The sequence below is a fragment of the Diceros bicornis genome, chromosome 27, assembly GCF_020826845.1.
Source record: "Diceros bicornis minor isolate mBicDic1 chromosome 27, mDicBic1.mat.cur, whole genome shotgun sequence".
Taxonomy (NCBI): Eukaryota; Metazoa; Chordata; class Mammalia; order Perissodactyla; family Rhinocerotidae; genus Diceros; species Diceros bicornis.
Window position 1 is genome coordinate 23,298,595 of NC_080766.1, and position 144,179 is coordinate 23,442,773.

The following is a 144,179-nucleotide window of genomic DNA, read 5'->3' on the forward strand; positions in this document are numbered from 1 at the left end:
ACACAGCTGGATTGAAAAAGAAATGAGATGAAACAAAGGTGTTGGCACACTCAGATAAATGTTTTTTGGTGAAGAAGATGATAAAAATAAAATGTGATTATATGAAATTTGTGAAAAGATATTCATTTCAGACGGTTACAAATAGTTCTAAAATATCTGCTTTCCACAGTGCGTATGTGCTTTCAGTGTCCAATAAAGCTAAAATTCAAATCTTTCTAATAATTTTCCTCATCCATATCACATAAAATACGAATCACATAAAATATTTTATACAAATATTTTTCGTATAATTCTTAAATAATTCCAACACCTTCTTAAGGAATTCAGGATAAATTTGAAGCCACCACTCTACTCTCTTTGCTATTTCCTGTGTCTGTGTGTCAGGGGGAAAGTTCTAGTCTGACTAAAGCTTACTGGATAGTAGCAGAAATATGTTATATAATAAAGTGGGGATGGGAATCCCAAGGCATTGACATCTAGGTAGAAATAGCTTGACAGTGAAAGTGTGGAATGGTCAGGAATGGATAGTGATGAAAGCAGTGTTACAGGAAGACTAGAGTTGGGCATTAGTGGACTGTATAAGGCAAATAATGAATGCTCTGTTTCATGCTGTTTCCCTTTTAGTTTATTTTAGAGTATACCTGTCTATACTCTTGTTTTGATTGGTTATATGCAAATTACCAAACCCTACTTTGTCAGTATTGGATGTGATAGGTGGAATGTTGGTCCTACTAGTTTAATCATCTATTTAGATTTTTACTGATAGGAAAATTATGCAACAGTATAGTTTATTGTAGATGTGGTAGCTCACCCTGGGATTAGTGGTAGCCAGAACTGGGATTTAAGAGTCATTAACCATATATTCACACAGTCCCTGGACCGGGAGGGAATCAAGAAAGGAAACAAAAAAACAAAATTGAGGGGCCAGCCTGGTGGTGTAGTAATTTAGTGTGCATGCTCCACTTTGGCATCCCTGGGTTTGCAGGTTTGGATCCCGGGTGCGGACCTACACACCACTTATCAAACCATGCTGTGGTGCCGTCCCATATAAAGTAAAGGAAGATGGGCACAGATGTTAGCCCAGAGCCAATCTTCCTCAGCAAAAAGAGGAGGATTGGGAACAGATGTTAGCTCAGGGCTAATCTTCTACACACACAGAAACAAACAAACAAACAAAAAATGGAAAAAACAGAATCCACAGAATGGGAGTTTATTGTACTACTAATTGTGCTGTTCTTTCCAGTTGGTGTATACTTAAATGTTTCCATCATATAAGGTAATTTACAAAAGAATATGTGAAGACTCTTATCTGAAAAAAAATGAGATAAGGGATGACAAAATATTATTCAAGTGCTTTGTCTCTAATTTTAATTATATAGCCTTGTTTCAAAGAAAGAAACAAAATTAGCCAAGAAGTCAGAGTTGAAGACTGAAGAAGTTTATGTTCTCTCCTGCACTAAACGTAGAGAGAAATGAACAGAAAGCCAAGGACTGAGCCTTATTTTAGGCCTCAACATGTGTTTCTCTTACTCTATGCAAGTTTCCAAAGCCCATATTCTTTTTCACTTTTCACTAAGTCAGTCTAAAGTGGGCATTATTGTGAGGGCTTTCTGCATCTCTGAAGTAATGCATTGGCTATAAATAGAACCAGAACATTAAAGAAGTATACGGAAGAACAGACAGAAGAGCTCTGATGTTGCGCTTTCAGTTTCTGTAACAACTACAGCTGATCAAACTCCTAATATTACACAGGACAGGAAGAGAAGTAGGTCTTGGATCTGACGCATTTATGAGTCTTCAACATTTAGCATTCCATATTACACATCTTAACGACAAAAAACACATGGAAAAACACCTCTCCTTAGCAAATCTATAATCTAGTTTGGAAGAACAAGCATATATGATTCTGAAAATATGACATATACACAAAAATATGTAACTTACACTAAGGGCTTAAGAATTATAGGAGTTCAGGGGAGAGATATTTAATTGTGTATTGAAACAATTGAGGGAGGCTCTACAGAAAAAGGAGAATTAAATGGGCCTTAAAGAATAGAGTTTATAAGAAGAGATTACGATAGAGATGAGCTAAGAAAGCATCGAAAACAAAGTTTCAGAGTTCAGCATAAGCTTGTGATTTGATCAAGGTGTCAAATACTCGCCTCCTGAAATTCTGAGAGAGAAAAATAAGCCATATTCTACATTCACATGTTTCTCTGTCATTGCCCTTATATCTGACTTCTCCTCTCCTTCTCGTGGATTCCAGTTGGCTTCTCATTCAGTTTTAGCATTTCAGCTTAACGTGGGTCCAGGTGTCCAGAATCACTAGTATATTGTTTCTAAGTTTGCAAACAATCTCTATTTAATGTTTCCAAAGTGTTAAGATGGCAGCTCACTGCTGGCTGGGTCTGTTGTGAATTTCCACAGATGAAATTTCCACAGGCTCTCTCTCAGCTATTTGAATATTACATAGTTAAGTCAGAGGTTTCATGGAATATTTCTGGAATGTAAAAGTGGTTTGTAAATATAAGTTTCTTGCTTTTTTTCCTGTATACTAGGGCAGGAGGGATAAATGGTATCATTTTGAGGGCCAATTCTGATACATTTGTGATGGCTTTCTGTAACAGTTGTGTTGAAAACCATGAGTGCCAGTCTCTGAGAATGATCAGCAGTCTCCAAGTCCAGGGGGGAGGAGACTCAAATAGTATCAAAGTAGATCTGAACACTATTTTTAAAGATATGCAATTTTATTGCTTTCGAGTGGATACTATCACTGTAGATAGGCAAAGTGTGGCCTCGTAGGGACCTTCTTCAATAGCTAGATGAGCTATGTGCATTTATCAGCTCAGCAAGGCTGGTCTTTGCATAAATGGTCACTAGATTGTGTAGAAGTGGGTGTTTGTCTGTTTTCTGGAGTACTTAAGCACTCTCTTGGGAACCTTGTTCGAACAATCACTACACAGATATTTCTTCTGTACAGAGTGGAAAGGTCCATGCTAGCCCAGCTCTGACTTGAATTATGGCACATTCTCAGTGAATGAAGTCAGAACTAATGGGGTTTATTGTATGTCAGTTATTTACAGAATTTTGTGTCCTTTTGATTTGTTGAGCAGTTGTCTCTGTGCTCGGTGTTTGTTTTCTGTGTGAACGACTGTGTTGGTGTCACCTGCTTTGGAATGAAAACTACAAGGGTCGCAGACATCATCATTTTAACTTCATTGACTGCCACGGGAGGCAACTGAGCAACAGACAACCATGTGGTTCTAGAGTAAAGCTAGAAGACGTGGAACTCTGCTCTACTCTTTATCACTTTGGGCAACTCTTTTAATCTCTAAACCTCAGTGTTTTCATCTGCAAAATAGAAAAGGAGTTAATACAGATGATTAAGCAAGATCAGATATACATGGGGCTTTTTCTTTTTTGAAAAAAATCATAATGCCTGGCATATAGTAAATATTAGCTACATTTGTAGTAGTAGCATTGGAGCAACCCATTATAATAGCTCACATAATATACACTTGATAAGTATTACATGGTTATTATGAAATAATAGTAAAATAGCCATTCTCACCTGGGGTTGACTTTGCCTGCCAGGGAACATTTGTCAATGTGGAGAAATTTTGGTTGAACTAACCGGAGAGGAGGTGTTACTGGAATCTACCAGGGATGTCGCTAAACATCCTACAATGTACAGGATGACCCCCGACAACAAAGAATTATCCTGCCCTAAATGTCAACAGTGTCAAGGCTGAGACACTCTGTAGTAAGAGAGTAAGATTGCTTACAGGAGGCACTATAAGAATCTTGAAATATGCAAATGTATCTAAAACTAAGGTGTTTCATTTTTCTTGATTAATATTAAAGGCTAACAGATTATTACTTCCTCTATACGACTATTTCTTGCTAGTAGGTGCTATCTGAGGCAACATCAGTTTCCTAATAACAAAACCAACTAGAAATACAAGGAAAGAGTCTATTTTAAAGGACTCTCCTATATCAATAATTAAAGCTTATCCAGAAAGTAGCCAGCCCAGGTAGTCTAGTGGTTAAGACCTGGTGCTCTCACTGCTGTGGCCCAGGTTCATTTCCCCATCAGGGACCCACACCACCCATTTGTCCGTTGTCATACCGTGGCAGCTGTGTGTTGCTGTGATGCTGAAAGCCATGCCACTGGTATTTCAAATACCAGCAGGGTCACCCATGGTGGACAGGTTTCAGTGGAGCTTCTAGACTAAGACAGACTAGGAAGAAGCACCTGGCTATCCATTTCTGAAAAAACTGGCCATGAAAACCCTGTGAATACAATAGCCAAGACTTGGAAGCAACCTAAGTGCCCATCAAGGGACGAATGGATAAAGAAGATGTGGTATATATACACAATGGAATACTACTCAGCCATAAGAAACGATGAAATCCAGCCATTTGTGACAACATGGATGGACATTGAGGGTATTATGCAAAGTGAAATAAGTCAGAGGGAGAAGGTCAAATACCGTATGATTTCCTTCATTAAGTAGTAGACAATAACAACAACAAACACACACATAGAGACAGAGATTGGATTGGTGGTTACCAGAGGGGAAGGGGGGAGGGAGGAGGGTGAAAGGGATAATTCGGCACATGTGTGTGGTGATGGGTTGTAATTAGTATTTGAGTGGTGAACATGATGTAATCTATGCAGAAATAGAAGCATAATGATGTACACCTGAAATTTATACAATGTTACAAACCAATGTTACTGCAATAAACAAAAATTAAAAAAAACAAAATAGCAGCAGAGCATTGTCTGATACAGCAACGGAAAGCGAGAGGATGGCGCAAAAAGACAGGGCAGGGTTCCGCTCTGCTGTACACGGGGTCACTAGGAGTCGGAATCCACTCCACAACACTAACAACAAAAGTCCGGAATGTGGTTACTGTCTGCACATAGTGAGATGATCACAAGTAAGAAATGCTATCGACTTTAAAATGTAAGCAACGGAGGCAGGGTATAAGCTAGATTAGCTATAAATGTTCTTAACTGGAAGCAGCCAGTTGGCTTGGTCTTCAACAGGTCTCTGATTAGGGCACACTGGGATAGAGGCGGCAGAAATAGTGAACACATCCTATCAACATAGCTCTTTCCATTTGGTTTGATATTAAACCTCCAAAAAATTGCCAACAGATTATATATTGGAGAAAGCAGTGGAGGATATGACTGTATGTATTTAGATAATATTTGGCTGATCAGATAGGATAAAAATAATCTGTATTTGGTGATTTCCAAGTTTGAGAAGTGTTATTTGAGGCTCCAGGACAAGCCTCGTCTTGTCTTGTTTTGTTTTAATTCAGTACTTGCTTAGAGTCCTCTTCCTGGAAATAATGGTGTGCTCCCTCTCAGATGGCATAGCAAAGCAAGGAGGAGCTGGACATGTGTCTGTTATGGAATCTTTCTAGGCGGTTGTGATAGGACCTGCCTTTCATTGAGTATCACTGCAGAGTATCAAATTGTGGAATTCTGGGCCCAATAAAAACATCAGTCAGTTTTTCATTTATTTCTAAATCCTCAAATAGCTAAGTCAGGATGTTGCACTAAAAAAATGCGTTCATCTCTTCTTTTTGAGATTTATTAAAATGACAGCAAAGGAATAAGTAAAATAGAACAAGTAAGTCACTATATGGCACAAGGAATATCACATGAAAGATTTTAAACAAATCAATGGAACTAAGAGAGGATAGAAGAACGTTGACTGAAAATGAAGATGTAAGAGAAAATGAAGCCATAGCTTGAATACGCACAGAGATGGGAGGTCTGTCCAGAGGAGGGAGACAATCCTGCCAACAAAATCCTGAGGAAGCTCTGGATGAAGTGGAAGCTAATGCCCTGTACGGCAGTAGTGAGAAGTGAGGCCAAAATCATAGGAATTAACGGAAAAAATGTGAATAGAGTATTTATCTTCTTCTACTTTATTTCCTACTTTAACTTTCCAGAAAAAAAGAATAAAGGTCCCTCAGCAAATTGGCTGATTCTCTATCCACTCATGTAACCTGCCACCAAAAGAGTATGAACGCACAGACCTTCTATAACCTGACTTTAAAATGTAGGTTGGCAAGCAAAAACATGAATATTTTAGAATGTAAAAGAGAAAAACTGGAAAGAAAAAAGAGGACTTTTCCTTTAGTGTTATTAGGAGGAATTGAGGGACAAAATAGGAAACTAGGAACTAGAAAACTAGGAAACAAAAACTGCTTCTATCCTTGGAAAGACTGAAGGAGATATCGCATCCACGAAACAAGCAAAGACCATTTTGAATTCACTAAAATTGACAATAACAATAGGGTTGGAAGAGAAAGTCAAGAAAAATCCTGAGATTCAGAAACAGAAAAAAGAAATGAGGGATAGACAATAAAAGAGCAGAGACATAAGTTGAAGAGAGTGGAGCAAAACCTCTCAAGATCTCTGAAAAAATAACTATTTATCTAACTTTCCATATTCTTCCAAACAATCAATTCAGCGTGAGGAGAGAAAAAATTAATAGGTGAGGACTGAACGTTTTATGAAGAAAGTGGAAATAATGAATACAGGAAAACAAGGACCCACCAGGAAGGTAGAGAAGAAAGTTCCTGAGAAAAGTTTGCTCAGGAGAGGAAGTGTTTTGTGGTAAATTGAGGTATTGATGGAACAGATATATGGCTGAGCACTCTGAAAATCTTGAGGATACGTTAAAGGCACATGTCGGATATTAAAAGCAGAGATATAACTTTAAAGTGGTGTCATCGGGGCCAGCCTGGTGGCATGGTGGTTAAGTTCCCATGCTCCACTTTGGCGGCCTGGGGTTCATGGGTTCGGATCTTGGGTGCAGATCTACACTGCTCATCAAGCCATGTTACGGTGGCAATGCACAGGCAAAGTAGAGGAAGATCGGCACAGGTGTTAGCTCAGGGCCATCTTCTTCACCAAAAAAAAAAAAAAAAGTGATGTCATCAACATTTTCCATGAGTGGCTCAGGAGCTGTGACATTGGACCCAAAGTGTAACAAGCAAAATCCTTGCTCACCCTCTGTTTAACTCTGAAGACTATTCATAATCATAGGAAAAGTGAGTGTTTTCTGTTGGTGTGCATTTTTTAGAATCACATGGATGCATTCTAGTAAACATAACTTTAGTTTTAGTTCAGAATATGAACCTTACCAAACTTGATGGGATAGAAATGAGAGCACAGCCAGCTGAGTGTGAGGGCCTTAATTGGGGGAACGTTGCAGGGGAGACGGACAGAAACACTAATGTCTTCTTTTTAGAAAATAAGAGTTCGAGAGGTACTACCTGTGCTAGAGCGGACAAGATTGGGGCTATAATCTCGAGGGATGTCAATGGGGCAATCGAGTATAGTGACATAAACACAGGAAAGTTTTCTGTGCAGATGAGCAGTTGAAGTGCAGGGAGTTAGGGAAGTGGAAAAGACCTGAAATCTCTTGAGAACTTTTTTTTTGGGTCCAATCTTTTAGAAAGTTTTCCTGGTTAAGATGCCGAGCACTGATGTGCATAAAACAGCAATCACATTTTTACAGAAAAATAACCAAGGTTTGAGGAGATTAAGTATCCTGCCAAGTTTATACAGCTCTAAAGAGATAAGACTTGGGCGTGAATGCATTTCTCCTGCCTCCGAAGCCCGTGATCAGTCCACGGTACCATACTCTTCTCCCCAGAGGCCACTTTAGTAAAAACTCCTGGGACACCAATCAAGACCTTCTGATTCCAAACCTGGTTTACTTGCCGCTTCACAGTTCGAGCTCTGAATCAAGTGCTGTTGTGGTAGATGAGTAAAAGAAGAAAAGAATGATCAAGATTAAAAAAAGAAACTCCCTTCTTGTTATCAAGACTCCGGAGTGTAGCCTGAAAAACTATCATTGCTTTCACAACTATAGGAAATCACAAAAGCCAAAGTTAACTACAGTAAAACCTTGACTTATATAATGAATTTCCCAAGCTTCAGGATAACATAGATATCAGATTGGTCCAGAGAAAGAAACAAGAGACAATATTTCCTTTTATAAATGTTTGTGGCATTCACCTGAATTTGTGGGATAAAAATTATATCTTTGTGTTCAAACAAAAATTGGATGAAAACAAAATACATTTTATATTAACTCCTATAACCTCGTATATTTTCTGTTATTTGTCAAAATATATTGAAATGAATTTTTTAATAATTTCCAGTCTTACTATCTTTAAATTATCTTTTAAATGTAAATTTTTTTAAATCACTGCTTATTATTTCCATATTACATAATATTAAGAAAAATTTTAAAAATAGAATTGCTTACCCTGTGATACCTGGTATTGCATAAGTTATGACTAAACTCTACATGGGAACTCTCTGTTAACATTTAAATATCAGAATTTCTATTTTATTTCAACAATGAAAATTATTGCATCCATATTTTTTAAAGTAAGTACCATTCAAAGGAGTTCATGTGTTGTTTTGACTGTGGCTGTTGTGCTTCAAGTACTTTTAAATCTTTATAAATCAGTTCCAGAATGCAGTTTGCCTTGTTAATAGTGCTCGTCAGTATGTTACCTGCAGGTAATAGATATGCGATTTTGCAGAACTTCCTTCTAGAATATCTATATTCAGATAAGAATTGATGGGGATAAAGTGCCAAGATATAGTCAATTTTATCATACTAAATCACTACAAAATAATATCTATAATGGCCATTTTAATTTTGTGATCTACTTTGCCTTTGAATATATAATAAAAATCAGGAGAAAAAAGTGAAAGTTTAATGTTTAATCTACAAAACTTCACCTTTATGTATACTTTTAAATATTAAGAGAAGTAGATTTTATACTAAAATAAAGTCACATGGAAATTTTTGGTATTGTATGAATTAAACTGAATTTGGAGTGGACACAATTTATTATTACATTAATTTATTATTATTACACAGAATATGTTTATTATTATTACATATTATTATTACATGTTATCTAATTCTGAGCCTCAATTAGAATAGGAAGTATTAAAAAAGAAAATACTATTGTAGGAAAATCAAAATGCCGTTGAGGAGATTTGAAATAACATCTCAGGTTTAGCTAATAGGCTCCGAGAACTATGGAAATAGTTCCTTGATCAATATTTTTGGAATGAATGGAGTGATTTTGTGGCGAAAGTGTTGTTAGTGAATCAAGAATTCTGTTTGAGACATTTGAGTTTAAAATACCTATTAGATCATCACATGGCAATGTCTATGTATTTCAGACAAGACGTTAAGGAGGAAGTTGAGAATCAGCTTGCCCCTGCATCTCAATGTGGAGGTAGGAAGAAACTGTAACCATGGCAGTGGAGGGCATTTAAAGACAAATACATTCCAGGGGACATATGTTTATTATTTTTAGTTTGAAACATAATACATATTGGACATTAAAGGTCCAATAATTGCATTTGAATCTACAATTATTGCAATAAAAATTTCAATTAAAATGCCTTATAGGTATATAAAACATGTCTAATCTCACTTATAGAGAAATGCAAATTAAAATAGTAAGACACTAGATTATACATAATAGATTGACAAAATAACAAAGTTTGAAACCTACAGTTGGTGAGGGTGTATTATTTCATGGTTTCCTGTGCCAGTAGCCCAGGCATGACGTAGCTGAATCCTCTGCTCAGGGTCTCAAGAGGCTACGATCAAGGCATCAATAAGGCTCAATTCCTTTCTGGAGCTTGGGCTCCTATGCCAAGCTCATATGATTATTGGTAGAATTCATCCTTTGCTCTGTATGAGTACGGTCCTCATTTTCTTGCTGGTATCAGCTGGAAGCTGCTCTTAGCTCACACGGATGCCCATGGTTTCCTTTTAGGGGGGCCACCTTCCGCCCCTCTCACAGACCCTTAACATCATGACAGTTTACTTCTTCAAGGCTACCAGACTCTCTGGCTCTACTCTGCTAAGATGAGGTCTTATACAACACAACGTAGTCATAAGAGAGACTACCTCATCATTTTTGTCCTATTCTATTGGTAGAATCAAGTCAGAGGTTCCACCACACTCAAGGTGGGGGGATATTTCAAGGGCATAACACATAGGGGGTCACTTTGTGTATGTCCACCACAACGCGTTACTCTATATTTCCTTGTTTCAACATTTCACTAGCCTTGCTTTTAAAATAACCAAACAAGGGGATGGGGTTAACAAAGTCCAATTTATTCATGTTAGGTTCAGTCTTGATTTGACCAAGCTAATCACAGTAAACAAATTAAATATATTCGGGTCATTTGAACATGTCATTGTGGAAACACACACGGGAAATTCAATTTATTGTAAAATACTAAATTTAGAGCGTGGTCAAAAGTGTGAACCATCTTAATCAGACAATATTAACTTTACAGAATCCTCCCTAAAGTGGAAAAAAAGTCTCCTGAATTGTTCAGAAAATACTTGAATGTGTAATAAATGTCCTTCAAAAAAAGAAATTTTGAGGTATTTTTAGAAGTAAATTTAAAATAGACAAGATTCAATCAATCTAACTTGAGGCTAAAGGGAGATTTTGGTTAAAATAATACAGGATATTCATATCCATTCTATATTTATATTTCCCTGAGCTAAAAATCAATTCAGCGAAAATAATCATGTTTATTTATATATGAAGAAGGATATGACATAGAGACAAATATAATTCCTAACCTCATGTTTCACTTTTTCAAAGAGTAAGCATAAAATATACAAATAGAGCATAAATTTGAAAGTTAATATTTAATAAGTATAAAAATGTTTAAAGCAGATATTCTGCCTTAAGAACTTTTTGTGTAAAATATAAAACCTAGACTATTGAGATCCAGCTGAAAATGCGATAAAGTAAGGATAGCTTAAGCTATACTCAAAAAAAAAATGAAGTTTTGATGAATCAATTTTAGTGCCTATAATTCCTCTCATCACAATTTTATTTGGCAGCTTTAGCAAAAACAACGTGACTTTGGAATCGTCTTTACACAGCTACCGTTGTTTTTAAATGGAAAAATTCTGACAGTACATACTTGTGGAGCTTACTTTTATATTTTTATTTGTTTTATTTAGATTATACAGCTTAAAGTCAGCAATTTGACATGTCAATTATTCCAATTTGTGATTTTTCCCCTGAATTTTATTTCAATATGGAAACATGTAAACTTTTTAATCAGTATATTTATCATTTTCACGCTAAGGATGCATTTAGAAATATCAAGTAATTTTGCCTTACAATGTGTGTGTGTGTTTTCCCCTGAAAATTCTGCAGTTAAGCTAGTTAATTTTTTTGCCTTTTTAAGTAAGTTAACAGGAAAATTTTAATAGAAAATGTGAAGAATGACCTTATTGAGGGGAGCACTCAATGGTATAGATAGCTGGAAATAGTTGCTTCTATGATTTTATGTTGTTCATTATAGAAAATGGTTTTTTGAGGACAAATTGTTTGAATACAAATGAATAAGTACTTATATTTAAGATAAACTACAATAAGAATTTAGTCACGAAGAAATGAAACAGATGCTACATTCACATTATACTGTACAAATATTCCATACATATGTATACTAAGACTGAATTTTGATTTTCTTTCAGAGCATGTAAAAACAATTCACAAATGTATGAACCAGGATTCAACGCAATATGAAGGGATATTGCTTCTTAGTTTAATTGAGATGTTGTATGTGGAAACGCCCAACTTAGTACACTTATAGTCAAGTTTCAGTAACAGTTGCAATGCATAACGGCTGATGAAAAGTGTGTCAACGACGACACTGAGCATCCTGCAGGGACACAAAATGTATTTGGTGAAAGTTTTAGTTAGGTTCCAGGCACCTACATGAAAATACTTGAAGAAACAGAAGTTCAACACGCAAATGACCATTGTTCAGGAAGTTGAGGCAAAAATTGTACGAATGATTCTGGAAGAAACTATTTGCACAGGAATTTACAGGGAATTTAAAAGGTACAATTCCAAAAAGCATCTCTTGTATATTCTATATGGTTTCAGCTTCATTTAGGAAGACATTTGGTCAACCCAAATGTCTCTGTTTGTCCAATCTTGAGGGCTTTCCAGGACAGGACTTAGAGTACTCAAACCAGGAAAATCCATGGCCAAGACAGGACTTGCTGGTCACCCTAGCCACGGTGACTCTTACCATTTATAGAAACTCTCTGGGGATTTTTGCAAGAAAAGAAACATATGCCCAAGCTCCTACCAACAGCTTCTATTTGAATTGATCTGGGATGGGACTCCGGTATTGTTTTGTTTGTTTGTGTATTACTTTTCTGTTGCTACCATAACAGATGACCACAAACTTAGTGGTTTAAAACAATACAAATCTATTATCACACAGTTCTGTAGGTCAGAAGTGCCGGCACAGCGTGACTTGGCTGGTCCCTCTGGTTAGAGTCTCACAAGGCTGAAAGCAAGGTATCAGCAGGTACATCTTCATATTTAGAGGCTTTGGGGACAAATTCCTTGCTCATTCAATTTGTTGGCAGAGTTCAGTTCCTTGCAGAGTTTGGACTGAGGTCCTTGTGTCGTGCTGGCTGTAAACTGTGAACTATCCCCAAAACCTAGAGTCCACCCGCATTCCCTGGCTCATGACCCACTTACTCCATCTTTAAAGCTCACAACACTGGATTGAGTCCTTCTCATGCATCAGATCTCTCTGACTTGCCCTCTGCCTCATCTCTCCTGCCTCTTCCTCTATATCAATGTGAGTCATCTCCTTCCTCTTCTAATCAGAAGGCCCGTGTGATTACATTGGACCCACCTGGATAATCCAAGGCCATCTTCCTATTTTAAGGTGAGCTAATTAGTAACCTTACTTTCACCTGTAACATCCCTTCACACCAATACCTAGATTTGTGTTTGATTGAATAACCCAGGGATGAGAATTTTGAGGATATCTTTAGAATTCTGGCTACTACATTTTTTAGGCTCTCTGAGTAATTCTAATGTGCAGTCAGGGTTGAGAAACATTTGTATTAATGCATCTCACCTACCCTCCTGCCTGATCCCAAATACTTCCATCCTTTTCCAAGAGCCAAGTATACCCGATATGGAGAGAAATAAAAACTCTCTCTGGGACTTCTGGTTTCAGCTCTGACATATAAAGAGCTTCGAAGTTGTATTACATTCCTATTGCTGCTGTAACAAGTTTCCACAAACCACAAATGTAGTGGCTTACAACAACACAAATTTATTGTCTTACATTTCTGGAAGTCAGAAGCCCAAAATCAGTCTCACTGAGCTAAAGGCAAGGTGCATGAATTATCTATTTGGTCCAGAAATTTTTACCTAGGAAAATAAAGCCGTAACCCAATAAAAATTTTTACTTTTATTCAGGAAATTCTTACAAGCCATTTGTTTTCCAGGCAAAGAGTTAGCTCATTTGGGCAAACAAGTCTCCCCTCAGACAATAGATTGCTAACTGTTGCTAAACACCTTGCATATTAAACAACAGTTTACTTATCAAGACTCTCATATTTCTGTGTCCATTAGTTTTGAATTATTATGTCACAATCTTTGTCCAAACCCAATTAATTTTCCTTTTTGAAAGATCTGAAATAATCTGCTTTGTCTCAGACTCCAACATCCTATAAATATCCTCCTCTGACCATTTCCTTCTGAGACATTGCCAAGACTCTCTTATTGCAATGGGACAAGTAAACTTATCTTTACTTGATTAACAGATTATTCTGTTGCTCTATTGATGGTGTCAGCAGTCAACACTTATTTTATAGCTTGACAGCTTTCACCTATTTTATACGTTGTAAAAGTATGAATGTTCAATTTCACTATTTAACGAAGAAATGGAGTCTCAGAGAAGACGAGTGATTTGTGCCATAGCACACAGATAAAAGATGGAGAGCCAGGTTGTGATCCATGGATTGACTCAAAGTTCTTGAATGTCTTCAATCTCAATCCTCCACTATTTATTTCTAAATATAGATGAGCTTTTTTAAAAACCCACCCACTTCTATGAGATAGAATAATTCATCTTTATCTCTCATTTTCACCATTCTCTGAGCATCAGTCCTGCATTTTCAACCATATGCAGGACTTTTCCACGTGAATGTATTTCCATCTGACACCATTTAACTGACACCATTTAAACTAAAGTCATCTACACCAAAAATGCAATTCTCTGGACTTCCTTATTGTAAAGAAATTTGACAGTGGTTTAAAAAATCTTAAGCATACGTTTCTCATCTCCCTATTAACATTGTAAATGTCCCGAGGAAAAGGATCTCATATGATACTTCTAAATATTGTCCTTCTCTCTGCTACGCACTGGCAGTGTATGAGGCATTTAGTAAAAGGCAGAGCAAGGGAGGGCATCTAAATTGAATGGTGAAAAATGATTGAGCTATAAGTCATTTTAATTACTGCATTAAATTAGGTTCAGTGTGACATTTAAAATTACAATTCAATTTGATTCAATGGTCATGAGCTAGCATCACGAGGAGTGCTCAGAAAAAAACCCAGGGGTACATATAAAGGATAATTATTATACCCTGACCCCTAGGCAAGCTGCTTTTAGGCTGCTGGTACCATGAAATGAGTCCTTGAAGGGGATATGTGGGAAGAACGGAAAAAAGGAGAGAGAAAGGTAGAAACTTCTTTTTATTCTTTTTGCTTTCTCTCAACTGAAATACTCTAAAGAAGAGAGGCATTTTAATTTTCAAGGAGATTTGGAGAGGAAGTACCTTTTAAAGAGGGAAGAGAAAGTTGAGTGATAGAAAAGGCTGGGAAAATTGAGACCAGCGGTACAATCACAAGAAGAAGCCTCTGAAAGGAAGCCCTGGATAAGTTGCTAAGTTTTCTTTTCTAGAATCACCTCAGTTGACTCCCATGCAGATGATCTGAGCAAAGACAGTCCTCCATTACTCTGAGCTTGCAAATCCCACTCAGAGAATGAGCAGCAACAATACAACAAAAATCACGTACGAGAAAGTGCAACGTTATCAAACATCAGGGCTCTTAATCTAAGTCCTAGCATTAGTGGTGAAGGGGAATCAAGGAATCAAATGTAAAGATTTTGTCCCTGTGATAGCATCGTAGATAAGCTTGAGACATCATATATCAGGTCAGGGATAAGTCATAACGATGCAGCGTTCATTTTCATTCAACTTTACTCAACTAAATCTCAGTCAATGTTATGTGCTAGACACTCTACCAATATTGTGGGTACGCAAAGGGAGTAACTGCATAACCTATGTCCTCAGGGAGGTGCATTTGTAGATATAAGCTCCCAGTGCTATGTGGGAATGCTTCATTTCCCTGTTCTGTTTGCTGTTCCATGCTCTTGGATAATTTCATATTTTGCGCCATCTTCTCAAACTTCCCAAAGCTCCTCTACCTACTTACTCACAGAAAGTGATCCTGCTCCCTATTTCACTGAGAGAGTTGAATAGACTGAAGAGAACTTCCACATGCTCTGGCTACCGAGTTCACCCACCTGCTTGCAGGGTGAGTACACCAGGTTTGAATACCGCCTGTTCACTGAGCCCGCCCCAAATACTTAACACTAATGCTGAACTTTCCTCTGAACTCCAGACTAATCTGTCTGGAAGCCTTGCTGCCATACCCACTAGAATGTCTAAGAGGCATCTAAATATTAGTGTGTCCAACACAACCGTCTACTCTCCCTCTTTTTTAAAAAAGGAGAGGTGGCAATTTTATTCTTCCAACTTCTTACCTTACAAATTTGGCATCCATCCTCTTTTTATCTCATGTCACATATCTTATCCATCAGCAAATCCTATCTAATCTACCTTTGAAATGTATCCAGAACCATCTCACATCTTACTCTCCATCAATATAACCTAGGCCTATAACACCATCGCCTCACGTGGATTAGTGCAGTAGATTCTAACTGGTCTCTCTAGCAGGTTCTCTCTGTGTCACTGCATTCCTGTGGTAACACTAAAGAGTCCAAGATTTCTAAATTCAAACGGGCTTCTCGATTGTGAGGAAAGTGGATTAGTCAATGCAGGAAGTTAGAATGTATTTTATTTAGGAGTTGGCTAGACTGATTTATACATCTTGTGTATTTAGACCTGAAATTCCTGAGCCCCGTTAGTATTCTTGCTCTAGGTCTCATGATACCAGATGCAAGCCTTCCTCTCTCCTCTGACGCTTTCCCTTACCCACTGTGCTCTGTGTTGCTGGCCTCTCTGCTTTTCCTCAAACATGCCAAACTTGTTCCTACCCCAGGATCTTTGCACTTGCTTTACCCTCTGCCTTGAATTAACTTGCATACCTACTATATTGACGTCTCTTCCAAGCTTGATTTTCACCTTGTTAAAAAGGCTTTCTCTCACACCCATATCAGATAGTTAACAATGCACATTTCCTCTCTATTCCTGTATTCTCTTTTCTCCTATGCTATTTAATTTTTGTTCTCTACAAAACCTTCACCAGCTAACTTTTATAGATTTGGCTGTGTTTATTATGTGTCTCATCCCACTTAAATGTGAGCTCTATCCAAGCAGGGAGTTGATCTCACTGATAATATTTAGCACCTGGAATCAGTGTCTGCCATGGAGAGGAGCCTCGATAGGTATCTGTTGAATAAACAAAGACTATTTCAAAGTTGTGCATTTCCTCTATGCCTAGAATTTCTGTTTTTTCCTTAATATAAATCTGCCCTATCAACCAACAGACCACCAAATATGGCCAATTTTTCTTGAGTTAAATAGATGGCCAGCAAAGGTTTAGGAGCAGTAAACGAAGTGAAATTTTATGGTAGGATAAGGCTCTCTGATGTTTTTAATTGAAGGCCTTCAGTTAGATACTGGGTGAGTTTTAATCTCAGAGCCATGTGCAAATAAAAAACACACACATACATCCAGAACATTAGAAATTCATCTTAATCTCCTGAATCTCAAATTCATTTACCTGACTTTTAAGTATGAGTGACTTATTTTTGCCACAACAGATATTTCATTTAAATAGCCCACAATCCTGGGACTCTTTCCGCTCAAGTGTGTGAACATAAGCACATTGTAAAGAACCCTAAAGGACAGTCCTACCAGTGCCTGTGCTAATGTGGCACTCATTCTCTCCCCTTCTCTTCTCCTTTGTACAGAATTTTTAATTTTTAAACATATTTAATGCATACTCTAGGTATTAATTTTTAGCCATTTTAAATGTGAAATATTATCTTTTGGTTTATATCACTAGTGGAATAAATTAATCTATTTTAAAGTACGATTTACAAGTGCAAATCACTTCTCAAAAGCCATCATGTATTATGGGACAGTATTTTGCGGTATTAACCAGTATTGTGTTTCATACATTTATTTTTCCTTTTTCCCCAATCCCCATTCATTCAACAGCATTGTTAGTTTCCTTGAAAATCTCAAATGGAGGATTTATGCTCATATATGCTATGAGTTTGGAAATTAAGCTTCCATGGTATAGTGTGGAACAAATGCCTCTATAATATTATAATAGTGTTGACATTTGTAGTTTTGCAAATTGGATTAACTTTTGGCATTTCTATCATTAGAGGAAGCCACTTTATTCTTAGAAATGTTGCAGAGTAAGATTAATTTTAATTTTCCCAATGACTACTTGATATTCATTCCTTAGTGATGTGAATAGTGAACATATTTTCCAAGGTCCAGCGGGGTTGTAACATTATTGACATACAGACAGATTTTAAGACACTTATCTTGTTCAATTTACGTTGACAGTTTCTTCAAATAGCAGGATATATATCTTTTCAAGATTCCTGATTTTCCTTCCTATTCTCATCTTTAATAAGGACTAAATCAGGTAATCTAGACTGTGACTTAATTCCACCCCTAAATTAGAGATCAATTTTGGCCATCTATCTAATCTCGCAGAATACTGAATTCCTCCCAATTAGGTTTAATAAACTCTTCCTTTTTGTGTGTAAGTGTATGTGTGTGCCTCCAAGCTCAATATGACATTTAATATAATTTTTAGATTAAAAGAGACCTTTTGGTAAAATCATTTTGTCATAATAAATAATTTTTTGCTCTCAACTACCATGAGGAATGCCAGTTAAGCTTATTTGTAAATGGTAAATGTACAGTCTTATGTCACTTAGCGAGGAAATATGTTCTGAGAAATGTGTCATTAGGCAATTGTGTCATTGTCTGAACATCAGAGTGTTCTTACACAAACCTAGATGGCATACCCTACTATACACCTGGGCTATATGTTACTAATCTTATGGGACCACTGTCATATATGTGGTCCGTCATTGACTGAAACATTGTTATACGGCGCGTGACATATGTGTTTATGTACCTATAGTATCTATACTATCTATAGGCGAGTATCTCGAGCATGAGTGTCACATATGAAAATATGGCAAGACCACCCTCTGTTAGAAGATCACAGGCTTTGAGGTTTCTTTCCCCTGCAGGTTGGACAGTTGGCATGAAATCATTCTTATTATCTGGCCCAGCCTCTGAGAATCAACAAACACTTATTCATAAAACGTCTGGTTGCCATTAGTCTTGCAGTTGGAGGACAGGCTGGAGTGATGCTAATTGACCATATGAGAATTGGACTTCTGAACCTAGTTGCCAAGGTGTCACTTAATTAACTAGCTATTCTGTCGACGTTATTCAAAATCCGCATGCATATCACAACTCGAATGCTGCCTCACCCACCGTGGGCCTTCAGCAGGAACAAGTCCTCAAAATATATCTGGCTATTTTTATAATGTGTGCTATACAAACAAATGTAAAATTATAAATATCTCTAGATAAATACTTTAAGTAAATAGCCCAAGTACGTTTTCAAAGGATAACTTATATGGTGAGAGCCCCAGAAGAAGCCTAATTTGCAGAACTTCTGTGATTTCAGACATGTAGTCTTGGTCCATTAAAATCATTGATTTCTTTGAGAGGCTGACAAAGCTCACGGGAAACATGTAACTGGACTTGTTGAGACTGGCTGTCAACACTTAAGGCCTAGAATTCCAGGAAGACATGGACAACAAGGACCTTCTCTTAACTCTCTGTTCAGTGTATTGAATTTGGAAGGAATCCCCCTCCTCTTTCCACCCACAAACCTGGAAGAAAGCATTGGGGTGAACTGGGATAGAGGCTGCTTATGAACACTGATGAAGGATTTTGAGTGCAACACTGAGGAATATTACTTAAATGATCTTTCGATCCAGCCTACCAAGATAACTGTTAACAAGTTCCTAAGGGGGAGAATATGTAATGAACTGAACAACGGTGAATGAAATAAAATAATTGCAATGTTTGCAGGTAATGTAAAAAATAGCAGGAATAAACATCTTTTATTTTGTTTTTTACGTACTTTATTTTTGGTAAATAACTGTTATATTCATTACTTATTTTTATAGAAATATTGCCATAATTCTAGTTTCTCCTTCACATTAACTATCATAGAAGATAAGTAAATGAAAAAGCCTTTCTAGCAACAAATGTGAATTTGAGACTATAATGCATTTTAATGTAATGCTCTTTTTTAACATTTTGATTATAGGGCAGGGCTTTAGTGTTGATTATGCATAATTATACATATACGTAGTTACACACATATAGAAGTATTACATATAACAGACATTTAATAAACTATACAGAAAACGGAATTACAAGCAAATGAACGTTATTGAAATGCATTATTAATAAAACTGATAAAGAATCCCTGGGCCACTAACAATCTTAGGTAAAATTAATTAAAATAAGTTAGTAATGAAGTAACTAGTAACTAGATCACGACAGGTGGTCTAGTTAGTTGGTGCTATAATTTGCTTTTGCTTGTTAAAACCCTGCTATAGATATTTTGGTCAAAGATATTTTTTGTAAAAGATCTTATATAGCATAAGTTTAATCATATTTCTTTTTTTAATTTATGGATTAATTTAATAGTTATTTGAAAAATTGTTAGTTTGTGTCTTTATAACTATCAGCAACTTAACTTCTCCTCTAAGTGTGCTTACTGATATGAATGTAAGTAACCTTTATAGGATCACACAATATTTTTTAAAGTGAAAATTATGACTGGGAGAGGCTGGCCCGGTGGCATAGTGGTTAAGTGCACGGGCTCCACTTCCGTGGCCCAGGGTTCACAGGTTCGGATCCTGGGCATGGACATATGCACCACATATCAAGGCATGCTGTGGCAGGTGTCCCACATAAAATAGAGGAAGATGGGCACAAATGTTAGCCCAGAGCCAATCTTCCTCAGCAAAAAGAGGAAGATTGACAATGGATGTTAGCTCAGGGCTAGTCTTCCTTACCAAAAAAGATAAATAAATTATGATTTGGAGCTTAACAACTAAATCTTGTCAGCTTTCACTGTATCTATTGGTAGTAGCAGTAATTCTTGTCTTCCTTTTTCTTTGTTTTTACTTTAATTAACAATAGATTACTTTTGCCATGCTATGATAGCCGTAAGATCAGTTCAGGTTTTGCCTGGCTTCTCTTATTGCACTGGTATATAGTTGTCTTTACTGAATGCACCGGTGCAAATATTTTGTCCCTGACAAGGTAGCTGATCTAAAAAGTGCTGCTTGTGGTGAGCTCTGCAGACCATGTTTAGTGGAGTGGTTTAGGAGATCTATCAATTTTGGAGGATTTTGCCTTGATAGATTACCAGTATCTATTTTTCTTTTCATAATGAAATAGTCAATAATAGCTCTATTCAAAACTTTGAATTGCTCATGTAAATGTATCTTGATTAAAGAAGAACAGATAGGTTATCATCAGCCATTCAGTTAGGGTTAAGAGCAGCTATTAGGTGTTCCAATTATTTAATGAAGTATAACAAACTACCTAGAACTTAATGGCTTATATAACCTATATCCAGAATTAGGACCAAACACAGAGGGAAAGGGTTGTTTCTAGCCATTCTAGAATAGTCCAATGACTGGGAAAAATTGAATATCTGGAGGCTTCTTTACTCATGTGTCTAATGCCTGAGTGGAATGATTCAAAGGCTGAGATCAGCAAGGAATATAACCAAATACCTATAGATGTTTGTCTTTGAGGCTTGACCTTCTCCCAGCATGAAATTTGTATTATGAGAGAATGTGTTTCTCAAGAGACTTTGTCCAGAGAGCAAGTGATACAAGGTAACCAGGTAGTGGATGCATGACTTGTTATAAACTAGCCACAAAAGCATTATAGCATCACTTCTTTCATACATTGGGAGAGGCTGACACAAGCCCAGGTAGATTTTAACATACGGCTACTTGATAGAATAAGTAGTATTTGATGGCACAAAGATACTACTCTTGATGGCATGAATATCAAATAATTTGGAGCCAGCTTTTAAAACTGCCATCTTGGTCTGGTGAACGTAGTGAGAGTAGGGGAACGCAGCCAGAGGTAGCTCCTGACATAGACCAGAGAAGAGTCTGGAGTAGTCTCCAAGCCAGCATATTTAATATAGATAGCCCATACCTAGAATACAAGTCATATCCTAGGGCTGAGATGTGATAAAAAGGATGTATAAGAGAGAGATAATGAAGTTATAGGTAAATTCTCCATTTTTGGCTTTATTTGGATCCACATAGCATATTGGAAATAATACTAGAATTATTTATTTTACTATTTATAATAGCATCATGTGATACTTTTTTACTCCAATACATAAGTTTTTCTAGCAATTTATTTAATAATTTATTTTTATTCTGAAGCTTCTCAGGCAAATGCTAAGTGAATATAGAATTGAAGTACATATCTACATATTTAATGTGAGAAACAAGGTAAATGAATAAATAAATGAATGATGGGTCTTTAACTTCAATTATTTAATACTTTGAGAAAATTTTTTATTCTGAATAATTTAGGAAAATTTTTAGTTCCTTATTCACTTAGAATAATTCAAAATCATCATCATGAAATCATTCAAAATCAATCCTTATAGAAATAATATCAATGTAGTACTCCCTTATATACCTTGGATAAAGTAAAAATCTACAACATAGATATTACATGGTTATCATTTTAGAAAAAACAGATTCAAATATGCTGATTAGTCAGCTTTTAAGTGGACTAGGCTAATGTGCTGGTAAATGTCACTTACAAATAGGTAGGAAATAAAAGTTCTGGACAATAAAAATCGAAGTTGATTTTTGTACCTAATAATATTAAACACTTTTACCATTAAACTTAAAATTTACAAGTGATAACTTTACTGCATATGAATCCTTATTTTCAATTGCAGGAATTTCAGGAACATTTAGAAGATGATATACCTCACTGATTGCTCATCAGAGAAATTGATTATACTCAATTATTTTCTATAAATGCATGATTCAAGTTCAGGAGCATGAAATTAGGAGATTGGCCTCCTATACTGAACCCTTCTTTGAGATTACTTATACAATATAAAGAAAATTTGAGTAACTTTCTGTTTGTTTTTTTGTGACTTTGTGGATTAATTGTGGGTTATATGATTTAAGTAGTAAAATGGTTATTCTCTTCTAGAATATTAATATGTCTTAATCCTCTGGATTATTATGATGATTCATTCATTCATTCATTAAAAATTTTCTTAATCATCTATTAGGTGCTTGGAATACATCACTGAACAAAATAAAAATTTCTTTCCTTGTGGAACAACAAACACAAAATAATTAATTACATGATATGTTTCTATGAGGTAAGTGTTACGAGATAAAAAAAGGAAAAAATAGATCAAGTAAAAAGGAATTTAGAGCCCTAGGGATTTGTATCATGGTTTATAACTGTAAATAGGTTGATCAGGATCAGTATAGGCCTCATTAGGAAGACGACATTTGAGCAACAACTTGAAGGAAGAGCTACACTAATCCTTGCAGGTATTTTCAAGATCATAAAGGAGAAGTGTGACTTCTCTGAGAACATCTCAGATGTCAGTAAAGCTGGAATGGACTGAGCAGGGGGAAATACGTCGGGAGAGAGAGGACGGTACAGTGTGCATATTATGTAGGGACTTGTGGACTACTGTGAGGACTTTGATTTTACTCTCAGTGAAATATGGAGCCATTCCTAGACTTTGACATGATCTCACAGGATGCCTCTGACTACTGGGTTGACTGCAGGTTTATAAGAGTGGAATTAGGGAAACCAATTAGGAGACCACTGTGGAAATCCAAACAGGAAATGACAGTGTCTGGGAGCAGTGTGTTATAATGGAGGTGTTGAGCAGTGGTCATTTTCTGTACATATTCGCAAAGCAAATGCAACAGAATTTCCTGGATATGGGATTGGATATGGGATGTGTTAAAAAAAAATGAAAGAGGAGAGTGACGTCAGCATCATGGCGGAGTGAGCTTTCCCGTGAATTCTTCCCCCACAAAATACAACAAAAGTAACAGCCACAGACAAACAACGGAATCCCAGACAGTCAAAAGCTGGAGCGGAGGGATCCACACTGCCGCACATCTGAGAGCGGAACGTGCTGGGCCCCCGGAGGAAGTGGGGAGAGGTAAGGAGAACTCCGCTCCCTCCCCATCAGATCAGCGATCCGGTCCGCGCGGCTCCCAGAGAGGGGGGAGGGGCGGCCCTCGGCGGGAAACTGCAGCTCTTCGGGCGCTCTCAGCCAGTGGGAAACTCCCGCACAGAGGGCTCAGAGGAGCCACAGGGCTACCATCAACATCTGAGCAACCCAGAGAGCGGATAAAGAGGGGCAAACGAGAAGCCTCCCACGTCAGGGACCCAGAGGGCAAAAGAGAGAGCTCCCCCCTCCCCACAACCCGGAGTCTGCAGCTCGACCAGATCTAGCGGTCCGAGGCAGACCTGAATAAATTGGACTGGACCCGTGGATCGCAGTGGGGAAAAGAAACAAAACAAAACCGCGGATCGCAGCAGAAAAACTGGGGCAGAGCGCAGGGGGCTTAGACTACACAGCCCTTCACCACCACACAGTGGCGGCAGGTGGAAAGTGCAACCAGAGACTTCCAGGATGAGGAAAACCAAAACCAACACAGGAACCACAATGCAAAAATATATGAAATCACCAGACCAGAAACAAAATGACAAGCAACCAGAAATCAACCCCGAAGACACAGAAATCCATAAACTAAATGACAGAGATTTCAAAATAGCTATCATAAAAACACTCAACGAAATACGAGACAACACAGACAAACAATTCAATGAGATTAGGAGTTTCTTCACAAAAGAGATTGAAATCATAAAGAAAAACCTATCAGGGCTGATGGAGATGAAGAACACAATGGAGGAGATAAAGGAGAATCTGGAATCTTTAAAGAACAGAGCTGACAATATGGAGGAAAGAATTAGTACTTTAGAGGATAGGAATACAGATATACTCCAGATGGAAGAAGAGAGAGAACTAAGACTAAAAAGAAATGAAGAAAGACTCCGAGAAATATCGGACTCTATTAGAAAATGTAACATAAGAATTATAGGTATTCCTGAGGGAGAGGAGAGGGAAAGAGGAACAGAGAGCCTATTCAAGGAAATAATAGCTGAAAATTTCCCAAATCTGGGGAAGGAGCAGGAAATACCAGTAAGCGAAGCCAACAGGACCCCTATATATATTAACAGACAAAGGCCTTCACCACGACACCTAGTGGTAAGGCTAGCCAGGGTCAACGACAAAGAAACAATATTAAGGGCAGCTAGACAAAAACAAAAAATAACGTACAAAGGAACTCCCATCAGGCTCTCAGCGGATTTCTCAACAGAAACTTTTCAGGCTAGAAGAGACTGGAATGATATATTCAAAATACTAAAAGACAAAAACTTTCAGCCAAGAATACTCTATCCAGCAAAAATATCCTTCAAATATGATGGAGAAATAGTAACTCTCCCAGATAAACAAAAGCTAAGGGAGTTCATGGCCACGAGACCGCCACTACAAGAAATACTCAAGAAGGCCCTCAGGCCTGAAAACAAGAAGAGAAAGGGAACACAAAGCTTGGAGTAAGGAGAAAAGTAGGCAGACAAAATCAGAGAAATAGTAGATCTTTACCGGAATAGGTTAGCAACCACTTAAATACTAAACTCAAAGATCAAAGGAAGAAATTCACCAAAAATAAATTTAACCTCATCACTGTAAACACACAGCCACAACACAAGATAGAATAAGGTATAACAAGAGCAACTTAGAAGGGGAAGAGGAAAGTGACTGAATTGACTTAGTATAAGGAAATAGGAGGCTATCAGATAATGGACTATCTCATACAGAAGATTTTTTGCCCAAACCTCAAGGTAACCACTAAACAAATAATCAAATTAAAACCACATATGATAAACAAAGAGAAAACTAGAAGAATCATAAGACAGAACAACCAAACTGAATTGGCAGTCCAAAACAAATGGGACAAGAAACAAAGGAAATGCAAAAGAACCAGAAAATAAGTGACAAATCAGCAACATTCAACCCTCATATTTCAATAATTACCCTAAATGTAAATGGATTGAACTCTCCAATCAAAAGATACAGAGTGGCAGGATGGATTAAAAAGCAAGACCCAACAATATGCTGCCTTCAGGAAACACATCTTAGCACTAAAGACAAGCACAGGCTCAGAGTGAAAGGATGGAAGACAATACTCCAAGCTAATGGCAAACAAAAGAAAGCAGGTGTTGCCATACTCATATCAGACAAAGTAGACTTCAAGATAAAACAGGTTAAGAAAGACAAAGAAGGGAAATATATAATGATAAAAGGGACACTCCATCAAGAAGACATATCACTTATAAATATATATGCACCCAACATAGGAGCACCAATGTACATAAAACAACTATTAACAAACCTAAAAGGAGAAATCAACAACAACACAATAATAGTAGGGGATCTTAACACCCCACTTACAGCAATGGATAGATCATCCAGACAAAAAGTTAATAAAGAAATATTAGACTTAAATGAAAAACTGGACGAGATGGACCTAGTAGACATATACAGAGCACTCCACCCAAAAACAGCTGACTACACATTCTTCTCAAGCGCGCATGGAACATTCTCTAGGATAGACCATATGTTGGGAAACAAAGCAAGCCTCAATAAATTTAAGAGGATTGAAATCATAACAAGCATCTTTTCAGACCATAAGGCTATGAAACTGGAAATGAACCAGGGAAAAAAAACTGGGAAAGTGACAAAAATGTGGAGATTAAACAACATGCTACTGAACAACCAATGGATCATTGATGAAATTAAAGGAGAAATCAAAAACTATCTGGAAACAAACGAAAATGATAACATGCCATATCAAACCATATGGGACGCAGCAAAAGCGGTCCTGAGAGGGAAACTCATAGCGATACAAGCCCACCTTAACAAACAAGAAAAAGCCCTAATAGGCAACCTTAAATTACACCTAACAGAACTAGAAAAAGAAGAACAAACAAAGCCCAAAGCCAGCAGAAGGAGAGAAATAATAAAAATCAGAGCAGAAATAAATGATATTGAGACCAAAAAAACAGTAGAAAGGATTAATGAAACAAAGAGTTGGTTCTTCGAGAAGATAAACAAAATAGACAAACCCTTAGCCAGGCTAACTAAGAAAAAAAGAGAAAAGGCTCAAGTAAATAAAATTAGAAATGAAAGAGGAGAAATTACAACGGATACCATGGAAATACAGAGGATTATAAGAGAATACTATGAGAAATTATATGCCAACAAATTGGACAATCTAGAAGAAATGGATAAATTCTTAGACTTATACAACCTCCCAAAATTGAACCAAGAAGAAATGGAGAATCTGAATAGACCAATCACAAGTAAAGAGATTGAAATAGTAATCAAAAACCTCCCAAAAAATAAAAGTCCAGGACCAGATGGCTTCTCCAGTGAATTTTACCAAACATTCAAAGAAGATTTAATACCCATCCTCCTCAAACTATTCCAAAAAATAGAGGAAGATGGAACACTTCCTGAATCATTCTACGAGGCCAACATCACCCTGATACCGAAACCAGACAAAGACAATACAAAGAAAGAAAATTACAGGCCAATATCGCTGATGAACATTGATGCAAAAATCCTCAACAAAATATTGGCAAACCGAATACAACAATATATTAAAAAGATCATACACCATGATCAAGTGGGATTTATACAAGAGACGCAGGGATGGTTCAACATCCGCAAATCAATCAACGTGATACATCACATCAACAAAACAAAGAATAAAAACCACATGATCGTCTCAATAGACGCAGAGAAGGCATTTGACAAGATACAACATCCATTTATGATAAAAACTCTCAATAAAATGGGAATAGAAGGAAAGTACCTCAACATAATAAAGGCCATATATGACAAACCCACAGCTAACATCATACTCAACGGGGAAAGACTGAAAGCCATTCCTCTGAGAACAGGAACGAGGCAGGGCTGCCCACTCTCACCACTCCTGTTCAACATAGTACTGGAGGTTTTGGCCAGAGCAATTAGGCAAGAAAAAGGAATAAAAGGAATCCAAATAGGTAACGAAGAAGTGAAACTCTCACTATTTGCAGATGACATGATTGTATATATAGAAAACCCTAAAGAATCTGTTGGAAAACTGTTAGAAACAATCAACAACTACAGCAAAGTTGCAGGGTACAAAATCAATCTACAAAAATCAGTTGCATTTCTATATGCTAATAATGAACTAACAGAAAGAGAGCTCAAAAAGATAATACCATTTACAATTGCATCAAAAAGAATAAAATACCTAGGAATAAATCTTACCAAGGAGGTGAAGGACCTATACAATGAGAACTACAAGACACTATTGAGGGAAATCCACGATGACATAAAGAAATGGAAAGATATCCCATGCACGTGGATTGGAAGAATAAACATAGTTAAAATGTCTATATTACCTAAAGCAATCTACAGATTCAATGCAATCCCAATCAGAATCCCAATGACATTCTTCACAGAAATAGAAAAAAGAATACTAAAATTTATATGGGGCAACAAAAGACCCCGAATAGCTAAAGAAATCCTAAAGAAAAAGAACAAAGCAGGAGGCATCACAATTCCTGACTTCAAAACATACTACAAAGCAATAGTAATCAAAACAGCATGGTACTGGTACAAAAACAGACACACAGATCAATGGAACAGAATTGAAAGCCCAGAAATAAAACCACACATATACGGACAGCTAATTTTCGACAAAGGTGCTAAGGACATGCAATGGAGAAAGGAAAGTCTCTTCAATAAATGGTGTTGGGAAAACTGGACATCCACATGCAAAAGAATGAAAGTGGACCATGTGCTATCGCCATACACAAAAATTAACTCAAAATGGATCAAAGACCTGAAGGTGAGACCTGAAACTATAAAACTCATAGAAGAAAATATAGGCAACACACTATTTGACATTGGGTTTAAAGGAATCTTTTCGGATGACATGCCTACCCAGACTAGGGAAACTAAAGAAAAAATAAACAAGTGGGACTTTATCAGACTAAAGAGCTTTTATAAGACAAATGAAATCAGAATCAAGATGAACAAACAACCAACCAGCTGGGAGAGAATATTTGCAAAACATACATCTGACAAGGGGTTGATCTCCATAATATATAAAGAACTCACACAATTGAACAACAAAAAAACAAACAACCCGATCAAAAAATGGGCAGAGGAAATGAACAGACACTTCTCCAAGGAAGATATACAGATGGCCAATAGGCACATGAAAAGATGCTCAACATCACTAATCATCAGGGAAATGCAAATCAAAACAACACTAAGATACCACCTCACGCCCGTTAGAATGGCTATAATCACCAAGACAAAAAACAACAAATGTTGGAGAGGATGTGGAGAAACAGGAACCCTCATACACAGCTGGTGGGAATGCAAATTGGTGCAGCCTCTATGGAAAACGGTATGGAGATTCCTCAAAGAATTAAAAATAGAGATGCCCTATGATCCAGCCATCCCACTACTGGGAATCTATCCAACGCACCTGAAATCAACAATCCAAAGAGGCTTATGCACCCCTATGTTCATTGCAGCATTATTCACCATAGCCAAGAAGTGGAAGCAACCTAAGTGTCCCTCGACTGACGATTGGATTAAGAAAATGTGGTATATATATACAATGGAATACTACTCAGCCATAAAAAAAGACAAAATCGTCCCATTTGCAACAACATGGATGGGCCTGGAGCGTATTATGTTAAGTGAAATAAGCCAGAAAGAGAAAGACAAACACTGTATGATCTCACTCATATGTGGAATATAAACCAACACATGGACAGAGAAAACTGGACTGTGGTTACCCGGGAAGTGGGGGTGGGGGGTGGGCACAAGGGGTGAAGGGAGTCATATATGGGGTGAAGGACAAACAAAAATGTACAACCCAAAATCTCACAATGTTAGAAACCATTAAAATATCAATAAAAATGTAAAAAAAAAAAAAAAAAAAAAAAAAAAAAAAAAATGAAAGAGGAGAGTCAAAAAGAAGCCAATGTTTTGCCTAAATAATTGCAGGAGTGGTCTTGCCATCAGTTGGAAATATAGAAGACTGCTGGTGGAGGGGGGGCAGGCTTGGGAGAGAAGATCAGGAATTCCATTTCGATTAATTATGAAAGTCGCTACTTATTTGAAGGCTTCTATTCATTTAAACAAGAAACTCTTTTTGTTTTGTTTTGCTTTTAAACAAATCTTCTTAAATAGTCATAGGATCAATTCAGTTTATACCAGAGTATTGTACTGAGCACAGAACTAGAGGGAAAACCAACCCCTGATTCCTCTCCTTCATCTGCTACAAAATAACTGTGTGACTTTAGCCCATTAAAACTTGATATTTCCCAGATTTTCTTTTGTTCAATGGGGAAATAATTCTCTACTGTCCCTGCTTTATTACATGATTATTATGAGGATTAAATGATACATTTGAACATTAATTAAATACCATGAAACCCAAACATATGTCAAATGTGATATTCATTATGTTAAATATGTAATTTCTTCTATTTTAAACAAACTCACATATTGAATCTCAACCCAGGCAGAGTTGGAGGTTTGGTGGTTGTCTTCCCTTTTCTCCGGTTATAAAGCAAGCAAAACAACAACAACAAAAAAAGATAGATAAGTCTTAGGTAGGTTGAAATTAAAAATAAAAAAGGCTACAATATTCTGCATTGCTTCTCATCAAGAGATGGAGTCTATTTCTTCACCATTTGAATCTCAGCTTGGCTCTGTGACTTGCTTTGGCTAGCGGAAGCACAGGTAGAGTAACCCAAGGCTTGAAAAGGGCTTGCCCTTTGGAACTTGCCCACTCTTCTCCCTGGAACCCTTTTGTCATTTTGTGAACAAGCTCAGGCTAGCATTTTAGATCACAAGAGGTCACATGGAGAGAGAGCCTGAGTGTCCCAGTCCCAGCTGATGCCCCAACATGAGAGTGAGGCCATCCTAGGCCAGCCAGCCCAGACTAAACAAACCACATGGCCAAACAACAGAATCAAGGGGAATCAAATGGTATTTTGAGCCACTAATTTTTGAGGGGGGCACATTGTAACGTAGCAAAAGTTAACTGATATAAATTCCAACCAGGTTGATTTACTTAACAACATTGATAACATAATCTGAATGATTATTAAATCTCCATTTAATTGGAAAAAACAAGCTTTGAAACCAGCAAGACCTGGCTTTGCATCTGGACCCTGACACATTCTGCTTATGTGATCCTCAGTCTCTTAACTTAAATTTGCTGCGCCTTGGTTTGGCCATAAGAAAAAATGTGAACACCACCTTGCCCGATTTTGGAGATGATTAAACTTGATGAATCAAGTATACTCAGCACATAGTAGATGACACTACATCTCATAATTTAGGCTTAATGTATTTCATTTATATTTTTCCTTAAATTTATATTATTCTCATCTTTAATGTTTTGGCGTCAAAACTTTTGAGCTTGTAATTGACCTTCTCAACTATCATTATTCTGTCTTTGAGGATTTTACCAATATTTTATGAAATTCAAATCAGCATTACAATTCTTTGAAAACTTGATATTCTTACTACCCTCCCTTTATGTTTACTCATAATTGACCTTTTTTTCTTGACAGCATTTTGGGGACATTGAGTGACATTTAAGGCACTTATGACAGCATCTGTAAAAGATTTACAGCACTTAACCTGTCAGAGATTCGTCCTTAAAATTAAAGAGGAGCAGAATATCTTTAGACCTCAGCTCTCATGCTTAGTTACATTCAAAATATCTTGTAAAATTAGTTTCAATGTCGGCATACTAATGCCTGTGTCAGCTTTTTTAAAAAAGTGGCAATGATATATAGCCACCCAACTTTGACTGGAGACTATAAAATAGATGGAGTGGTCAGGTTTAGTCCTAAGTAACCTTTTATCCAATGACAGTAATTACTTATTTGAACCTTTAATTCATTTAAATTTGCTTGAACTTTCAAGTGACTACCCACATATTTTCCGTTTTGACGGATAAAATTAAATGACTAATATGTAGAACAATCTACCTAATGCTGGGGTGTGATTGACAGTTAAAAAATCATAAAGCACCTTTTACTTTTCCAACTTTGAAAAGCTAAATCTTTAATAGGATCAATTTATATTTGTCACTTTATTGAACTATTTTTATAGAAACATCCTCTAAAATGAAACTTCAGGATCCATGAATGAAATTCTAAGAGGTTCTGGAAAACATAGACATTTCCTGTATTTGTGCAGTTTGCTTGTGAGAAGTCTGAAATTTTCATCACATATTCAAGTTTGTTGGTGACCTCAGTAAAGTTACAGTCACTACTTTAAATGACACTTAAAACATTGTGAAATGACAAAGTGACCATACCAAAAAGATATTGCAAGTGTATTGCTCCAATGAAAGAATCTAGTAGGAATATTCTTATTTTTTTCCTAAAAAAATACCATTCTCCAACTCACGTGTATGTCTTAACATTGCGTTTATTGACATGAAATCATTTGGAATGGTTTGCTTTAAGTGGGCTGCTGAACAAAACTTGTGATAAGTTTTAAGTTTTGCACCTGTACTTGTGTCATTTCTGCTTAAGGGGATAGTAAGTCACCACTTCATTCGGCTCACTGTGGAACATTTGGGAATATCTGCTTTGTCCTTTAATATCTTCTTTCAAAGTATGGTGGAGCAGCCACGTTACCCCCCATAGTCAATACTCAGAAAGTCAGTATAATGGCACTGTCTTTGAGAGCTTTTCATCAGTTGCTAAGGGAGTGACTATAATTTGTGAATCTTCCTTACGGTCCCTGTGAACTACTTGAACATATTTCCCACCCACCTTCTCTGCCATGAATGTGCTAAAATCTAGCTCTATATATCCTGGAAATCTCTCATTAACATCACTCCAATGATATTACTGCTACATTCTTTCTAAGGTTATCAATTCATATTCCTGTAACTTGGAACCAGTGGTCATCCAGATACAGAATGGAGAACTCATCGCAGATTTCTTAAAAAAATAAATTAAACCAGATATGATGAAGTCTGCAACTAACCTGCTACTCCTATTTTGTAGTCATTACTGGCAACCATTTTTCCCTAATTCTAATTCTAGGTGATTCTCAGATGTTATCGGTCAGAATAACTGGAGCAACTTATAGATGACAATTGTGGGAATCCACCTCGAGTTTCTCCTTCAGTAGATCTTGGGTGCAGTCCAGTGATTTGCATGTTTAATAAACTCCCCCCTAATTATTCTGCTTCTGTCTTTCCAAAGACCTCACTTTGAGAAAAACTATTTGAGAGTTTAAGTTGGGTCCCTCAAATGAAAGATTATCTCTTTCCCTTATCCTTCATGTGAATTGCAATCAGCAGGTATCCAATATACATAACAGATGGATACAACAACTACAATAGTGAAGAGTCATGAAAGTATGAAACTGGAGACATCATAGCATGTTTGTTTCCTCACCAAGCATCAATTAGACATAAAAATCAAGCATCTATTATATATGTGTTTGTGAGTGTGTGTTTGATATAACAATCTGAAAGTCAACATGCTCCTTGCTTAAAAGCATAGATTTTTTAATAAGATAGTCTTAGATTCTAATATAAATTCTACCACTTTCTAATCGTATAACTTTGGGTGATATAAATAAAGATGTTTTCTGCAAAGTTTATGTTGCAAAAGTTGCCAGCGTGGGGACTAAATCACCCATTTTATTGATAAACCCAATCATCAGAATGTATTTATTCCCAATTTATTTACTCTTAGGACATGTGCTTCTGAGAACTGAGAACTGTTCATTCATTTTTGCCTCACCACCCTTCCCCACCAACTCAATTTCTTGCAGAAAAGTCTAGTTTCTCATGACCAACCTGAACGTGTGTAATATAAAAACTGTCTACTCACACCCAGAAAGTAGATATAGTTTTACTTTCAGAAGAATCTTTCTGCTGGCAGTAATTAAAGCTTTCTTTTTATCCTCATATGTTTCCTTTCATCTTATTCTAGAATACTTGATAGAAACTTACTAAACCTCTTAAAAGCTTAATTTTCCTTTGTTTAGAAGTGTGGGAAATAACAAAACTGAGAACTAATACTGCCTGCAGACATATAGCATGACTGTTAGGACTAAGAATTAAAGCTGCCTACATTTTTACTATTTGTTCCAGGAAATTCTTTCCCTGGAAGAAAAATATGTAAATCAGTGAATAATTTCATCGTTTACTCCTGGAACTTCCCAGAAATCAATTTATCTGAAGACTAACCTGCTCAAGTAACCCCCTTCTCAGGACCGTAGTTTGTTCCTCTGAGCCAAAAGTCCCCATTTCAGGACAATAACTTGTTCAAAGAAGAAAACTCTCAATTCTGGAACAACTCTTTATTTATTTACCCTCATTTTCAAGATTCTCACTATGTTCATGGATCTTAAAAAAGTTATTTCATGAAATTTGCTTATTCCAATCAGCTCCCTACATTGAAAGGCCCACCTTAAACTCCCCACACCCAGACATTGAAAACCTACTGGTTTTTGCTCCTTGGCTGCACCACTATCACTTTATCAAATTGATATCTTGCAGCAGTAGACAATGAATTCAACTTTTCCTGATCAACTCTGATGATCTTTTGGAGATCTACAGCCAACAGTCCTAGAAGTCCCAGCAAGATAGAATTGGGATCCTTTTACCACTGCTGTTCATACTTCCATTTCAGAAATGAAAACTCGCTCCTCTGAGGTCTCTTCACATTCCGCTCAGAAGACTATCTAAACATAATGTTGACTTAAGATTTTCATTGAGTTGAGTTCTAATTTCCTTTCATCCATTTCTCAAATTCTAAGCCTATTTTTTCTGCTAGCAATGAGAGACCCTGTCTATTAATCCTTTGATTATTTAATAAGATTTGCACATTTTTATCCTTGGTAGAAATATGTCCTAATACTGATGACACTACTATTTGTCTCTATTTGTCCTTTTCCTTGACAGAACTATACCTCTGTCAGATTGATACTTTCCCTTAAAGCAACAGGTAATAAACTCAACTTTGATTGGTCAACAGGCTGTTCTGATGGTCTTTTGGGGAGTCGAAAATCTATATTGTCTATGTCATGGACTTACTATAAATGTTAAAAAAAAATAAAAACCCTCAAACCTTTGTAAGTCAAATAATAAGCATTCTTAAATTCAATTTTTCCCTGGTCGTGATCCAGTCTTTCACCAGGCTATAGTGTTCTCCTTTTCATTGTCTAAGATTTCTTCTTTTGGTCTCATTTTTACTAATGCAAACTATTTCTTAGCCAAATATTATTCACAATAGTCCACAACTGAACAGTAATTTCTTTGTATCGGTGTTGAAACAGTAATTAAAGAGAGTTTATGGAAATCTTCTGAAGTTTCCAAATCTCGCTTCATAAACTATATTTTCCTTCTACTACAATATACAAGTAATTTTTTTTAATTTCGTGTTTTGGCTCTTAGGTTATTAATTTCTAATTGCACAATCTACACAAATAGTTGAAGTTCAGATCTTCTCCCTAATGAATGCTGTGTTAATGCCTTGACAAATGTAATTGCTTTACCTTTTCGTCAATACCTTTCACGGCTTTCAACACGACGACTTCTTTTTAAGTTATTTTTTGGCTAAGCGTAAGAAAGATCATCTGTATGTTGACTAAAGCCTAATTTTGTGAGGCAGACTTCAAGAGAGCCCCCAATGACCCCTGTTCCTGATATTCACAGCCTTGAGTAATAGCCTCGCCTAAGTTACTTGCTTCTAACCAAAAGAACACAGAGAAATTGATATGTCACTTCCCAGATTAACTTACAAAAGATTGTGATTTCTGTACTGCTCGCACACTCTTCTAATTACCTTCTCAACTTGCATGCTTTGGTGAAGCAAAGTGCCATGTGAGAGAGGGCCACAAGGCTGTGAACTTCAAGCAGCCTCAGGCCAACAGCCAGCAAAGAATTGAGGCCCTCAATCTAATATCATGCAAGGAACCGAAGGCTGCAACAACCACTGGGTGAGCTTGAAAATGGTTTCTTCCTGAATTGAGAATTCCAGTGAGACCACACACCCTGCACCTTGATTACAGCCCCCAGAGAGACTGTGAAACAGAGGGCCCAGCTATGCCATACCTGGATTGTCGACCCACAGAAACTGTACTATAATAAATATGTGTTGTGTTAACTGCAAAATCTTGGAGTAATGTGTTATTCAGCCATCAATAACTAGTACACATATTCTAATAACATATCAATTAGAATTTCTTTCTTTCTTTTTTTTTTTTGGTGAGGAAGATTGTCCCTAAGCTAACATCTGTTGCCAATCTTCCTCTTTTTGCTTGAAGAAGATTGTCCATGAGCTAACATCTGTGCCAATCTTCCTCTATTTTGTATGTGGGATGCCGCCACAGCATGGCTTGATGAGTGGTATAGATCTGTGCCTGGGATCTGAACCTGCGAACCTCAGGCCGCCAAAGCAGAGCATGCACACTTAACCACTATGCCACCAGGCCGGCCCCAAGAACTTCTTTCTTTTGTGGTTTCTTCTTGATACCCCTCAACTTATGCTTCTCTGTGTGCAAGATGGTATGAAAAATAGGTTTGCTATGTCACGGAGGTTGTATGATTTAACCATTTAGAGCAGATAATAATCAATTTTGTTTGTAGCAGATATAATTCATACTGATTGAAAAGAACAGAGGTTTTTGTTTTGATGGTCTGTGGAGCTGCTTGAGAGGATTGGAGAGCCAGGCTTGAAACAAAGCTCCCTTAAATACAGAGCAAGCTATTAAGGACACCACTCCAGCTCCTGCTGTGCCCAGTAAGCTCTAGAGGAAGTTTCCATAGCCACAGAAACTGATACAGGAGAAGACTCAACCTTAGAGTCACTACCACTTCTGAAAGTGGACATGTGCTGCTTTTTTCCAAGTGGTCCCTGATGAGCAAACTGTCGGGGGAAGAGGGCTAATCTCCCTCTGCCCTTTCCCTTAAGGTTCTTCTGGCTGGCCAAATAATCAACAAGACAAGTTAGCAGGAGAAAATAATACCAAGTTTAATAACATGTATACATGGGAGAAAGCAGGGACACTGCGTTTCTCAACACAATAGCAGAAATTCTCGTCTTAACTATCATTTTCAGCCAATGACAAAGGAGGATTTTGGGGGTGGGGGAGTCAATTACAGGAGATTACCACTAAAGCACAGTAAACAAGAGTAAGGTTTATTATACAGCCCCAAGGCCTTATCTTCCACATTGATAAGTTACTAGAAATGAGCTCACCCCCCCTCTCTTCTCCAAACAGAGAGGGAGATACCTTTACAAATGGAGATTTCCCTTATAAATGTAAATGATTGTCTGGCAACTCCTGCAGGGCCATCCAAAGAATGTGGCCAGAGAGACAGGACTCCGGATAAGATGGGCTTGTTGGTGCCTTTTCTATTGTAACCTCTATCCTAAATTATCTTTTATAGCAGTCATGATAATAACCCCTTCCTAAAACAGATTTTTTTTGGTTTTAAATTCTTTAGGCAGTTTGGGAGGGGAAATTCAAATATTTTTCCTGAGCTCTCTGAGTCCTTATTGTCTTCAGCTCGAAATAATCCGCATACCAGAGTGGTGCTTCCTGGGGCAGCTTGCCCTGAGCACCATCAGTTCCCTCCTCTGAAACTTCCCTAGAAGTTTCACATATTAAAAGCTGAGCTGGTGACTGTGGAGAGAGAAATCGTGTTAGTACCCGAGTGATAAGAAGTCTGCAAAGAGAGAAAAGAACATAGATTAGAATGAGGATGAACAAGCAGAAAAGAACAAATCGGAGCACATTTCCCCACACTCCATTAAACCAGTCCCCCAATCCTGGAAACAAGTCAGTCCAATAAAATGTGTGAGCTTCGTTTATCTGATGAAAAATGTCAATCTTCTCTTTTAATAGATTTAAGTTAGATATTACTTGACCTGTTTGATTCACATAAAAACAACATTTTTCTCCAATGATTGCGCATGCTCCTCCTTGCTGGGCAGTGAGTACGTTCAGAGCACGCCGATTTTGGAGCACCACAGATGCTAGGCTGTTAATCTCTGACTGGAGTATGTTTAAGGTTTGCATGGTGGTGTTGAACTCTTGTTCCATTACCATAGAGAGATTTAATATTGCTTTCTCTAACTCATAATCTCCAAAGCCGGGGAATAGGACTCTCAAGGCTGAAAAGAACTTGGAGTTGTGATACACAAGTGGATTTTCCACGATTTCTCGACTGGCACGTTTATGTGGCACAATCTTATGAACAAACGAACCCAAGTTTGTAATTTGGCTAGCATTTAAGGTGGAGTGTTTGGTGACAGAAGGAGCCAGGTATCCAAGTCCGCATCGTCCTGACCAATTAGGTGGGAATCCTTTATACACTTTGTTGCCGCATAAAATGAAAAGACCAGTGTAGTTTAAAGACAAGGTTAGAATTGAGTCTGTAGTTCCCAGGATCTGGACTATTTCATGATCTGTGCCACTTGCACTGTTACTACCTAAACATCTCCATTTTCCATGAACTCCAGTCAGTCTGCGAGAACAGAACAGATTGCGGAATAGCTGGTACAGGAGGCCTGCAGTCTGATTCTGACAGCTTTATAGCTGTCAGATGAGCTGGACCAGGTGAGTCCAGATTTTTGATCCACCCATATATAGTCTGTGGCATTGGGCAGCTTAACCATGCGGATAGCTGCTATACCCCAAGTTGCACACGGGTGGCTCGTAGGCCATCCAGAGCACTTGGTGATTTGGCAAATGTTTGTGCCAGAGGGAGTAGTGATAGAGTCACTTACAATTCCCTTGAGAGTTCTGAAGATGCCACCTGCGGAATCAAACCACAGAGTTTGACGGCAATATTGTCTCGGTATATCACCCAGGAAAGGTCCAGTGCCATGTTTACTTTCAATGCAGAGGGAAAAACTTTCACTGATTGTTTGTGCTTGGGCAAGGGACAGTCCTTGACCTTCTAAGTAATCTTTCTGGGGCCCAAGTGACTCACCAGGAGAAGAAGCAGAGTGAAGTTTCCCTTCTTGCGGATACCATACTCTGTTACTCGTCCATGTTCCGTACTTAGTCCACCAGGTGTTCATATCAGCAGGAACAAAGACTAGTTCAGGTTCTTTTGCACTATCTAGCTGTTGACATAACCAACAGTCAGATTGATTAGTTAGCGTGGCTAGGGCTTGGTAAACTGGCATAAGGGGGTGTTTGGTCTGTGCCCGACCTGTTGAAAAGGAGAGGGTTAGTAAAAGCAAGACACGGATGGGAAAAGAGCCCTTAGCGGAGACTTAGAGAGGGGAAGAGGGACAGATAGAGACTAGCACTCTCCAGTCAGCTTTCTATTAAATGATTAAAAAAAAATATATATATATATATATATCCACTAATAGTTTGTGTGTGTGAGTGTGTATATATATAGGGAGTTTTGAAGCAAGGGGGAGGAAATGGGTCAAAGTAGGTTTTCTTGATCCGTGATCTTGGGAAAAGCTGTCTACTTCGTGATGTCGGCTGCTTCTGGGGCCTGGGTTTTGGCCCTCGAAATCCTTAGTTTAAGGTCTCCTGTGGGGATTATCTCCCAGTTGTCTTGAGAGCGATGTTCTGGGTCTATTTTGGTGTGGCTCGCATGGATCCAGGAAGATTTTTCCTTTATTTTGATGGCAGTGCAGGTCGTCAGTAAAACTTCATAAGGTCCTTCCCAGCGAGGTGACAGTGCGTGTTTTCTTCTAAAGACCTTGATGTACACCCGGTCTCCTGGTCGAAAGGGATGGCAAGGCTTGTCAGAAGGTGGTGGCCATGCCTCTTCTACCTGTTGATGATATGCTTCAAGTATACTAGTTAATTTTTGTATATAACAAGTCATAGCATCAAATTGTTCACTTAAGTTCCCATAATATTCATTTAATCCAGGAATTGAAGGTTTAGAGACGCCAGTAGGCATCGGACGTCCAAAAACTATTTCAAAAGGAGTCAGTCCATGCCTTCTATTTGGAGTATTTTGAATCTTCATAAGGGCCAAGGGCAGAGCTTCTGGCCATTTAAGTCCAGTTTCTTGACAGATTTTTCCTAGAGTTCTTTTTATATCTAGATTTTTACGTTCCACTTGCCCTGATGACTGAGGGTGATATGGGGTATGAAATTTTAATGAATACCCCAGAGTTTTTGCAAGCAAGTGGTTTATCTCTGCTGTAAAATGAGTTCTTTGGTCTGATTCAATCCATAAAGGAATGTCAAAGCGAGGAATAACTTCAGTTATTAATTTCTTTACCACTGTTGTGGCATCTGCATGTCTGGTCGGATAGCATTCAGTCCATCCACTAAACATGCAGACAATAACCAAACAGTGAGAGTAACCTAAAGCTGAAGGGAAGTCTATAAAATCCATTTGGAGTGCCGCAAAAGGCAACGTGGGCCTGGGAGGACTTCCTGGATCACACTGATTTCTCCCAGAGACTTGGTAAGATTTGCAAGTTGTGCACTGGGAGGTGATTTGGTCAGAAATTTTATGGATGCCAGGGCAAAACCAATTGTCTTTCAGTTCCTTAACTATCCCCCGTTTGCACATATGTCCCATTTGGTGGGAGATAAGTGCAAGCCAAAAAGTCAAAAGAAAAGGAGCTATTGGAAGTCCATTTGGTCCAATGTATAATCCATCTGATAATTGTTTGGCACCCTTTTGTATCTAATTGTCTTTTTCAGATTGTGGGGCATTTGCCTGATAGTTAATAACATCAGTCAGGGATAAAGGCAGGTTTAAGAACTGGGTGGAAAACGGATAAGGGGGTCCATAGTGAGCTGCATATTTAGCAGCTCTGTCAGCCCTGTCATTCTCTAAAGATATGACATCAGTCTCTTTAGTATGGGCTGAACAATGAACAATGGCAATTTTTGAAGGAAGGTGAATAGCTTGTAATAAGGCTGCAATTAAGTGTCTATTAGCAATAGGAGTTCCTGCAGAAGTTAAGAATCCACAGGATTTCCAAATTGTGCCAACAGCATGGCAGACTCTAAAAGCATATTTGTGTAAACGAAAGAAAAACAAGGTTAATGGTTAGAGCAAATTGTAAACCAGTTTTTGAGTTCAGAGGACTGCCAGTGAAGAAGAATTTTAGATGTCAGCGTCAAAGTATCTTTTGCAGTTTAAAATGTCTCTGATGGTGTCGTCAGGTCATCTCTTAAGTTTATATCAAGTTCATCAGCTTCAGTTTGTAAGGCTTCAGGAAAAAGGGCAGGTTCAGTTCTCAGTGATTTCAAATGAAAATGATGGAAAAAATCAAAAACGTTAGTTTGGACATCTGTAGCCAGATATTTTAGGAGACTAGAAGAAATCAGGATCCAGTCCAGTCAACAGATATAAAACAAAAACCTCAAAAGGCAACAAAACTAGGATCTAATATCCGCAAATTTATACAGAAATAGTTTTTACTGAAATATAATTTTTTTCTCTAAAATCACCCTCATTTTTATTAAGATAGCAAAATTAAAACTAGTTTGTAAAATAAGTCTAGTTCCAATAGAGTTGGCTCAATTATTTACATAAGTACAGCAAGAATAGCAGTTGATCACATAGGCTCTTTTAAATCTGCTTTGCTGGAACTTTTTAAGGAATCTCACATTGAACTTTAAAGGTCTCTCGAGGCCAGGAAAGCCAAGCCAAGGATTTTGTCATCAGACTTTGTCTGCAATATCTATAAATTTGGGTGAATTCTTCTATTCCGAGGTTTCCCCAAAATATTTCAAGGTTCCTTGTACCTGCCAGATAAGTGACATTCTTCACTTATCCTGGTAAGTGCTGCTTGGAACATAAGGTACCAGGCCAATATTCTTACGTGGCTTTATTCTATAAAGTCTAATCTTCATTCCTCAAAAGCTGTATGGTTATATTGTAAATATGATGTTCTAGTCACAACCTTGGTAATAGAACCAGTGTTTCCAATTGTGTCCTGTTATAAGGAGAACAGATTCTTATTGAACTTATGCAAATAACTATATTGCCATGAAAACAACAATATTTACTCACTAAGAGTTTCTAAATTCGAGGGATCAGGTAGAGAGAAAAAGATAAATATTTCAATTTTACTTATAAAAGTATCATTTACCAAATTGCTATAAGTCATAGCTAGCTCAGGAGAAAAGAGAAAAAGTTTTTCTTAAATCTGAAAAAACATTAAAAATTCAGCAATACTTCAAACGAAAAATCATAAAAATTATAATCATCTTTATCAGTTGGTTCAGTCCTGTGTAATCCATTCTTGATCCCAATCTTTTTGTTAGCAGCTTTATGAAGTTATCAGTCTCTCCATCAGATTTCTATAATTTTTTTACCCAGTTCAGTTTTATCATCAGAAAGTTTGTCAGAAACCTGTACTCCAGTGTAAATGTCAGAGTCCTTTCCATGAATTTTTCTGAAGTCGAAACATTTTGCAAAAGTATTAGAGCAAAGAAATAAGTCTGTAAACAATAAGACCTCAAAATGGCAATTGGCAAGGAAATTTGGTTAATTTTGTGACATACAACACTTTAAAATAATAATAACCAGAATTATGACTGATAACCAGGACAGATCAGAATTTTAGTAATGTTATACAATTTTAAAACACCTATGTCAATAACATTTGCCCACATAGTAGCACCTAAGCAGGCTTATTATCACTGGTCTGACAATGCTTTCCATATAATTGAACATATTGAATAAGCCTAATAAGTTTAGTATCTTTCCCCTTATAGGAAGAGAGCAAATTTCTTTGAGAAGTTCCAGGGCCCTTTGAAAATTCTCAAAGAAAAAGTAAAAAAAAGACTTTATTTAAGATATGAATTTTGGTGGAGCTTGTCAAAAATATAAACAATCAAAGCAAACAGAGCATTAACAGTCCAAAAGCCTTAATAGAGAGACCTCAGTCTTTTGAACGTAGTAAGTTATTTTAACAGTTTTTTTTTTTTTTTCTGTCTTTTAGGTAGACTTACTCAAAGGTAAAGAAAAATCTTTTGTAACCTCTTTATCAAGTTTAAGAAAATTATCATTTTAAGAGACAGAAGACCAAATTTTAATTTTGCACCAGCTTATTTCTGCTATTAAAACTCATTTACTTAATTAAATTCATTTCAATCTTAGCCAACTTGACCATGCATAAAACTCCTTTTCCAGAATTCTTCTTCCACAAACCTTTTATAACTTTCCTTTTACATTCAGAATTTGTCCCATGTCTTTCTTTTCCCTCCTAGTACTTGAGGACAAATTTATCTTTCTTAACCAAACAAAATATTTCTATTCTTTGTACCTTTATACATCTTACTTTCCTTGTACACAGACATATTTTTCTTAATTTTTAGTAGCTTCAATCACATATACTAATTAGGAATTTTACCCCTTAGAAACCTTAATTTGTAAGTAAAAACTAAGTAAACAATTGTAAACTTTTTTTTTACATTAGTATCTTGTGGCTTGGAAAATTTATAAACACTTCATAACTTCTAGAAACATGTTACTTTATAGTACAATCTTTTAATAAAACACATGTTTACCAATAGAGCCAAAACACCTTTTAGTTTTCCTGTAATGAAAAGCCAAAAGTAGACAAACGTACATTTAGCAATCAATGTCTAATATCTTATGTTATTTGGAAATGACGATACTCAGTGAATTTTTATCATAAAACTTAGCAAAACTCTCAAGTTTTAAGTCACCAAAAAGAGTTTGGAAGCTGTAACCACAATAACACATAATTATTGTTTAAAGTTCATCCAACATTTATCTTTTTTACAACTATTTAGTTACTTATTCCCAATAACTATTTAGATTGCCTATAAGACTTCATAAGACATTAGATAAAATTAGCCATCATTTAAATTACTATTTTTGTTAACCAGTTCTGTAATAGAAATAACATCAGTTTTTTCCTACAAAATTTCATGCAATTTTCATCACTTCTTATACCTTTAAACATAATTATCATTAAGATTTTTATCAATAGGTCTTGGTCTTCTAATTTTGGACAAGAGAAGCATTCCCAGTCAGACATTTTAAAACATACTCAGGCAAAGTTGATGTAACCTCTTTGTATAAAATTAGCTCAAACATTCCAACCTTTATAATCTTATCAACACTTACACTTTTACATGTTCTTAATTTAATTGTAACCTGAGTCAAGGTCTTAAGACTAGTCAAATTTTTTTCCTTCCTTTTTCTGGCCTTAATTCTTAGGTACCAATTAAGCAATTATGTGAGAGCTCTCAAAAAATTTTTTTCCCCAGTTTAGAAGTTTTTCCAATTCAAAGGATCCGTCGTCTGGCCATTGACGAGTAGGATCTTCACTTGTATATTTATTCCAATAGTGACTCGAACCAATAAGCCTTTTTAAGGAAAGACCCGGAGGTAACTTTCCACGCTTAGAATAAATCTACCATGGACGCAAGAGGCGTCCCTGGTGAGGGCGCAGATGATGTAGCCCCCATGATCCACAGAATTCACTCCCAAAGATATTCAGAGAAAGTAAAGACCTTCGTTGCACAGGCGGTAAGGATAAAAGGGTGTCTCCGGTCTCCCACAATAGTGTGGGACGCCTCCAGTCACAGACCCGCTAATCTGTGACACCGGGCGGGCGATACTGGAATGGGATTTTTCCAGCACTAACAAGCAACGAAGGTAAAGACGACAAAAGCCCTTATGGACTGGGCCTTTTATGACAAACTCCCCTGAGAACTTGGCACAGCCGGACAAAGAGACAGTTCGGAACCCCAGTCTACTCGACTGGCCACCAAGGTGCACCCCGGTAAATGCACCTTCCGTATGGTGGAGACCAAGGAGAATATTCTCACTGGTCACAAAGCCAAGTTTTTTCAGGACACAGAATAAGACAGAAGGAAAAACCTCATCCGTTTTTTTTTTTTTTTTTTTTTTTTCTGTGCACAATGACAGCTTTAGTCACGCCTTAGGTCTCTTGGAGCCAGAATAATACCTGGGGGGGAGGTGCCGCGGGGTTGGGGACTGTGTGCTTTTACAGAGTACTTCGTCGTTGCACGGACATTTTTTTGCAGTTGGCGGGGGACCTGTGTCATCTACCCCGTTCCGTGACCCAACTTATCCTGTCACGGGAGTCTTCTGAAAGTGGCGAGCGCCCTAATGGCTCTTAACCGCTCGACCCGCGCCCACTTAAATTTGCGGCCTTTTTGGCTTCCAAGATGCCCTCGGCAATGACCTTCACTTCATGTGCATAATAACCCACAGCAAAGTTTGTAGACGCCAGTCTGGTGAGACCCGCAAACTCACCAGTCTGTGGGGCCGGCCCGGACAGCAGGCTTATAGGGCCTATGCCTGCGTCCTACCCTATGGTATTTCCTTCTTACGACAAAAGACACAGACAAAAGAGAAAAACAGAGACTATCTCTGGGAGGAAAAGGGATCAAGATCAAAAACCAAGAGTACTCTACCAAATTTAAACCAAGAGTCACTAAAAGCCCAAGAAACTAGTTTCCCAAATATTTTCTCCTGCCAATCTAAATTTAGAAAGAGAAAAAATTCTCACCACTTCCTTCCGCCGGACTCCGCAGATAGAGATTCCGGAAGGCTGACGTGGTAAGAAGTCTTACCTTTTGCCGGCTTTCGTCAGGCGTTCCCGTATCTCATCATCTGCAGTAGTCCAGGGAGAAGGCAGGTCTTCCAGCCAGAGAAGACAACTTACCAGCCAGTGCTTCTCCTGGCTGGCTCGCCAAAACTGTCGGGGGAAGAGGGCTAATCTCCCTCTGCCCTTTCCCTTAAGGTTCTTCTGGCTGGCCAAATAATCAACAAGACAGGTTAGCAGGAGAAAATAATACCAAGTTTAATAACATGTATACATGGGAGAAAGCAGGGACACTGCGTTTCTCAACACAATAGCAGAAATTCTCGTCTTAAATATCATTTTCAGCCAATGACAAAGGAGGATTTTGGGGGTGGGGGAGTCAATTACAGGAGATTACCACTAAAGCACAGTAAACAAGAGTAAGGTTTATTATACAGCCCCAAGGCCTTATCTTCCACATTGATAAGTTACTAGAAATGAGCTCACCCCCCCTCTCTTCTCCAAACAGAGAGGGAGATACCTTTACAAATGGAGATTTCCCTTATAAATGTAAATGATTGTCTGGCAACTCCTGCAGGGCCATCCAAAGAATGTGGCCAGAGAGACAGGACTCCGGATAAGATGGGCTTGTTGGTGCCTTTTCTATTGTAACCTCTATCCTAAATTATCTTTTATAGCAGTCATGATAATAACCCCTTCCTAAAACAGATTTTTTTTGGTTTTAAATTCTTTAGGCAGTTTGGGAGGGGAAACTCAAATATTTTTCCTGAGCTCTCTGAGTCCTTATTGTCTTCAGCTCGAAATAATCCGCATACCAGAGTGGTGCTTCCTGGGGCAGCTTGCCCTGAGCACCATCAAAACCAATGTTATATCTGATTCTTGACTCCCACAGAGGCTGATATTCTCAGTTTTTTCGAGATCGGTCTTGAGTTGATGGGACTGAGGAGGCCGAAAATTTCCCCATTATAGCCAGGATTTTAAGAAATAAAAGCACAAGCTTTAAAGAAATGTGAGCACATGCATTTTGTTGTTGAATGAGATTCTGCTGTGGGAAGACTATTAGCCAGAAGCGAGATTATCACACCAGTTATAACACATCAGTGCTATGAGTGCAATTCAAAACTGTCCCACATTTCCAATTATTATTTTTGAGATTGGAAAGAAGAGAAAAAGGCCTTGCACTCAACAGTAAAGGAAATTGCAATGCCTAATAATATGTATTTGTAAAATGATTTGACTATACCTTTTGGAAAGAGAGGAGGAAGAAAGCAACATGGTAAATCTACACCTGAAAAAATATTTGAATATTAAAAAGGAGAAGTTCAATAAAGGCAAAGTATTCATTTGAGAGATTTAAATACATATTTGAAAACAAAGTGAGTCACAGTAATTGTTAAGAAGAAAAAAAGAAATATAACGTTGAAGAAATAAAAATTGAAAAAGATATATTTTGATGGTTTAATTACAGATATTATAGCGTTCTGTTGATTATGGATGGGAGGTTTTCCCTCATTACTGGACAGCCAGAAAACATTGCAGTTGTCAACTACATGATCTCTGATATGATACAAAATATTCAAACCATGTCTAGTTTTCTAGTAATTTTTAAGGAGGGTTCTACCCTATGTCTCCAAGCCTTGGATAGGTATTCCTCTTCCCGTTCCAAATATCCATTTTAACTGTTACAGTTAGTAAATTGTATTACATTTTACTGTTTACTTTTTTGGAATTGCATTTGAGTATAAATTATGTTAGGGCACAGAATGAGGGTCTTTCATCTTCACCTCCACACTGGTTACCAAAACTTGAAGCTAAAAATCATGGATGCTACACAGCTTTCTGTGGGCAAAAGTGGACCCCAAATTTCACACACATTTGACAGACTAACCATGTCAAACTATAAAGTAGGAATACTAGAACTTTTTTTAAATTAGAGTCTATTGGGGGAAAAATTAGTATTGAAGAAGTGATATTTTGAATGCTCTACATTTTAAGATGTTAATTAACATGATATCAAAATGGAAAGATGAACTTTAGAAATCAGTTCTTAAAATAGCTTCAAAGAAGAGAGATCAGTATTCGAAATCATTTGGTATGCATAATAAGGGCCTATTTTTTCTTATTATGAAGTAAAATTTTTTTTTAAAACTTCAATATACACGTTTTGTGTATACACATTTTCTGCGGTTGTTTACCAATAAAATTTTTAGAGTACTTCTTGACTTGTAACAGTATTATTTTTACATTTAGGTTATGGAGATAGAACGCACATAGGATACATCTTTCCTATAAATGCTATCTGTAGAATACAAAGACCCTTCATTAACTCACTTATGGTAGTCAGTCTCTAATAAACATTGTAAAATACAGTTTAAAATATATCATTATTCTATGTTTTAAAATTGTCTTTTTTCAAAGAGGATAAATATTTCCTGATCTATTCATTCCCATATTTGTTCAAGAGCTTTGTGAATGTAGTCAACAGCAAACTTCCCAAAGACATCACCAAAATCACTTCAAGTTGGGGCTGGCCCTGTGGCGTGGCAGTTAAGTGTGTACGCTCCACTGCTGGCGGCCCGGGTCCAGATCCCAGGCGTGCAATGACATACCACTTGTCAGGCCATGCTGTGGCGGCATCCCACATAAAGTGGAGGAAGATGGGCACGGATGTTAGCTCAGGGCCAGTCTTCCTCAGCAAAAAGAGGAGGATTGGCACGGATGTTAGCTCAGGGTTGATCTTCCTCACAAAAAAAAATTAAAAAAAAGAAAAATCACTTCAAGTTTATTGCTTACTGCAGTAAGAAACACTGCTAACTTGGTAGAGTCTTGAGAGTATACAAGGAGGAGAGGTCAAAGGCAGGATATAGAGGACTATTACCCTGACTACTTGAGTGGTCTAGTGTTTGGATAAACAGATATTCAGAAAGTTCCTAAAATAAATAATAATGTTATTTTAACTTCATCTCTCTGGGTAAGAAATTTCTTGGAGCAGTAAAATTAATTTGACATAGGTTTTTTCTTGTTGTTTTTTTTTTTTTTTTGTGAGGAGGACCAGCCCTGAGATAACATCCAATGCCAATCCTCCTCTTTTTGCTGAGGAAGACTGGCCCTGGGCTAACATCCATGCCCATCTTCCTCTACTTTATATGGGACGCTGCCACAGCATGGCCTAACAAGTGGTGCGTCGGTGCGCACCCGGGATCCGAACCGGCGAACCCCGGGCCGCCGCAGCTGAACGTGCGCACTTAACCGCTTGCGCCACCGGGCTGGCCCCTTGACATAGGTTTTTAATTGGTAAATTCAATTTAATGCAAACAGTGACCTTTGTGGCTGTAGATGGTTCTAGTTTGAACTTGCTATCTTAATATTTAACCTTATGAAGCCAACTGTCTATAAAGGTAGAAGACCAGACCTGTGACTAGGTCAAGACCACATATAAAATGTACAGGGCCAGGCAAATATTTGCTGGGCCCTATCTCTGTAAACCATTTGACTATAAAATCTATTACAAAATTCATGGCCAATGTGAGTTATAGTGATTTATCAATGAAGATTTAAAATAATGAATAGAGACGAGGCGTTGGCATATTTGTTTATTATTCAGTCGGTGCCTGTGAAGATTTTTCCAGTGTCCAGACACTGCCTTTTCCTATGCTGGTATAGGGACTATCTGTGTGTGTATGTGCATGTATGTGTGTGTGTGTTTTATTGTTAAATGTGCAGTTGTTGGTTAATTTCATATCATCCACATTGAAAAAGGGCAGCGCAAAGTGATGGCTCTTCAGAATCAGTTTGTATTAAAACTACATAGGCGAAAGCAATAATTAGGCACATGTGTGTGCTGATGGACTGTAATTAGTATTTGGGTGGTGAACATGAGAACATGATGTAATCCGTGCAGAAATAGAAGTATAACAATGTACACCTGAAATTTGTACAATGTTATAATCCAATGTTACTGCAATAAACAACAACAACAAAAAAAGTATAATCTTCTTTCTTCACAGTTCCTTGACACCATTTATTTAATGCTGGTTACAGCAGTACTCATAGTACTGCATCATCCATTGTGCCACCTGTGAGTATTGGCTTCTAATGACTCACTCAGTGATTATTACTATGCTTCCTTGATGACAATGAACAATGCAAGTCTTACTCATTGTATGAAAGATGTGTACAAGGCAATTTGTTCTCTACTCCAGTTTTCCTGGGACTAAGTGTGATACTGAACCCAGTCCTTTGCATACTACTGTTATAGACATTTGGAAGCTCAGTTTGAGTATAGAATTTCTTCATCTTCATTGTCCTTGGGGCTATATTTTCCTTTTATTCGAGTCCACAGATTTAGTAGATAGACTGCTTGAAAGTCAGATCAAATCAAACACGAGCCATTTTGTTTCATTTATTAGACTCTTACAGATTCCCTTAAACTGGGTATAACGCTTGGGCAGAAATTGGAATCAGTACCATTTTCCTGGTTCAAGAGTGGGAAGAGATCTCTCTTGAAACTACTGGTCTTACATTTTATTAGTTTTACACGGTTAGAGATTACAAGCTTTCTTTCTTTCTTCTCTTGCTGTCTTCCTTTCTTTCTTCCTATGTGACTAATGCTGTGATAAAATGTGTCTACAAGACAAAGAACGTTGTTTGAAGATGGCAACACAATATCATTTGTCAAAAGAAAGTATTGTTAAGAAAAATTATCCAAAATTTGGAAAAAGGTAAAATTGCCTATTGACTATAATGTTCTTTTAATGTCATAATTGAGCACATTTTAACAGGTCCATCTAAGGTTTATTTGATTCTCTGTGATGGTGGTTCTCAAAGTACAGTCTGGGGTCCCCAAAACCTCTACAAAACTCTTTCAAGCATCTATGAGACCTTACATTTTCCTATTACATAGTTGTGTGAGGCTGAATTTTCTTTGTATACTTCAAATTGAACAATATATTGCATCATATTGAATGCAGAAACAGAAAAGAAAATCCTGCAGTTTTATGTCATGTGTCAAAGAGATTTGCAAACAAATATAAGATGATGTCATACTTTCCACTAGGTTTTATTTTTTATTATGGAAATATATTTATTTTTCAGAAACTATATGCTATCTGTGTTCATGTTCAATGGATTTATTATTTTTTAAATGAAATAATAAACACATTTTTAAAGATTTGTTAGGTTTAATTTCTAATATGGTAAATTTCAGTAGATATAACCTACAAAAACAAAAACTCATTATTGTCTTGAATTTTTTCTTTCCATAAGTTTTTAATAATTATTAATATCATAATGGGTTACTGAGAACAAAATTTTAAGAACCTCAGCTGTAGGAGAATACACCTAGTTTGACTGTTATTTACATAAAGCCTGTGAGATTACACTCTAAGTTACATATTTTTGCCTGTAAGAAAAAGTAATTCAAAAGATATGGTTTAATTGCCCACTATGACACACATTAACCAATTTTGTATTTATTTATTTATTTTTTTTAAGGAATACTTTTTTTTTAATTTTATTTATTTATTTATTTATTTTTCCCCCAAAGTCCCAGTAGATAGTTGTATGTCATAGCTGCACAGCCTTCTAGTTGCTGCATGTGGGACGCGGCCCCAGCGTGGCAGGAGAAGTGATGTGTCGGTGCGCGCCTGGGATCCGAACCCAGGCCGCCAGCAGCGGAGCACACGCACTTAACCACTAAGCCATGGGGCCAGCCCCAATTTTGTATTTTAATTAGCAATACTATCCAAAAAATTTTTTGTCTGTGTATAACGAGTTCCTCAAGAGCTCTTGAAAGCAGCTTCAGCATCTTACTACTTCCCTCAGTTATGAAAGTCTATAAATATTTGACGTGTTAAATCTGTACTTGGATGAGAGCTATTTCGTTAACTTTTTGAAAATATACTTTGACAGTGGAATAACTGGATTTACCTTTTATGCAAGTAAGGAAGATCTTACACACACACACACACACACACACACACAAATGCACACACAGCCTCAGTTTTGGCCCATAAAGCAAATTAAAGCATGACATTTTAACAAGAATGTGTGGGTCTCTGGTAGTATACTATGATACCATTTTTACAAAATTCAACCCAGGAGGTCTTGATTTCTATTTGAATTTACTAAACAAGATTTCTGGGACAGGATTGGTTAAAAGTATTAAAATACATTTAAAGCTAAATGTATTTTCAACAATTGGTACAGTTCAAAAAATGAACATAGAGTGAGACAGGCTACAGATTTAATTTGTCTCTCAGTAACATTCATACTGCTTAAATTTACAAATAATACAGTATAATGCTTTGAACATTTGAGAAACAAACAACAAGAAAAACACCCAAAAAATCCCACATGAATAAATTTGACCATTCCTAGAAATTACTGTTGTAACAAGAAATCTTAAAAATTCTAATATTCGTATTCGATCAAACTTTTTTTTGCCAGGTTAGTCAAAGTCTATTTATATTGCTCAGGCAGGTATCATATATTTTGTAAAAACCAGTACAAAGAAAATTTGTGTAACAAATTGGAAAATATCTTATTTTCTTTAAATATACAATTAATTATGTAATGAACACAGACTATGTGCCAGGTACTAGAGGTACTAAATAAGTATATCATCAAAAGTATTTATGTAATATCTAGAAACTAATATTGCTATGAGAAATTCCAATACTTTCATATTTATAATTGGTCAAACCATTAGTCTACTTAGGTCAGGTTAAATCTACTGATATGTCTTTCTGCACATTCTTCAAATTTTTAAAACAATTACATAGCTAAATAAATTGTAACAGATAGCAAGAAGAAAGATTTTCCTTAATTTTCCAATTATTCAAATATTTAATGAGGGTGGGAAGTTTCATCTTGTCCCATTCACTACACTGGAACAGAGAAAAGAAGGATGGAATTTGTTTCTGCTTTTGATTGATTCATTCTAGGCCCGATACAATATGATATGTGGTTAACATATTTAAATATGTTTTAGAACTGGAAGGGAAATTAAATACTACCAACTTACATTATCATTTCACAACTGAGAACACTAAAGCCCAAAGAGTTTTAATGACTTGCCTAAAAGTAGACACAAACCTATTCAGTGGCAGAACTGGGATTAAAACTCAATTTTTATAACTTCAAGTCCAATTCTTGGTTTACTACACAATATTTTGCTACAGGAAAAAGAAAACAATGGAAAACAGAAAAAGCGTATGCAAAATCAACATTTAGCAAAATGAGTTGTTGGCAATAACATCTAAAGAGAAATAATCTCTTCAGTCTGGTTTGTGTGTAATTCTCCATTATAAGCAATAGAGTAATTTATGAAAGATATTAACAACGTTTCTAGATTCTACTGGAAGGAGTTGTCATTCATTTGCCATTCATGGAAGCAAGCACAAATGGTTAAGAGAATTAATGCAGTATTGGGTGAACATGAGAAGAAAACTTGAAAACAAATTAGGAAAATAATAACAAATAAATAGAAGACTGTATGCAGCATGAACCTGAGGAAATTTTCTCTCTGAGTTACTAGTTGGAGAAGCAACTTATATATATATATATATATATATATATATATATATATATATATATATATATATATATATGTTATTTTGGGTTAAAGCAAACACACTTTAAATTCCCAGATGTGTATTCATAACGTGAAAATCATGATTTCTACTAAGTTTGTTTCCAGGCATTTGAGGCCTGGAAACTGTCATTGGAGAGGGTAAGTAAACACCTGACAAAATTGGATAGAACATAGGGATACAACAGAGAGCTGCATGACAGGATCAGTGGGGATGATGGCAAATACAATGTTTAAAGCTTGATTGAAAAATCAGGAAGATGGCAGTGATGGTGAAAAGAAATAATTCTAACTAAAAGAGTAAATGAGAGATCCACAAAATGAGAGGTGAAAATTGTGAAGGTGCTAGAAATGCAAAATATTGCTAAAACTCCTTTTTCCCTCCTTGGTTTTTGTTAAAAAAGAGTAACTGTTTTACAAAAGGTCTTAGGAATTCAAATCTCGTCTAAGGAGGATCCATATGTGCTTGAGCCATCTGAAGAATCTGAAAGATCTAGGGCGGTATCTTAAAGATAGAGATCCCTTAAGAAGCACAATTACTTCAGCAATATGTTCAGTTGGACAGTCACAGATTTTTTTTATTTTGTAGCACAAGACAATTTTTTCATGACATTTTTCAGCATAAATTTTGCAAGGAAATATTGAAGTTATTTTTTAAAGTTACTTCTAACATGTGCATTTTTATCATTCTGTGGTAAATGTCTCTATTTTAGGTTTCACGTTTCCCCAAGTGCTAACATAGGATGGCAATGGTGGGAAGAGATTAACAATGCCTATAACCCAAGCAACTAGCGTATCTGGTATGTTCAGGAAAAAAGACAATCCCAAAGGTATAATAGCAATGGCAGGACTACCGGGCATTGTAGGGAAATTGGGAAGAAAAGCAAAAATTAAGAACTTATTTTTGAGACATTAGTGGGACATCTATAAGGAGACATCTGATAGAGTTGGATATATGAGATTAAAAAAAACCCAGTTGAGAAGACAGGACTGAGGTACAGGTTTGTTTATTATGAGTTTAAAGGCCATTGCTGATGTCACTAGAGGGGAGGAGTGAAATGCCTGAGGAATAAATAGACGTGAAAAAAATGAGCTACAGTTAATCCCAGGATGCTCAACGCCAGGAGGCAACAATGGAATGAGAAGTTGTGTCCATATATCTTTTAAGGCATTCACTTTTTATTAAGCCTGGTCCTCACATACTGTACCAGGAGACTGTGGTACAAGGAACACTGGCTTTGGAGCCAGAGATGTAGGTTAAATCTTTTTTTCAGTCTCACCAGCTGCTTCCTTTTGAGCATGATTTATAACTCTTATTGGACTTGTTTCCTTAATTGTAAAGTAAAAGTAATACCTGTCTTCTGTACTAACAGTAATTTAAAAACTGAGGTTGTATTCTCCGCAAGCACTTAATCCAGAGTTACACAAATACAGTTCTTATGGAATGATTTGACTAGAAAAATACATTTCCCACTGATCTTGGAACTTTTAAGACAGTGCAGATAAGGTGGATTGGTCACCAATGATCTCCAAGCACTTTTTAGTTACTTTAGCAGACAAAGTTAGTAGCTGAAACAGTGAAGACAATTGTCAGTGCTCCCATGTTCCCTGGGTGAGGCATAGTCAAGTGCCCATAAATAGAAATTTGGCCCCTACCACACACCTGGAAATAATGGCTAAGAAAGAAGGAGATGACTCATTTGAAGAGCTGGAATGGAACATTAGGTTGACTGATACACAATTTTCAGCCTTAAAATAACAGTCCATCAACTCAAAAACCAAATCTCCATATCTAAATAGTAAATTAACATTTTCTGAAGGGAATCTCTAAACATCCCAAGTTTGGAAAAAATGATCTATCATCCTCATTTATATGTAGGGCTTCCAGATAATGAAATGCAATACCCTTAAAAGGGAAATTCAGATTAAAGTTTCATCTCTTATAAACTAAATCTTTGATTCCAAAATGAAAATGTTGCATTTTTCAATGAAATTTGGTTTCTTCGATATTTAGAATTCAATATCTGCAAGAGCTGAATGAAAAGGAGCTTAATTGCTAGAAGGTCAATGTAAGAGAGGGAATGGGAAGGAATAAGATACTTGACTCATGCATTTTTTCCCAATTTCAATGGCTCTCTGCTGTTATGATTGTCTTTAAGCCTTAAGGTGTTTTTTTCTTGTATATCATGAAATCTTAAATTAATCATATGCTGGTGCATATGAAAATGAAATGAATTAGATCCAGCTCTGAATTACTTAGAGTAATGGAAGAAAATAATTACATATAATTTAAAAATTCTAATATGGAAAGAATTGGTAAATGCTTTTTAGCAATCAACTTGGATACAGAGACTATGTCCAACATTCAATTGCCTACCCCATGCATACACTTTCAGCTAATCATTGCTTTTCTTTTGTACCTGGCTCTTAAATGCCTTTAACCTCATTTCTTACTAGTTGGAGAAGCAACTTACCTCAAAAGCAACATAAACTCATGACGTTTTCCAAAGTATGATTCTTCATCATTATTTGTGCCATCCTTTGGTCTCTGTCTGAACATGCTAAAGTTTTGTGAAGATGGCTTACGAATTGAAATGTGTGTCTCTGTAATTGGATGATATAATACTCCCTAGAGATCAGCATTATCTATACTTAGAAAAGTTGCATTTTTTACACTATCACTGTCTCTTTTAGAATAGTTTCCTCTCCCACATTAGTGTCCTTTGCTCATGTATGCTTTTGTCACATGCATGCAGCACTCCAGGCTGTTGGTGGGAGTTTTCCTTTACTTTTAATTGATAAAAGTCCTTGTTCATATTCTTGAGTACTAAAATATGAATAAAAGAATATAAGGTTGAGAGAGAATTAATTTCCTAGGTGTTTACTTTAAAAATATGTAGTCTAGTTGGCAGGCTATTTGATTTTTAAACTCATATATACTGCATGTATACAAAAGATCAATCTATTTCTGACCTCATAATAAGTTATTACAGAAATTATAGCTGTGGTTTTTTTTGTGTGTATATATGTGTGTGTGTGTGTGTGTGTATGTGTGTGTATATATATATATATATATACACACACATATATATATATGTTATTTTGGGTTAAAGCAAACACACTTTAAATTCCCAGATGTGTATTCATAATGTGAAAATCATGATTTCTACTAAGTTTGTTTCCAGGCATTTGAGGCCTGGAAACTGTCATTGGAGAGGGTAAGTAAACACCTGACAAAATTCTCTGATTGGAACAAATCACACACAACCCCAGCCATCAACATCTTTTTTCTTTTCTAAATTTAAGAGAGAAGACAAATGGAAAGAATTTAAAACTAGCTCTTTGGTAATTAGCCATGACTGGAGTAATTCAAAATCAACTTAATGGCAATTCTGAATTGGTTTAGATTACTTAAAGCAAAATGTTATCACTTGGATCTATCATCCATTAAATGAAACATATTAATAAATACTATTTTGAAAAACAAAGCTTAATTGAAGACAAGATATTTATAGAAGATAGGTTCGTCTTGCTGAGTGTAATTTTTACTGCTTGCTGGGAAATAAAAGATTTTTAGAAACCGTGCTCTAATTTCCAAGATGAAGCAGACCCAATGGCCGTTTTTTTCCACCTCAAATATATGTCTCAATAAAACGTCTACAATATATAAAAAACTATGTAGCCTTCTCTTCATATGGAGACAATAAAGTTGTTATCTTTTTGGATATTTGTGAAGTTCTTACCTCAGAAAGTTTATAATAGACAATGCAAAATATGAAAGATATTCTTTTACTCCTTCATTCTACACAATAAAGTTAAATTTTTTTGTTAAAATATTTCTGAATTAAAAAAATTGTAACAGTTTATGCTTGTATTTTATTATGAAATTATTTATAGTGTGGTTCAGTTTAAGAAAGATGGAGAATATAAAAATTAAATATAAATATATTTTTTTTAATTTTTATATATTTTATATATAATATAATTTTATAATAAATATATATTTAATATATATTAATATAAATATTAAAAATATAAAAAATCTACTTAAAGAAAACATGAAAGAATATACAATGAAATAAAAAATAAAGGTTACCTATATCGAAAAAAATAGGATAGAGAGGACTTCTATAAAACTAGACGTCTTTAAGTAGTCCTTGTTTTATAAATTTTACTTTAGAGCCATGCAAATATTTCATATAATTATTAAACAAAATTAAACTAAAATATTCAAAATAATAAAATCAAAAGTGAAATGTAACAAATGTATACAAATATGCACATGGTCATATTCTCACTGGTGGTAATTATGCTAAAATAGATTTAAAGCACAATAATATGACTATAAATTTATAGTGGAACAAAAATAAGTATGCAAAAGCATTATTTTTTTTACAAAATCATATTTAGTCAAGTAGTGTTAATATTTTCACTCTGAGATGGCTGCGTGTGTTGCAAGATATAAAGCTTGAGTAATCATACAATGTTTTAATTCTGTCATTCCCAATGTCCTAGAGAAATGAGCTGCTTGACATAAAAGAGACACAAATATAAGGTAAAATAGGTTAAGTAAAAATCCTATAATCTGCATTTGAAATTGAAACTATTACCATGAACTCATTATGTTCTATATCTTGAAAATCAGCAAACAACAACAAAAATTTCCTAGCACTTTTTACTAAACAGACTTAGAGACAATAGACTATCCACTAGCAATAGCATCTCTAGCTAGTGCCCAATTAGGCCTTCCACAAAAATGAGCCAGGATGTGGAGGAGAAATGTCTTATTCTAGCTATGGACAAGACAATACACGAGATGAGTCTGCAATATCCTAATATCAGAGAGCAAGAAAGCTCTGAAAGAGTGCTAGGATCATGCCAAAAAGATGCTGACACCTGATAGAAGATGCTTCCACTGGCTGAAGATGGCACACACTTGACATTACAAAAAATAAATCCATCAAATGTATTTACACCAAGAAGTTAATTATATTTTTAAAAAATTTGTTTTTGAAGCTTGAGGAAAAACTCTGTTAAAAGGTGACAAAGTCAAAAGAAAGAAAGAAGTATTTAAGTCTTTCTCTTAAGAATTGTAGATACTACTGGGTAATCAAGCAGAAAGTGATGGAACATTTCTTTTTATAGTAATTTTCCAGGTAATACATGAAGAATGAACAATTGGATTAGAATATTTTCTTTTTGCAGTCCTCAATGAACTAATGGATCTGTGCATTAATCACCAAAAGATGCTAACATCATAAAAAGAAGACAACCAGACAACAGGTATTGCCTGATGGAACATGTGAGTCTCCCATTGAAAAAACACAACAGAATACAGATATGCTATAAAGTAATCTTGTCAAAAAAATCAAATCTGAATCTAGATTCATTTACCAGCATGTAGGGAATACTGTGAACAGAGAAGCTGTTCCATTACTCCACAACAATACACCCAGCAAAATCTAGAATATGGGACATGCTACAGGAACAAAAATTTTGAAATAAAACAAAACAAAATGGAAACAACACAAAAAATGAAAGCAGTTTATTCAACAAATGAATGAAAAGGAGAGAAATGGGAAAGAGGGGAGAGAGAAAGAGAGAGGGGGAGAGAAAGAATGAGATCTGTAGAGGAAAAGAAACTTAAAAAAATAATAGCAATTTAACTATCTTTTAAAGCTCTTAAAAAATTATGACACATGTAATGATTGGAATTTGAACACTGGCATTGAATATTAATATTAAAGTATTTACACATATGTTAGGTGTATTAATGATACTGTGGTTATGTTTTTTAAAAGGCTTACCTTTTAGAGTTACATTCTTAACTACACAAATGAAATGTTATGATGTCTCTAATTTGCTTTATAATAAAAAATAAAGGTGGGAGTGGGTGGAGATATAGAGGAAACATGAATTGAGATGAAATACCACCATACATTGATAACTCTGTATGCTGAGTGATGAACACAGAGATCCATTATATTGTTGAGTGTACTTATCAATTGATTGTGAAAATTTCCATTATAAAAGTTAAAAACAATGCTAACATTTGGAGACAGTGATAGTACTTGAGTACTTAGTATTATTGTTAAGCAACTTTTAATGCATTTATTTGGGGCAATTTGAAGACACTGCTTCTGCTTTCTAGAACTGCACTGTCCAGTATGGTATCCACTGGTCACATGTGAATACTGAGCACTTGAACTGTGGCTAAATCAAATTGAGATGTAAATACATAATGAATTTCATATACAGTATAAAATGTAAAATATTTTGTTTATAATTTTTATATTGATTATATGTTGAAATGATAGTATTTTGAATATACTGGTTTACGTAAAATATCTTACTGAATATATTTTCCTTATTCTTTTAACTTTCTTGATATGGCTACTAGAAAATTTAAATTTACATACCTCACTCACATTATGTTTCTATTGTATAGTGTTGTTCTAGAAAATGTAGGAAGGCAAGCTAAATGATACTACTAGGGGCACTTTAAAAATTAGCTTTAATGTAGAAATATAGTTGATTTTAAATATGCAGATGGTTAATTACAACTGGTTAAGGCATTTAAGCCATCAAGAAAAACAACAACGACAAACAACAAATTACTTATTCAGTTAGCAGGATGTACTATAAAGAAATGAAAAAATAAAATATATTCAAAAGTCCAAAACAGAATACTCTCTGAGCATAACTGATTTCCTGAATGCTGTCATTTAATTAAGTGTAGAACAATAAAAAATACTTTTGTTAAATGTTATTTATAGAATGATTGATGGTTATTGTGCATAATCACAATTTCAACAAAGTTTTATTATATTTTAGAGAATCACTGTGAGAATTATAATATCCAAATGTTACAAGATTATGTTTAAATATTTAGTATTCAATCATCAAAAAAATCATTCTATGTTGAATATTTTCTCATAAGTTTCATCTGACAGAAGTACTTTTGTTAATCAGTAAATTTTATTCTCACAAAAAATTTCAAAGCTACTTTGGAAAAGGAATAAAGCAACACACACAGGTTTAGATAGAAAAATACCTTAGTAGTATCAATTTCTTTTATTGTTCAAAGAAAGCAACTTTTAGAAGCTATTACTACAGATAATTAATTTATATGAAAAAAATTCCTTGAATTGACTAAAACTTAGCACCCCGTAATTGATCATGTATCATTGCATATATCTACCTGCATTTAAAAAATTAATTCTAAGCATTTTCTCTCAAAAAGGATAAAATTCATCTTGCTCTTTTTTACTCTTTCTTCCTTTTACTTCTCTGTGCATGGAGGTCATATTGGATGTGGTCTTGACTGAGTCTGAATCCCAAATCTATGATTTATCTGCTCTATGTAAGTTCTCTGACTCTCTGGGCCCAGGTTCTGAGCAGCTGTAAAACAGTGAAATCATATTATTTATTGTGGTTTATCGGGAATATGTGAACCTGAGAGACAGAATATTTTGCCAACGTGACATCCAACTCCACATGAAATTGAGACCTTTAAGACAGTGCTACCCTGTAACCAACATTCAGACTTTAAGACCTTGACTTTTTCCAGCGTCGGGAGCTTTACCTCTGAGTCTGGGACTTCAATAGGAGGCAAAAGTCTCTGATGACAAGTCTGAGATGTAACAATTCTTCCAGAATATGAACTGTGCTCACCCAACAATGTGGAGATAATCTTGATAAACAATGGAAGGGAGCTGATCCCCAAATAGCTGTGTTGTAGTAGGTGATGGAGAAGTCATTTTAAGGAGCAAGAGGAAAACACTTGAGGAATCACAGTGACAGCCTCAGTCAGCCCTGCTCTGTGTCTGGTTTATGGAATGGAGAACAATTACAGGTGGCAGGTGAGACTGGTCCTCAGCTGACAGAGGTTGAGAAGCTCTGTTTGAGCAAAGTCCCAAACCTATGAGAGAGAGTTTGTTATTCAAGTAGTAGCTCAGGCTCACTCAGTGGACAACCACCTGTGTCTTAATGAATAAACACTGGCCAATGTGGGGTTAACTCTGAAAAGGAAGATAATATTAGTACATATGACCATCTACTTGTCTAAGATTTTTCAAAGCTAGTTTACTAACACAGAATGGAAAGGAATATCAGGGATAGCTGGTTTTATTGCAACCCAGATAGCAGAGACCTCTTGTTTTCCATCTGTAGATATAAGCCTTTACAGGTTAAAGGAGGGACAGTAGTATTGACATCACATAGTAATGATGTATGGGGTCCTTGTATTAAGGAAGAATATTGCATAATAATAGATGACTGAATAGGACATTTGTAAATGGAAAGAATATAAATGTGGACTTCTCTAATCCCCAATTATGTAAACAAAAGTAAATTTGAATATCAGTGGGGACTGTGTTATAAAATAGAGGGAGATAATTTCTAGTGGCTAAGCTACCTCAGAAGGCAAATTGCCTCCCTTATATTTTATTCGTTCTTGGACATGACTGCACTACTTAATAGAATGGCTGAACTAGAGAATTATGCATAGGCTGCGTCACTGAATAGAGCAAGTGCGGTCATACCTTTTTTGTCCAATGAGTAGTAGCCTATGGTTCTACATGCTTCTTTGAATGGCTGTGTTAAAATTTTTACGTCAAATATTTACCCCTGTGCACTGCTGAAGAACACAGGGAACGTATTTATGGCCAACTTAATTTTTAGTTCATTTTAAAGAGTTAATTAAAAATGATTACTGTTACGTGATTCTTGCATTTTCTTACGAAAAATCTTTTTCTTAGGAAGAAATAAACTAGAAAGAACACTTCATTTATATCAGCTTCTCACATCCTTCCCCTTTGGCACAATCAGTGTAAGGGAGTCATTCTATTTCAGTTTCCATTGGCATAAAAAAGGGCTAGCAATTCCTCTCTGACAGGCGGCAAAACAGAAAACAGAAAATCAGTTATTAAGATTTAAAGTGCTCTTTTTTCTTGGCAGGTATAACTGTGACTCAGAGTTCAGGAATGTGATGAAAATGTAGGTGTGACCTATGTGTGACATATCATTGTAAATTTGCTTGCTTAAGACCACCAACAATTTCATGTACTCAAGACTGCTTTAAAAAAAAAAAAAAAAAAGCAAACCTAGAGGAAATTCATTTCTTGTTCTAGATAGTTTCTCTAACGTCTGATAAAGTCTTCAGGTATAATCCAAAGGAACACAATACAAGATGTGTTTCTTAAAAAAAAAAAAAATGAAACACTAAAAAAAAGGAACTTTTATTTTGGGGAAAAATGTTGCATAGGAGGACCAGCCTGTTATTTCAAGATTCAATACAATTTTCTAGATTTTAAATTATAAGCATCAACTTGAAGAGGAACAAAGAGTAACTTCAGTGCCAAATGAGACCATTGAAGAGCACATATTCTCCCAAGAGTGATAATTTATAATTAGTGACAATCATTTGAGAGAGATTAGAAACTATATACAGCAGCCCAAAGGAAAAGTGTAGTCATTTCCACGCACTATGTTTATGGAGAGAAACGGAGATTAGATTCAATGAAAGAGCATGTTTTGAGGTGATCAGGACGATGATGTGATGGTGATGGCGACACAGAGCACTCTAGAACAGTTTGAATAAAAATGGTAAAAATAATCAAAGACAAGAAAATGTTCATTTTAGGTTGAAATAATAACTTAAATAATTCTTTATGTGATCTTGACTCTCTTGACTGATTTTCGTTTTCTTGTACCTATCCTGGCTAAACATTACCCTTAGACTAAGCACAAGTATTTTTCTTCATGTTTAGGACTCGTGCTTAGCTCGTGATTACTGCTGGATGGATTTACTCAACTGCACATGGAGTTTACCAAAATAAATGGAGTTAAACACCTTATTTAGGCATTCAGCACTGCTTCATATACTCTTCTATATTCCTCTGGTTAGCTCACTCTGGCACCCTCCAAATCAACATATTCTACATTATTTTCCAATTATCTATTCCTGTTAACAAACCACTCCAAAATTTAGCAGCTTAAATCAATAATTTATCATTAATATGCCTCATAGTTCTGTGGGTTGCCTCCGCTCAGGTGAGTAGTCATCTCTTCTGGTTGCAGACAGATAATGCCTGAGGATAGAGCAGTCTGAATTCTTCACTGTGCTGGATGTTCAAAATGGGTTTCTCACTGAGACATTTGGTTCTTTGGCGCCTCTTTCCCTATCTTTCTCTCCATGGTATCTCATCGGCCATGGCCCTCCTCATGGCTTTGCCTTCTCATAGCATGACGGACTCAAAACAGGTGCACTCTTATAGGGAGCTGGCTTCCAAAAAGAGGAATCAGAAGCCGAACGCCCATTACAGGCGACATCTGGAACGGGCACAGAATCATTTTGGCTGTACTTTGTTGGTGAAAGCAGTCAGCAGGTCTGCTCAGATTCAGGAAGGCTGAGAAATAGATTTCAATTCTTCCTGGGAAAGTGGTAATGCCACAGAGCTGAAGAGCACGGGAGACGGGAAATACTGCCGTGTTCCCTTTAGAATACTCTCTGCCATCTCGTCGCTATTTTTTCAAATTTGTGAACCTCACTCCTGCTTCCTTCCTCACCTGTCCACCTACAGTGGAGTCTTCGAAATACTCTTTCTTCTTACTTTACAGAGAACATTGAAGGCCTAAGGTGGGTGCAACCTCAACTTTTGACCACCAATTCTATAAAGACTTTTGCATCCGCACTCATCCGTTTCTTTTTCTCTCCTATCAAAATTGGGAAGAATCTGCTCCTGACAAAGACTAGACCCTCCACATCTGCTATGAATTTTATCCTTATATTTTTTCTTGGCACCTCATCATGCCACTTAACTTTTCCTCTCCAAAATCTTTGATTTCTCTCTTTCTACTATTTAATTTCTCTCTTCACATAAAGTGGCTCAATTTTCCTCTTTGTTAAAATAAACAGGCAGACATTCAACAAAACAAAGCAGAAGTTCAATGTACCCATTCAGTAACCGAGAGGATATAATCCTACTTATCTCCTCTGTTTCACCACAAAATATTTTCAGAGTTGTCACCATTCACTTCCTCTATATACTCACTCTATTCTAAAGGGGCTGGAGCTAGGGTCAAAAATAAACTCTCTAGTTTCTAAATCCAAGGGGTACAATTTAGTATATCATATTAGAAATCTCAGCTGCCTTTGACAAAATAGGCCACGTACTCTGGCTTAAAATATGCTAAAATATTGCTGCTTCTGCCTCAATATCTCAGAATAGTTTTAGAGAAATAGATCTACCTGAATTTAGTTAAATTTGCCCCAGGACCTAGAGGAGAATCTGAGGACAGAAGTGATGAACGTTTCCTCCAATTGCTTAGTTAGGTCAGGTTCATTATGTTCAGCTTCCTTATCCTTTAAGATGAGTTTTTTCCAGGAGTTTTCCTCAATATTTTCATAAAATTCTAGTTGTCCATCCCCACCAGCCGATTGGATGGTTTTGAATTACAGTTTAGCCTAAGCTTGTACCAGAAATGTAGGGGGGGAATAAAAAATATTTCTTTCATAAAAACATATTGGAAAGTAGAAGCAATATAGTTACCTTAATAAATATTGATAAAATTTCAATTTCTTAGGATAGAAAATAGTCTCTTTTTAACAAATGTATTTGGCCCAATAAAGTACAACAAAAAGTAATGTCAAATGTGTTGTCTTGACTAGAAGAATAAAAAAAAATACATCAGTAACATAATCTTTTTTTCGTGAGTTGTTTAAAATTTAGCTAAGGGAATGAATCCGTGAGCCTCAAAAAAAAAAAATCTAGAACTATGTTTATAATGCACTGAAAACTCAAAGGTGGATTAAATCATTCTTTTCTTGTATAGTTAAGCAAAACTGTAAGTGTGGTGTACTGATGCGCTCTGACCTGTATCAACTCTTTGATTTAATGCTTTGCTGCAAATTCAGCAGGTGGAAGTATAAATCAAAAATGAAATTTGGTATATTTTCTGCTTTCAAATAGACTGTGATTATGAGTCTTTTTATAGAATTTAGAATATAAGAGGAAAAAAACAAAAACCAAACAGGAGCTCAGTTGGCTAGCTATTCAGAAACATCAGAAAGATCAAATAGTTAGAGTCCTGATTAGGATTCAGAATTCTGAATAAGTTAAGATCTTCACTGAGTCATCTTGGGCTGATAAAACATGTTTATGGGACCTGTGATGTTCAATTTTATGTGTCAACTTGACTGGGCCACAAGATGCCCAGATATCTGGTTAAACATTATTTCTGGTGTGTCTGTGAGGGTATTGCTGGAGGAGAGTAGCATTTGAATCTGTGAACAGAAAAAGGTAGATGGCCCTCCCCGATGTGTGTGGGCATCATCCAGTCCATTGAGGAACTGAATAGAACACGAAGGTGGAGGACAGTTGAATTCACTCTCTGCCTGACTGAGCTGGGACATTGATTTTCTCATGCCCTCATGCTCCTGGTTCTCAGGCCTTCAGACTTGGATGGAATCTACATCATCAGCTCTCTGGCTCTCGGGCCTTCAAATTACACCACCAGCTTTTCTGGGTCTAAAGCTTGTAGAGGGTGATCATCGGACTTCTCAGCCTATGTGAGCCAAGATCTTATAATAAATCTCATTATATGTACATTTATATATACGCCTTAATATATACTTCATTATATATATTTATATAGTAGGTATATTTATATATACTATATAAGTAGTATATAAACTTATATATACTACATTATATATATTTATATATTATATGTAATATGTATATTATATATGTACATTATATATATATTATATATAATATAATCCTATTGGTTCCATTTCTCTGGAGAACCGTGTCTAATGTAGGACTCCAATGGCAGAATATGCTAACATTTGGCTCATTATTATATTACTTATATTCTTATAATACTTATATACTTATAATAAGTAATATAATACTTATATTCTTATAATACTTACATACTTATAATAAGTAATATAATACTTATATACCTATAATATTTATATTCAAGGGTGAGTGGTGATATTATAACATATATAACACTTCTAAAATATTTGTATTTTGTAACACCATACGTCTAAGATGCTGCACATATGTATAAAGATATATTTACAAGGATATTTATCCCCAAATTATTTCTAAGTAGTAAAAATTAGAAATAGAGTTCTTATCATTAATAAGAAAATAGACAAAATATGGCATATACATACCATGGAAATACACACCAGGAAAATTATGCAACCTCAAAAGAGAAGAAATCTGCATTGTTCCAGTTTAGTTGAGAGAGTTCTCTAAGTCATTTTTATTTAAGAAAGCAGGGTATAGAAAAAGTTGTATGTCACTTCAATATTAAAAGGAAGGATGAATAATAAGTGTGATGGTTAATTTTATATGTCAACTTGACTGGGCCAAGGGATGCTCAGACATCTGGTCAAACGTTATTATGGATATGTCTGTGAGAGTGTTTCTGGATGAGACTAACATTTGAATTGGTAGACTGAGTAAAATAGATAGCTCTCCTCAAAGTGAGTGGGCCTCATCCAATCAGTGGAAGGCTTGAATAGAACAAAAAGGCTGACCTTCTCGCAAGTAAGAGGGAACTCCTCCAACCTGACTGCATTGACTTGGGACATCCATTCTTCCCTGCCTTCAGATTCAAACTGAAACATGGCTTTTTCTGGGTCTTGAGCTGCTGGCATTCTGACTGGAACTGCACCATCAGCTCTCCTGGTCTACAGCTTGTTGACTGCAGATTTTGGGACTTATCAGCCTCCATGATTACATGAACCAATTCCTTATAACAAATTTTCTCATATATATCTCCCATTAGTTCTGCTTCTCTGGAGAACTCTGACTAATACAAAGTCGATACAACATCCCAAAATCCAACTGTGAAATCAAGTTCACACAAATTAGACTCTTGACCCAAAATAAAGTTTTACTAATAATTACAAGGACACAAGCAATCGCGAGGTGCGAACAATGCAGAGAGATGTGAAGGACAGCATCACAGCTCACTGGGTGCTGTCTTATGACACTGAACATACTGTGGCCCAGAGTAAAATGGGAGATTTCCAAGCAATGACTGTGGCCACATAAAATAATACTAAAAAAAAAAGCCATCTCAGTCATAAACCATCTCCATTGTCCTCAGATGGTCATAAACTTACATGACATTTCCCAAGGAGCCATGTTTAACAAATGCCACGAACTTGTTTGCCAGGAGGCCTATCATTGCCATCTTTACAAGAAGCATAGATCAGATCACCTGACTTTCTTCTTTCCTTGAGATGCTAATGATCTATCGGAATTGAGAATAGATGGCAGGTCTGCTTCTTTCCCCATTTATCTTCTAGGTGCTGATATGCATTATGTAGCAGTTGAAGCAGAAGCAAGCAAAAATAAAGAAAGCTTTATGAAAAAAGGAAAACAGTGCGTATCAAAAGTAAAACAAAAGTAAAACAGTAACGCATTGGATTATATGTACATTTTTAAAATTTCTCCACCCATAGCACCTATTATAGTTCATTGCATATTGTAGGAATTCAATAAATAGCTATTAACACAATGCATAAATCTACTGTTCAAATAATATCTCAAGCAAACAAAAATTTTCTTCTATCACATATAATAATGTAATATTATTTTAAAATTAAAGGTCACCCACACCCCGGATGTAAGTAACTCTGAGAAATGTAGGTGGAATGAGTTAGACTGAGCAGAATAAATTTCACTATAAGATTTGAGTCTGAATTTATCCACGAACATTGATGTGGGACTAGAACAAACCAAAAAGTCTCAATCTTCACTTCATAAATTGCCTTGGAAATGTGCTATGAATGTTGAAATCATAAGCAGTATCATTTTCTAATTCTCCTAATGCACATACATGCAAATCCCGTCTTTGATTCTCATGGCCAATATTCATTGTTCTCAACCTGCTTGTCTCAAAGGGTAAAAGTCTAAAGGTCCATATTTATGACTAAAAGCGTTGTTAGAAAATTGACATACTTTTCATACTATCTGATATAAAATAAGATAAATTTAAGCAAATGCAAAGTTAAAGTGATGTTGCATCTCCTAAAACAGAATGTAGAAGGGAAGAGATATTGTTTTCAAAGTTGGTGAGCAAAAGGAGCATAATAATCCTCAAGTTTCTCTTTTTCCTCCAACTCCTCCTCCTCTTCTGCTTCCTCCTCCTCCCTCTTCTCCTGTTGTTTTCCTCCTGCTTGTCACGCTGCTCCTCCTCTATCTTCCGGCATTCCCAATTTTCTACGATTCGTAGAAAAACTTCCTGTGAGATGCCATGGAAAATAATGGTAACCTCTCTAATTTATTTCACTTTTTTCACACTGTGAGAGCATTTGTGGCCAGATTTTTATTTTAGATATCTTATTTTTGAACATCTATAATATGATGCACAAGAAATTTACCTGATTGAATGAATTAAAAATACCATCAACAGGAAACAGTGAAAAGTTGTTGATGACGCTTTTTCATGAAATATACTTCCTAAAATCTGAATGTCCAACTATTTTGTAGAAATGTTGTAGGAAATGTGTTCAATGAGTATATCGTTCTACCTAGAACTTTTTTTTTTTAAGACAGAGACATGGCTGAACTAAATCAAACATTAGTTATTGATTTATTGCTTATAAAATATATTTGTAGTTATTTGACAGTTCATTAATATATGTAAATGAGTCTCCCAGACCAAAATCAATTTGAATATGTATGGAAAAAACATTATGGACAAAATTCCATTTTGAAACCAGAGGTCAGAAAACTTAAGAGTAAGCTAAATAATTTTATTTTCTCTTAATATTGTTTTCTAATATAAACTATATTCTACTCACACCATTCCCTGTTCACAGACTATAGCATCTTATGTCCACTGCCCATCCTACAGTATATGCACACAGATACTAGCAATAAGATTCTGTTCATCTAAAGCCTTCTTAAGAAACATCAGAGAGAATTCCTCCGTGCAACACATACCTTACATTACTTCAGTACTTTTGAAAAACATACTGTTTTAAGATTATTCAATCATTTGTACTTGTTTCCATAACATTTATTTCTAGTTGTTTTGCTGAAAATTTGTGGTATAATTCCAAGACTATTTCTACATATTATAAAGGAAATTCCTACAGGAATTACTTGTACAATATCCATATTATTTATTTTGCAATTCTTTACCTGCAGTGGTTGATAAAAGATTGTCCAATGACATTAAAATGTAGTAGTTTATCTAATTGGTTAGATTTTCACAAAAAAATTCAGTCAGATTTGGAATAACTCATACTTCTATCCTATTAGAGTGTTAATATATAATATGGTCTCTGTTTTTAGTTCTTCCCCTTTCCTACCCATCGGCATAGGTATCCATAGTTTCTTTTATTTTAGAAAGTAAAGAGCACAATCTAGATTTACGCATTTCTCATTTTCTCCATAGAATATCTTTTATTTTTATGTGTGTGTGAGGAAGATCAGCCCCGAGCTAACACCCATGCTAATCCTCCTCTTTTTGCTGAGGAAGACCGGCTCTGAGCTAACATCTATTGCCAATCCTCCTCCTTTTTTTCTTCCCCCAAAGCCCCAGTAAATAGTTGTATGTCATAGCTGCACATCCTTCTAGTTGCTGTATGTGGGACGCGGCCTCAGCATGGCCAGAGAAGCAGTGCATTGGTGCGCGCCCAGGATCAGAACCCGGGCCGCCAGTAGCGAAGCACGCACACTTAACCGCTAAGCCACCGGACGGGGCCTAGAATATCTTATAATGGTTAAAAAACTTGCTCTTCTCTGCAGAGGAATTCAAAATTATCCAGCCTTACTTAAAAGACATTTAAGTATGCATTAAAGGAAAATAACTGTTGCATTATAGTAGTACTTTCTGTATTATTTTTGAAGCTTGAAATCTATACTCTTCTGAAAATTGAATAATTGGTATTTTTATTCTATTAAAATACAAAAAAATTCCTGATAAAATGCTTGCAATCAGGTGAATTATTTTTATTAAACAGACTTACAAGCTATTACCAATATACCAATACTTGTTATAACCAAATCAATTTTTAAACCAATAGAAAAATTACCTTAACACGTATATATATATAATCTCTATATATACATATATACACTTTACCATATATGTTGTATACTATACTATATATGTATATACCATATATATATACCATGTATATATAGTCTATAGACTAGATATCTACTTTACTACATAAACTATATACCATACTGTATATACAGTATATATACTGTATATATATATATGTATGTATACATATATATATATACAGTATATATATATACTGTATGTATATACATACTGTATATATACATACATGGCATGTATACTATATATGTATACTATATACTATTCTATATATATATACCTTACTATATATACTACAATATATTCCATTACTGTGTATATGTCTGTGTGTACGTATGTGTATACTTGTTCATAAGTAATCTGCCAATCAGTAAACTTTTTTATAAATAATCTGCCAATTAACAGTCACAGAGATGCCATAAACCAAAACAACCAAAATACTTGGAAGTTTTTGTAATCTCTTCTTGTAATATTTTTAGACTGTTATTTTTGTCCCCATTAAGGAATGTAAAACTAAAAGAATATTTAGGATCGACATAAGAGTCAGCATGTCTTTTTATCTTAACTTTTAATTTCTGAAAATTCTTTAGGTTTGTCAAATTCACTGATGTAGACAAAATATTTTAGGAAAGGACTTTATTGAAAATATTTTGTATCAGTAAAGATTCAATCAGGAAAACTGAAGTACCAAATTAGGTATTTCAACAGAGGTAAGTTAGAGTAGGATAATTTGTGGTATGGTTGCTGGAAGGTTGGAAAAAGAAAAGAGGAATACTCAGGTTGCACAGGCATCAGGGGAGAGGAAGCTAGGGTTATGGAAACCTAGACAATTGGAGAAGCGACCCGTGGAAGACGGGACTGAGACCTCTCAGGAGAGGGTGTTGCCTGGCTGTCGCTGCTACCTCTGGAAGGGAAGGTGCATGAAGTCTGGGAAGACTCAAAGAAGTTGGAGCTGGAACCAACAGCTGCTCTACTGCTGCCAGTTCGAATGTTAATTTGTGGGGAGAAGCTGGTAGAAAAAGCAGGCAAATAAAACAGATTAGGTCTTTTTTGACCCTCATCTTCCAATCTGCATCTGGTTTCATGTATTAATGGAATTATTAGAAAGTCAGAAAGAAAGGAAGGAACTTGCTGAGATGCAGTCCTAACATCACAAACCAAAGCATAGAAGAATGTTCTACGTTTGAAGTTAAAAGACAGTAGCTGAAAGAATGGCACCATCTTTTGGTAGTTCAAACAACTGAACCATAAAACTCGATTATGGAGATTAAAAATTAAAATATTTCTTCCAAGATGAAGAATTGTTAAAGCCTCAGAAGACAAGAAAATGTGTTTTGTATTTTTCAAAACATTTCATTTGTCACATTATCTATGTGTAAACTTGGATATGGATTTTCTCCCTTCACAATTATAAAGAAAAGACATTAAAAATATTTTTAGAGTGTGCTTTATTCTTTTTGTCTTTTCCAATTCTTTTATTTTAAGTTTTGATACATGGTTATTCATTCTGAATAAATTTACATATTTTAATAGAAGCCACATTGATTGGCCGGTTCTGATGTGCACATCTTGAGGATTTCTATCACCTCAAACTAAAAGTTATTTTGTAGCTTATGTATAAGCCAACAATATTCCACCAACATAAACCACTATTTGACCAGGTTTTTTTTTTTTTCCAAGAATTATTCACAAAACAAGGAATTTCTGGAGATCATTTTAATTGTGAAACTTTTGAGAACATTTTGAGTGTAAAAATGTTGCTTACTTGATGTAGCAACTGAAGCATAGCAAATGACTCACCCATGATTACCACACCTGGAGTGACAGGGCACCTCAGCTGGCCGATTTCATGATGTCTAATTACTGTACTAAGTTCCTTGCACATGAAATTATTTTTGGCAACAGCATACTCGAGCTCTATATAGGGAGCCTGATATATAACATGTCAGTTTAAGGAGTTATGCTTTACAGATAGTGTTTTTAACCTCACTATTAATTTAAAATATTTTTTCTGCTCTCATTTCATCTAATCTCTTCCAAAGTTCTCCATATATAAATTTTCTTATCCTAGCTGTCTGTTGAACACGTGTCAGTCAGCTGGTGATGCTATTATTGCTATTACAGTGCACTCAATATTCAAACTTAACTCAAGGGGCCCTCATTCAATTGCCTTCAAACTACTGCTATAAGATGTGGTACATTTAAGCATTTAATTTGCTATACTGTATGAATAGCTAAAACTGAAATGGAATCTTAATCTATCAAATACGTTTTCATGATCTGGCCACTCAATTGCGCTCTGTTTATAGGTAAATATGGAAAATTTAACATGAGATATATTAACTTTTATTTAGGAAAACAGGATTTCCCATGGCTTTGCCAGTCTTTAAATAGTCACTAGATTACATTAATGGTTAGAACCCAACTTTCCTTAGCTCTTGCGTAATAAATGACCTGACACCCCCTTCCCCTCAAATAAAAGCTCCAGGAGGACAATTCCTCATTTGTCTTGTTCCTAAATGTTTCCTTTTTCCCTGAAACAGTTCCTGACTATAGTTATCCTTCAATACATATATGATGAATGAATAAATGAATGAATGAATGAATGTGCTGCATATCTTATGAAACATACTATACGTAAAAGAACATGGGAAGAACATTTGATAGTTCATCATTTATAGAAATAGTGTACTTGTATTTTACAATATATTACTGAGCATTTAATTTACTGAGATTATGTTTTCATTAACATTGTTTATAACATTTAAAAAATAGAATATTATCGGTTAACGTGGTGTGGCATACACTTTTTATGCCCCATATCACATCACCTCTGCGTACCTCTGATTTCAGCACGACGTTGGTGGAAATTTCTTACAGGCTGATTGTCCCACTTGAAAAGTGCTGTGTGAATTTTCTCTGCCTTTCTGCCTGATGCCTTTTTCCAAAGATGAACAAGACCACTCAGCCCTCCTGAGGGTGCCACACAGAAGCTCAGGGACATTAAGATCACCGGGGACAACCTTGTCCACTGGGGATGGGAGTCAGCGGGTAAATGTTCCAGTCTCCCCTCCCTTGCCAGACAGTTCTAAAGTCTATTCTACACAGCTCTTTGGAGGGTTCCAGAGGATTCAAATTCCAGATGCTCACAACAGTAACAATATCAATTATTCATCCTTTATTACAATTTTCCTTCTTTCCTGTCTAAATCGGTCACCGACTAGGCGCCTCAAGAAACTCAAAGGTGAGTTTGGAAGCAATTGCTTTTCCAAGTTGTTTCCTTTCCTTTCGTATGTTCAGGAGATGTAACCACCAACCATCCTGAAACTGACCAAGCCTCACCACAAGAGCTACTCCCATGACCTTTGCCTTATTTTTAATGCAAAGATCTCTCCAGGAGGAGCTTAGGCCTCATTATGTGGAAGCATGTTCTCCAACTGAGCCTGTGCAAGCAAAGACCCACCTTTCCCTTCTGAATATTTTTCATTCCTTAACCAAATAGAAATTCCTGCTTCCCTTTGTTTGGGACGCCATGACTTTGGAAATGATTCTTCATGGCCTCCTATTTGCTGCAAATACACTTTACCTTGTGAGACAACTTCCACTGATGTACAGTCTTATTTAACTCACCAGGGTGCGAGCCCACTTGGTTCGGTAACAAATCTACTCACCCTCCACTGCTGCTTTAGGGTCACGCCAACACCTTCTTGCATTCAAGTCATTGTATCAAGTATTACTCTTAGGAACTCAGACTAAGAAACATGGTAAAAAAAATATTCCTGCAGACTTGTTCAAGTTTTGCTGTTTTTAAAATATAAAGGGAATGCCCAGATATCTAGCAGCAGCCATTTTGATGTTGATATTCTGGAACATTCCAAAGGTAGTCAAAGTTTGGTTAAGTTCCACGTGTATTTATTGAGTTTCTACCGGATGTCTGGCACTGTTCTAGATGTGGAAAGCACAACGGAAGAGAGAATCTCCTTTTCAAAAGCCTGAGAAAGACAACAGGATGGAAAGGTTTTTAGCACAGATGCTGGGAAGTGTGGAGGGGTGAGAAAATTGCATTATAAATTAATTATCATTAACTGATCACTTACTTCAATAGAGAGGATTCAAATAAAACATTTCTACATATACTAACATGTTTTGGAACACATGGCAGTCAGGTTGATCTTTATTGATGCATAAAAAACACTGTTGATGGCTACAATAACATTTGAGTTCACATGCTAAATTTTTAGTTTAGAAAATGAGATTGAATTCTTAGGTTATTTGTTTAAAGATATATTTTTATATGATCATACTTAACGCTTAGAATCCAAATTTCCTGACTTTGAATACAATTTCCCTCAAGTGTTATTATTATTTTAGGAACATGGGTGTTTTACTGAGACTGGTTTTCTATCACACTGTGCGGTGGGAGGATGTGGACAGCTCCACATGGTCCTTTAGGTTGCCGTGTAAGACAGCATATGACAGACACAAGGGCTACCTGCTTCACTTACATTGTATCCTCAGGTAACCCGTATCTATCTCTGAATCACTTGCTTTGCTGCCTTTTTTGAACCTCTAAATCCAGACATTTTGCCTCCACTATTGTTCTATCCCCTACTACTTTCTACACCTTTGATATGATAAGCACCTTGAATCATAAATTATGAACTTGGCGTTCCTCAAATTTTGTTTCAAATTTCCACAGCATTTTCATTGCCTCAGGCTACCTTGGATTTTTCCTCCTTCTTCCTGATTTGACAAAGTTCACAGGATATTCTTAATCTGGTTCTGTCCATCCTGTGTGCTATGGGTTATGCTCCTTCCTGGTTTACCTTGAACTCTTGGACAATACTCAGATATGGTCTATTACTCATTTGAAACAGAAAATGCTTTCAAAGTTCTTTCTGATTTTTCTCAATGCAACATATTGCATCTGTGTGAATAGATTTAATACATTTAAATGAATTTATCTCTAGTGATTGTTTTTACCTATAACACAAATAGTAATGTTAGCACAAAACCACTAATTCTGAGTCAAGATATTTCTGATTATAATACTTTGACAGTCCAATTACTTTTTAAAAATATATATCAAGATGACTAAAATAACCTTTTCTTAACTTTTCAAGGGTATTATGAATTGTTGGCATGTGGAATTGAATTATTTTCCAGCTTGGTAGTGAAAGCACAAATTAAAGTACTACTACGTCATTGTCTATTTTGAAGACAGAGCTTGCAACATTTTCAGAAATACAGCACATGGACTAATTGTTGGCAGCATTTCTTCTTGGACTAATATCTGACTCTCATCAGAACAAGATTGTGAAAGCTTAGGTCATCCTTTATTTCCTGAAGGTCATTATCCATTTCCAACTACAGATAGATGCATTTTTAAGACTAACAAGACCAAGAAAAAATTTCCCAGGCGTGGTACACTTCCATAAATATCCTTTCTATAGTCCCACAAGGGATCATCCCTAATCGTGCTTAGTAGAAAGTGACCCATCCATGTCATTTATTTATTTATTTATTTTATGAGGGAGATCAGCCCTGAGCTAACATCCGTGCTAATCCTCCTCTTTTTGCTGAGGAAGACCGGCTCTGAGCTAACATCTATTGCCGATCCTCCTACTTTTCTTTCCTTCCCCAAAGCCCTGGTAAATAATTGTATGTCATAGTTGCACATCCTTCTAGCTGCTGTATGTGGGACTCGACCTCAGCATGGCTGGAGAAGCGATGCATCGGCGCGTGCCCAAGATCCGAACCCGGGCCACCAGTAGTGGAGCGCACACAGTTCACCACTAAGCCATTGGGCTGGCCCCCATCAATGTCATTTCTATTGTTGTTTCCCCCTTTTCTATGCTTATACTATGGGAGAGCTGACAGTGCCTCTCCAATCTCTATTTAGTCCCAGAATTACTTTCCACACTCATAAGCTTATCATCTGAATATTTAAAATGATACACAAAACTTTTCATCTATCCGTACGTTCATTTATTCAATAGCTATTTATTCAGTTCCTACTATACAAATTGCAAATATTTGTAAGTTAATTGTTGGACACTTTTTTCTATGTTCTTTATGGGAAACTATAGAACACTCATAGAGTGAGAGGATGAAAAATGAGAAGCAAGGAAAACGAGAAATTAACTAGTCCAATTCCCTTTTTCTTGCTGTTGTTATAACAGATTATATCACCGAAACCTCTGTTAAGTAACTTGTTCAGAGTTAGCAGAGTCAATTACAAACTTAACAATAAACAGAACACCAGATCTCCTAATTCTTCATCTAATGTTTTTTCCAATAATCCAACACTTTCTAAACTTATAGCTGAATTAAGCTAACACGAATAGCATATTTTAATCATTCATTCATTCATATAACAAATATTTAGTGGATGCCCATTGCATGATGAAATCTACTATATGAACTTGGCATACAGACAAAATCCTCTACTATCATTGTGACTATTAAATAAACAAATTATATACTATCAAAAAATTATACATACTATGGAAAAAGTGGAACAGATTCAGGGGGATTTAGAGAACAGAGGATGAGTTTGGGGACTGCAGAAATTTGAAAAGTGTTGTCAGTAGCCCTCATTTAAGAGGTGACATTTTAGCAAAGAATTGAAGGAAGTGAAGAAGTTCACCAGGTGGACATTTTGGGTAACAACACCTCAGGCAGCAGTAGTCAGTACAAAATCCTTAAGCTGCTTGAGAGAACCAGCCATGCAGAGGCCAATGGAGCTGGAGCTGACAAGATAAGAGAATGTGTCACAGGAGAGGAGATCTGAGAAGCAGTGAGTCAGCAAGGGCAGAAAGGGCCTTTGGGTCATCAGAGGAAATTTGTATTTTGCTCTGGGTGAAAATGAGAACCACTGCAGGGTTTTAAGCAAAGGAATGACATGACTTAGGCAAACTGCTTTATTAAGAAGAGAATGTAAGGGTACAACAGTGGGAAAAGGTTGCCCAGTCTGGCGGCTCCTGCAGTAACCCAAGTTTAGGCTATTATAGTCAGATCAGGGTGCTGCATTTCATGGGGAGTTATGACTCTCAATGCAAGGAAACATTTTCTTCCAACAACATTATAACACAACAGCTCATTTTTACCACCGCAGAGGAGAGAGCTTTGGTGACATCCCAGGTTCAAATTATCCATAATGAGACTGCCAAAGAAGTGAAGTACTGACTACAATGTCATCCAGATAGATGCGACTTCCAGAGAGGATACTAGGAGATGTAGGTCCAAGGTCAGAGAGGTTATTCAAAGCTCTGATCTTGCTACAAATTGCTTAGAATGGAAGACTCTGAGGAAAAATTCAGGCTCCTTTTTTTACTTACTCTAGAATATTGTCCTTACATCTTTTTTCTTTTTGAGGTATAATTGACAATTAAAAGTTGTCTAAATTTGGGGCCTGCCCGGTGGCGTAGTGGTTAAGTTTGCACGCTCCGCTTAAGTGGCCTGGGGTTCACAGGTTCGGATCCGGGGCGCGCACCGACACACTGCTTGTCAGGCCATGCTGTGGTGGCGTCCCATATAAAGTAGAGGAAGATGGGCACAGATGTTAGCCCAGGGCCAGTCTTCTTCAGCAAAGAGTAGGATTGGCAGATGTTAGCTCAGGGCTGATCTTCTTCACACACACACAAAATAGTTGTATATATTTAAGGTGTACAACTTGAAGATTTGATACGCATATACAATGTGAAATAATGATCATAATCAAGCTAATTAACGTATTATCACCTCACATACATACCATTTTCTTTTTTTGTGTGTGTGGTGATAACACTTCAGACCTACCGTCTCAGCAAACTTTAAGTACACAACACAGTATTGTTAACTATAGTCACAATGTTGATCTCTAGAACTTATTCATCTTGCATAACTGAAACTTTGTACACCTTGACCAACATTTCCCCATCACCTCCTGAGGTGTCCCTAGCAACTACCATTCTACTTTCTGCTTCTACACCTTTGACTACTTTAGATTCCACATGTAAGTGAGACCATGCAGTATTTGTCTTTCTCTATCTGGCTTATTTCATTTAGCATAATGTTCTCCAGGTTTGTTCATATTGTTACAAATGGCAGAATTTTCTTCTTTTTTAAGGCTGAATAATATTCATTGTCTGTGTATACACTTTGGTGTTTATGTATATCACTTTTTCTGAATCAAGAAAAAGTGGAAAGCTTGAATAGACTAACAACAAATAAAAAAGGTTGAATAATCAAAAACCTCCCACAAAGAAAAGCCCAGGACCGGATGGCTTCATGGGTGGATTCTACCAAACATTCAAAGAAAAATTAATACCAATCCTTTTATATATATATATATATATTTTCTTTTTGAGAAAGATTGGCCCTACGTGAGCATCTGTTGCCATTCTTCCTCTTTTTTTTCCTTTTTTTCTCCCCAAAGCCCCAGTAGATAGTTGTGTATCCTAGTTGTAGAGTTGTGGCTCTTCTATGGGGGACACTGCCTCAGCATGGCTTGATGAGCCTTGAGCAGTTCTGCGCCCAGGATCCAAATTGACGAACCCCGGGCCGCTGAAGCGGAATGTGTGAATTCAACCACTACACCACTGGGCTGGCCCCAGTACCAATCCTTTTAAAACTATTCCAACGAACAGAAGAAGAGAAAAAACACCTCCGAACTCATTTTATGAGGTCAGCATTACCCTGACACCAAAACCAGATAAAGATACTACAAGAAAAGAAAACTACAAGCCAGTATTCCTGATGAACATAGTTGCAAAAATCCTCAAGAAAATGCTAGCAAATTGAATCCAACAGCACATTAAAAAGATCATACACCATGACCAAGTGGGATTTCTCCCTGGGATGCAAGGATAGTTCAACATATGGAAATCAATCAATGTCCTTAAATTTTTATACATATCCATAATCTTTTTTCTAAAGCTCATGAAATCAGATATGCTTTAGAATTTAGAATTTTGGAGATACTTTGGAGAGCAATATGCACAAATGCTGGGTATATAACACTCTAGTGGGGTCTGTAATCAAGCATAGTGCCATGTTCACAGAAAATTATATAATTATTCACGCCAAGTGGGAAAGAAAAATTATAAATAACCTCAAATCTGTTCACTCTCTAAGTGAATACAGAGCAAGTCAAACATTACTGCCCATCGAATTATGCAAATACTTTCAATTTTCAAAGGTTTTTGGATTTTGTAATCAAAGATAAGTGATTACACACCTGTATTTTATCACATATTTTATCTCAGTTACTGCAAATATACAGTCACTTAATCTAAAAACAGGTTAATAAAAGAATTCAGATGTACTTTGTGGCGTAAGACCTTAAATTAGTGCCCAATATTATGTTGCTGTCTTGACATCTGGTATACCAGGCTGCCATGATGAATTAGAAAGCAATTTAAAATTTTTAGAATAGAAATACTTTAAGGAGACTGGAGATTTAGTTATCAGGTCTAAAATGAGACTAACTATATACAAAAGCATAAGTTCTCAGATTTTTATCTGGTCTAAATTTTAATATTGACTGAGTTGGGAAGAATATATAGACTATCCCTAATTTGCGTCTGAGTACCAACTGAATAGTGAAATGTGCATAAAATATAAGACACGCTTAATTGAAACTTGTTCACATTTTGGTAGTTTATAGAAGGATGTGTTTCTGGCGGAATGAGAAACATAAAACACACACAGACATTTTGATATATTTTTTATTGATGTCCAGAGGATGACTTCACAACATATTTTATGTTGCCATAATTTTATGGGGAGACACTGGTTTTCCATCACTTTTCTGATGTATTATTCCAAAACCTCTGAAACTGAGAAACTTCAGTTGATTTCACAAAAATGTAATTCACTTGTCATTAGATTTATTGAGGGAAAGAGTCTGCCTATTACGCATGTTCAATTGTTTACCTTCTGAGCTATATTGCTATTAAATTTAAATATCTGGAAGGTAGACCTGTAAAACATGGCATGATAAAATATTTATTCTACTAATGTTTTCCACCAGTTTAATTTTGTAAATATTAAGTTATTTCAATTATTTTTACTTTTCAAATATAATATTTTTATTAACGCTGTGAGCAGTGAAAACATTCAACAAAAATTTCCTCCCCTTTACATGTTTTAGCAAAAGTATACAGAAAAAATGACATTTTCTTACACAACAGGAACTATAAGATTTTTTTCCTTCCTGTTACATGAATTTATTTCCCAGAGCCCTCCCATTTCACTAAGAAAAAGTCTCAAATTTCATCATGTTTAAAACTCTTCCAAATGTTTCTTGGGTCTCTGGGAAGAAAAGGCATGAAATATTCTATCAAAAATATGTATTAGCACATATTTTAAATCTATCTTTGCCTGCATTCGTCTCAAGGTAGTTGTATTTATGCTAAAATTTTCTTTATCTTTTAAACAGGTGTTTAAACAGCTCAATATTGCTTTCCACACATTTTGCCTGTAAACATATTTACCAAGAATTACTTCTTGCTTTTCCTTAGATTTTTCAACATTTTCTTCTTTTTTGTCTAACCTTTTGCCCTCTCCATTGACATTGGTCTTACAAAAGCCTGTATGAGAGTATTAAGAGAGTTTATGAGTTCTGCCAATTTAGTTTTGTCGTCTAGAAGTTATATGTCTTGCATTTAAAAGTTCTTAGAAACAGCTGATGCATCTTTTTTTCAAGATGATGCTAAAAGTGCCATCTAATTTAATGGACAAAACAGTTCTTTACAAGTTATGTTGTAAAAATATTCATTAACATTGATGGAGAGTGCTACTCCAACAGCAAAAATGTGTCTGTAAAAGCTATTTAAGATTCAGAGGCTCAAAGAATGCAATATAAGAGTTCAGAAACTTCAGTGAAATTCAACTGCAGGGGTTCTATCAGATGCACATTTCAAAACTGTAATTTGCTACAAATGCGATTAGTAACAATTTGGTTGTTGTGGTTTTAAAAAAGTAAAAAAGATTTTCACTTTGAAAATGATATTTGCAAAATGGTCCTAGTTTTGCATGGGCTACCTAGCTAACAAAAAATTAAAATGGTCTTGCTTAGCCCATGAGTGTAGCATAGCATGCTATTTAAAATTACTTTACACTAAGATATTTTGCTTGGGCTAGAAAAATGATATTTCAGCTTTATATTTCTCTGATATATTTGTGATGAACTATGGAGACTCCATATCATCCTTTCTTCTAAAATGATATTTTGAAATCTTTGTTTTTGAGAACATAATACACGTTTCTTTTCTGCTTGAGTAAGCTTCGCCCTGAGCTAACATCTGTGCCAATGTTCCTCTGTTTTGTATGTGGGTCACAGCCACAGCGTGGCTCAAAAGTGGTGTATGTCTGTGCCTGGGATCCAAACCTGCGAACCTGGGCCTCCAAAGTGGAACGCACTAATTTAACTGCTATGCCACTGGCGTGGCCCCTAATGAATTTACTTCTAATTATGTTTAAATCTTTATCTTCATGCCACTATTCACTTATGAATACATGTAAATATTTTAGACCAAATAAGTTGAAATAATAATTAAGGTTATGTATAAGACTAAATAGCACATGTTTTATTGCTCTTGTAGCAAAATTGTAAATATTTTGTTACCGTGTGTTAAAAACACATAACTTTGTTATGAATTAAAACGTATTCTTGGGGACTGGCCCCGTGGCATAGAGGTTAAGTGTGAGCGCTCTGCTGCTGGCGGCGCAGGTTTGGATCCTGGGCACACACTGAGGCACAGCTTGTCAGGCCATGCTGTGGCGGCATCCCATATAAAGTGGAGGAAGATCGGCACCGATGTTAGCCCAGGGCCAGTCTTTCTCAGCAAAAAGAGGAGGATTGGCATGAATGTTAGCTCAGGGCTGATCTTCCTCACAAATAAATAACTAACTAACTAACTAAATAAATAAATAAATAAAATAAAACATATTCTTTCTGTGAGATATTTTTATGTATTTGAAGCAGAAGGGAGACTTCTCATATTCAGTCCGTCTACCATATTGAAGTGAATTTTCTTTTCAAAGTATAGACAAGGAAAACAGTTTCAGGGAAGCTTAATACTTAAATGTAAAAAACAGCAAAAATTTCCAATATTGCTAAATAATTAAGAATTAAATTAGAATGATATATTGTAGAAGGATTACGTTTTAAAAAATGGTAGTCAAATACTCTTTGCTGTAGTTATAACTGGCAAAGACAATATTCCCAATGCTAATTTGACAATTAACAGCCTTTTTCTCTCTCTATTTCTACAGGATGTGATGAAGAATACCTTTAAAAATATCAGATCAGATATCACATCATAATAGAAAATTTTTCTCCTCAGAAAATAAATTATGCATGAGAGATACAGAAGATAAAATTATGGCTTAGAATATAAAATCAAATCTCTATCACAAATTTATATTTTGGAGAAAGTAAAATCTTTCTCTATATATTCAATTACCACATTTTTGTCTCTGTTCACTTCTAACTCTTCAGTGCCTTTTTTTCCAAGAAATTCAATGTGGTTTTTAATTTAGTTTTTTTATTTAAACCTTTTTGCGACTGAAAGTAAGTAACCCAAAAGGTTAATTAGAAAAAATGACATTATGGTAGATTTGTATTTTCCACAGTTTTTAGGTCATTGTAACTATTTTAAGTAGACACAAAACAATTTACATTTTTAAAATTCTGTATTAATCAATTCCTATTTGAGCATTGAACTAAAGAAAAACAAGATATGAAGTTAGTTCTCTTAAAGCTAAGAGTTGAGTTTCTCTCAACCAAGGCCATAGACTACAAAGTGATGTTAAGAATGAAAAGAAAGAGAATATAAACCAAGGATATTGAGGACACCTCTATGAGGGGATTTTCTTGGCGTTCCCAACCCAACAGATAGTCTATGGTCATATTTGTATGTAATTTTATTTTTCAGGCAAATGTGCAATTATTTTAAATATTGCATGAAAATCAAAAACCTGGATCTGTTTAATATCAGCAGAAGACAATGCATCAAAAATAAAAACACAAAGTGGGGCCAGCCCGGTGGCGCAGCTGTTAAATGCAGACGCTCCGCTTCGGTGGGCTGGGGTTTGCAGGTTCAGATCCCGGGTGCGCACTGACACACTGCTTGTCAAGCCATACTCTGGCGGCGTCCCACATAAAGTAGAGGAAGATGGGCACAGATGTTAGCCCAGGGCCAATCTTCCTCAGCAAAAAGAGGAGGATTGGCAATGGATGTTAGCTCAGGGCTAGTCTTCCTCACAAAAAAATAAAAACACAAAGAATTCGGGAGAATTGTTCCTATCCCAGATTTAAACAAAACAACCACAACAATAATGTCAATGACAACAAATCTCCTATCTGCTCCTCTAACACATGAAAAATGAAGGGCAGAACATCTTTAAAGTCTTAGTCTCTTACAAACAGACAGAATCCTCACCACTTGTTCTCTGACTTTATCCTTAATGGTGCTGAGGTCTGTACTTGAATTCTTGTCCTATTAGTGTGACATTAAAAGCTATGAGTTTTAGATCTCAAGAGATTGCTGGAGGCTATTGTGGGACCTCCATCTCAGTTCTATTTTTTCTTCTTTGCATAAATTCTTTAATATCTTCCATCTTATCTTATTTTCCAAAATTTTTCATTTATAATATTCTTTCAACAAATATTTAAGTAAATATTGTGTGCTCAATAACATTGGGGATATATAGAGAAAAAACAAACCTGACTCTCTATTTTCTTGAGACTGATACTCTAGTATTACTTATGGTGAAGAATGTATATTTTGGTACCCAAAAAACATGGGTTTGGAGACACATTCCAGGTACACGAGTGTGAGCAACTTGCTTACTCTAGTTAAGCCAGTTTCCCCACTGTAAAATTGAGAATGATGATATTACCTATTCATTGAATCAACAAGAGAATTCATTATGATCAAACACTGAACGTGATCTGCATGGTTCCTAGCAGAGAACCCACTGAATCACTGGTAACACCCAACATCGTCATTTTCAAGATCACCTGTGAGGCTGGCATTCATTCCACTGTGTCATGTTTGCCTTAGTGTTAGCCACTCTCTTAATCCACACTGCCAGCATTTTTCCTTTCTATAAATATATATACAGGGAAATATATATATATTTTAAACCAGCTTGTCAGACCAATATTAAGAATGATAGTATCAACATGTTTATGATGGATAAGGGTAACTCAAAAAGGTATTCATTTCATGACTTCCTGTTCAATAGAGTTTTGCTTAAGTCATTCAAAGAAAATTATAATCAATTTTTGTTTTTGTCTTTAAAGCATCTCATGCTGGTGTTTTTTTTTTGAAAAGTATTAGGGAATCATCTTCCATATGTAGTCTGTCATGTTACCGTTTGCTTTCATGTCCTTCTAAACTCTAAGACTTGGTGGCCATGGCCTGGACACCATCCTTTGCAGAACATCACTCTTAGTCAACTCTCAGTATGGTTTGCTCTTATTTACTCTTTCTTTATTGAATTTATTAATTAACCATTTGACGGATTATATTTCCCTCTTTTGAATCTGCCTCACATTTTTCACAAAGCTCGTTGATTGTAGAGTGTGGAAAACCAGCCAAAGCACCGAGAATATAATGAGGAAATCACTGCACCATCTCTGAGCGCACTGCTCCTACTTAGAGTTCAGCACTCTCTTTGCTTTCCTATAGCTGCATCACTGATCAGGACCAGTTTGTTATCTGCTATGACACTTAGCTATTTATCTGCCACACATGCACATCTTGTATTTTTACATTTTAAAAATTATTTTCCTCTCCAGTTATATTTCCCTCATCTTGTCTTTAATGCATCTTGCTCTGTGTGTCTTTACACTCTTGGAGGTCACTTTAAATTGTTACATATCCTCTTAGTTTCAAGCCACTTCCTTTTCTCTGCTTACTGTTTACTGTTATCTGAAGAGTTAATGAGTAGAGTTGATATTCTATCATCTTGATTTCAGAGATCCCTCTGTTAAGTGATTCACGGCTTAACACTGACCACACACTTCTTGTAAGAATTCAATTACTGCAATGATCATTCCGCTTATTTTTAATTGATTAGAGCCTGGAACTTAAACTCATGGTTTTGCCTGAAGACTTCTTAAACATTTTTAGTGGCTCCACAGTGTCTAATTTAAGTTTAATTTACTTTTTCTAATATTTGTCATTGTCCCTTATTTGATTCTAGTATGTTTTTCAGGTTTACTTTTCACTACTTTTATAACCTGCGAAGACTGAACTGTGGCATGCTTCTGTGGAAAGTTGAGAAAACTGGAGTAGATGGAGCCAGAAGTTTCTTTTATTTATGCATGCATTCATTCATCTACTCAATGTTAATACAGATCTAGTATGGGTCTGACATTTCGTAGGTGCTGGAGGCACAATAATGTAATGAGATTATGACACTTTGTTTTGGAGCTAAATAATTACAAATGCAATTGAGTTACAATGTGGAGAGAATGAAATTTAACTTAGAAAAATTTAACTCAGGATATTAAATGTAAATCAAAGTTAATTAGAGGGGAGAAAGATATAAGAGAGTATCGAAAGAGGGAAGGTCATGGACAAAGATTTAGAGAAAAAGCCTCTTTATAGAACTGAAGAGAATTTTGAACACATGATGGGAGTGTCACTAAATGCTTCAGGAACTGAGGTAAGAATTTGGATTGTGAAATAAGACCATTTACATGGATTTTTGTGCCATATACTGAGATAGGTAGTACAAAAGGAATACTTTGGTGGGGGATGATGTTTACTTTAGTTTGATCAAGTTGAAATAAAGATACAGTCTTTGTTTCAACTGGAAATGCCAAGTAGTTCATTTTTGATATAATTCTGGTACTTGACTTAGATTAGAGATAAAGTTTTGGGATTCACTGACGTAAAGATGGTAATAAAAGCCATTCTAGTAGAGGAGATGTCACAGTGAGTGTGTTTGAATTTTTTCTGTCATGTCAAAGTCCAGAGTTTGACAGTCCAAGACTGGAAAGTTCTTGCAGGGGTCTACTTCTCTATATTGTTACCCACTGGATGTGGCCACTGTGTTGGACACTGTCATGCACCGTCAGATGCCCGTCATTGAAGGATTTGTTTTCCTAGTAGTTGGTGAGTTTTCCGCTCCTTAAGGGTTGCTTCTGCTGGAAAGAGCTGTGTCTCCCAAGGTCTTATGCCTTCCCAGGGTTGCTCACAGTCACAGCCGGTGACTGATCCCATACAGGAGTATAAAGCCTTGAGCACTTCAACCCACCATGGGACTATTTTGAAGGACAACTCTAGCTCCATAGATCTCATGAGATTGCTGGAGGCTATTGTGATCCTCCATCTCAGTTCACCTTTTTCTTTCCAGTCCTGTTTCCTTCCCCAACTACCTACCGTGGAAGATTCAAAAGGCACTATTAATAAATACCCTGCACGCCAAAATCCACTTCAGTGTCTGCTTCCAGAACTCAGCTTGTGATAGCCTCCATTCACAAGGATTTCTCGTGGTCCGTGATGACCTTTCCAGCTGCAACCATTATGTTCAAATTCTCATCAACAAAAAGGAAGAATATAAAGAAGAGTTTGACTCTTTCCTTATACATTTCAGTAATTTCAAAGATTATACACACTTGTATCCTGATGTCCAGAACTTAGTTTCAAGACTATACCTCTCCGAAAACTAGACTGAGAAATGTAATTTTTATTTTGGTTGGCCATGTGCCCAGAAAAAATAGTCTCTATGACATCTCCCTTCTTTCCTTCATTATGAGAAGCTACCTTAAGCCCTTAGTCATTTAAGCAATGTGTGTGAATTCAAGCCATGAATTTAAAGGGTAGATGAAAAATGAGGAAGATACATCCTTCAAACTGAGGCTGAGTACTATTATTTTCCCACAGAAAAACATAACAAGATCTTATTTGGCTAAGAATTTCTTGATGTTGAGTACTATTTTTTATGCTTGTTTTGAAAATAAATTATTTAGTTGGCTACAGATTATTATCACAAATCATAATGAGTTCTATCCAATATACTTTTACCGATTACATGCTGTCTATCAGGTGCTATGCTAGGCATTAAAATAGATGCAAAAGATTTGTGTCAGTGACTTGAGAACACAATTTACTTTGAACTCTTGGGTTTGCCATTGCCAAAAGGGAAACAATGTTTTGCTCAGAATATTTATTACTATGCATGCTAATGTTTTGTGCCTAAGCTATGTCCTACCCCGTGAGGGCCAAAAATTGTAGTTGAAGAGATATTATATAAACATATGGAGAGTTAACTAACAAAGATGATAGCATGTAATAGCACAAACAGTGGCACATAGACACTGAGCTGCATGTCTTGATTAGGAATTTGTGAGGATCTGAATTTGCACACTTGTCTCACCACAATAAGCCCAAAGCGTGATTATTCTTTCTTATTTGAAATTAAAGTTAGTATTTGCCAGTTGCTGTTACTGATTTGTGATTTATGATTTTAACAAAATACTTTTAAATTTATTTACATTTTCTACCATTGCTGTCTGACATATACCATTATGTCAATACCATTAATTGAGACTATGTCATGCATACTTATAATATGATCAGTCACTAATTTTATATATATATATATACCTTCTCTTTACCAATTTCCCAGGATCCTTGGTAACTTTTTTCAAACATTTTTCTCATTGCATTTTGTATCCACTTGGTTCTTGATTTTGATTTGATCTCATGATATTCTGCTTTCATTGCTATATTTCTACTCTTTTCTCCATGGGCAAATACTTGTTAGATAGTGTCCTTGACAGAAAATGGCTGCGGCCTGGAGATGTCCTCACAATTATCAGTTCTTGGGGATTTTTGGGTGAAGGGAGTAATGGTTCTTAGCGTTGAAACTTAGCCTCTGTTTTCCACGGATTAGTAGAAGTGTGATTTTCTGACACTATATGTTGCTTTCAGTATGCAAGTTCTCAGCTATCAAGGATTTTCCTGACAATTTCCTTTTCCTTACATCAGATATAGAGAAAAACACGTTAGATACTACTTTATAGATTATTATATGCCCTACATGATGTGGTAGGCTGAATAATGAACCCCCAAAAGGTATCTGCATCCTAATCCAGGGAACCTGTGAATGTCACCTTATATGGTCAAAAAGACTCTGCAGATGAGATTCAATTAAGGATCTTGAGATAGGGAGATTATTCTGAATTATCCAGGTGAGCCCTAAATGCTATCACATGCATCCTTATAAAAGAGATATTTGCCACAGTCTACAGAAGAAAGCCACATGAAAGAAGAAGAGAGAAAGAGAGTCAGAGACAGAAGAAGATACGCCCCTGACTTAAAGATGGAGGAAGGGTCTATGAGTCAAGGAATACAACTCTAGAAGCTGGTAAAGGCAAGAAAACAAATTCTCCCTTACGGCCTCCAGAGAGAGTGTAGCCCAGTGGACATTTTTATTTCAGCCCCGTGAAACTGATTTTGGACTTGTGGCCTCCAGAACCATGAGAGAATAAATCTATATAGTATTAAGCCATGAAATTTGCAATAATTTGTTATAGCAGCCATGAGCAACTGCAGAAACACTGCATGCTGTATAATAATTGACCACTGTGATCCTTGTCCTTGCTGGTCATTGTATATTTAGAGAATGAATTTTCATTTTGGTTTTAAATGAAATCCAATTTTCATTTGGATTTTTGTTTGTTGCCTTAGTTTTTCAGATGATACTCAGTTAAATCTTTGATAAAGAATTCTCATGTATACTCCAAATATATATCCAGTATATAAAGTAATTCTACATTGAAGCAATAAACAAAATAATCATTATTGCACAAAGACAGTGTATCTGTGATTCTGGCATGAACAATTTAGGTTCTATTTTCCTTCATCTCATCTCTCTGATTCTTGTGCTTGATTTGCATCTAGATGTTTCTAGAACTCCTTAGGAGATTCCATAAACATATGTTTTGCTAAAGCACTACATTAAATCTAGATTCATTTAAAATTTTAAAAACCATGGGCTTACATTTGCCTAGTAGTTTTTATGGAATCCACAATTCCTAAAGAAATTAAATGTTACAAGGAGCAAAACTCAGTTTTTTTTATTTTTTGATGATTTTCTTATTTTGTTTTCCCACAAGAGCTATGTAGCTTATTTTGGACACTCAAGCATGTGGAAAATAGCTTCACAAGTTAAAGATTAAAATAAATAGATCTAAAATAATTAGAGAAATTAAATGTGATTTTAAAAAGTTAATTTGTTACACATATAAATTTCAGTATGCCATAGAGTAACAGTGAGATCCCTACGCACACTGAAACATTAATTGATGATAAGTTATTTAGTGATTGACTTTACTGCCTTCCCTAAACTCCAATGTAATTACTATTAAAAATCTTTTTCCATTTAACATTTTATGATGACAGAAATCCTTTATTGGCCCATTTGAGAATCCATTCAGTCTTTTTTAGATTTTACCATTGACTGCCTACTTAGCATAACAATGAAAGGAACATCTAATAATTATATTACAATAGTGAATGATGAGCTTTATTTTTTAATTTTGAGAAATTTAAATGATTAAAAATTATATTCTTACTAAAAGTGCTCTAGACAGAAAGCTGATTAATAGAGGCCACAGTCTTTATTGAAAATGGGTCTCTTCTCAATCCCTTAATACACTTCCTTACACGTACGTCTATGCCATTTTTTCTTCTCAGTACTCTGCCTCGTTCCTTATTCTCAACAGATTAATTTATAGCTACCTTTCTTAAGCCATCTGGCTTAGAATGTTTTAGATCCCCATCGTGTATTTCCTACTGAAACCTCCTTTTCTACCAGTTTGTCCATGATCTCTAATGGGAAGGTGGGGCTTTCTGATCTCATTCACTCATATCTCAAGAAACACAATCCATTCACCATAATTTCCCCAATTCTATGCTTTAATTTCTTTTTTTCGTTTAGTTCCTTTCCCTTGTCTCTAAATATGTTCCAGTTTTACTACCCTAAAATTTATTTTTTTCTTGAGTTCTGACCAACTCTAAATTCTCACCATCTCCTTTTTTCCCTCTGAAAACCTCTTGAAAGTGTAGAAGACCTTGTCACTTTCACTGGCTCATCATCCGCTCACTACTCAAACTCTTGAAATCTGGTTTATGTTTGGATCATTTCTCACCTCCAGAGCTACTTGTCATTCCTTGACAGACTCAATTGTCTTGAAATTCTTCTCTGTTCCTTACAGAACGTTATCTCTGAGATTAAGTTAAATAATATATGAGGTTAAATGAAGTAATATATGTGACGAGGACTCTAGCTATAAACTACAAAATGAATATAAAAGTAATGAACTCTTGTATAGCATATTTATAATAATAATAATTATTATTATTGATAATAGTATTTCCACTGTCTCAGCTTAAATACCCCCTCTAGTAGATGGATTGTAAATGTCTACTCTGATTTCTGTGCTGGGATTCAATCTTATGTATTATTTTTCTTTTCAGATGTGTTTCTATTTGGATAGCACACTTTTTGTTGTCTCCAATATAGCATACATAGAACTTTTACTCATTTCCTCCGCTGCTTAAGGGAAACATTATGAAACAACATTTGCTTTCTCTGCCTTCTCCGTTTCTATCAATAGAAATCCTCTCAGACACAAAACTGAAATGTTGGCATTTCCTCGGACTTAAAAGCAAGAACTTTGGACCCAAATTTTATGGGCTTGAATCCTGACCTTGCTAGTTACTAGTTTTGTGACCTTGAGAGATTTATTCTCTTTGTACCTTAGTTTCTTCATTGCAAAAGTGGGGTTAGTATAAAAACTTATCTCACATGGCTGTTCTGTGGATTAAATGTGTTGAAGTGTATAAAACTCAGGAAAGTGGATAGCACACAGTAAGCATTATATATCAGTTCGTTATTATTACTCTTTCTCCTTTTATTTAATCGGTCACAATCTTGATCATTTTCATTAATAAGCTTTATATTCTTACAAAAACAAAACTAAACTTAATTTCAGAAAATCTGGATCTGGTCCCAGTTCCAATTCTTTCTGGATGTTTTTGCAAATCACTTAACTTTAAAGGAGGCTAGTTTTAATATGTATAAAATGGTAAAAAAAAAAAAAAAAAAAAAAATTTCCAGTGTGCTTATCTCATCCCTCTAAGTTTCAAACAAAATACCTTATGCTAAAATGTATAGGCATTTTAAGATTGTATCTTGCATTTATCTTTTTTTTATTTAATATTGTTCTGAACCTATTTTTACGGCTTGTTACTTCATGTTTTAGGACAAGAGATTGTCATAATACCACTTGGTTTGAGACCTCAGCTCCATCACCCAAGATTAAGCGACTGCAGGTGAATTATTTAATTAACTTGAACTTCAGTTTCCCCCTCTGTAAAATGGTGCCAGTAGTGGTATCTCTCTTGAAGGGTTGTCAGGAGGATTGATCAGACAGTCAAACACTTACAGCAGTGTCAGGCAGAAAGCAAATGTGCAATGCAATTCTTCTTATTATTAACATACTTTCATGAACCTTCTTCTAATCCGTTTTTAGTATATGCTAAATAGAGGTTCATTAAATCAATAAACATGTGCCAGATAGAAATCAAAACAGGTCTAGATGAAATTTCTACATTTTCTATTTTTTTCCTCATTAACCAACTTGAAGATCACCTATATTATTTGATTTTATATTTTAATATATGCAACACTTTCAGTACGTTTTCCAATAAGACCAGGGTGGATGTTAAAAAATAAAGGCATGCCTTTAACTCTTAGAGTCAATTTCATTTTGATGACTGCTTTCAATATTCTCAAAGCTGTTAAAGGGTCCCTCTTTAAATTTTTTAATTTAATTTAATTTTTTTTTATTGTATGATTGCATTTATATGAAATGCCCAGAGTAGGAAAATCTATATACATTGAAAATAGAGCAGTGGTTGCCAGGAGCTGGAGGGAGAGGGGAATAGAGAGTGATTATAATGGGGATGGGGTTTCTTTTTGTGTTGATCAAAATGTTCCAAAATTGATTGTGGTGATGTTGCAGATCTTCACGAATATACTAAAAACCACTGATGTGTCTACTTTAAAAGGGTGACTTTTATGTTATATGAATTATACCTCAATAGGCTATAATAAAAAATTAGGAAATACAGACTACATAGGCTTATTTCTCCATTTTTTTCTTAACAAAATGTAGCATATTATATATATATTTTTGAACTCTGCTTTTTTTCACTTAACAATATATCTTGGTATTCACTTCATATTAGTACATGGAACTCCTCTTCACTCTGTTTTATGGCTACGTAGTATTCAATAATTTAGCTGTACTATATTTATTTTTTATTTTTATTTTTTTTAATTTTTTGTTTATGGCAGTAACATTGGTTTATAACATTGTATAAATTTCAGGTGTACATCATTGTACTTCTATTTCTGCATAGATTACATCATGTTCACCACCAAAATACTAATTACAACCCATCACCACACACGTGCCGAATAACCCTTTCGCCCTCCTCCCTCCCCGCTTCCCCTCTGGTAACCACCAATCCAATCTCTGTCTCTATGTGTTTGTTTGTTATTATCTACTACTTAATGAGGGAGATCATACGGTATTTGACCTTCTCCCTCTGACTTATTTCATTTTGCATAATACCCTCAATGTCCATCCATGTTGTCACAAATGGCTGGATTCCATCGTTTCTTATGGCTGAGTAGTATTCCATTGTGTATATACCACATCTTCTTCATCCATTCGTCCCTTGATGGGCACTTAGGTGGCTTCCAAGTATTGGCTATTGTGAATAATGCTGCAATGAACACAGGGGTGTATGTATCTTTAGGCATTGGTGTTTTCAAGTTCTTTGGATAAAATACACAGCAGTGGAATAGCTGGATCATATGGTAGTTCTATCCTTAATTTTTTGAGGCATCTCCATACTGTTTTCCATAGTGGCTGCACCAGTTTGCACTCCCACCAGCAGTGTATGAGAGTTCTCTTCTCTCCACATCCTCTCCAACACTTGTTTCCTGTCTTGTTAATTATAGCCATTCTGATGGGCATGAGGAGATATCTCATTGCAGGTTTCATTTGCATTTCCCTGATAGTTAATGATGTTGAACATCTTTTCAAGTGTCTGTTGGTCATCTGTGTATCTTCTTTGGAGAAATGTCTGTTCAGGTCTTTTGCCCATTTTTTAATTGGATTGTTAGTTTTTTTGTTGTTGAAATGCATCAGTTCTTGATATATTTTGGAGATTAAGCCCTTATCAAATGTATGGTTTGCAAATAGCTTCTCCCAATTGTTAGGTTGTCTTTTCGTTTTGTTGATGGTTTCCTTTGCTGTGCAGAAGCTTTTTAGCTTGATGGAGTCCCATTTGTTTATTTTTTTCTATTGTTTCTCTTGCCCGGTCAGACATGGTGCTTGAAAATATGTTGCTAAGACCGATGTCGAAGAGCGTACTGCCTATGTTTTCTTCTAGAAGATTCATAATTTCAGGTCTTACGTTCAAGTCTTTAATCCATTTGGAGTTAATTTTTGTGTATGGGGTAAGGTAAAGGTCTACTTTCATTCTTTTGCATGTGGCTGTCCAGTTTTCCCAACACCCTTTGTTGAAGAGACTTTCTTTTCTCCATTGTATGTTCTTGGCTCCTTAGTCGAAGATTAGTTGTTCATAGATGTGTGGGTTTATTTCTGGGCTTTCAATTCTATTCTATTGGTCTGTGTGTCTGTTTTTTTGCCAGTACCATGTTGTTTTGGTTACTATAGCTTTGTAGTATATTTTGAAATCAGGGAGTGTGATACCTCCAGCTTTGTTCTTTTATCTCAGGATTCCTTTAGCTATTCGGGGTCTTTTGTTGTTCCATACAAATTTTAGCATTCTTTGTTCTATTTCTGTGAAAAATGTTGTTGGAACTTTGATAGGGATTGCATTGAATCTATAGATGGCTTTAGGAAGTATGGACATCTTAACTATGTTAATTCTTCCTATCGAAGAGCACGGAATATCTTTCCATTTCTTTGCGTCTTCTTCAATTTCTTTCAGCAATGTTTTATAGTTTTCCGTGTACAGATCTTTCACCTCTTTGGTTAAGTTTATTCCTAGGTATTTTATTCTTTTTGTTGCAATTGTAAATGGGATTGTATTCTTAATTTCTCTTTCTGCTACTTCGTTGGTAGTGTATAGAAATGCAACTGATTTTTGTATGTTGATTTTGTATCCTGCAACTTTATCATATTCATTTATTACTTCTACAAGTTTTTTGGTGGATTCTTTAGGGTTTTCTATATATAAAATCATGTCATCTGCAAATAATGAGAGTTTCACTTCTTCCTTTCCAATTTGGATCCCTTTTATTTCTTTCTCTTGCCTGATTGCTCTGGCTAGGACTTCCAGTACTATGTTAAATAGGAGTGGTGACAGTGGGCATCCTTGTCTGGTTCCTGTTCTTAGAGGGATGGCTTTCAGTTTTTCACCATTGAGGATGATATTAGCTGTGGGTTTGTCATATATGGCCTTTATTATGTTAAGGTAGTTTCCTTCTATACCCATTTTATTCAGAGTTTTTATCATAAATGGATTCTGTATCTTGTCAAATGCTTTCTCTGCATCTATTGAGATGATTATGTGATTTTTATTCTTCGTTTTATTAATGTGGTGTATTACGTTGATTGATTTGCGAATGTTGAACCACCCCCGCATACCTGGAATAAATCCCACTTGATCATGGCGTATAATCTTTTTAATGTATTGTTGTATGCGATTTGCTAGTATTTTGTTGAGGATTTTTGCATCCCTGTTCATCAGTGATATTGGCCTGTAATTTTCTTTTTTTGTGTTGTCCTTTTCTGGTTTTGGTATCAGGGTAATGTCGGCTTCGTAGAATGAGTTAGGGAGCTTCTGCCCCTCCTCAATTTTTTGGAAGAGTTTGAGAAGGATAGGTATTAAGTCTTCTTTGAATGTTTGGTAGAATTCACCAGGGAAGCCGTCTGGTCCTGGACTTTTATTTTTGGGGAGGTTTTTGATTACCTTTTCGATCTCCTTACTGGTGATTAGTCTATTCAAATTCTCTATTTCTTCTGGATCCAGTTTTGGAAGGTTGTATGTTTCTAAGAATTTATCCATTTCTTCCAGATTGTTGAATTTGTTGGCATATAGCTTTTCAGAGTATTCTCTTATAATCTTTTGTATTTCTGAGGTGTCTGTTGTAATTTCTCCTCTTTCATTTCTGATTTTACTTATTTGAGCCTTCTCTCTTTTTTTCTTGGTGAGTCTAGCTAACAGTTTATCAATTTTGTTGATCTTTTCAAAAAACCAGCTCTTGGTTTTATTAATTTTTTCTATATTTTTTTAGTCTCTATTTCATTTATTTCTGTTTTGATTTTTATTATTTCCCTTCTTCTACTGATTTTGGGCTTTGTTTGTTCTTCTTTTTCCAGTTCCTTTAGCTGCATTGCTAGATTGTTTATTTGAGATTTTTCTTGTTTGTTGAGATAGGCCTGTATTGCTATAAACTTGCCTCTTAGAACAGCTTTTGCTGTATCCAATAAATTCTGGCATGTCATATTTTCATTTTCATTTGTCCCTAGGCATTTTTTGATTTCTCCTTTGATTTCTTCATTGACCCAACTGTTGTTCAGTAGCATTTTGTTTAATCTCCATGTATTTGTGGCTTTTCTGATTTTCTTCCTATAGTTGATTTCTAGTTTCATACCGTTGTGGTCAGAAAAGATGCTTGGTATTATTTCAATCTTCTTAAATTTATGGAGACTTGTTTTGTGGCCTAATATGTGATCAATCCTGGAGAATGTTCCATGTGCATTTGAAAAGAACGTGTATTCTTCGGTTTTTGGATGGAATGCTCTGTATATATCTACTAGGTTCATCTGTTCTAGTGTGTATTTAAGGCCCATGTTTTCTTATTGATCTTCTGTTTGGATGATCTATCCGTTGGCATAGGTGGAGTGTTAAAGTCCCCTACTATTATTGTGTTACTGTCTATGTCTCTTTTTATTTCTGTTAATAACTGCTTTATATATACAGGTGCTCCTACCTTGGGTACGTAGATATTTACAAGTGTTATACCCTCTTGTTGGATTGTTCCCTTGATCATTATGTAATGCCCTTGTCTGTTTTTGTTTTAAAGTCTATTTTGTCTGATATGAGTACAGCTACCCCAGCTTTCTTTTCATTGCCATTTCCATGGAGTATCTTTTTCCATCCCTTCACTTTCAGTTTGTGAGTGTCTTTAGGTCTGAAGTGCGTCTCTTGTATGCAGCATATATATGGGTCTTGTTTTTTTATCCAATCAGCCACCCTATGCCTTTTAATTGGAGCATTTAGTCCATTGATGTTTAAAGTAGCTATTGATAAGTATGTACTTACTGCCATTTTTTAACTTTTTTTTCTTTCAGTGTTTTAGTAGTCCTTCTCTGTTCCTTTCTTCTTCTATACAGAATTGATGGTCTCTTTAGTTTGACCTCTGTCTGAAAGCTCTACTCTTTGTCTTCCCTCCTCCCTCATTTTGTATTTTTGATATCATATCTAACCTCTTTTTTGTGCATTTGTATCCATTACCCTCTTATCATGGAAATAGATAATTTTTCCTATTTGTGGTCTTCTCTTTTCCCCTTACATCAGTCCCTTTAACATTTCTTGTAGTACTGGTTTCTTGGTGACAAACTCCTTTAATTTTTCTTGTCTGGGAAATTTTTGATCTCTCCTTCCATTTTGAATGATAACCTTGCTGGGTAGAGTATTCTTGGCTGTAAGTTTTTTCCTTTTAGCACTTTAAATATATCGTACTACTCTCTTCTAGCCTGTAAGGTTTCTGCTCAGAAGTCAACTGATAGCCTTATGGGGTTTCCTTTGTATGTAACTTGTCTTTCTCTTGCAGCTTTTAGGATTCTCTCTTTATCTTCAATTCTGTACATTTTGATTATGATGTGTCTTGGTGTGGGCCTCTTTGGGTTTATCTTGTTTGGTACTCTCTGTGCTTCCTGTACCTGGATGTCTGTTTCCTTCCTTAGGTTAGGGAAGTTTTCATCTATTATTTCTTCAACTAGATTCTCTGCCCCTTTGTCTCACTCTTCTCCTTCTGGGACACCTACAACACAGATGTTAGTGTGCTTGATGTTGTCCCAGAGGTCCCTTAGACTGTCCTCACTCTTTTTAATTCTTTTCTCTTTTACCTGTTCCACTTGGGTGATTTCTTCTAGTCTTTCGTCCAGCTCACAGATCTGTTCTTCTGTATCCTCTACTCTGCTTTTGAGACCCTCTAGTGAATTTTTTATTTCCAGTATTGTATTCTTCATTTCTGATTGGTTCTTTTTTATATCTTCCATTTCTTTGTTGACATTCTCACTGAGTTCATCTATTCTTCTCCCCAGATCAGTGAGCATCCTTAACACTCTTTGTTTGAACTCTCTGTCGGGTAGGTTGCTCATTTCTGTTTCACTTAGTTCCTTTTTGGGGTTTTGTCCTGTTCCCTTACTTGGAATGTATTCCTTTGCCTCCTCATTTTGCATCTTTCCCCTTGCTTGTGTCTACGTATTAGGTAGGTCAGCTACGTCTCCTGCTCTTGGATAGGTGACCTTATATAAGTGATTCCTTAGGAGGCGTTCAGGGTGCTTCCCTCACTTCTCAATGTTTCAGGAGTGACCCCTATATGGGCTACGTGTGTCCTTCTGTTGTGGTGTGTTTGCTCTCCCTGTAGGCTCCCAGGGAGGCTGAGTTATGCTCCTGGCCAGCTGTTGTAATGCTCAGCTGCTTGTAGTTGTTGTAGGCCCTTCAGTCTCTTTATCAGGTGTGGGGAGCCCCAGCACAGTTGGCTGTAAGTTCTAATACCACATTTGTGTTGCAGTATTTCTTTTAACTGAGTAGGCCCCCAGCGTGGCAGGTTGTTAGGCTCAGGGCCTTACAATTGCTATAAGCCTCCAGCCTTCAGGTCTCTTGTCAGCTCTCTGAGGATCGCAGCTGGGTGGGGCTGGCCTCAGGCTCAGGAGCACCCAATTGTTTCAGGCTTTGGAATGTGGGGCAAAACCCCTATGTAGGTCTTTGAGAAGCACAAGTCTTCTGCAGTTGACAAGCCCTGCCGCCCACAGTTCCACACCCACAGTCAACACAGTCCTGCCTCGTGTGCACGCCCCAACCTCCCGAAGCGGACGCAGTCTCTCCACGGCGGGAGCCCCACACACTCCACCACTGCCCCACACTCTCCACCTACTCCTTCTGCATCCCCTGCCCCACTGAAGTTGGCTCAGTTGCCAGGCTGCAGAGAATCCAGTCACCAATCTATGCAGGCCCACAAGTTGCCGGAGGGCTTGTTGTTGGGTAGGGCCAGTCTCTAGGGTGGGCTGCCTGCCCTCACTGAGCTGGATAAAATCAATGCTCTAGTGGGTGGGGCAGACCCTGGGCTAGCAGGCCCCAGGGAGAACTCCAATGGTGTCTGTGTCAGCACGCCCACACCAGGCCACAACAGTTGCGCCGCCAATGTCCCAGTCCCTGGAGAGGTCACCTCTCACTGCGAGGCACCTAGGCCCTATCAGATGAGTTTCTTTTCACCAAAGTACTGTGCACCTTTCTTTCTGGTGATTTTAGGTTGCTTTCTCAAATAGGTGAGTTTGCGCATGGATCCTTTAAGAGCTGGTTTTAATTTCTTTGTGAGCCAGCTTTCCTGGGGGTACTCCCCAACGTTTTAGTAGCAGGCAAAGTCAGATATTATGCCACTCGTCTCGATTGTGCTGGATCCACAAAATGCCCACAGTGGGGGCGCTCACCGGCTCAGGGCCCTGTGCCTCCAGGGAGGCTGCGTACCTGTGGGCTGCTCCTGGGCTGCAGTGAAGCTGGCAGCTGGTGAAGGCAGTGTTTTTCCTCTCCAGAAGGGAGTTTCTCCTCTTCCACCTCAATTAGGATTGTCCTTTGTTGCAGGAGTTCCTCTCATCCAGATTTCAGTTCTGTCTCAGGGGTAATTTTTCCACGAGTCCTTGTAAATTGGCTGCGTCTGCGGGAGGAGGTGAGTTCAGACTCTGCCTATGCCGCCATCTTGACTTCTGTCTCAAGAGTCCCTCCTTTAAAAGTGAACATAAAACTTGGAAATAATGTAGAAAATTCTCATAGTAAATAATTATTTTTAATATAAATGAAAAGTCAGTTGCTTCAATCCTACTGAAATTATTATAACATCATTTCATAGCAACCCAATAATTTATTGCTTTAGCAGTTTTTTTCCTGTGTTTAGGAAGAATATTACATGAGTTATTGATAGTTCAATATGCTGAATATATGTGATCTGTTTGACATAAAGGATAAAAATGTCACTTTTAAATTGAAAAATTATTTTAATGACTTGTTCAGTTTTTAATTGATTTCTAAACTTGCCTCTAAATCATGCTGTTTTTCTTCTCTTTTACAACCCTATTAAGTGTTGTATATTATTTAAATTATACCTCACTTATCAGGTATCAGTCAGAATACAAAAAAATGAACATTGTTGAGGTCATCCTGCATCATTCTCATACAGAATAATGAAATAAATAATCTAATTATTTTTTGCTTAGTATGAAAAATTCCAAACTTTTTCTTATGAAATCCCAAAATTTTCCTATTATGATGACTAGAGAAAAATATTTTCTCTCCCTAGAGTAGTTCAAAAAATTAAAGTAAAATACTTTACTTTTTCCTTCTTCCCCTGCATTTATTTTCTCCCACACCCCAAAATTTGAAAGAAAATTTGATATTGTCATTTTTATTTACTACTATATTGCAGAGGAAAGTCCCTGTTAAGGAAATATCTGTCTTAGCAGACACTTAGAATTTTATCTCTTGCGAGTCTTAACTATTTTGTTTTACCAATTTAGTCTGTGAATATTCATGTGTATTTACACGTGCAAAGAAAAGTACAAAGATCATTGTGGTTCAAAAAAACAGTGACTGCTGAGAAAATTATTAAGTAATTTGGAGTTATATGTGATATCGATAATGATTATTTGGTCATTGTAAAATTACTTTTTGATTTTATTATTATTTTTAATATACCTTTTTTAAACAAATATCACCAGCAAGGTAGAAAATATTATTCCAGTTTTCTACATTAAAAATAAAGTAATAATGTATTCCTAATAAAAGGCATTAACGATCTTTGAAGAAATGGCTGATTCCATATTTGGGACAGGCAAAGTAGAAGATAAGTGTGAAATACATTGTTCCAGAAGGCAAGAAGGTGTTCAAATTCTGACAGGAATGTGTGAAAAGGTCAAGAACCTAGTTAAAAAGTGTTCCTGTGGGCCAAATTTAGGGCAGATCATGTATTTAAAAAAAGAAAATACAACAGAAAGAAAGAAATAAGAAAATGATTGATGGTAATGGATTATAAAAATTTGAATAACAAAAGTTTCCATGGATCCATAATGATGTTTTAACAAAGAAGGGAGGCGAGTAAGGAGAAAGTTCTTTCTAAACAATGAAAGTTAATATGCAGAGAAAGAATGATAGAATTGGAAAGATCACTATCATGCCACCATCAATGCAATAATCATCAATGGAGCTAAAGAACTGGGTAAAATGGTGTTGGAGAATAGGATATTTATAAGATATTTATAGTATCTCAAAGTATCACCTTACAAATTACTTACCAATTGCAAACAGAAAGGATTTCCTTTAAGATGGACAAATCTGGTGGACAACATCTTATCCAAGTGATTCAACTTAGCAGAAAAATAATGGGGCACATTGGCTCTATGTACCTACATATGCTATGCAATGAAAATATACACCACTGTAATGCTTTTTGCAACAAAGTTTAATGTAGTTATAATCATGAGGACAGATCACACATATCAGATTGTGTGGTATTCCATTTGAGAGCCTAAATCTATAAATGGACAATAGCTAGACCACATATAAAAATGGAACTTTGACCCACAATCTGGAGCAATCTGCCCAGTAAGTCAACCCATTATCTGCAGTAGCCTATCGAGGAAGTCAAGCTACTATCGCTATACAAGACTTGTAGTATATCGGAACATTTCTCTAGCAACCCATCTAGAAAGCTAAGCAATAACCCTTGTAACAATTTGCCCGAAATGGCCAGGACTTGATTAATAACTGACAGCTTCCCTAATTTTTGCTCCCACTTTTAACTTTGGGTCAATAAAGAAAGACAAATATGTACTCTAACAAATCACACAAGATGTCCCACTTGTAATTAGCCCATCTGACATCTTCCCAGGCTAACAGCCTCCAATCAGGGTGCACCTGAAGCCTTCTCTTTTTTTTTCACTATAAAGCTTTCCCATTCCCCTGCCTGCCTTTGAACCTGCCAAAGCACAAGTGATGATGGCCGACTCCCTTGTATAACAAACTCTGAATAAATAGACTTTGTTTGTTCTCGTTTGTGTGCTCTTATATATTTCCACATATAAAGTATCTGTCCTGAAATTTTCAAAAATATTAATGTCTTGAAGAACAAAGAAAACAAGAGTTGTATTTCATAGTAGAAACATAAAGTATTCTAGGGTAAATTGTGCACGTTATTTTCAAGTATTTCAGCATATGTGTTGTTGTGTGTGTGTTAGTTGGTATGTGTGCATCTGTGTATGTGCACTTAGGTAGAAGGAGATAAATCAAATATTGCAAAAAATTTACAATTAATGGATTGTGTAGGTTAAGGATAGCCACATATTCATTTTATACTCTTTTATCTTATATAATTTAAATACTTACAAATAAAGACATATGGGTAAAGGAATATGTAATGCTATGAGAACATAGAAAACCATTTTATAACACTAACTGTTCTTTATTAAGGGGCCAAAGAAAACCAGAAATTTATGTTCATAAATAAGATTAACTATTCTTATTCATCCAGGCCCTGTCTTTGATTCTAGCTGAGGTGTGATCCTATGTGAACTCAGGCCATTAGGTTTTGATGAAAATTGTTGTTATGTATACACAGTAAATTACTCATACACTACCAGAAGGTCAAGTGACAAATTTCATGAAAATGTTGAAATTTAAGTGGGTTTATTTACTTGTATATAAATAGTTTTAACAAACAAGGATGACTACAAATAATCAAAAAGTAACCTACATTTATATATTTTGTAGTAGTGATTCCTTGTTTATTTGTAATATCTCAGATGATAGTTTACCTGTCTATCAAAATGCTTTTTTATTATTTTTTATTTGATGTAGTAATAATTTTTTTATGGTATTTTATAATTTATAAATTGCTTTTATATAGCACCATGTGGTCTACACTATGCTAGGCTCTCTCTATAAGGAAAGAGAATTAACATTCTAGTCCTTCCCAAAATATGAAATCACAACCCAATTTAAAAGATAAATCTACATCCAAAAGCCATTTAAGTCAAAGTTTAAGTGTGAGCCAAGAGCAGTCTAGCGGCATATCATTCTGGTCTAAGGCCAGACCACCCTGTTCAATGTGCCAGTTGTAAATTGTACATGTTACTGTTATTCAGGTTTGGTGAGGCCAACAGATCAGGAGAGAATTATCACTGAAAAGAGTTTGCTAACCACACTTACCAAGATGAGGGGGCATGCCATGCTACATGAGAGGCACCAGGATCAGGAAAGAGGCAGAAGGAATGGGAGGAAAACTTGGCAAGGTCCTTTACATGAATTCTGTGGGAAGGAATGGGTGAGGTAAGATAAATAAGTTTAGTATTGGCTGGTTTGAATAATTTCTGTGGGCTCTGGATTTAGGGGCTATCCAGAGTTGTCTGGTATCTGGCTGTGTGGTGATTAGGGCAGGAGAATATTAACCTAGAGTGTAAAAGCCGGAGAGTGGACACGGGGGGAAGGAGAGCATGTGCTCTGGAGTAGTTTGCATGTGAATGGCACACTCCTGGAAAGTTGTTTGCTATTTCTAGGAAATAGCTAACCCTGGGATGAGCAGTCATTCCCTGGTCAGTGCTAGGCCCCGGATGCCAGAGCATCGAGATTCTAGAAAAAAAAAAATATATAGCTAATACATGAGACTTATAACTAGAAGATAAAGTTGATGTACATAACACAGTTGATATAGAAATATTATAAACTAGGCATAATTATGATTTATAATTCCTTTAGAAATCACCATTTGAAATACAAATGCTTCAGATTCCAATAGCACTCAGATTACAGTTTAAATACTAAAACTATTTTAGTCTATTCTATAACTCCTGCACATTTTAGTTTGGAGATAAATTTCAAGTCATGTATTGTCTCTTTTAGGTATTGTCTATACCATTTAATATTATAATATTTAAATATGAAGGAAAATGATGGAATTCTTATCCTAATTGAACAAAAAAAGTCATTGAGTAATCTACTCTAGTAATTAATCTACGAGGACAAAGTCAGTACAAAGCATTTATCTTGGAAAAGTTAAAATTCTAGAGAGATAAGAAACTAATGTATAATGTTAATAAAATAGTTACATAAAAGATTAGGTATTTGTAAACTGTGGAGTAGAAATTGTGTGTCTTGATGTTGTTTTTCATTAATTTCAAAATTAAGAGAACAGCAAGTTACAGAGAATGAGTTAAGCTTGGAACCAGAATGTTTGAAAGGATGGAAAGATTGTGGGTGACAGAAAGATTTTAGCAGGTATATGCAGCTGAAAAGAATGCTGTTGAAGAAATGTTCAAAGTGGTTCAAGGGCCCAAGGCATGATAAAATCAGGCACAATGGTATATAAAGAGTTCAATATTACTCTGTGACAATGAATAAAAATATCTTCAATGACCATTGAAAATTTAGTCCTATTAAACAACTGTTTTATAATGTTTGCACTTTTTTTAGTAAAATTTCTTTTTGGAATAGAATTTGAATAATAAAAATTTCAAAGACTTAACAGATGTCATAAGTATCTCAAGGTTTCTCAAATTATGTATTGTGCTTTTTTACTAATGGTGGGGCAACATAGTTCTATGCATTTTATAGACCTGATTTCACATTGGATTGACATGTAAACACATGAATGCCTTCATAGAAAGGATGTCATACATACTACAAATACAGCAATATACTTAGGGTCACATTTTCCCTTGTCCCTTCTTTATACACAGAAAGCATCTCTAGTACGTGGAAACATCTTTTACAGACAAGTTCAGGACTTTTTTTTCTATAAACCAAATTGTCACTAGTTTGCATTTAACTTACTTTTATGTTGGTTGCCATCCAGCTATCTTAATACACTTTATTATTTTATATTCCTACTTTAGAAACATTAATTCAACATATAGTGAGATTAATATATAGAGAGGAGTATTACACATCTTTAAAGACCTGAAAAAACTGGAAATGATATTGTGGTGAGTCACAGAAATAATCTGGACAATAAGAAGTAAAAGAAAAGACTAAACTAATTGCTGGGCTATAGAAATCAAAAAACCTTAAAATTTCTCTTTTGCTATATTAACTATTATTTTTTAAAAGACGATAGTCAATTAAAAACCAAAAACATTTATTAGGAAATGACACCAAAGCTATATAATGTAGGGGTTATTAACAGAACTTGAGAGTGAGACAGAGATGGTTTTGAAGTTCACCCCAAAAGCTGTGTGTCCTGGAAAATGTTACTCACTTCCCTGAGCTTCATTTGCCTTGTCAATAAAATGGGGTTATGAGTATTAAATTCATCATATAGGTAAAGTGGTTAATATCGCATCTAATTTCACAGCAAATGTTGCTTATTTTCAAATAATAATATGATAGTGGTCATTATTATCATTATAACCAACCTTGAAATATCATTTACTATGCCCCTGAACTGTTCAGAGCTTTACAGATGTTAATTCATTTACTCTTCACAACATAACTGTCAGTTCAATACAGTAACTATCTCCATTTGACAGATAAAAAAACCGAGACCCAGAGTTGCTAAGTAACTTGCCCAAGAGAGTAAGTACTGAAGCCAGAATATGTCCACTTTGGTCAGATTTCAGTATTCATGCTCTTAACCACTAGGCCATACTGCCTGTCTGTCAAACCTGTTTACCACTAGCACCTATAATAAGAAGGTGGTTGTTATCCTCTGGGAAATGTCAACTAAAAACACTGAACACCGCATGGTATGTGCTGGATAACTGTGCTGACAGTAGCTGTGGTCAGCAAGGAAGTGAGCCTGAGAGCACCACGAGCTGGCTGGCTAGAGAAAGCTTGCAACAGTCATGGGGACTGATAAGCTTTGGATCAGGAGTAATATTCATAAAGTGAAGGCGAGAGGAAAGGGTACCCAGGGTATTCCATTTAAGACCCCCAGAAACAAAGATGGCAAAGTAGGAATGTAAAAGTAGTATTTAAGGGCTAACCCAGGTAGTGATAATCAGATTTTTATGTCTAGGAATCATGGGAGATAGGTTTAGAAATGTAGTTGAGGTGCAGATTGAGAATGGTGTGAGGATCTGAATTTGATTTTGATATTGTAGAAGATGGAGAACTGTTGGAAGGAGTAACAGCAAGCAAGTAGTATTTAGGGGAGTTAATCTGATAGTTTTTAAATACCTTTTGGGTAGATCTACAAAGAGAGTCTAACGCCTGGAAAACATTAAAGTGGTGATTATAACAATCTAAATGTGATGGTAGAAGCAGACATTTAAAAGATACATAGATGCTTTGGAAGAAAGCATCAATAGTTCATAAGAAGCTTTGACATTTGTATCAAAGGAAAGTGACTTGTTAAAAATAGCTTCTGAGATTAAACTAAATGACTGGAAGAATGTGGTACTACGTAAAGAGACAGGATCTTCCATCCCTATTGTGAAGAATTGACTGATGCTACAGCACAAAGTTATGTTTAAGCTGAAGGAAGAAATAACTAATGGTAATAGCAAGAACAGTACCAACAAGAAGTGTTGTACGCTCATCACTAGAGCTTCTGAAGGTTCTCCTTTTCCATTCCTTCTTTTCTTTTTCTCTTTTCCTCTCTCCCTCTCTCTTTTTCCTTCCTTCTTCTTTTTTCTTTCATTTCCATTTTTCCCTCCTTCTCTCCCTTTCTCCCTGCCTCACTGTCTTTTAATTTATTCATTTTTAAGTAAATATTCATTAAGCCTCTATTCTGTGAATATTTTGATTTTCTTTCTGGGTCAATAGCAATCTTATGAGTTAACACTGGGATTAGATATTTGAGTTTCAGATCATGAAGTCAGCTTATTCAATCTGATAAACTACAACTTCAGATGATGAAAATACCAACTTCATTATTAAGATAAATTGATATAAATGTATGAATTATTTGGTGCAATGAACAAGCCTACATAATGAAAACTGTCTATGGCCTAAAGTTTATTGCAATCATATATCAAAAAGTAAAGCATGTATGCGTGGATATGTGTGTGGGGGGGTGTGTTTGGTGAGTGTGAAGGAACCAAAGCCAATTATCACGTTATGAATCAATTTTTCCTAAAAGCTGAGACTTGGGCCTGATCGCATTTTGAACTTATTTCTGCTATTTGAAATAAGCTTACCAATTTCAACTCACATTTTCTTGTCAAATCTGTTTTTCCCTCTAATTCCCCACTAATGTATGAACCATTATTGATATTCTTTCATTCCATTTTGCAGGGATGTTTATTTTCTTTTCCTATGCATCTTAAGATTTAATCACTAACATAGTGAATACCATATGCTTCTCCTCATCTTTCTCCAGGGTAAAAATTTTAATGCCTGTGCTAGTGTGTACAAACTTTTCTCGTTGTTGCCAAATGCATTATGGATATTAGAATTGTGCAAAGTTCATGTTCCAGTGAATTAAGTTACCTTATCAGCTAAATGGTTACTTATTCATTTGTTTTGTAAAAGAAGATTAAAGGGCTTAGGTGATGGCAGACTGAGGGTTAATTTAAGAAGGACGTATGATTTAAGCTATACAATATTATAGAAAATATGCTAGGTTTATAAATGTGGCTGAATTTTTTTGTGTGTGTGATAAATATTGATACCTTTTTTTGTCTTCTCAATAGTTCACTCTTTGTCACACCAAAGAATTTAGGCTATTCTGTTACAACCATATCTGGGGATAGATATTCTTAGCATTAAACAGATAAGCGCCACAGATAACCTTCTCGGGATTTCCATTCCCAAGGTGACAAAGTAGCCAGAGAAGATGCCCATGACTTTACTATTGGTGTGAAAGTAGCAGCAAGAACAGTAAAGTCTGAGTGAAGTCAGTGGATAGGAAAGGGGAATGTTTCAATAACAAGTTGAATGAATCTATGAATGAAGACCAGAGAGGATGAAGAATGTCTCAAGATTGCCATATCAGGAGGTTATTTCAGATCTAAGTGACTCCAATAACATCTCAGCACAGGTAAGAAACCCAGATTGAGATAAAGTCTTCAACCTCAGTGTATGGGCACTCGTGTTATGGGCACTCAAAATAGAAATTAAGTTGAATTGAATCATTGGGAAAAAATACCATATTTCTTTTACATGCTTGAATGTGGGTTGACATTCATACCTACAAATTTCGCAAGAAAAAAATCAGTAGGGCCATAAAGATTGTATATTTATTGCTACATTTTGACCACAATTCCACCTTGACATGTTGAGTTACGACTCTTTGAAAAGACACTAACCTGGCATTATTTAATAGTACCTGTTGTTTTTATCAAATTACCTAACTTCCTTTTTATTTAGTTACTAAACATTTCTTAAAGTAAGTGTTTGGCTTTACTTGAACTGTAAATTATTTCAGTAGTAATATTTATTATGAAAATTGTATTCTCTGATGTGGTCAGACTGAGTTGTGTTTTAATCTTGATTTCACTTCATAACTGACTGTGATTTTATTAATCTACCTTTTCTACATAGTTTCCTCCTCTCTAATATGAGAATAAATACAACACCTCACAGCAATTTTTTAAGAACTGTAAAATAAATAATAATGGTAGTAGTGATATTGAAAACAGTAGCATAACAATAATACTAATAGAAATAGCAATAATATCTAAAAGAAAACAAAACACTTAAAATTTTTGAGCAGGCATTGTTCTAAGCATTTTCTCTGTGAATTGTGTTAGGCATCTTCTATGGATTAACTCATTTAATATTCACAACAACTCTTGAGATAGACAATATTTTATAATATATAATTTTACCCCATTATATAAATGAGGAAACTTAGGTTCAAAAGATTAAGCCACTTTCTCATGCTACCCAGATGATGTATGTTGGCTATAATTCCCGCTCAGAGCTTGCCCTCTGGGTCACCATCCACTATGTAAAGGTGAAAAATAAGTCAGGCAGCAAATGTTAGCTCTTTCCCTGAACCTTATGTGGTTCTCAAACTTGAGGACATCAAAAATATCTGAAGGACTACTTGAAACATGGATTGTTGGGTCCTACTCCAGAGTTTCTGACTAAGTAGAAATTGCATTTCTAACAAATTCCCAGGTGATGATGCTGCTGGTCCAGGGATCACACTTTGAGAACCACTCTTCTGTAAGTGAGATATGTGAAGGAAACCTATGCAGGTTATAAATTGGCATTATTGAAGGAAGCGTAGATGCTACTTATACTTGAATAAGGCTGCACTATCATCTAATTTGAGGATATCATTGACAAAATATTTCCTGATATCTGAAATTTCATTATTAAAAAATCATTGCTTTCCACTATTATATTTTCTGTTGTTAAAATGGAATTTTGGAAGGGATAGTATCTATTCATCCAGTTATGATCATTTTAAGCACACAAATGTAATACAAAGATCAATAATATGTGGTCCCTGGCTTTAAGGGGCTTAAAATCTAGAGAATGAAACTAAACCAAAAAACAAATAATACAGTGAAGCTTATAGATCTTCCGCAAAAAGGCAAAAGCTTATTTATGGCATAAAAGCAGAGCATAACAATTCCACTTCAGTTGGAACATGCAGTGGGGAGTTGAAAAGTTGAAAAGTAGAAAAGTTGGGTAGAAGAGTTGATTTAGCTGAATGTTGAAATTCAAGCAGGTCACTAATCAGATAAAGTTTAAGGCTTAGCTTGGTAAAGTGTGGGAGGGAGGGAGAGTGCTATATAGGTGACTGAAGAGTGAGGCAGGTACCAGATTAAGTGTAGTTTATACACCCAAGTAAAGCATTTGAACTTCATGTTGAAGACAGTAGTGAATTTCCAAATGTTTGTTGAGCAGGTGTGAAATATCTGCTTTGTGATTTATACAGACTAGTCTAATAGTTTGCAAGACTTACTGACCAAAAGGCAGATCGAAGTTAGTAAGACTAATTTTATTAATAAAATAAGCCTGAGAAAAGAGCAGTTCTTCAAATAAAGTGGTAGTAATGTGTATATATAGAGGGAATTAATTTGATAGATAGTTAAGAAGTGAAATGAACAACACTTTTTTAATTGTGTGAGACTGGTGTAGTTAGAGACTAAATAAGGGATGAATCAGGTTCTAGCTAAGGAATAATATAGATCAGTGATTCTCAAATTTTTACATATTAGAATCATCTGGGAACAACTTTGAAGAATCCTGAATCACAGGCCACACCCCTTACAATTAATTCAGAGGCTTCGGTAGCAGCAGAAATCCCCAGGTGTCCAATGTGCAGCCCAATTGAGAAACCATTATTATAGATAATGGTGCCATTTCCTAGATAGGGAACAGATAGGGAACAGATAATGTGAATAAGACTGTGTCAAAAAGAATGTAGAGAGAAAGAGTTTGAAAATACAAGAAAAGAAATGAGATAATCACAGAATGAATGGCCTGGAGATGATGAGAGAATATAGGATGAAGGGTATAGGCAGAGATACTAAACTTCAAATTTAAGAAGATATGCCTTGGTTTCTGAAATTAAAGGAAAGGAGGTAATGAATAATGTAGATTTAAATACAGTCTCAGCTAAAATAGCATGAAGCTGGAATGTTCATGCCCAATAGCCTCAATTCTCTCTGTTAAGGAGTCACCATGCCTTCCGCAATGACAGAGGAGAATGAGAAAATTGGGGTAGAGAGCTTGAGGAAAACATTCTCAGCTATGGAATTACATAACTGAGAATGCTTAGCAGTGAGGAACTGGTTGAGATTAGGAATTTCTTAGTGGGAGAAATCATTTAAAAAGGACAGAAAAGATCACCAAAGAAAAGTGCCTGTTTGCTCTGACCACTCTTTTCTTACTTCTGGAAACATCCCTGTCTTTTTAAGCACTACATTCAAAAATGTAGTTCGTAAGAGAATTCTCATATTCGTATATGCCTTGTTCTTTTGACCAAGTTGTGTGATCCAGAAGAAAGTACCAGACCCAAATGGACCAATTAGAGCCCTTTTCCAAGATGTTTATAATTTGGAATAAAAATAGGCGTGAGTCATTCCTTCTCCGGTGTGGGGAGCTATCACGTTTGAGACTTGGACTCAGCGAGAACATTCTTCCCACCACGTGCAACTGATGGTCTCAAGTCAGAGCAGAAGAAAGTGCAGACGAAAGCAAAATAGGAAAAGGAAAAAAACATGGGAGGACAATTATTACAGTGTTCCGGCTCCACCCCTGAACTTCCCGCATCGTTGTTGTCTGATCTTTCCTCTAAGTTGGAAGTATACTGTTGTTTCCTGGTATCTTTCAAGAAATAATTCCTTTTGTTTCTGATTTTCAAAAATATAGCTGCCTAACAAAATGTGTACTAACTCTATAAAATTGTTATGTGAAATCTACACTTCCCAATCCCCTTGCAATAAATTGGGGTCACATCCAGTAGAACGTAATTGGAAAAGTCATGTGTTATTCCCAGGCCAGGTTAATTAAGAAGCATTAATGCCTTTTCCATCCTCTTCTTCTTTAAGCCTGGATGAGGAATACTCTGAGGCCCTATGAAAATGCAGAAGTAGGAGAAGTAAATAGTCTAAATCCATGAATTTTCAAGTGTAAGAAAACAGCTAAATGAAAGGAAAACCTGAAACAGATTTTAAAGACTGAACAGATTTTTTACTACTGCAACAGATTTTTACTACAGATTTAAGCTACTGACATTGTGGAATTTATTTGTTACAGCAGCTAGTGTTACTCTAACTCCCTAAATAATGCATGAAGAAAATTTGATTTGTATTTACATACATGATAACAAAAAACGCTAAGTGTGGCAGTCATTGTCATGTTTGCTCTAGGGAGAATCTGTTTCCTCATCTTTTCCAGCTTCTGGAGGCCACCCACATTCCTTAGCTCGTGGCCCACTTCCTTCATCTTCAAAGTCAATGCCTTTGCATTTGTCTGATCACTCTTCCCTAGTCATGTCTCCCTCTGATCACAGATGGGCAAGGGTCTCCACTTTTAAGGATTCACTGGGTCCAGGCTAATCTTCACATCTTAAGAACCTTAACTTAATCACATTTGCAACAACCATTTTTCCACAGAGAGTAACATATCAACACATTGCAGTGATTAGAATGTGGGCATTTTTTGAGGGGGGCCATTACTCTGCCTACCACGACCTCTATTGCTCTGAGTATTTCCACAGGACACATATCCACTAAAAGCAATAATTATTTTCCTCTCATTTGATATAGGTATTTTACTAAAGAACATATTGCAAAGGTGTAAAAAAAATCCCTGCTCATATAATAACAAAAACTTTTTAAAAAGCAATTTATCTCTTTATAACATCCTTAAGTCATCTAATATTTTATCCAAACTAAGGCTTAGATTCATACATCAACAGGGATACACAAGAAAAGTTGGTAAGAAGTAAGATTTACCTTTACTGTATATTCTTTCAATTTAACAATGACAAATTTTATCAATCTGACATTTTCACTTCGCTTTCACTGACAAAAGCAATTTAAAAAAAAATTCCAAAGGATAAATCTTATTAAGATTCAAAATAAAGAGGTTAGGAAGATTCCTTTCCATCTCCTGTTGACTTGATTATCTTTAGCACAAGGTAAACATTAAGCAATCATCAATTAAAATTTGTGTTAGAGTTATTCACAGAAACAGAATCATTGAGACATATATCTATCTATCTATCTAATGATTTATTTTAAGCAATTGGCTCACACAATGGTGGAGGCTGGTATGTCTGAAATTTGCAATACCAGCTAGCAGGCTGGAAATTCAGGTAAGAGTTGATGTTACAGTCTTAAATCTGAAATCCACAGGTGAACCAGTGGGCTGGAAACTCAGGCAGGGTTTGTATGTTGCTGTCCTGAGGAAGAAATGCTTCTTCTTCAGGAAACTTCTATCTTTTCTCTTAAGGCCCTCAATCAACAGATGAGGCCCACTCATATTATGAGGAGTTATCTGCTTCACTTCAAGTCAAGTGAGTATAAATGTTAATAACACTATCATTACCTTTACAAAATCTAAACCAGCGTATTACGAAACAACTAGGCACCGTAGCCAAATCAAACTGACTGATAAAATTGACCATCATATTTACAGAAATCATTATGGAATAAAAGTGTCATCTGAAGGACTCATTATTTTTATGAAAGCATTTTAAAATTAAATGCGTTCTGCGCCAGCCCGGTGGCGCAAGTCGTTAAGTGTGCGTGATCCACTGCTGCAGCCCAGGGTTCGCCGGTTCGGGTCCTGGGCACGCACCGATGCACCGCTTGTGGAGCCATGCTGTGGTGGCGTCCCATATAAAGTAGAGGAAGATGGGCACGGATGTTAGCCCAGGGCCAGTCTTCCTCAGCAAAAAGAGGAGGATTGGCAGATGTTAGCTCAGGGCCCATCTTCCTCACACACACACACACAAAAAATTAAATACATTCTTACATCCATCAATTCAATAATTACCTATTAAGTGCTTACTACATAGGTGTTTACTACATGACATTATAAATCTGTTTGTATATGTGCTAAATTTATTTAAGTGTTTACTATGTTCTAGTTACTGAATTCTGCTAAGCATTGGCCATATAAAGATGAATGAGACACTGACCTTGATTTTAAGAAAATTATTATCTAACGAAAAAGATAAATATTTGTACAAATCATCACAGCACAACCTTCTTGGTGCTAAAAGAAATATGAATTTAATAGCATGACTGCAAGGTGAAAGGAAGGTCCACTGACATAGTCCTAGGGAGTCCCACTTGAAGAAACTGGCCAGTGGAAAAGGTAGAAAAGGACAGTACAGGCGGATCATAGACTAAAGAGCATTGAATTCTATTGCCTGTTTAGCAAATTGAACGCTTTGGTATATCTCGAATGCATGGCAGGATGTTAGTAAGGTAAGTGAAGTCATATTGCCTTCACTGTCAGACTGCATTTTGCTTTGCAGCAACTAGAAGGCCATGAAAATACTGGCCATTAATTAGGCAAGTATATCAGATCAGCCTTTACAATACTTAAAACAGCTACTTCCCTTTGAGGAAGGATACCAATTCTTACTTGCTCCCTCGCCAATGTGTCTAATGATAGAGAACATGGAGATACTCATTCAGCTGGCCTAAGTATTAAGGGGTTGAGAATAGTTTTAATTATTCTTGCAACTTTTTAATAACTTTCACACATGATTCTGATTTACAATGCTCTTTAGAACCACAACATTTAAAGACTCTAAGTCAGGGGAGAAAAATAATAGACAAATTTTTTGTCTGCTTTCATGCTCATTCTAATGGATCCAGGGCACAAAATATAGAAATGAAATAATTTCCTTGTTAAATCTCTCTCCACAAAGTGTTAAATGATTATTAGAGGTGGAAGTTTTTTTTTTAATCATGGATGATTTCATAAGGTTCAGATGTACTCAAGTGTTCTAATACGCCGCAGGCACATGAATGTATGAGTATTTGTTTCTATGCTGCATAACAAACTACCACAAATTTAGTGTCTTAAAACAATACACATTTAGTATCTCACAGTTTCTACAAGTCAAAAATGCTGCTACAGATGAACTGGATTCTCTGTCTCAGAGTCTCACTAGGCTACAATCCAGGTGCTGGCCACAGCTGCATCTTCATCATACTCTCTAGTAGGACAAGACCCACTTCCAAGCTTTCTCAGGTTGTTGGCAGAATTTATATCCTTGTGTCTATAGCACTGACCTTCCTGTTTTCTAGCTGGCTACCAGCTGGAGATTGCTCTCAGCTCCTGGAGGCTATCTGTAGTGTTTTGCCACCTGGCCCGCTCCATAGGTGCTCTCACAAATGGCAACTTACTTTCAAATCCAAGAAGGGAGAATCTTTCTTTTTAGCCTGCTAAAAACATGGGAGAGATATCCCATCATCTTTGTCATATTATGTAACCTAATCACAGGGGTGACATTCTATTACCGTTACCATATTCTATTTGTTATAAGCAAGTCAAGACCCCACCTGCGCACAGGGAGAGCAGAGTACACAAAAGTGTCAATAGTAGGAGATGGGAATTATTGGGGGTCTCCCTGGTGTGGTCTGCTACAATGAGATACACAAACAGATCATGTCTAAATCTTCTGGAAGCCTCCACTCTTGAAGCATTCTGAATTAACATGTATAAATTATTTCCAGAATGCACTAATAGAGCAATATTTTAAAAAATTGCCCAAAACTCTACATTCATCAAATTGCTAAGAAAAGGATGAAAATGCAACTTTTAATAAAGAAGCTTAACAAGGATTAGTATTCAAGCGGGATTTCTAACAACAATTAAATCAGATAACCATTGTTATTCCTGAGTCATATTTAGTTGTTATTCATATATTAGGAAAGATATCTAATGTAAAATAACCTAAATAGAAATATATATAAATTTTTAAAATATACATACACATATATAGGTGTGTGTGCATATTTATACATATATATTTTTCAATGCCTAAAAGCACTGAGATGGAAAACTTATCTTGTTGATAAATAGATATTTCTATGTTGAATTGTTGACCCTCACAGATTTGAATTAGACATATGAAAATTCAAAGCAAGGTATATAATGATCCCACACAATGTGTTTTTGCTACAGTAAGTTTGATGGATCACGCTGAAACTTACTGTAAGAGGGCAAGTGTTTCCAACTCTCCAAGTCTTTCCAGGGATGACTTAATTTCAGTAGAATGGCCACATTCACAGTCACACCTGGCAGCAAACAGTCCATGTGTTGTAGCACCTAAAACACAGTGCATCACTTCACAATGAGAAAAGGAAGGTCCACAGCAGAAGATGACAAGTACCCTGTCAGGCTTCAGGATGGAGAGTGATTATGACCAGAATTAGAAGACCCTGGGACTTGTGAGTGTTTTGCATCATTGGAAATATTGTGTTGCTAAAGTTCACTCTCATTAGAGGGGCACTATCTGCAAAGCTATAAGGGACAAGTAACAGCTGTTCATGCCTTCTTCTAGAAGTGTGTCTTTCATGTTGTCTCCACAATTATGATGCTGGGCGTCAGGACTTCCATCTCATGACCACCAGCCAAATGTGTAAATTCTAATTTGGGACAGAATTCCAATCTTTATGTGAAGCGTTAATGTGAATTATTTCTCCGTGATTGTGATTTGTATGCAATGGTGCTTTTTTCTTCCACTCAGAGAACCCTATTTAATGAAAAGTAACATGTGTGGTGTTTTGTGCATCATTTTGTCAGGAAATTTTTTTGTTGTTCCTCTGTACTCTGATGTGATTTCTTTCCCCTTTTAGGATCCAGCTACACAAAATAAATACTCCTAACTTGTCTATATTATTTTGTCTTGATCTGCTTCTCCTATATTGCCTTTCTTACTCTTCCTTGCCTCTGTTTTCATATATAACTAAGATAACAATTTAATATGTTTTAAAATGTTTAGACTATACACCTGAATTGAACAGACTGTTTCCAAAACTTGTTACCAATTTTTTTGAGTTCCTACTTTGGCCTTCCAGTGTTTTATACAGGAGAATTCATGTTATCAATTCATAAACATGCACTTAAGTGAAAAGTATTGTGTCTGACTCCCGATTAGGCATTATGTTTGAAATATTTTCCTTTATGACCCAAGTCAGAGCACACATATCTCCTGATAATATGTTTAATATGATAGATTTAAATAATTGATTAACTGAACATACAAGCAAATTGCTTCACAGATCATTTCTTTCCATTGTGTAGAAAGTTCCTGACTTAGTGATTGAAAGTTGTCTGAGTTTTCATAATACGCAGCATGGCTTCATATTATTGTAAATAAGAGTTGACATGAACACTATTTATAATAATCTCCCAGTGTCATAGTGGCCATAATAAGGAATATAACCCATTGGTTCCTTCATTCTGTCATTTATTAATATATATAACATTGGTGGAGTATTACTGTGTGTCAGCCATAGTGCACAGAGTATGAATCAGACATGTACCCTGAATGCAAAAGATACAATATAATAAGAAACCAGATATTGAAAATGCAAGTTTGATTATGTTGTTCTGGACATGTTGATCTTTATGCCTTCTCTCCCACGTGCTTTTGCAATGGAAGCTACTTATTCCTGCCTCATCCGTACTCTGCATCTCTTTCCTCCAGCTCCTTCTGCCTCAGTGGTCAAGCGTCATAGTTTATGACCCAGACCTTCCACTTCACGGTCATGGGGATTCAATTAAGAAGTTGATACATCACCAAAGCATTCAATTTTCAGGCGTCTATAGACTATGCAAAATGGGCTTATAAAGATGATAATGACTAAGGCCAATTTCTTTCACAGAAATTCAAACTAAGACTGTGTAAGGACTTTGACTTTGAGTGGTGTAGAAGTTTCTGAAAGGTCATTAGATTGAGTTAAGTTAGAGAAGCTATTATGGGCCAGGTTTCCCTGCATTTGAAATAGCGCATTACTTTCTGTTAATATGTGGGTTATATTGGGTATTTTAAGGACTGTGATAGGTAAGCTGGGGTTAGTTGGCCTGAGAATCTGTTAAGCAAGAAAATCCTTGCTGATGTCATTATTTAAGTAAACAAGGCTGGAAGACTTTATAATCCTGGTGAATGTGGGCTTACTTTGGGAAGAAGTTGAATTACCAGAATATTCCAAGCCTGATGATAATTATTCTTTGTGTGATTCATACCAGGTGTAAACTTAGACTCTTCCCACCATGTCATTTTTAGGCATGAATATAAAGCATGCCATCCATAAATGAAGAAACAAGTGAGGTAAAATATTATTTGCCATGGGATTAAGTAGTTGATTAAGTAGTTCATGATCCATTATCACTAACAAATAGTTGGCTGTTTTAGAATGAGAGCGAGTAATTTCAGACATGTATTTTGGAGTGTGGCGTATGTAGTCAAAACCATTGCAGTGAATTGAGTTTTCCAGTGCTGACCACAATAATGTCTCCATTTCATATGTTCTTTCTACAATGTCACCTATCATACGGTTTATTTCCTCTCTCCTTGAAACTGAATGGCTTTTTGCAACTGCCTCAGCATTTTGCATAAAAACACCATGCTCATTCGCCAAGGTCTTTTGGGATGCTTGCTCTTGAAAAATCAGAGAGACTCCCTGGAAAGGGTGTGTGAGTGAGTTTTGACTGACAGTATAGATGAGGTCTCAATTAATAGCTAGTACTAACTCGCCACCTATGTGACAACCATTTTGGAAGGTCCTCCAGTTCTGGTTGAATTGACAAGCTCCCTGCTGAACCTTCCTCAAGTCCTGCCCAAACCACAGATACATGAACAAAATAACTGACTGTTCTTTTAGTCCACAAAATTTTGTGATTTTTTTAATGCAGCAATGGATAAATGATACATCTGGCAATTAATATACTATACTGTCCTTGATCTTTTTAAATTTTTTTATAAATAGTATTTACTATTGCTGTTTTTCTTCTCATCTCAATATTGTACGTCAGGTGTGTCAATGGTGGTTATATTTACTATTTATTCCATATCACTCGCAAAAATTAGAAATGATATCAGAATGGGGTCGTAACTGAATTAGAAAATAACGAATACAGCTGGAAAATTCTAGACCCTAAGACTGGCAAGCTTCTTTAAAGAGGCTTTATTTCCTCATCTCTGGACTTTATTTCCTCATCTCTGGATTTAGTAACAGGGTGTATTTCTGATCAGACTTTTTGTTAGGTGGCTATGAAGGTGATGATAGTGATTATAAATGACGGTTAGATCACATTTGGCAAACAACATCTTTGTAACTGACGCTGTGAGTATCAGATAAATGAAAACATGCATAATAATTAGAGGGTGACTTCTTCTATACTTCCTTATCATGGAAAATTTTTGATCCATAACCCGTGTTATCTAGGCAGCCTTGATTTATACTATGTAGCCGTAGATCCAGAGTAAACAATGAAGAGCAAGGAATTCAGAATCTTCCTTGTGAGCTATATAGACTTTGTGATGTGGTTCATATCAAGATTAGCTGGATTATTCAGATTATCTTCCTAGAATTTGAACTAAAAAACAGATATGATTTGTCGATTGAACAAGAATCGTTGGGACTAGAGAAGGACATATTAAGTTTTATGCATGTAAGAGTCATGGGGAGCATTATGAAGAAAGAGAAAGAGAGAATTTGAGCAAATGTAGGGATAGTAAGAGAGCTTTAGAATGGAATGGGCCATGCAGAGCAAGAGAGAATAAACAGGCACAAATTCATGCTGTTATACTTGCCAAAACGACCTTGAATCCAGAACTAGCTGTAGAGCTAATCACCATGAATGCTGGCTCTCTGTGAACCACGTCTTTAAATCCCCATGAAAGCTATCTCTTCTATATTATACCATCTATATTTTTAAAACACTCATCTCTGTCACCTTGACCACAATTTCTTGCAGTCAAAAAATCTAAAGAGAAACAAGAGTGTACCATTGCAAATGGGCTCACAAGGGAGACTGTGATCAATAAGGGGAGGTGAACCTCTTTATGATAACACCCTGGATACGAGTCTTCACAAGCGAATGTGTCCAATGGTGGAGGAGGAGTTTCCAGGAAAAAATAACATAGATAACATCATGAAACATGCAGATTTACAGGTCTACAACTATTTTAGAATAGCTGAAGCAGGAAGTCTTAGATAGGGCATAGTAAAGGAGAGGTTGGAGGAAGAAGCAGAAGGCTTGATAGAGGGACACGTATATCCCATTCTACGAATTTTCTATTTGATATTGAAGGCAATAAAAAGTTACAAAAAACTTTATTCAGAACATGGCATGGTTAGATTTGCATTTCAGAAAGAACATTTCCAAGAGAGAAGATTTAAAAGAAGTTGGTCAGTGTGTAGATAACTGGTGACATTATTTCAGGTGATACATGTATGGTACGAAGAGCAGGTGCAAAAATTTCTAAGAACTTATAATCAACGGAACTGGATTATTGATTATATATGAAGAACGTAGGTAACCGAGTCTGAAAAGACTCCAAATAAATGACTTTCCTAGTAATGGAGAAAAACATTCAGATTGGGAGCAGTAATAGGTTCAATTTTGCCCAGGTCACATATTGTCACCTTGCACCCCTTACCTAGTTTCTCAGACCAAAAGTCTTGAGCATATCCTTGATTTGTCTTTCTTTGACAACAGCTATGCAAAATAGCAGATGTGATGATTATATCCCAAATCTAACTATTTCTTGTCATCTTCGCTGATACGTCTTAGTCTTCAAGAATGTTACTAACTGCAAACCGATCAATTGATGTGTGTGTTAATGTTCTACCTTGCACCATCAAGTCAATATGATTGGAGCTTGTAGAGTGAGGAGAGTGATGGAAAATGGTAGCCAGATAGTCAGGATTGAGATTGACTTGGCTTTACGGGCTGTAGTAAGCCATTTGGAATTTATTTTACAGTTAAACAAAAAACACTGGAGTTCTTTAGCCAAGTGAAGTATCCGATGAAATTTTTAAACAAATACTGCTGTCTGGGGAACTGAACGTAGGGTGGCAAGCACAGATATAGAAAATTATTCTTGTCATGTAAACTAAAGCTGTTTGAATTTCTTTTCCTTTGCTGAATCAAACTTGTCCCCAGTTTCAAGGCATTATCCTTACTGTTTCCTTTATCTGGATGGTTTGCCCCAGACTTTCACATGGCTTGTCAGCAAGATTTCAGGACCTGCCGCCACCTCAAAGAGTCCTTCCTTCCACATCCTACCCAAGTAGTTTTGCCTCTTGTCATTCATTGACCAATAATTCTGCTCTGGTTTCTCAAAGCACTTAATACTCTATGAAATTATATTATTTTTTAATTTGTTTATATTCTGTATTCTTTCTTTAGAATGTAAGGCCCATGAGGAGAGGAAGTGTATTTTTCTTGTGGACGCTGTGTTCTCCATGTCCAACATAGTGCTTAAAGTAAAATATGTTGATAATACATGTTGTGACGTGATTGACAAATGAAAGAAAAATAATATATAATTAAAGATTTGTGAAATATGTACTTAGAGGTGACAACTGAATGAGACTGTCCAAGAACAAGAGATTGTTTTAACCCTGAAGATGACGAAGAGAATTTTGACATGCACTGGCAATTTATGGGTTGACAATAAATAAAACTATTTTTTAAAAGACTGTAGAAAGTAAATCATATACTTAAAATTCATGAAGAAGGGAAAGAGAAAGAAACAAGTTTCTATTGAGTACCAGGCTAGATACTTAGTATATTTAAACTCATTTAAGCCTCCAAGAGCCGTGGCAGGTTTGCTTTCATTCAGAGTCATTTCAATAAAATATATATATTTTAAGCATGAAGAGTTACATTTGTTAAAATCAATGCGCTGACAAAACAGTGGGGAAAATAACATGTAAAACACAAAGCATTCACTAAACTATGTTGATACACATTTTTATATCTTTTGGCATAACAAATATCAAAGTTATTTACATTTGGAAAAATATTTTTTGAATATATTGGTCACTAAACTATCAAGTAACAAGTCATTGTTGTTTTATATTTACTTGCCTTGCATAAGCCTAGATTTGACTAAGAGTAATTCCCACTGTTAAAGTGCCTGCAGAAACATTGTTCATGTTAAATTATGACCAGATTCTCATGCTTACCTTGCCCGACTATCAATAAAACAATTCAAAGTTTATAGCACAGTGGTACACTGTACCCAGGATTGTTATTGTGACATATTATGCCACCTTGTGCTATATCATACTGTAATTCAGATGTTAACTTATGTGACTACTGTTCTTTATCTAGAAAAGATAGTATTCTCATTTCCTCCAAAAGCTGTAATATGCATATTTCAGACCACAAAATATATCTATTTCCACAGAAATAGCTTCAATTATTTATTGGGATTCTTCGTAATATACTAGTAAACATATTTTTGAATTAACTTGTGAAAATAAGCAAATAAATAAAATAAGCAAAAAGCTGCACGTTAATGAGATTCTGGGACATGTGAACATGTTATTTTAATAAAGCACTGACTGTACAGTAGTCTTCCCGTTCTTTTTCATCCATATTCCTCAGACTTGAAGGGGAGAGGCTCATGATAATATAAGCATGGAAAACCAAACTTTTAAAAAATTATTCCTTAGAGATAAATTATGAGGCAAAGAAATGGAATAATAAGGAGTTGTGGAAACTAAAAGTGATTTTTTAGAAGGAGTCAGTATTATCATTTCTGTATGGTATGGTTGAAAATGTACAGACATCAACACCCACCCACTCACACACACACACAAGTACACATACAATTTATATCTCAAAAATATTAAAATATTATAGAAAATATAATCTATACCTGGAAAAAGACAGAGTTCGAATACAGTCCTCATATAACTATATCCCCAAATAATTGTTTTTAAAATAAACTCCGTGGAGGAATCATAGTGGTGGGAAGAAAAAAAACGTGAAATGAGAAGATGAGATGCTGAACTACCAACTCATGTATAACTAGAGCAGGTTTGATTTTATTTCTTTTACCTTTTGGTCAACAAGGATTCCCTTTGAACCAGAAATTTCACAGCTAAATACGATTAAGAAATACTGAAGTAAGTTACTTGTGGAATTCAACACTAATATTGTAAAAACTGGGAAGAAAAGCTAATGTAGGTTGTATATAAATGATAAATCTGATTACCAGTGCTGTATTTTTATTTAGTATAAATCAATCACCTTGAGTAAAGATGATAATGTATATTTCAAATGATACACTAAATTTTGATACACTAAGTATAATTTTTAAGTAGTGCTCCAGGAAGTGTAAATCCGTTATATCTAATTATTAATGCATTTAGTTTTAAAAAATATTCAATCTCTATATTAATACTTCTATTTTTAAGGATAAGATGGGGACTCAAAGAAGTAAAATAACATACCCAATGTTACATGTTTAATTAATTGTTGGAGAGAGGATTTCAAAGCAGTTTAAAAATGCTCTCTAGCTATTCTCTTTATACTATGCCGCTATTAAATTTCATTAAAAACTCAAAAACTTATGTAAAAACACTTTCAAGTATTGCATTCAGTTATGTGAATACTTTTTATGTTCTTTCAACTTTAGAGAGACCGAAGTAATTGCATAAGTGAAATATCTACAGAAGTAAAAAATAAACAATAGAAAATGCTTCATCAACTGCATATTTTACTAGAGTATTTACCATATCTTCTATTTGTGGTTATTTAACATAAAAATGCATCGAAAAGACTTGGAGGGTTTTCATAAGAGAGCAAATACAAGAATGATGGAAAATATGATATATAAAGAAAGAATAGAAGAATTGGGAATATCCTGCCTGAAAGGCTTAGACAGATTTAATAACTATCCTCAAACATATAAAAGGTTATGTTGATTAGAACGGCTTCCAAACATCCTTACAGAGGAAGCAACAGGAAATAACAGATTTAAGAGCTGAAAGAACAGGGCACAGCATCCCCTGCCTCCCAGTATAGCTAAATCATTAGAGTTGAAATTTTTTACTGTTGCTAGAATTCTTCAGAGAACAGTGGATATTGAAAAGAATATATGAAAAAGAATAAAGGTCTGTAGATGAGAAAACAGATGTTCTAGTTTTAATTTTGCAATGAACTGCCTGTGTGACTTTATATAAGACATTTCATTGGTCTGAATTTCTTGTGCCTCATTTGAAAAAGGTTAAAGCTGAACTATAACGGTGACTTTTGATCTTTTGAGTCAGGAACATCTTGAAAATTTGATGAAATTCATATCTCCTCTCTCCAGAAAAAATGACTTGCACTTGGAATTTTACTTTTAATTTCAAGAATACAACAACGGCTTGCAGCTTATTGACAGATATTCTCCAGAGATTCCTACTAATTAAATAATTTCAGACTCGGAGTCTACAATTGAATGAAATTCTAGAATCTCCCTTTGGTTTCTATGTGATCACTACCTGAAAGTTTAGATGTATTTTTGCAAATATCTCTTTTTTGTAATAATAATATAAACAAAACTTCCCTCTTCTTAAGTAAAGAAGAATTACAAAAAAACAAAAAACTGCTAAAAATTTCCTTGGAACAAGAGGGCAGAAATCCTGTCCACTTTTACTTACATTGACTACCTTAGTGTCTGGCATATAGCTTGACATAAAACAAACAAGCAAAATCCTTCAAAAATATTTGCTGCTCAAACTTTCATGATATTTATTCTGATGAAAACACTCACTATGTTTTTTAAAGTGCTATACAACACAATTTTAATCATTTAATTTTCTTTTATCAATTCATCTACATCTTTCTTAAAATGAAAACATTGAATAAAGTATTCTGAGTCATTGGCAAATTTTATAATGAATTGAAAATAAAATTTCAAAATCTCCAGCATGTAAATATTTAATCAATGTTTTCCTGGATCTCATTTATTCAGTTTAACCCTTCATTGAGAAAATCTCTACTACTTCATTTTCAATGACATTGTATTATTACATTGTTCTTCCATAATCAGATTACTTTCTTTTATAGGTAATTATCCTCCTTTTGTTTCCTAATTGTAGGTATTCTCCAAGGGTCTATGTTTCTTTTTTTTTTTTTGTGAGGAAGATCAGCCCTGAGCCAACATCCATGCCAATCCTCCTTTTTCTTTTTCTTTTTTCTTTTTTTTTGCTGAGGAAGACTGGCCCTGCACGTACATCTGTGCCCATCTTCTTCCACTTTATATGAGATGCCACCATAACATGGCCTGACAAGCGGTGTATTGGTGAGCTCCTGGATCCGAACCCCGGCTTCCAGCAGAGGAGCGTGCACACTTAACTGCTATGCCACGGTGCCGGCTGCCCCCAAGGCTCTATTTTTGATCACTGTTTGTTTTGTCCTTTTTCTTTTTCCTAGAGATTTCACGCATTTCCATTTTTATTGCTACATCACACATTAATATTCTAAGCCTTGCTTTTTTTCACTTTAGCTTTAGAACCATGGACTCAGCATACTGCCAAAATAAGTAACTAAAGAGTTCTTTGGTTTAACACAATAAACGTGTGTGTCTTGCTCTTGATTCTTCCGTCAAATGGTTCCCATATCCTCCAATGTTCTTCAGGAAGATGGAGTACTCCACAGGGTAATCTTCATCTGGCCAGCCCTCAAGAGGAGAGAGAGAGAGAGAGAGGGGAAATTTAAACAACAGACCTGGAGGAGAGGTACATCGTTTCTGTTCACATTCTATTGGCCAAAGCCTGATCTCATTGCCTCACCTTGCTACAAGGTGGTAGTGGTGGTGGTGGGGAGGGATAGTTTAGCTTTGTGTCCAGGAAGAAAAAAATGATTTGGTGAACAGGTATGAGACCCTTCACAGCATTGCCCCACCACTCTTTTATTAATCCATTTTCTTCTTGTATTGGTTGATTCAGACCTAGCATATCTCTTTCATTATTTTGATATGTGTCTCTGGCAAGAGCTGCTTATCAGCAACTGCCCTTCTCTATCCGTTCTGTATTATGGCCAAATACTTTCATTACCTTCTCTCATTTGTATCACACAAGCTAGTCTCACTGGATAGTTCCAGACTGGAAACATGAACTAGGAACTTGGCTGGAAGAGTTGTACTCACATTGAGATCCTCTGATACTAACCACATGTGTGTGTTGTTTCCTTGCACTTTCATTCTCTTTCAGTTATAGTCGGGCTTCTAGGTTTATTGAAAGACCATTTGATACCTCTGCCCAAATCTTAAAAGAGAAATATACCTCAATAATAAAAAAAAGTATCAAATGAAGAAGGCCATACTTTTTTGGTAATTAGGGCCAATCTTAACAACTAGGACTCTTTAAAGTATGGAAGTGTCTCCCTCCAAGAAGTTTGGAACTAACTACTAACTTGACATAGTTTCATTCCTTAGTTCCCCTTTTGAAACAACAGCCTATTGACCAAGAAGGCATTACCGCTTCCTCAGCTTGACTAAACTTCTGACAGGTTTCTTCCTGACTCTAGGCCACTGAGCTCCCTTTTCTTAGAGCATTTACTTTAGAAAACTTGTAATTGCAAATTCTTTCTCTGCCCTTTTGAAATGCAAATCTTTTTTAAAAGCCTCTTGCCAGTTTTACAATCAAGGACTCTCTTTCTTAAGGACCCAGGAGTCATCTTTTTGAAATGTAATCATCAAGGAAAATAGAGCTACTGCCTTCCAGTCTAACTCCAAGTTGTAAAACTCCACCCTCTCATGAAGATAGGACGTTGATTTTTCTTTAAGTAAGGCCAATTAGCAACAGAAGCAGCCTACCACCCTCCACCCCACATCTGAAAGACTCCAGTCTTTTTATTTCAACAGAGTGGAGTTCAGACTGCCCTTTGTTTTCTCTTCACTGTTGCAATAATCTTTAATAGTCTTCTTTATTTGTTTAACTTTATCAGGTTCAATTTTTGCTTGAGACTGCCTGGGAACATTCCTAATTCTTACCTCAAAGCTTGGTCCTACTGTTGACTTTACTTGCTGCTCAGCCTTTTGCTAGTTTTAGTTATTCATGTTATCTCGATCTTTATTTTTGACCAATTCTAAAGCTGGTTATATCTGCTAATCTTGCTGAGTCCCCTTGGTGGTGCAACAAGCCAACAATTTTCTTTGGCCAAGCTTGTAGTTGTGGGAGATCAAAATTTGGCTACCTCAAAATATGTTTCTTTACTTTTATTATTTTCTCTGAAGGACATTTGAGCTTCTCCTCCCAAGCTGCCTAGAGAATTTAACATAGAAGGCCTGTTTCAGGAAGGACCCACTACCATATGATGGCTGTAATATAATGTAAAAGAGATGTTGCAGTAGGAAAGGCACCAACAAGCCCACCTTATCAAAAATTCTGTCTCTCCCTGGCCACATTCTCTAGGTGGCCCTGTAAAGAGTTATCAGACAAACATTTGCATTTCCATCTCCATGTGAATTGTCTTCCTCCCCTCTGAAATCCCCTATAGCTGTCTCCGTCCCCACTCCCAACATCCTCATTTGTCTTTATCTAAATCTATTTAAGGTGAAAACCTCTGCCATTTGTTGAGAAACTCAGTTTCCCTGGTTTCTGCCATGTATACATGTTATTAAACTTTGATTTTCTCCTGCTATTTGGTCTCATGTCAATTTAATTTGTAGCCTGGCCAGGAAGGACCCAGAGTGAGTAGAGGACACTTTTCCACCCCCAACATAGTGTTGGTAGCAGTCTTGTATTGTCAAGACTTCCATCTGTCTCACACCAGTTCATATCTGAGCCAGCCATGAAATCTGCCCCCTTCATGACTCCAGATTTTCTGCACATGCGTCTGCGGAATGGGTCTTTTCTTATTCCTTCTAGCTTTCCAGAAACAGATCAGTTCTTGAGTGATTATATATATACTTAAGGGCTCCCACCTTGCTTTCATGCTTTCCTATGGCCTTGTCCTCATAAGATTCAACTGATTGCTTCATTAACCTTAACTCCACATTTAGCTGCCCTGCCTGATGTGATCCTTCCATGAGTGATGGATGAGGTGCTTGGGTTCAACTTCCTCTTTGCCAGATACTCACCTTTTCTCCCCAATTCCATAGCCACACTTGTTATGAAAGTATTCCTACTTTTTGCAAACATTTCCTACTTTTTTTTGGCCTACTTTCTTTAGATTAGTGAGCTCTTACTTAATTTTTTTCATGAACTAGAAATAGAAATGAAATGTACAAATCAACTAGAAGAGATTGTTTCCTCACAAAGGGCATGATCTACTCGTTCCAAGACAAAAACCAATCTCTCAAGAGGCAAGATGGTGGTAGAGAAAGGACTTTTATTAAGTGAAAAGCCAGCTAATCAGAAGATAGTAGACTCGTGTCCTAAAGAACCATCTTAAAGAGAATACAGAATCTTGAAGCAGTTATATAGGGCTAGTGGGCTATGGGGGGGGGGTCCAGAATGTTGACCATCTGGCACTGCAGACTAGGGGTCAACACACCGTCTAGCACTGTACACTAGTGGGGGATACCACACGAGACATTTAAGCTGTCATTGATGATGTATGCCATTATAGAATCTCTCTCCGGGGGTCGTTGGAGGAGAAGGTCAAGAAGATTGTTCATCTGGAGCTGTAGACTTGGGGTCGCTACATTTCTAAGGAACTCAAAAGAAAAAAGTCACTGTCTTATTGTAGCTGGGAAGTATAAAGCTAAGTAGGGGTCATAAGTCATAATGCATGCAGTTTCCTTTATGTTTCAGTTATTTATTATCTAGCCTACATGCAAGCCAGGGTATGTCCAGCTGGGTTAATTACTTAGAGGTTATCCATAGTTACAATATGGCTCCCTGTCTGCAAAAATGGCTTCTCTTATGTCAAGCTCGTGTTGAGCCGGTATCAAGATCTTGGAATATAAAAAGTCATCATTTGAGACTATTAATATTATTTGTGGGGTATTACTAAATTGAGTTGGATTCTTCTTTTATTCCCACTGAGTATTTCACTGAATCTCTGACCTGATGAATAAACTGATTCATAAATCCCATTATGCATTACAAGAGCTCTCTCCATCTTTTATTTTTTGTGATCACTCTCACTGTATTTTTTCCACTTCCAGATCGGCTTATTTTTCAAGTTGAAATTTCTGAATGGAGGTAGAATAAGATGTACTGATGAAAGACAGAGAGAGAGAGAGAAAGAAATATTAAGACAGACAGACTGAGCAAAGTATCATATCCCCTGACAAAATAAGTTGTTCTGGAAGGATAACTACATAGTTTTTATGTAAGTCTTTGAAGCAAGTATAAGAAAGTCAAAGTTTTTTCTTTTTCTCAGTCATACTGGAGGTCAGCTTCTCTTAGAAAATATAATGATATAATATTTCAATCCAGGTCTAAATATCAAGATGAACTCTTTCTTTGACTATTTTTTATTAGGAAAATTTCATTCATTCAACAGATAGAGAGACTAGGATAATAACCCCTTAACATATGTCACTCAGGTTAAAAAAATAATTAATATTTTTAAAACTTGTTTTATCCCTTCAATTTCTTCCATCGTCCCTCTTTTTCTTTTCTTTTCTTGTTCTATGATGAAATATTTCTAAGCAAAACTCAGACAGTCATAAACTTTCATTTATTGGGTGAATGTAAAAAATATGGTCACTTTCTTATATAATCTCAACACCATTATCATACCTAACAAAATTCCTTATTATCTTTAGTATTCAGTCTATACAATGAATCCTTGATAAGATTTATTTCAGTTTTCTCAGACATTCACACAAGGTTAGATTTAAAATTAGATTTTTGGACATCTAATGAAGGCAGTGGCATACCTGGCTTATTTGAGAGCCAAAGTGAATCATTTTTCAACATCCATTTTATTTACGTGACAAAATTATTTTCAGGAAAAATAGTAAGATGGAACAAGTGGCAAAAATGGCCAGAAAAACGCAGAGTGAGAATTTTATTTTATCGATCTTCACATGTATGGAATCATGACAGAAAAATAAAAATATATATGAAGAAGGAAATAATGGATTAATACTTTTTAATTGTATTAAGTATAACTTTTGAAAAACATATGCCTACATATTGATCTGTTACATTAGTAAATAAGGTTACAAATATTTTTTGAGCTTTAATTTGTACAAATTTGTCAATGACTTCTTTCAAATTGATCTTCTGACTATTATAGGCAGATCTGTCAATCTATTTTCTCTCCTTGTTGGCCAAAGAATGCTTCTTATTAATTTTAATTTTGAAAATTATTTTAGTTTTCAAAATTATTCTTTTGCATGAAGTAACATATACAAATTTTTAAGAAAATGTCTTAAATATAAGTTTTGCAGAGATTTATAAAAATCCTACTTGGGAATCTTTGATTGTGGTTTTTTTATTCTGTTCTCATGAATTTCCCATTAAAATGTCTTAAAAAGTACATCATAAATTTCAATTATATTTATTAAAAACATCAGAAGCTATTTTCCTTCTACAAAGTTTATTTAAAAAATGGCTAAAAGACAGCAACCATTGACATTATCGATTCGTTAATTTAGAATGAGTATCCAGTTCTTGATGAAAATAATCAAAGCAATAAAATGTTTCTCTTTTGATATCTTGGGCAGTATAAGATGAGCATCTTTTATTAGTTCTCTGGGCATTCTTCTGTGAAATTTGATTCTACTTTTCTTTGGAAGGTTCTGTTTCCTTACTTTTGCAGTTGTATAATTAATGGCCTACTCCACAATTTCCATGCAACAATTTTCAAAGAATGATTTCAAAGCTTGGTGTTTCAATTGTACATTTTTCAAGGCTGATTCTGGCTGTTTGCGAGTATAGTTTGCTTCTGATTAACCTCATTTAAAACTTCACATTGGGAGCCAAATATCACTCATAAAAGAAAAATTGCATACAGCTCTTGCAAAAAGACCTGTATAATACTTTTGAGGCTGGAGACACAAAATGCACTGAAAGAAGGTCAAAGAGTTATGAATTCTTATGAACTCAACTCTCAAGATGAATGCGCATAGCTGAGTCTCAGAGCATGGTGGATGTCTGTATAACTAGAAATTTTCTATATTCATGTTTATTAAAGGATAAGTAATGCAAATGTAATGAGTCGAAGCTTACAGGTATATTAATGGAACTAAACATTAACTGCAGCAATTGTTCAGAACTTAGGCTAACGAAAGATATTTTCTGATATTGTTTAGCATTGTCATCTCATGGTGATAATAAAAGCAGACTGACTTTTAGTTGGTGTTATTATTGTTTTAAATTTCTCCACAGAAAATGTGCCCACCCGCTTGTTGTCTTTCCCCAGAATAGTCGGCTCCCACTGCCCAACTCTTGGCATACAACGGAATGAGGCTGCATAAGCCTTCGCTTGTTTTTACCGTGGCAAATTGGAAAGGCTGAATTAGGGCAGCTAGCATCTCCCTCATGAGCTCTTGCAAAAATCCCTGCTGCTGCCTCAAGACTCTCCTTCACAGAGTCCACTTCTCACACTGAACCCAGACTTTGCAAAACAAATCTGCTCACAAATCCTCCAGTTGCTTCTTTCTGCCTGTAGAGTAGTGCTTTGAATTCCTTAATTTGGTGCAAAATATCTCCCTGAATTCCCCACCTCCCCAAATCCCTACCTCCCCATTCTTACAGCCAGCACAATCTCTCCCTCTACCTACCAGGTTCTTTCACAGCTGTGAGCCTTTGCACGTGTTACTCCTTTTATTTTATTAGAAAGTTCTGAGTAATTTTGAGGGGAGAGGTTAAGATAAAATTTTTAAAGTTTAAGACCCAGAAAAAAATACCTGTTCATCTGAGAATATTCCTGCCATCTATCACACAGAATGCATTTTTCTGGGTCCACAGGCTTAGGACCATTTCTTATTTCTCTTTAAATCTCTAGTGTGAAGAGTGCGTCCACCATATGTTCAGTAAATGCTTTTGGTTTAAAAAAAAAAGTGTGAAATGGGATTCTGTTGGAGCAAAACACATTTATATTTGTTATGAAAAGCTTCAAAGAGATGATTTCAACATGAAAATCAGTTTACCGTATTTAATTACATCTCTAGAGATGTTTTAAATATATAAAACTCATCTTTCTATCTTGCAAAGCTTATTTTCTATATTCTTGTACAGCAAATTACTCGAGATCTCTTTCAACTTTCTATATATTACTGTATTGTCTACACATATTTTATTACTGGTTTCCTGATCATTTTCTATATCTATGTTTATTGGTACATAAATTAATGATTAGAGAGAGAAAGAAACTTTTGTGCATAGAATTGTGCCTATGACCGCAAAATTCATCAGAACTATTTCAATGGCCAATATCTTAGAAATACTAAAAAATTTGAGATGTATATGCTTTCATTAATGTTTAACTTCTGTCTCCAAAAAATGCTTAAGTGCAATCCAGTTTTTAGAAAAATAATTTGGCCTAATTAGGGTGGAAAATGATAAAATGTGCATGAATACATACCTTCACTACATTTACTATCAAGTATTCATAAAGAACCCAATGTGTGCAATGTACTTTGTCACATGATACATTCCATGTGTTATATAACATATTCAGTTATATAAGACAATGTGACTGTGTTCAAGGAGCTCACAGAATGGAGAGTTGAAGATCAGTATGCAAATATAAACATTGCAGTACTGCAGTCATTTTTCCAGGAAAATCTTTTCAGCACTCCACCAGTCCTGTAAAGAAACATACCACTTGATGTGTTCTCATACTGCCTAGGGTATATCTCCATCACCGTAGTGAACTTACTGTGTTCTAGTTGTATTATAATTATGTAGTTCACCAGAGTGTGAGCTCCTTCAAGATAGGATTAATAGACTTATCATTTTCCCTCTCTGATGCCTAGAATCAATTATGTTGAATATTCATCGTATGATTGTTGAACGCATTTACAAATATATAGTAAGCACCCTTTATTACATGAATTTTCTTAGAGAAGACGCAGTGTGTGTTTAAATTTCTTTAAACATTGCTTTTGTTAGTGCTCTCACAAATTCTGGAAAAATTCACCGTAATGGAAAAGATTGCATTTTCCAAAAGTAAGTTAAAAATGAAAAAAAGATTGGTTAAAACTTTACTCTTTGGTTCTCAGGGCTTTGAGAAACAACAGTGAAGCTTTGGGACTATGGGCAGGAAATATTTTGTTTCTCCTCTAATTTCACACTGGTATTTCTATCAAGTTAAAGGAAATTGTTTATTTTATCTATCTCTCATATTTTCTCTAAAGGTATTAACGGGGAAAAATGTGGAACAAAGATGGGAATGATTATTTTCAGTTAGTTATAGCTTATTTTCTTAACTCACAATTACAATTGTGGTGAGAAAGATTATGTTCAACTGCACACAGCTTCTATGATTTAAAAATTCAAAGTTTCATCACCTATGAAATATAATTGAAAAATGCACCCCATATTCTAGCAGCAATTTTTATACTGTTCTAAGTATAGAAAGTAATTTATAATCATGGAATAGAGAAAATATAGGCAAGAACATAGAAAGTTACTCATAAGCCAGAGAGTATATATTATACCAAATTTTATGTGTATATATATTTCTTCTTCTTTCCGTGTGATATATATTTGCTTTTCTCTGAAAACCTCTAATACATTTCATGTAATGAACTTTAGGTTATGAATTAACAGTATTTTGTGTTTCATTTTGATATTAAACTGATATTCAAGGCTTGCTTTCGATGTTTTGAGTGCATAATAAGTAAAATATGCCACATTTTTATTTTCAGCAAATTGATTTTTATCATTATCCTTTAAATTAAAAAATATGTTATTTTGTATCTCTTAATAATTTGTAGATCATGATATCTCCTGAGAGTCTATTGAAAACTATTGATCTTTTCCTTAGCAATTAGCAGAAATGCACATAGCTACAATTTTTCACGTACCCTGTCAAGATATCCATGCACTTGTTGAAATCCATTAATGAATCCCTGAAAACCCTTGGCAATGAAGGTAAGGAAAGACTGATTTCATAGTCCAAAATATCTTCAATTTATTGCTAGGTAAATTGTATTGACTATATAATTTATAAGTAATATCTTTAGTTTATTACTACTTTATTATTTTGGGGAGATAGGTAACAGTATTTAAATAGTATTCACCAAATTTTAATTGATTTTGAATGTACCCCAAGACAGACATTGCTACATAATATTTTGCCTGTTCCAATAGATTTAAATTATCGTCATATTATACATTTATATAAGTATATGTATAGACATGAAAATAAACATGCACACCATATATGCCATGCTATGCTCAGTGATGGTGGTTATCCTCCCACTTAAAGTTATCATGGCCTCCATTCTTGGTAACAAATGTTAATAGGAAATAATGGAATTTTCCTGATGAGATAGTTTGGTCTTAGAAGTGTTTTAGAAAACAAGCAAAGTGCAAAGTTTCACTAGGCCTCTCAAATAAAAATGATGTAAACCCACAGATGACAGTTTAATGGGTTTAGGCAGGAGGATGGGGCTATATAATATCAAGATAGATGGTGTTGAGTCTCATGGATATATTCGGTTACTGACTCTACAGATCAATAATGGCGATCATGATGATGATTTACTGTTAGGGAAACATATTTTGGTGGTATCTAGGGCTTGTCTGACAATGCATATTCAAAAGACAGATTGAATGCCCTGAAATGTTAACCTTGTCACTGATGATTTTAGTCTTTTTTTTTTGAAGTGCACTAAAAAAGACTGTTTTTTTCTTTTCAAAATTATTGGGCTGAATAAAAATATTTAGTTATATCAATACTAGCTGAAGATTTTAGTGTGTTTTAAAATATGGCACTGTTTAAATTGCATTTCAATCAGAAGATCTAATATTAATCTTTATTCTTTTAAATGCAAACTAACTATAGATTAGGAAATAAAATAGTTTCACCTCTGCTTAGTACATTGCAAAGAGAAAAATTGACATTGAAGGATTTTCATTACAGTAAAATTGCAAAATCATGTATTGTGCTATCTTCAGTGAGGGTGTAAAGATTGCATGAAGTTGGACACCATTGCATCTGTTATGAAAACAATCATTGACATCTTTGTTATAAGAAATATTGCACTTTTCGCTATGGACATTGGCAAAAATGCAATTAATCAAAAGTCAATTTCAAGGTATTTGAGTTCCTCCTTCTTCCTTCAAAATAACAAAGAAAAAGATATCCAGAATTTTATTCCTTCACATGTCAATTTTCTAAATATTGTTTATTTTTTGTGTCTCTAGGTATTATATATAATTATCATAATGTTACATGAAATAATGATGTAAATAATAGTTTAAATAACCTGCATAGGAGAACTCCTATCATTTGACACTACAATTATTTTTTCCTGTGTCTGTTGCTCTTCTCACAGAGTGATACAAAGTGATGTGTCTGAATATTTCTACCAGGGAGGACTTGTGTTTTTTTCTAGAAGGTACTGGCAGGAGTCAATCTCTGAGCATAAGTCTTGGAACTTCTATCTATCAGCAAGTTATTTCTTTATCTGTGCCTTTATTTTCATATCTTTAAAATGTCAGCCAATATTAGTAAGGGAAACATGCAAACTTCCAGTGTTATCTCAGTGATGGATGTTAAACTGCAAATAAAATACTAAAATATTTACCTCATTTGCTGGATCCAATTTGACATGATTTTATTTTTCATAATAAAAATATTTAATGATTTACTGTAATATATTATTTTATTATTACTTTATGTTTTTATAGAAATGATGATTTTACTTTTTTGTTTGTTTCATTAATTTTTTTATTGATGTCATAATAGTTTATAACATTGTGAGATTCCAGTTATGCATTATTGTCAGTCACCATATAAACGCACCTCTTCACCCCTTGTGCCCACCACTCCCCAACTCCCTTCCCTCTGGTAACTGCCAAACTGTTCTCTCTGTCAGTGTGTTAGTTTATATTCCATATATGAGTGAAGTCATACAGTGTAACATTTTTATTTTTTGTTGACAAGAATCTTTATTATGTTATACATTACCAATATCTACAGTAACCTTCATTTCATGTAAGGATCCAGGTTTAGAATAAACACATTCTCTCTTATTCCCTCATTTGAGTCATTCCTTGACCCACCAAACATACATTTCATTGGTCCTACTTACTATTTTTTTTTAACTGTTCTTCACGACATTGATGATTTCTCTTGCTTACTAGGTTTAATGCTATAGTGAGTCACAATAATCATCTCTAGCCTGAATCTCCAGATCACTTTTCCCTCTCTTGGTTTCAAAAACTCATTTTGAAAAACCTGATTAAATTCACCTCCCTGACAATTCCATGCTTATATTACATGCAGCTGAACATGGCTGGAAAGTGGTTTGCAAACAGATATTCTCAATCTCTTTTATCTACCCATTCTTTCTCTCTCTTTGTTTTTTTTTTTAGTATTCTCAAAGCACTTATTCACTTTCAACATGTTATATAATTTGTATACTATGGCTACCACTTAATTATGAGCTACCTCCTTTTCTAGAACGTATGTCCTTACGATGGCTATAATCTTTGATGTTTTGTTCACAGATATATGTCAAGTATCTAATATATTAAACACTTAAAAATATTTGTTAAAAGAATGTACACTATACATCTTTTAAAATTTAGGTTCTCATCTTCAGATTCTCCATACTATACGGATTTTACAGAAAATTGTTTTACTTTGGACCCATTGAAACTACCAAAATCACATCTAATTTTTTTGCGTGTGTGTGTTTTGCAGACAAAATGTTGACTACTTTTTTCTTCTCATTCCTACTCTCCATCCTCGGTGGATATATTGCTATTGAAAACTCTCACAGAATAATTATAATGCGCTCTGGACGGGTTCTCTCCCTTTAGATTCCACCTTGCTTCTGAGTCGCATCCTTTTCCAGAGATGCATGGTTCTGAGGAAGACAAAAGAAGTGTTTCTCAAAGCATATGAGGGTGAAATGTAAGTTTACTGAGTTGTAGTTTTTACCTTTTTCCTATTAAACACTTTTCAATTAAATTTCAGCTTTCAGTGTCAATCAATACAATACTGTAATTGTTTAAATCCTATTAACTTGCTAAATCCTGCTAAATTCTATTCTTACTCAAAAAACTGATTATTTTTTTGACTCATAAAATCCTTGGTTGTTAACATGGGGGGGGACAATTTGGCTCGTAATTCTCACTTTAGGGATGAGGAAACTGAGGCCCTGAGATTAGGAACCTTGTCCAAGGTCACAAATATGAAAGACTTTGTACTTTGAAATGGTCTCTGAGACTTATTTTCAGAATCTTAATATAAAACATTTCATGCGTGCAGGAAATTATACCTTCATGTCTCTTTTGGGAAAGGAAAAATTACAATTGAAAATATTTCTCATTCAGATAGCCTTGATTCTATTTGACATTTTAACTGTACTATCTTTATCCCATATAATGAATGGATTAGGTAATTACATTACTCTATAGATTCTATTAGCATAGGCAGACATTAAAATTTGGGAAACCAATTTGGCTGGTGAATTAGAAGAAGTTGGTTGGAATAGCCTGAGGAAAATGAAAAATAGGATTTCTTTCATGTTAAGTCACAGGTTACAAAATTAGAAGTCTACCTTGTTCTTTGTTAAAAAACCTATCTCATTCACATTATAATACACATTACTACATTTTACGCAAATTTACACTGCAGAATATCATATTTTTCCTCCTTGTTACCTGATATTATAATTCTCTTCCTTTAATGTAGTTAATAAAATGGTTGAGATTCCATAGTTCTTTTTCATGTTCTTTGTTATAATATACCATCACTGAGAATAGAAGCTAGATGAACTCCACCTTTTGGATTTTTTTTCACCTGAATGTGCACATCATATGGTAACAGAGTAGTCTGCTGTGTCTGTTGGCTCTGTCGCCGCAGTTGTGATGATTAGAATCACTATGTGCTTATAAAAGATACTCATTATTTGATAAGGCATTCATTTGTAAAATGGAAACCAAAGCAAACAGAAATGGGGGTTTTCTGAGATTTTTTTTTTTTATAATTTTATTTATTTGGTTTTTTCCCCCAAAGCCCCAGTAGATAGTTGTATGTCATAGCTGCACATCCTTCTAGTTGCTGTATGTAGGACACGGCCTCAGCATGGCCGGAGAAGCAGTGCGTCGGTGCGCGCCCGGGATCCGAACCCGGGCCGCCAGCAGAGGAGCGCGCGCACTTAACCGCCAAGCCACGGGGCCGGCCCTGAGATGTTTTAAAATACCCGAATAATTCAAAATGAAACTTATACTTCAAATAATAGTTGTTGTGTCCTTAAAAAACTTTATGTCACAGGCTTATGTGAGATTCTCTTTGGTACTTGGGATAATCTTTACGATGCCATCATTTTGGTTTCTTATTACAGCAAAAGAAGGGAACGTAGTCAATGAAATTTAAGGTCAGATATGTGGTGACACACCTACAATGTCAGAGCTAGAAGGGTCCACATTTTTTAAAAAATTTATCTATTTTGGAATTTATAAAAAGTATAAGTAAGAAAAAAACCTCTAGGCTCTAATAATAGTTATCATTGAGTGAACATTAACTATGTGTTTCACTAATAACTCATTTTTCTTCAAATCATCTACATTAGGAAATTGAGACTTAGAGAAGGATAATATTGTGACATGGTCGAAGTCTGTAACCAGGAGATCTGAATCCAGAACCCATTTCCTAATGGCTTGTGTGGATTGGCTTTAGACTAGAAACTATAATAGGTGCTAAATAATTAATATCGCAAGTTTATTTATTTATTTATTTATTTATTTGTGAGGGAGATCAGCCCTGAGCTAACATCCATGCTAATCCTCCTCTTTTTGCTGAGGAAGACCGGCTCTCAGCTAACATCTATTACCAATCCTCCTCCTTTTTTCCCCAAAGCCCCAGTAGATAGTTGTATGTCATAGCTGCACATCCTTCTAGTTGCTGTATGTGGGACGTGGCCTCAGCATGGCTGGAGAAGCCATGCGTTGGTGTGCGCCCAGGATCCGAACCCTGGGCCGCCAGAAGCAGATCGCGAGCACTTAACTGCTAAGCCATGGGGCCGGCCCTAATATTGCAAGTTTAATCAGCATGTTTATAATTACTCTAATGTTTATTTTACTTAAAGTCTTTTGTCTGAGTTTCACACGTATTTAAGACAATTCCAGAAATAAAATGATGCTTAACGTCAATTGTTCAAAAAGTTATTGAATTCACGTATCTGTTTTTAATTGATACAAAAAGCATAAATAATTGTATTAGCAACATATTCTGATTAGCAGCATTCTTCAACAATGTCTTGGATAACGTTATTTTTTATTAGTCAAGCATAAAATATTACAGATCAATTAACTGAAATAAAAAAAATATTTTTCCATAGTGTTTAAGATGCTTAAAAGTCCATTCTTGTCTAGAAATTATGTAAAAATCCATTTTAAAATATTAAACATTTGGTAATCTCAATAGATCAATTAACTTAATTACTTTAAGAAAGTGAATAGTTTAAGTAGTTTAGGGGCTACTTCACACACTGGCTTGTTCAGAACAAGTTTATGAATTAAATCTGTTTCTAAAATTTGAAGTCCAGGAAAGTAAGCCAAGATCAGGATCTTGAAGCTAACCAAGTAGGCTAGTAATAATGACTCTCATATTAGCTAAACTGAATTATTCAGATGTAATCAATAGTGTCTGAGATTTACAAATTCCGTAGAACAACAGCAATATGATATTATGTTCAAATGTCTGGTTTAATTCTGGAAGGATTCACTACATATCTCTACTCTGTGGTCATTGCATTCTTGACACTTAGATAGCATTTTTATTAGGGTAAGTGATTGGTCTACCTCGAAGAAGATAATAGAATTCAATTATTTATACAACGTGCAAACAACTTTAAGTACGTGTGTAATTGTTAGTAAGTTGGTTGCATCACCTAAACTTTCTTACATACTTGCTCTTATGTATATTTTACATTTGTTTATTTTTTAATACATTCCTTTTTAAAGTGCATAAGAATCAGATCTCTTTTCCTTCATCCTTGTGATTCTCACTAAGTAGTTCTGGAGTGTGAATCAAGAGTTCACATTCTTAACAAGCATCCGGGTGATTACAGGTGACTCAGGTATTTTACATTGAGAAACACTGTGATTTTCAACACACTAGCTAAAAATGTAAGTTTCTAGGAAGGCTTGGTATTGAGAGTCATTTAGTTAGTTTGGATAATTTGTTAAGGTAAGCCTGTCCTGATATTTGGAGTGGCTGAATTGATTGAAGACTTAGTAGTCTGTTGAGGAAAGTTTCTTGATTTGACCTTGATTTTCACCTTTGATGTGTACATATAGGTTAAGAATAAGAATGTTTGGTGATTTGGGTCCAATTACTGTGTGTTCACAAAAATTGGGAAGACAAGAAGGGAGAGTCTGCCTTGCCCCTGAACTAAGGGAAGGAGGGTAAAGTTATAGGAAAAATAGAAGAGTTACACAAGAAAGCTTGTCCCTAAGCAGAGCTTTTTCCATGGGCCTGAGGCTTGAAGGGAATGTCTAAAACTCAGAAAGTAATAGGAAACTGAACCTCAGGACAGACTTATACCCAAAGTAATAGTATGATCCTAGGGATTTTGCTCATGCAATCGTGCCTCAAGTGAATAGAGTAGAAATTGTTATTGGGTTTCCATAATGTGGGAGGGTCTTAGATAATTTCATAGATTTTCTGCACAGCCCAGCAGCATGACTACATAGAAAGTAGCATGATTTTCTATGTAAAGCAAAGTAATACTGGGGAGGGAGTAAGACCTAACACAATGTACTGAATTTTCTAATTTTCTGCAGTCCTCACAACTAGGAGAGTGAGGAGAGAGAAAGAAAGAGAGGAGAGAGAGAATTTAAAGGCAGAAGTTAAAGGATGCTTCTGAGACTGGCACAGATTTATATCCAAAGATCAGATAGAAAAAGGAACTTCTCAGATGATGCTTGAAGGATAGCAGATGAAGAACAGGTAGCAAATATCATGCTGTTCTAATACCTTGTACTGCTAAAATTCCTTTAGTCTTATTCAAAATGCCGAGGCTTAAGATGCCATAAGTCGAAAGAGATGTAGTGTTCACTACTTGGTGGAGTTAGGCTTCAAAACAAAAATACACTCATTTATAGAAAAATAAAGATAATATTTATTGAATACCTTAAATTGTGTCTAGCAAAGATTTAAAATTATTTCTGGGAATCATAAAGAATGAGTGAACATATTAAAGAATGGTATTGACAGTGCATTTATGATTACAAATACACTCTAAATTTCTTTCCTCATTCTTTCAAAGAATATTCATTGAATTCCTACTATTTGTCAAAAAACTGCTATAGGCTCTGGGGCATGTGAGTGGAGAAGTCAGGTAAGATCATGCCATCTCAGAGCTTACAGTATAGTGGAGGAAATTCAGCAGAAAAGAAATAAAAAATCAGATAGTCACAAATGCTATGCAGATAATTTAAAATGGAATAGTATGTTCAAGAGTGTTGGAGAGGCTCTTCTGGTGGTATAGCAGGGAAAAGCCCCTCTAATATAATTGTTAGCTTTTGCTTCATAAAAAACCATCCCCAAACTTAGTGGATTAAAACCACTAAGTGGATTAAAACCATCCCTTTATCTATCAAATCTATTATATGTCTGTCTGAGATTTTTGGTCTGGTTTTTCCCACGTGTCTGCAGTCACCCGGGGAGTTGGCTGGTGGATGGCTTATCTTGAATGGTCTCTGTCACACACAGGGAGATTGGTGGGCTGTTGGCCAAAGTAACAAGGGATACAGGCCATATGCCTGTCATCATCCAATAAGCTAGTCTGATCTTGTTTATATGTGATGGAATAGTCATAATGATTCCAGTTGTCACAAAAGAGAGCTGCAAAATGCAACTGGGAAGCTCTGCTTGGATCATATTTGTTATTGTGTCATTGGCCAAAGCAAGTCACATGGCCAGGTCCAGCATCTGTGTAGGTGGGTAGTACCAAAGCACATGTACAAAGAGAGGGAAAGTCTTGTTTTATTTTGTTTTGGGGGTGGACCAAGATGGCAGGATAGGAGACTCCTGACTTTCCCTCCCCCCACAGATGCACTGAATATACAGCTGCATATGGATTAATTCCCTCAGAGAAATCCAGAAACTAGTTGAATGACTCCTACACATCAAGTAATTGAGAAAATACCCACACTGAAATAGGTAGGAAAGGCTGAGATATACTGCAGCCATAAGTCCCACACCTGGCACAGTACCTTACAATCGGGAGAAAACTCAAAATGCCCATTTTCTCCCTGAGAGGTGAAGAGTTTTGACTGCACATATAGTACCCAAACTTTTAAGACTATCACCTGAGGGATGTGCCCCCAAAACATCTAGCTCTGAGAGCCAGTGAGCCTCGGCATTCACGAGTCCCTCAATACCATAGGAAACAAAGAAGTAGTGTTTAAATGGGCACACAAAGTGCTTCCTGCAGCCGTCCTCTCCAGTCAGTGTAGAAGGAGCAGACAAAAATGCTCATTTCCTGGTCTTCCTCTAGAAGGGGTTTGACTGTATCTTTGCAAGCACCTGCCTGAGAGGTCTGGCTTCTAGTATGCCTACAGCTGAGAGCTGGATGGGATCCTCCTGGGAGACTGAAAGAGCTGGTTGGCACTTCCCTTGCCTTCTTTCTGTCTCACTCTGACTATAAAACCGAGTCACCAGCTTCTCCTTAGAAGGAGAGGGCCCACATATCTAGCACCCCAACTTTTAAGGCTGACACCAGAGAAAGGAGCCCTCAAATTACCTACTTCTGAGAGCCAATGGGGCTCAGTATTCCTGAGTTCCACAGGACCATAGAAAATAAGGAGATAGTTTTCAAATGGGTGTGTGAGCACTTCCTGCAGTACACGTCCCAAAGACATATACAGACCGTTCCATCCAATAGCAGCAGAACACACATTGTTCTCATGGTGCACATAGAACATTCTCCAGGATAGATCATATGCTAGGCCACAAAATAAGTCATAGCAAATTTAAGAAGATTGAAATCACATCAAGTATCTTTTCTAACCACAATGATACGAAACTATAAGTCAATAATAGGAAAAATGAATAATTCACTAATATGTGGAGATTAAACAATATGCTTCTGAACAACCAGTGGGTCAAAGAAGAACCAAAAAGGAAAACAAAAAATATCTTTAGAGAAATAAAAATGGAAGCACAGCGTACCAAAATTAAGGAATGTAGCAGAAGCAGAAGAGGGAAGTTTACAGCAATACGCATACTCAGAAAGGACTCAAATCAACAATTTAACTTTACATCTCAAGGATCTATAAAAAGAACAACCTAAGCCTAAAGTAAGTAGAAGGAATGAAATAAGAGATCAGAGCAGACATAAATGAAATAGAGACCAGACAGACAATAGAAAATATCAGTGAAATTATGAGCCAGTTTTTAAAAAAGATAAACATCTACAAGTCTTTAGCTAGACTAATGAAGAAAAAAAGAGAGAAGACTCAAATAAATAAAATCAGAAATGAAAGATGAGAGATTACAACTCATATCACAGAAATACTAAGGATCATAAGAAACTAGTATGAACAATTATATACCAACAAATTGAATAACCTGTTAGAAATGAATACATTCATAGAAATATACAACCTACCAAGACCGAATCATGAAGAAATAGAAAATCTCAAAAAATCTATTATGAGTCAAGATATTGAATCTGTTATCAAAACCTTCACAACAAAGAAGCCCAGGGCCAAATGGCTCCACTGGTGAATTCTACCAAACATTTCAAGAAGAATTAATACCAATCCTTCTCAAAATCTTGCAAAAAATTGAAGAGGAGAGAATTATGCAAGGGCAGCATTTCCCTGATACCAAAGCCAGACAAGGACACTACAAGAAAAGAAAACTACAGGCCAACATCCCTGATGAAAATACATGCAAAAAATCCTCAAAAAATATTAGCAAACCAAATTTAACAGCATCGTAAAAGAATCATGCATCTTGATCAAGTGAGATTCATTCCTGAGATGCAAGGATGGTTCGACATACGCAAATCAATAAATGTGATACACCACATTAACAAAATGAAAGATAAAAATTATATGATCATCTCAATAGATGCAAAAAAATCACTTGATAAAATTCAATATCTCTTGACAAAAAGTCTGAACAAATTGGGTATAGAGGAAACGCACCTCAATGTAATAAAGGCTATATATGACAAATCTGCAGCTAACATCATACTCAACAGTGAAAACCTGAAAGCTTCCCTCTAAGATCAGGAACATGATAAGGATGCCCATTCTTGCCAATTCCATTCAACATAGTACTGGAAGTCCTAGTCAAAGTAGTTAAGCAAGAAAAAGAAATAAAAGACATCCAAATTAGAAAGCAAGAAAATTGTCTCTGTTTGCAGATGACATGATCTTATACATAGAAAACCCTAAAGACTCTACCACAAAGAGTTAGAACTAATAAATGAATTCAGTAATGTTGTATGATAAAAAATAAAAATACAAATATCGGCTCTGTTTCTATACACTAACAACAAACTATCAGAAAGAGAAATGAAGAAAACAAACCTTTTCACAATAGCATCAAAAACAAGAAAATATATAGGAATAAATATAGCCAAGGAGGTGAATGTTCTGTACACTGAAAATTATAAAATATTGATGAAAGAAATTGAAGAAGATACAAATAAATGGAAAGATACTCTGTGTTCATGGACTAGAAGAATTAATATTGTTAAATTACTCATTCTACTCAAAGTGATCTACAGATTCAATGCAATCTCTATTAAAATTCCAGTACCATTTTCCATAGAAATAGAAAAAAATCTTAAAATTTTCGCGGAACCGCAAAAGACCTCAAATAGCTAAAGCACTCTTGAACAAGAAGAGCAAAGCTGGAGGCATCATACTTTCTGAGCTCAAACCACATAACAAAGCTACAATAATCAAAAGATTATGATATTGAAATAAAAATAGACACAGAGACCAATGAAACAGAATCAAGAGACTGGAAATAGACCCACACACATATAGTCAGTTAATTTTTGACAAGCCCCCCAGAATACACAATGGAAAAAAAGACAGTCTCTTCAATAAATGGTGTTGGGAAAAGAGGACATCCACACGCAAAAGAAAGAAATTGGACCCCTATCTTACACCATACACACAATTAACTCAAAATGGATTAAAGACTTGAACATAAAACATGAAACTCTAAAACTCCTAGAAGAATACATAGGGGATAAGCACTTTGACATTGGTCTTAGCAATAATTTTTCTGGGATTTGTCACCAAAAGCAAAGAAAACAAGAGCAATAATAAACTAGTGTAACTACATCAAACTAAAAAGCTTCTGCACAGCAAAGGAAACCATCAACAAAATGAAAAGGCAATCTATGGAACAGGAGAAAATATGTGCAAATTATATAAGGATTAAATATCCAAAATATATAAGGAATTCATGCAAGTCAATAGCAAAAATAACAATAATAATAATCAATTAAAAAATGAGCAAAGGACCTGAATAGACATTTTTTTCCAAAGAAGACATACAAATGGCCGACAGGTATATGAAAAAATGCTCAACATCACTAACCATCAGGGAACTGCAAAAAACAATAAGATACTGCCTCACATCTATTACTACATTTATTATCAAAAAGATAAGGAGTAACAAGTGTTAACAAGGATGTGGAACAGAGGGAACCCTTGTACACTGTTGGTGGTAATG